The 144,179-nt window shown below is 39.3% G+C and overlaps 3 protein-coding genes across 10 annotated transcripts in view; 2 read left to right on the forward strand and 1 right to left on the reverse strand.

Annotated features, from left to right (window-relative positions):
* The window catches only part of kdm1a (lysine (K)-specific demethylase 1a), a 19,239-nt gene extending 2,099 nt beyond the window's left edge, over positions 1–17,140 (forward strand). Inside the window, exons 1-21 of one of the 4 annotated variants that reach the window (XM_017475830.3) lie at positions 769–813; positions 2,463–2,759; positions 3,450–3,618; positions 4,340–4,473; positions 5,670–5,748; positions 5,959–6,051; positions 6,139–6,245; positions 6,409–6,490; positions 6,638–6,732; positions 7,185–7,202; positions 7,696–7,838; positions 8,156–8,246; positions 8,324–8,458; positions 8,818–8,891; positions 9,030–9,141; positions 9,391–9,523; positions 10,370–10,557; positions 12,445–12,559; positions 12,747–12,874; positions 13,894–14,040; positions 15,746–17,140. In XM_017475830.3, the coding sequence (XP_017331319.1) occupies positions 784–813; positions 2,463–2,759; positions 3,450–3,618; positions 4,340–4,473; positions 5,670–5,748; positions 5,959–6,051; positions 6,139–6,245; positions 6,409–6,490; positions 6,638–6,732; positions 7,185–7,202; positions 7,696–7,838; positions 8,156–8,246; positions 8,324–8,458; positions 8,818–8,891; positions 9,030–9,141; positions 9,391–9,523; positions 10,370–10,557; positions 12,445–12,559; positions 12,747–12,874; positions 13,894–14,040; positions 15,746–15,931 (2,556 nt within the window). In that variant the 5' untranslated portion in view covers positions 769–783 and the 3' untranslated portion in view covers positions 15,932–17,140. Of the gene's footprint in view, positions 1–768; positions 814–2,462; positions 2,760–3,449; positions 3,619–4,339; positions 4,474–5,669; positions 5,749–5,958; positions 6,052–6,138; positions 6,246–6,408; positions 6,491–6,637; positions 6,733–7,184; positions 7,203–7,695; positions 7,839–8,155; positions 8,247–8,323; positions 8,459–8,817; positions 8,892–9,029; positions 9,142–9,390; positions 9,524–10,369; positions 10,558–12,444; positions 12,560–12,746; positions 12,875–13,893; positions 14,041–15,745 lie in introns of those variants that run through there. The other 3 variants (XM_053682696.1, XM_053682695.1, XM_017475833.3) reach the window with 3 other exon arrangements.
* A 6,210-nt stretch (positions 17,141–23,350) lies between these two features.
* On the reverse strand, positions 23,351–74,477 carry luzp1 (leucine zipper protein 1). Of its 5 annotated transcripts, XM_017475827.3 has the most exons (6): positions 74,268–74,476; positions 72,135–72,163; positions 52,120–52,198; positions 36,615–39,719; positions 29,552–29,732; positions 23,351–28,788 (listed from the first exon to the last, which is right to left on the reverse strand). In XM_017475827.3, exons 4-5 carry the CDS (start codon positions 39,489–39,491, stop codon positions 29,580–29,582), a joined length of 3,030 nt encoding a protein of 1,009 aa, XP_017331316.1. In that variant the 5' UTR covers positions 39,492–39,719; positions 52,120–52,198; positions 72,135–72,163; positions 74,268–74,476; the 3' UTR covers positions 23,351–28,788; positions 29,552–29,579. The 5 variants fall into 5 exon arrangements, with proteins under 5 accessions (XP_017331316.1, XP_017331315.1, XP_047013406.1 ...); XM_017475826.3 differs by lacking the exon at positions 72,135–72,163; XM_047157450.2 differs by lacking the exon at positions 52,120–52,198.
* Positions 74,478–83,559: 9,082 nt separating this feature from the next.
* Positions 83,560–91,138, forward strand: ptafr (platelet-activating factor receptor). Its single transcript, XM_017475354.3, has 3 exons — positions 83,560–83,641; positions 83,784–83,845; positions 88,372–91,138. Exons 1-3 carry the CDS (start codon positions 83,575–83,577, stop codon positions 89,491–89,493), a joined length of 1,251 nt encoding a protein of 416 aa, XP_017330843.2. The 5' UTR covers positions 83,560–83,574; the 3' UTR covers positions 89,494–91,138.
* Positions 91,139–144,179: the final 53,041 nt, after the last annotated feature.

Raw genomic sequence — 144,179 nt, forward strand, 5'->3', positions numbered from 1 at the left:
AGGTTTATGTTGTGTAGATGTCTGATTAATCTCCTACATGTATAGGATGTGTTTGGGTGAGTTAATTAACCCGCTAGTAAAGTGCTTCAGTTCACCACTGTTCAGTTTCATCTCGCGCAGCTTAAGCGGCTGAATCCCCAGCATTATTGACTACGTAAACGAAACACGCGTGTAAACACAACGTGCAATATCGAGGTCAGCAAAAATGATTGTGCTCATATACACATATATAGATGTGTGCGTGTATATATATCTTTATCTCGTACAATAAGTCCATAACGTAATTATGGTGACCGGCCTAAACGGCACTGTCATCTAACTATATTTAAAACTTGCAAACAAATCCATAGTGGTTTGTATAGATACTACAAGAAGTCATTTTTAGTCTAACTTTTATTTCTTGTCCATACGATTTGACATTTTTAATCAAAAGTGTTTAGAAATTTGTATGCTGCTGGACAAAAGGTGTAAGCAGTAAATCCGCCCCTAACCTTAACTTCCATAACTTTTCATATTGAGTCTTGTGAATTGTTCAGAATTTTATTAATCTGACCATTTTGTAGAGGTAAAAGGAGGTCTACATTTCTAATTTAAGTTAAAACCAGTTTCTAAGTAACAGAATTTTGACCGGCTACAACTGAAACAATGTCCACCCTTTCAGTTAAGTATAATTTTTGTTGTACGTTTGTTTACCCCCCACCCCCCCACCCCTCCGCTACAGTTGCACCCTTTCCTGGTCCTCACCTCTGTTTCTTTATTCTGCCTTTATTTCCCAGTGATTGAATGGATATTTCCCGGTGCACCGAGAAATGGGTAAAACAAAACAAGGTTACTGTAATGTGCACTTTGTTGTGAATTTGCCATCATTACAAACATCCCTCAGCACATTCAAACAGCATCTTTTTTTTTTTTTTTGGTTCTGTCATATCAGAGGCATGTTTAGGAGGGTTTATTAACATTTAAATTAATAGCTCAGGTGGTGCTTGTGGGGGCAGGAGGTGTTTGTGTGCATGTATGTGTGTAGGGTGGGGCAGTTCTGTCTGTCGAGATTTCATCTGACTTCCTATTCAGATGTCTCCTCGCATTGGACAAATTTTTTTGATAGCTGCTACTTGCCATATTTAGTCTCGTCGCATGCGTATGAGTGACCCTCCCCCAGACATTAAACATTTCTGAATTGCAAGACAAAATATGGTCTTGGGACTTGGGAGCATCCCGGAGATAAAACCTCGCCTACACATACTACCTGGGAACGCATTTTCAGGAGAAGAAAGAAAATATTATTAAGAAAAACGAAACGATCCATTACAATGGCAGCTAAACTTAAGCTAGTCAAACATTACTTCACAATAGGGATGTCACGAGAACCAATACTTCGGTACCAAGTCGGTACCAGCATTCTTAAAACGTGACGGTACTTGTTTTTATGCAGTAGCATTAGTACCGTTTGTAATGAAAGTACCAAGGTTGCGATTCTTCCGGACCTGATGGGGGCAGCAAATACGCGCAAGTGTTTGTCGGTCCACAAGTGGTGAAGAAGAAGAGCAATGCCTACAAGCACACGGGAAAAACTACAGAAGTTTAGCTCTGCCCCGACTCGAGAGGAAACCTATTATCGGTTTCCGGTGTGTAACCGATGCCATAGTTCATTTCAAACAAAGCGAGGAAACACCTGGAATTTGGCGAAGCACCTGAAAGACGTTGCCATATTATATTTGTTTGATGCAGCTGGCATTGTAGCCATGAAACCAGCTAACGTTATGCTCCATGTAATGTTAGCGATAGCCAGTTCTTTGTTAAAGACGCTAATGCATTGCGATGTTATAAACCACCTCCTAATGGGTCACCATGCATTGCCATTCAGCCCGTGTCCTGTCAGCTAAATGTAGCCTAATGTCACTGATAAATATTCACATGTTCATGCTTTTAATAAACTGTTTTGGCCTGCCACCATATCAGTGAATTTAAACTAATGCTTGAGATATTTAAGGAAACGGTCCCATTACACACAAATCGTTCGGGTTTGTAGAAACTACAACCCACTAGAAACAAGCTCCTATTGCTTATCACTTAAAAAAAAAAAATACATGAAAATATTCCGATCCGAATAGGGCTTTAGTATTAATGTATTAATGCACTTAACTAGCTAACTAGTTCACTATACATTTATTATAGTATGTTCGCTACCACTCTTTAGTTTCCAGGCAACCAAAATGAAGAACTAGGCCGCTTTTACTCACCTGGTGGACTGCAATTCCAAATTTAGTGAGGGATACAGTTATATAGTGTCTCTTGAATAGTTCACCACCCTGTGCATTCCTCTAGGGGTGTGTGTGTGTGTGTGTGTTTTGTGTGTCAAAACGGTCATCTCTCATCTTTCAGACACTTCACCAATCATCTTGTGTGCTTTTTTTTTTTTTTTTTTTTTTTAAACCCCATTCCCATCTTTGTTTCTGTTTCAGGAGAGGCCTCTGTCATCCTCCATCATGCTCTCAAATAAGAAAGACCCAGGCTCTTCCTCCTCCTCTTCCTCTTCCTCAGGAGGGAACGGGGCTGATCGGGCCCTGGAGACCTCTGCGGGCTCCCAGTCGGTAGCTCCGACAGGTTCTTCTGCTTCTTCCGCAGACGTGAAGAAGAAAGAAAGGGCCTCCCCTAGCGGAGAGGCGAGCGGACCACCGCTGCCTCACCTACCCGGCTCGGCAGGAGCGGATCAGGACTCGGCCGAAGGGCGCAGGACCAGCCGGCGCAAGAGAGCCAAAGTGAACACCTAAATATTTCATCATTGGTGCTGACACGTGTGTGTTGGATAGTACTAGGCATGTTATGTCCTGCATCATGCGATATCAGTGTGTTGCTTTTAGGAGGACCCAGGTAGCACGTGTTTCCCCCTAGCATGAATTAGTTAGCTAGCTATCTTATTTAGCTTGTCCAAATACAACACCTCTTCTGTGTTCCCTCATTACTCTATGAACACCTCTAAAATAAATCTCTTAAATTAGAACATGTTAACGCTAGTGCAGGAGGAGGGAATTTCTGAGACCCTGATTGGTTTAATGTTGCTGGCATTTTTTTTTCCCCTCTTGTCCAGAGTCTGGTGTACTACAAAGCCTGTAGTGTCTCCAGGCACAATTTTATTGTGGAAAACACCAAATATTACAAAATATTCCTAAAAAATTAAAAGAAACTAGCAGGATTGTGAGTAACCAGATGACACATGAGCTAGAAGTTATGGTGCTTATTAACACTGCTGATGTTCATTTTAAATCAACGAAGGTAAAAGCATTTGAAACCATAGGTTGTGTTACAAATTAGATATCAGTGCATACCTACTTGGGACATAAATAGAGCTAAATATTCTGTAATTAATTTTGCCCTCATGGTGGGAGAACCGTGCGTGTTCGGTCTCTGTGAGCTGGTTGTAAGGAAGATTGTGCATGTGACCCATGCTGCAGGTGGAGTACAGGGAGATGGACGAGAGCCTGGCGAACCTGTCGGAGGACGAGTACTACTCGGAGGAGGAGAGGAACGCTAAAGCGGAGAAAGAACGAAAGCAGGTGGTCCCTCCACCTGCTCCACCTGTGGAGGAGGAAAACGACAGTGAGCCAGAGGAGCCCTCGGGTGAGAGGAGCTTAACCACTTGGCTTAGTTTTGCTTTCGTCGTTCATGGATGTTACACATAGTCTGAGACTAATAATAAACATGTTAAAAAAAAACCATAATTGTTCATATTGTGAAAATTTCTGTAAGGAGACATTTATTTAACATTTATGGAAGGAGTCTCCAGTGTCAGCGCTTTGTAACAGAGGTTAAAGCTGTTCCCACCTGTTCATTTTTCTGCCACTTTAAAGTCTTCAGGACAGCAAATTGCTTTCGAGGCATTTTTTCAGTCTTATTACTTAACTGGTGAGGGAACGACTATTTAGATCTGTAATACTGTAAGTGATTCCACAACATCTAAATCTAACTATAAACGGATCAAATATACGACTCGTTCTTTAATAAATAAACAAATATTATCTTTGGCAACATGCTGTGGTGTAAGAGGAATCAAATACTTTGGGACATGGTGGTGTTGAATATTTTCCTACATCAACATAACCCCAAGTGTTTTATTTCTTATTTAAATCGGGTAGCATGATGTAGCTGGCGAAGCAAAACCTTTACCTCACCTAATGGTCTGAGGTCCTGTTGCGTTCATATTGTAAAAGAAGAACATTAATTTAGACGTTTTGTCTTGTTCATGAAAGGTTCTGCTGTCTGGTGTGGAACTGCTCTTAATAGCTCACAGTGAGCGAGCGCAGTTGATTTTTTTTGCGCTGTTTTTTGGCGTTGTTGTCAGGTTTAGAGGGCGCAGCCTTTCAGAGTCGCCTCCCACATGATCGAATGACATCACAGGAAGCAGCGTGTTTCCCTGACATCATCAGCGGGCCACAGCAGACTCAGAAGGTCTTCCTGTACATCAGGAACCGCACGGTAAGGCCTGGCTTCAGTCAGGATTTTTAGTTAATGCTCCATTCTGGATTGAAAACGGTACAACATCTGGTGTAAATCTTAAATTGCAGTACCCTTATGCCTTTATTTTCCGCTGTAGTTTGGGGTTAGACATACTTATGTCTAAGTCCTGATTTTTCAGCACAACAGAAAACACATATTGGAGGAATGGACTCAGATCCCTTGCCATGTATTCTACAACCTCATCAGGCATTATAGGAGAAGACTCAGAGCTGTTATCTTGGCAAAGTGACTTAGCACAAAGTATTGACTGAAAGGGTACACACACTGAATTTTTATTTATTTATTTATTTATTTTGATAAACCTGTGTTGTGTTTGCAATTGTTTGACATCCACAAGAGCAGAGTATTTTTGTGAAATTTTTTTTTTTTTAAACCAAGGGTGCCTATATTAATGGAGGGCACCGACAGGCTGTGACAGTGTGACAGCAATTACTATTTAGCATTTGACTGTTTGGTGTAAAGAGTTGTACGTGTGTAATCCTGTCTTGTGCTTTTTTCTGAAACAAGCTAACAATGTGCACTGAAGTAGATAGAACACAGTTATAATAGTAAACAAATCTAAGACATTTCATAGTTTCATAAGTATACACCACCTTGGTCATTACTTGGTAGAATCACTTTTGGCTGCAGCTCTCTTGGGATATGTCTCTATCAGCTTTGCACATCTGGATTCCGATGTTTTTTCAAGACTCTTGCAGACGGGAGCAGTTTTCCTCTAGGATTGCTCTGTATCCATCCCTCTACCTGACTACTCTCCCAATCCCCGCTGATGAAAAGTCCTGATGCTACCACCACCATGCTTTGTTGTAGGGATGGTGTTCCCTAACATGGTTATAAAAGGGTTGGGCTTCCACAAAAATGTCGCATTCTTTTTGAAGGCCACAAAGCTTAGTTTTGGTCTCAAAACCAAAACTCTCTTTGGACCAGAGATTCGCAAATTGGATTTCTTATGATTTTTATTTGCTTCTGACCACTTTCATAAAGCCCAGATTTGTGTAGTCTCTGTGTTGTGGTGGTGTGTTCAGCTTCTTTCATTTGAACTTCCTCAGAGTTACTCTCTTGGTTGCTTCTTTGACTAATGAACTTCTTAAAAGCTCAATGGCAAGTTGGATGAATGCGAGTCATTTTGTTTTTCCTCTCATCTGTCTTTCCAGCTCCAGCTCTGGTTGGATAACCCAAAGGTCCAGCTCACGTTTGAGTCTACAGTCCAACAGCTGGAGGCACCTTACAACAGTAAGATTATCACATTCAGATTCATCCGTTTGACTTGAGCTAATTGCATCTCATGAGTGTCATGTTACGTTTTAGCATTTTTTTGCTCGTTAGTTAAATTGTCGTTAGTCGTTGTTTTGAAGTGCTTTTGTGTTTCATTTTATTCGTACATTGTGTCAGGTCACAGCAACATGTTCTGTTGCATGGTCTTATTGTGGATCTGTCCCACAGGTGATGCTGGCCTAGTTCACAGAATCCACAGCTACCTGGAGAGGCATGGCCTCATCAACTTTGGCATCTACAAGAGAGTCAAACCTCTACCAAGTAAGCAGGTGTTCATTTGACTATGCGGTGAGTAACGGAAGGTGACTGGTGAAGAGGTGTGAAATATGACACGCCCTGTGTGTTCAGGTAAGAAGACAGGGAAGGTGATTGTGATTGGGGGAGGAGTGTCTGGTCTGGCGGCTGCGAGGCAGCTGCAGAGCTTCGGCATGGACGTCACTGTGCTGGAAGCCAGGGTGAGAAAAACACACGCTCTGCACATCGCTTACACATTATACAATCGACTACTCTCTTTTTTTTTAATATACTTTTATACTACTACTTTTTTTTATTATAATGATCAAATGTAATACTGATGCATTAGGTTTGATGATTTTTTTAACTTCTGCTCTTTGACAGGATCGTGTTGGAGGAAGAGTGGCCACCTTTCGTAAAGGCAATTACGTAGCAGACCTGGGAGCAATGGTGGTTACAGGCCTAGGTGAGACTTTGCGCTGTAGTGAGGAAGCACAATGAATGAAAGACTATTAGAAATTCAATAAATGCTTGGTTTTCCTTTCTGCACGGATTTTTTTTTTACCAACTTAACTAAACTTCTCTCTCCCTCCTTGCTTCTGCTTTCTCTCAGGTGGAAACCCTATGGCTGTTATCAGTAAGCAAGTGAATATGGAACTGGCCAAGATTAAACAGAAGTGTCCCCTCTATGAGGCCAATGGCCAGGCTGTAAGTAGACACACACACACAGCTATGTTTATGCAGTACTACATAATTTTTTAAATCCAGTTCCAGCATATTAAATGGTTTGCACAGTTTACTTATACTTTCCATGCTGTAACACCTGATTCTCCTCAATCTGCATTAAGAGCTGAACCAGATGTGTTTAGCACTAAGGATCCATTATACAGGAAATGTGTAGTGTTAGAATAACATTCTGCAGCTTCAGTCTAGAAGAGCCACAGCTCGACACATGTGTGTGACTAAATGAGACCCTGATTCAGAGTTTTGAGTTTATGAGCTCAATCAGGCATGTTTACAGCAGAGTTTTCCCTCACACACCATCATTAACCCTGTGTCTACATTAGAGAGACCCTTCCTGTATACCCAGGAAAGCTGAAAGTAACAACTGACTGTCCTGTCTTCTCTATTGATTGGTTTTCTTTGTCTCTGTCTAACAGGGAGAGCGATGCACAAGTGTGAGTATTTAATTCAATGCTTATTTTATTGAAAGTGTAAAACAGCAGCAGTGCTTACTGGAAAGTTCTATTGAATATCCCATTGTAGATGCACATAAGTTGTAGAAGTATGCAGGTTTAGGACCATCACTAACTTTAAACACGAGTGCATCACTGACATCATGTCTGTCCGGTTGTCTTGCTTTCTGTTATTGGATATTTGCGAACATGCCTATGGGCTTAGTATAAAGAATGCTAAAAATAATTTGATAGAGACTTTAATACAGTCAGCATCCTGGGAAGTTCATGTCTCTTTTCCGAGGTTTTGGAGGATCTGTGTCCTAGAGTTGTTTTTTTTTTGTTGTTTTTTTTTTTTTTTTTTTTTTTTTTTAAATGGGATCCCAACCTTTTATTAAGTCAGACATGTTTGCTTTCTGCTCCTGTTTTTAATCTATTATCAGTTTCTGGTTACATCCATGTTGCTGTTTCTCTTCTGTTTTGTGTGTGTGTGTAGGTTCCTAAGGAGAAGGATGAGATGGTGGAGCAAGAGTTTAACAGGCTTCTGGAGGCCACGTCCTATCTCAGCCACCAACTTGACTTCAACTTCCTCAATAACAAACCTGTGTCTCTTGGCCAAGCCTTGGAAGTGGTCATACAGTGAGTGCGATGCCTATACATCAGCCAAATCCAAACTCTCATAATGCAAATCGTGTCAGCACACATAATAATAGAATTTCTCAGTAATGTTTGTAAAGCTCATCACTGGTAAAGGTATGCCAGTATTTTCCCTGGCTTTGAGTCTGGAAAGTGGCTCCAGCCTCCATGTTGAAAACACTCCAACTACAATCTACACACACACAAAATACTCTGCTCTCATGAGCCTGTAAAAGTAATGACCCGTGTGTGTGTCTTGCTATGCTGTGATATGATGTACAGAGCGTTAATTACAAAGCTGTGCGCGTGTATATGTCTAGGCTGCAGGAGAAGCATGTGAAGGATGAGCAGATCGAGCACTGGAAGAAGATCGTAAAGACGCAGGAGGAGCTTAAAGACCTGCTTAATAAGGTACGGTCAAAACTAGACACACGCACATATATGCACACACTAAATTCCATGTTTAATTACTACTGAATCTTTGCTAGATGGTGTCCACTAAGGAGAAAGTAAAGGAGCTGCATCAACAGTATAAAGAGGCGAGTGAGGTGAAGCCTCCCAGGGACATCACGGCCGAGTTCCTGGTCAAGAGCAAACATCGTGATCTTACCGCCCTCTGCAAGGTCTCACATGCGCGCGTGCACGCGCACACACACACACACACACACACACACACACACACACACTAATCATGTTTCTTACCTGGGCTCATCATATCTTAAAACTGTCTTTAAATATTTATTGCTAAATAAAATCATCAGTCTGATGCGTTTTGCACTAAGAAAGCGATTTTTAAATGGTGTGGTTGTGAAACCATGTTGTAGCAAAGGACTCTCACTAATAAGACAATATGCTGTCTTAATTAGCTCTTCTTCAATGTGCCATGAATTATTGCCTTGCGGAAGTATTCACCCCCTTTAAAATGGGCCCTGCTGTTGTTGGATATAGTGTTAATGTAGTGCTGTGGGTGAATTTTTTGTAGGAATATGATGCATTGGCTGAGCAGCAGGTGAAACTTGAGGAGAGATTGCAAGAGCTGGAGGCTAATCCACCCAGGTACGTGCATGTCTAATTATCCTTTTATACATGCATACAGACTTGATCATGCATTTACAACAGCCTGTAGAGCTGTTCTGTTGATATTATATTATAGACATGATATTTCTCATTTGCTCCTCTCTGTCTTTCTCTCAGCGACGTGTATCTGTCCTCAAGAGACAGACAGATTCTGGACTGGCACTTTGCAAACCTGGAGTTTGCCAACGCCACACCTCTGTCTACACTCTCACTCAAACACTGGGATCAGGTAACTGTGTGTGTGTGTATATATATATATATATATATTATATATATATATATATATTATTTATATATATATATATATATATATATATATATATATATATATATATATATATATATATATATATATATATAATATAATATAATATAATATAATATATAATATAATATAATATCTATATCTGTGTGTATGTACCTCATGTTTGATTCTGTTTTCCCTTTCTAACCTTCGTGTGTGTGTATATGTGTACAGGACGATGATTTTGAGTTCACAGGGAGTCACCTGACCGTGAGGAATGGCTACTCGTGTGTTCCGGTGGCGCTGGCCGAGGGTTTGGACATCAAACTTAACACAGCTGTGCGTCAGGTGCGCTACACCTCCTCAGGTGAGCCCCTGCAGAACATGATTCGAATCTGAGCAGTCGTTTTGCAGTTAATTTGCTCTTTGAACTAAATTTGAATGGTGCAATAATTGTATGCACACATACGTGCAATATGTGTGTGTGTATACATACATACATACATACATACATACACACATTTATTTATTTATTTATTTATTTATTTATTTATTTTAGAGATGCACTGATGTATTGGCTGATAAAGGCTATTGGCCGATAGTTTAAAAACATACAATGATTAGGGCCGATTATATCCTGTCAATCAAAAGAGGGTGGGAAAACACATCGATTTCGTGTTGTATGGAATGATGACAAAACTGAAGTTTGTAATCTCTGCACTGCTAAAATTTTACACCAGAAGTGAGCAGCAGTGAAGCTTCGGAAGTTTCGGCATCGAGTCTTGTTGAAATGGAGAGAATAAAGTTTTTATTTGCATTCTTTCAGAATTCTTTTAAATTAATTATTATTAATTTTTAAAAAAGGCATAAAAGGCAGAACTATCGGTATCTGCTGAGAAATTTAGTATCGTGCATTTCTAATTATTTATATATATATATATATATATATATATATATATATATATATATATATATATATATATATATATAAGTAAATAATATCTAGGAAGTTAATAAAGTTGACGTGAGTAATAAATCGACTGGTTTCAGCTCCTACAGCTTCAGAAGATTTGTTGCGGTCAAAGCTGATCAATTTCTGTCCAAACTCCTAGTTTCTATTTTTCAGTCTTTGTGTGTCTGCTCGAATTTTTATGCTCCTATAGATGTAGATGTATAAAAAACAAAACAAAATTGTGCTTCTTTCTCACTCCAGGTTGTGAGGTGATAGCCGTGAACACACGCTCAACCACGCAGACATTTATCTATAAATGTGATGCGGTGCTGTGTACGCTTCCTCTGGGAGTGATGAAGCAGCAGCCACCCGCGGTACAGTTTGTGCCTCCGCTGCCCGAGTGGAAGACGTCTGCTATTCAGAGGATGGGTTTCGGCAACCTCAACAAGGTGTGTGTGTGTATGTATGTATGTATGTATGTATGTATTTATTTATTTATTTATCTATCAAACTATTAAAAAGGATGAAAGCCTAACATACTTCCTTTTGAGTACTGAGTTTATGGTTTATGTTAAGTTGGATATAGCATTATTTAGCTACAGTAATATACACTCTATGTGAGTGTGCGCTGCGATGGATTGGCACCCTGTCCAGGGTGTACCCCACCTTGTGCCTGATGCTTCCTGGGATAGGCTCCAGGTTTCCTCGTGACCCTGATAAGCGTTATAATGATAATGAGTCTTTATTGGTCACATATACAGTAGAGCACAGTGAAATTGTTTTCTTCACATACCCTAGCCTGTCAGGAAGTTGGGGTCAGAGCGCAGGGTCAGCCATGATACTGCGCCCCTGGAGCAGAGAGAGTTAAAGGCCTTGCTCAAGGGCCCAACAGTGGCAGCTTGGCAGTGCTGGGGTTTGACCCCCCGACCTTCCGATCAGTAAGCCAGACCCTTAACCGCTAAGCCACCACTGACCCGAAGAAGATGGATGGATGGAATATACACTCTCTGGCATTTTATTAGGAACACCTGTATCTCTGCTAATTTATGCATTTATCACATCGGCCAATCGTGTGGCGGTAACACAGTTCATACAATCATGCAGCAACTGATGATTGCAACAATTGTTCGTTGAAGCCAGATGAGCTAGTTTGAATATGTCAGAAACTGCTGATCTCCTGGGATTTTCACGAACAGTGTAGCGGTTACACAGAATGGTACAAAAAAAACATCCAGGGCACGGACGTTCTTTGTACAATTCTGTGGACGCTTTGTTTGAAAAAGGCTACATTGACTCTAATAACCACTCTTTACAAACATGGTGAGCAGAAAAGCATCTTGGAACGTACAACATGTTGAACTTTGAGACAGATGTGGTATAACAGCAGAAGCCCACATCTGGTTTCAGTACCTGGAATCCTCACTGAAATTGGAAAGTTGAAGGGGGGGGTTGAGCCTGGTCTTCTTCCAATCTTCTTCAGCTGTCCCAGCTTGTCTGGCATCAATAACCATTTAAAGTGGCCAGTGAATCTTCTAGTATGTTCATTCAGAATGGAGACTGTTCACGTGGAGTTCAATAAAACAATATTTTACACCTTCAGATGTTTGACACATTCTGTAAAGAACCAGTGAAAAGTGTGTTTGTGCCGCTCGGAAGCAAAACCGATGTTTTCGAATTCAGCGCTGGTGGTGGAGCAGCTCAGGTCAGTAATCCATTTGGCTGAGCTTCGATGTAGCATTTTTACACAACACGACACAAAGGAGTTTCGTGTTCTTGGAACAAGATTACCTTGGATTCCTCCAGGCCTGAACCTGAGTGAGTGAGTGAGTGTGTGTTTTGATCTCAACACTCCCCCTCCTCTGTCTTGTGTGACAGTACTATCACACACTGCAGTGCATCTCTCTCTCTCTCTCTCTCTCTCTCTCTCTCTCTCTCTCTCTCTCTCTCTCTCTCTCCCCCCACCACCAACAGAAATGCTGCAGTATTATGCAACCTTCTGCTGCTGTGTTTCCTCTTGAAACCAGCAGGGGGTGCAGTGCACTTTTGCTGTACTGCACCATAACCGGCTTTCTGTACTGCCTGTATAGGCTTGCAAATGCCCCGTGGTTACGGAGTACAACCAGGGAAACTGTTGCAGGCCTAGGCCTGATGGGGGAGGTGGCCCCAGGAGATTTTAGAAGTCTACTCTCATATTGAATTCTGGGTTAAAGATGATTTTTTTGTATGGACTGGGCTACATGATGTTGGATAGATTATATTTCCTCTGATATATCAATCTTATGTACAGTACATTTCAGCTTCACTCGACTAATGCACAGTGTCTTTCCTGTCTGCAGGTGGTGCTGTGTTTCGACCGTGTGTTTTGGGACCCAAGCGTGAACCTGTTCGGTCACGTAGGGAGCACCACAGCCAGCCGTGGAGAGCTCTTCCTTTTCTGGAACCTCTACAAAGGTCTGTGTTCAATGAACTAATGCTCATTTAATTTAATAATTTACATGATTAATCAGTTTAAATAAATGAAAGTGAAATTTAACATATTTAAGATGCCTGGTTCTGCTTCAACCATCCAGATATAATTGTTCGTGGCTGCTCTGATTAGGCTTCCTGACTGATGTGTTGCTATGTTTGTCCTTGTTAGCCCCCATTCTGCTGGCGCTAATGGCCGGAGAGGCTGCAGGAATTATGGAGAACATCAGCGATGATGTCATCGTGGGACGTTGCCTAGCGATCCTAAAAGGAATCTTCGGTAGCAGTGCAGTTCCTCAGGTGCGTAAACTCGCATCCGATGACGTGGTCTACTTTAGAAATGACAAATTGTTATATATGTACTGAATATATATAAATATATGATGAACATCCATTATTTGTAGAAGATAATTAATAGATTTTGCAGTATGCAATATACAACCTGGGGTTCAGTGTCTTGCCCAAGAACACTTCATCATGACTGCACATGACTCCACATACCGAAGTGTCCTTGGGCAAGACACTGAACCCCAAGTTGCTCCCGATGCAAATTAGCACCTTGCATGGCAGCTCTGCTACCACTGGTGTGTGTGTGTGTGTGTGAGAAAATGGGTGAATGAGACAGTGTAAAGTGCTTTGGATAAGGTGCGCCATTTACCAAGTGTAAGCATAATAGTAAGTAAGTAAATTTTATTTATATAGCACATTTAAACACAGCAAAGCTGACCAAAGTGCTGAATAGAATAAGAAAAAGGTTGATCGAAAATCAAATAAAACCAAATAGAGATGGACAATAGTAAAAATTTTATTAAAATGAGGAGATATGCTTTCATCCTCTTCTTAAAAATGATAATAGAGGGTGCAAGGCAGATGTCCAGTGGCAATTGATTCCATAAACGAGGGGCAGCAACTGAAAAAGCTCCATCCCCCTTAGTTTTTAAACGGGATCGGGACATACAAAAGAAACCTATCAGAAGATCTTAAAAATATGCTAGATGAATGTGGTGTAATAAGATCTTTGAGATAAGAAGGAGCTTGATCATTAAGAGTTTTAAAGGCAAACAACAGAATCTTAAACTGGATCCTAAATCCTTGCAGGATTTATTGTAGCCTTAACACTCAAGTCTGATCTCATAGCAGAAGGAGAGGAACTGTCCACCCAGCCTAATGGGCTCAGGGTAGCATTTATACACACACACACACACACACACACACACACACACACACACACACACACACACAGCTATTTTGGCTCCATTCCAATATTCCAACAATATCACCAGAGTAATTGATGAGGGTTTGTGTATTGCCATGGTTAGCCGAAAGAGACGGTGGTGACGCGATGGCGTGCAGACCCCTGGGCTCGTGGCTCATACTCTTACGTGGCAGCTGGTTCCTCTGGCAATGACTATGACCTCATGGCCCAGCCAATCACGCCTGGACCTGCAATACCTGGGGCCTCACAGGTGAGACATGCTCACACACACAGTGCTCTGTTCTCAGATCGTACTCTTATAATGCAGCCATCAAAGCAGCTTTGTTACAGTCAAAACTAGGATAAATCACAGCATGCTAAACTGAATTATATTGGATTGGACCTGAATCTAATATATAGTGCCGAACTGAATCTATTCGAATTGAAGTGTATAGAATCATTACTTGTTTAACTGTATTGTTTTTGTATGTGCATGTGACCCAAACAAAAACCAAGCGTGTGAATGCTTTAAATAGAGAGTCTGGCTTAACCTGAATATAGCGGCTTTTATGTAGATAACAGGTAAGTGATGTAAAATCCGGCTAAATACTTATGATGAGAAAACAATATAGTATGTAAATAAATAAATGCTATATCCTAAAAGAGACTCTAGTCAAGTAAGTGTTAGTAAAAAGAAACTAATTGGCAGCAGGTCAGTAAAAAGAATGGGTATAAAAAGAGTATCTTGGAGAGGCAGAGTCTTTCAGAAGTAAAGATGGGCAGTGGTTCATCAATCTGAGAAAAACTGCGTCTACAATTTGTGGAACAATTTCAGAATAAGGCAGGATTCTGTAATGGACATCACTGCATGAACTCAGAAACACCTCCAGAACTTACTGTCTGTGAACACAGTTCGCCATGCCATCCACAAATGCAGGATAAAGCTTTATCATGCAGAGAAGAAGCATGATCCAGAAATGCTGACGTCTTCTAAACTAAAGAGGAGAGGGACCATGCGGCTTTTTATCAGCGCTCTGTTCAAAAGCCTGCATCTCTGATGGTATGGGGGGGGGGGGGGGGGGGGGGGCAGTAGTGCCAGTGGAATGGGCAGCTTGTACATCTGGAAAGGCCCCATCAATGCTGAACGGTGTATACAGGTTTTAGAGCAACATCTGCTTCCATACAGATTCCATCTCTACTTCTGAGAGATTCCGCCTCTCTAAGATCCTCTTTTTATACCCAATCATCTTATTGACCTGTTTCCAATTACTTACAAAATGTTCCTCCAGCTGTTTCTTTTTAGTAACACTAACTTTTCCAGCCTTTTGTTGCCCCGTCCCAACTTTTTGGAAATGTGTTGTGGCCAAATTAAAAATTACCTTATTTTTTCTTAAAATGGTTCATTTCCTCAGTTTAAACATTTGATGTTTTCTACTGTAAATAAAATACAGGATTATGAGATTTGCAAATCATTGCATTGTTTTTAATTTACATTTTACACAGCGTCCCAACTTTTTTTGGAATTGGGGTTGTAGATAACTTTACTGAGCATTTCTAGTTAACTTAGTAAGGCATCGGAAAACAATAAAAGTATGCAGAGCAAACGTGTAACTGTGCATGCTTTTGTTTTTTTCTTTTCCTCTTTTTTCCCCCCCAGATTGGTTTTCCAGCACCTTAACAATTTGGTTCAAATCATGTATTTAGTGCACGCTAATGCTAACACTGGAAAGGGTACGTAATTGGTATGTTTTGGGCTGGTTTTCTGCTGGGAATGTTATGAAATTAAACATGGAAAACTTATTGTATGCCTTTACCTCAGCAGAATGTCTTAATATTATCATTCTTAGGTTGTGAGTTTTCAGAAGTCCTTGAGAATGATGTAACCAGGCACGAGGAAAGAGTGAATGCATTTGCTGCAGTCTTAGTAGCTGTATTGGCTATATATGGTAGTATACACGTGTTTGTGTACTTTACAGCCCGTTCCTCGACTCTTCTTCGCCGGGGAGCACACAATCCGGAACTATCCAGCGACGGTACACGGAGCTCTGCTGAGTGGCCTCAGGGAGGCAGGACGCATCGCTGATCAATTTCTCGGAGCCATGTACACAGTGCCACGGCAGAACACACCCGCTGCCAACCCCCAGCCCTCTCCCAGTGTGTAGACACACAAGTCTCATCCAGCATGTAGGAGCTCACATGTATACATCCTCTTGTCCAGTTTACAGAAAAACCGACACACACACACACACACACACACACACACACACACACCTCTACAGCCCAGAACAGAACCACCCTACACTACTGGACAGTCTTTGAGTACACAGCCAGTCAGAAAGAGAGGCTTGTATACTAATATTGATGTAATGTAAGTGAGAAGATATGATGTCTATTGTCTGTATTGAACCCTCAAAGTGTGTGGGTGTGTGTTCTCTAATTACTGGTCTCCAAAAGGAAGCTGGAGTTTAAAGGAAGCTCTACCTCTTCCTGATGATCAGCACTGGAAACGCATCATCGCAGGAGGAGTAGCCCCTTTTTACTTCTGAGAATTTCCTGGAATTTACCACAATTTTCAGGAATAATTGTTACCTTGTTTGTGTGCTTTGCAGCTCGTTCCTCAACAAAGAACAGACTGGAATGCACACAAATACATGCTGCAGCTTGAATGCGGCAAACACACACACACACACACCACGAGCTGTTTGTCTGATGATTCAAACTACGGCTAGTGGATTTCAACCCAGAATACACACACACACACACACACACACACACACACTTTCTTACGGTCTGGATACACCATGAACTAAAACCAGCTCCAAAAAAACAATGTTTTGCAAAGACGTCCAGTTGGAATTGATGGGATTCCTGAAGCTTGTTGTCACAGTAGATCCGTGTGAACTTCACTGTTTGGCTTTCATTGCAGATGTTTCTCCAAACCAACATTATATCCAGTTAGACAAAATGTGGTTCAGTTCATCAGCACCGTCTGACAGAGCATTAAAACAGAGTATCATATGTTCAGAGAAAGAATATTTTCAGAAACACAAACATGGACTGGAATCAGAATCGGAAAACCTTTGCACTGACTTTTGTTCTATTTTTATTATTTCGATGCCGAGAAAAAGTCCAAATTCATGTGAAAGCCTCTTCTGCTGTTCATGATCTTGGTCAACTGTTTAGATTCGAATGGAGAAAAAATTGTTTGAAGTGTTGTTTTAAATTTTTGTTGCAAAGTTAATGATTTTCAAGAAATTGAAGCAGCTAGTTTGAACAGGTTTTTTTTTTTTTTTTGTTTATATATTTGTCATTATAGCCTAGGTTTTATATTTTGTCAGAATTTGGTATTAAATGAAGAAAAGAAAGGCCGAGTCATTGATTTTTGTCTTGTGTGACGTGTTCAGTAATATAGGTTGAAGCAATGTGATTGCTTATTGTCTACCTTCTCACAACGCTGCTACCTATGACTTTATACACACACACGCACACAGAGTTTAAACTCGCCTCTTCGCACACCTGCTGTCTTTACAAGGTTTCTGGGAGGTGCCCTAAGTATAAAGCACTGTGTGTTTTGAAAGGTGTGTACACAAGCAGCTGTAGGCACACAGGTTTGTCAACGCATAAGAACGCTCACGCTAAACACACAGACACGCTACATACCTAGACGTTACCTCATGCACACCATCTGTAGATTATGATGCAGCGCTTACACTTGCAGGAACAGATGTTACAGTTGGACGTGTAAACCCGCACAAACTGTTCTTTCCTCAGCCAAGACGGTCCATTCAGCAATACTTCCCCTATTGGATAAGCTTTATCACACAAGGTGTTTCAAAGTACTCTAATTGACACCTCTGTGTTTCTGCAATCCTTCAGCCTGTGACCTGTGATCACAATGAAGCCCATCGTCGGTTCCTTAAATGTCATCAGAGAAATCGTTCAGATGGGAAGTTCGTAGAATAATCATACACGGATGCTTTTTTTTTTTTTATACAGATGTCACATGACAAGGCTCAATTTACTTACAGTTAACACCTAGTGGCAACAGGTTTCTTTAAAGTTTTCATTTCTTTACAGTACTGTTGTCATTTTGTTTGGTGAAATAGCATTGGTTTTATAGTAAATTTTTTCAGACAGTAACCTCATTGTGTTATGTTTGTAGTGTCAAATCAGCCATAACATTTAAACCATGCCTAATATCGTACAGGTCACCCATGTGCAAACAAAACAGCTCTAACCCCTTGAGGCATGGTCTCCAGGGCTCTACAGTAACAACTTCATTTAGGAGCCCAGTTGAAGTTTAGGTGTTTTTTTGTTTTTTTTAAAGAGATGGTAACATTAATGTGCCACAATATAACACACAAGTAGGCATGAGAAAACTTGAGCTTGTCAATTATGACAGAATTTAGGAACATAGTGTGAGCCGTGACATTAATTTACCTTCTGATAAACTAAATTTAATATTTTCAGTTCATTTTACAGACTGTATGCAAAAAAACAACAACAAAACAACGGTTAACCTGTTCACCTTGTAAACAAATACAATAAACCTCAATGTTCAGTGTTTGAAGTCTGCTCCTCTTAAATATATTTAAAAAGCTACAATATTAGACATTTTCCACTGTCATGGTTCTGGGCTGGAGTCAGTTATCGCACCGCTCTGTGTATATTGTGTAGATATCTGAATAATCTCATGTAGGATGTGATTGAGTTCATTTACCCGTCAGATGCACAGCGCTTTAGGTTAAAGGTGTTCATTACTGATGACCCGATCAGGATTTTTACAGCCGATACCGATCCAGATACCAATCTTTTTTATTTAAACTTCAATCAGGAGGTCTGTCATAAACAGTTAAATGTAAGCTCTCTGCTCAACGTCACTGTTAACGGAATTAAAATAATAGCAATGAGAAATACTGTTGGTTAATTGATAAATAAACAAGCACAAAATATTTATTTTAAAAATTTTTAAACAATAAAGAGTCCTAATTAAAAGTAGACTAACACAAACGTGATCCATCTTAGGAAAAAGTCTAATAGCTTTCTAAGGAGATCGCGAACTAAGCTTAATGTCAAACTGATATTAAATGCAACCCATAATAATTAAACATTTCATTTCTCAATTTTATTTATATTTTATGAAGTTATTATAATATCTATTTTTTATATTAAATGATTTTAGTGATATCTGGCAACCGTGAATTTAAATGAAGTGAATGCGCTATTAGAGCTGCTGAAGGGGGAGCAGCAGTGTACTGCATGTTTACAGACTGAACAGTTGCTACTGTTGATTATGATTGGTGAGGAATTATTTAATAAAGTTTGAATTAAACCCACCTTGTAGCGTTAGCATTATTATTAATTTACTCCGCCCGATGCTGTGTCTAAACGAGCAGGTGCAAGTTCAGGTCATTTTGCGGGACCAATAAAAGATGGCGGTTGTGAGATCGGGAAGTTGAGAGAAGCAGATGATGTACAGAGTTACTCATCATAATGGCATCTCTGCAGTATTTACACACTTGTTCGGTTGACTGAGGAGATGAAAAGCAGTGTGAAAGTAACTGTTGCGAGGTGTAGATGCATTTTGGACTTCCTGTAGTTTTTATCCCGATTGTATTATACAACTCCGAAGAGGTCACTCACACCGGGGAGAATAAATATTCACAGTCAAACAAAGTACTTCAGACGCAAATGCGAGTGAAATGGTTGCACTGTAGAGCCCTGGACTCAACAACATCTGTTCAGGTGTGCTGTGGTATCCAGCACCAAGATGTTCGCAGCAGATCCTTTAAGTCCTGACCGGTCCCATACTTATCAAGCTGCGATGCACTGTGTGTTCTGATACCTTTCTATCAGAATCAGCATGAACTTTAGCAATTCGTGCTACAGAAGCTCTTCTGTGGGATCGGACCAGACGGGCTAGCCTTCGCTCCCCATAAGCATCAACAAGACTTGTTTGCCCATGACCCTGTCCCCAGTTCACCGGTTGTCCTTCCAAGGACTACTTTTGGTAGGTATTAACCAGTGCATACCAGAAACACCCCACAAGACCTGCTGTTTTGGAGACACTCTGACCCAGTCGTCTAGTCGTCATCACAATTTAGCCCTTGTCAAAGTCACTCGGACCCTTACTTGCCCATTTTTCCTGCTTCCAACACGTCAACTTTGAGAACTGACTGTACACTTGCTGCCTAATAAATAAAACCCACCCCTTGACAGGTGCCACTATAACGAGATAATCAACGTTATTCACTTCACCCGTCAGTGGATTTGTGGTAATATTATTGTTGATAGGTGTAAGTGTTGTAGCGCTAATTTTATTTTATTTTTTTTTTTTAAAACAGTCTATATCTCACCTCCACAGAAAACATTTTCAATAAATGGGACCCTTAAAAAGAAACCATAAGTAGAAATAAATCATTTAAAGAAAAATGGCGACAAATGGAGCCTTGGATAAAAGGGGATTAAAATGTTTCTAGCTGAAATCTACGTGAGAAACACCAATGACAGCTCGTACATAGGGACAGGTTGTGCAGAAGCCCACCACTAATTTAAGGTTCAATTATGTTAAATGAGGACCTGACATTTTGGTTTGGTCTTATTTAAAATTTGTTTGTTTTTTTATTCCCAATCAGCTAACGTCTGTGACTCATAATTTCAGCACTGTTTTTATGGTATGTAAACAGTAATATTAAAAGAAGCCATGAGGTATTGTGATTTGGAGAACACACAAAGCTATTCCTGAGCACGGAGCAGTGAATCATGAAGTGTGCACTTCATGTGCCACATCAGTCACATGCCAGCTACATGCTGCTCACGAAGTTGAACTTTGAATCAAGACTTTGGGGTGAGAATAAGACCCACGTTTCCTCGGCTATGATCAGTCGCTCTCAACCAATCCCCTTTCTCCTGGAAAATGATGGTGACAAATCATGTTATTGTGTATTTGTCATTCAAACACAAAATTAATTGATAGTTATTGCATTCTTATGTAAAGATAGATAAATGAAAGTGTAACCATTAAAGAAAATGTTTCAAAATGGTTTGTGATGGTTTATGTTTAGTTGGTTGTATATGAATTAGGAACAAGTCTTCATTTTTTGCAATACTGCATTATTACTCTTTACCTATTAGTGAAAATATATTATATCTCCTCTAATAACTAGAAATGTTAGCCATCATCACTAAACAGCAGTGAGCGCCAAAACAATGCAACAATTAAAAAAAGAGAAAAGGTCTTTAGGAAGAGCTAGCTTGTTCGCTAATGTCAGGTTTATTTACACTAATTAGCTAGTTAACTTTGTTTCACAATATAATAGCAAGCTACAAAACAATGACAAAATTAAACTGCTGATTCGATAACATCAGGTTCATTTTTGTTAGTGAGTTAGCAAACTAGTGTTAGATAAATATTAGGTGTGTTGATATTCACATCCATACATCAAGCAGTAGAGTTCAGGTAGGCACCACCATAGACCAATTTTTATTTCCAGAGGGAAAATCCTCTTCAGATATATATTCTTATTCATAGTGTAATCAGTTTGGAGATGGCTCATTTTCATAATCGCTTTATCTGGAAGGGTATCCTCCAGGTTCTCCGGTTTCCTCCCAGCTCCCAGTAAGTGCTAAGCTAGACTAAATTGCTCCTAGATGTGGATGTGGGTGTGAATGAGTGTGAATGGTGCTTAGCGATGTAGTCCCTCCAGGATTTTGCGATTGCAGAAATTAACACACAATCAAGCAAACTCCACAATATTCGGTGAAGCTTCCAACTGTTCAGAATTACCGCAGATTTTCCACAGGTTTGGGCAAAGGCGCATCATGTGATGTCATCACAAGGTGCATTCAGCCAAAGCGCTCTTCGATTAGCATGCGTCGAGCATGAGTACAGCTAAAAGGTCTCGTTTACCAACAAACATCACTGCAAAAGACTTTGCAAAAAAATTTTGTGCAACTGCAGTTTCACCACTTCCAGTAGTTTTCCATAAAAAGCAAGTTGCACTGCAAATTTTGGGACAAAAATATTTTGGCTGCAATCATCACAAAAATTCCTGTATGGACTGTCAAACCATCCAGGGTGTATTCCTGCCTCATGCCTAATGTTCCTCAGTGCTCCACTGTATGAATGATGGAATTAATTAATATTTTGTGGTTTCAGTCACTTTTTTGTTATTAAACAATTAACTTCAATATATTAATCAAATGTGTCTCAGATTCCTTTCTGAAAAGATGCTGTTTTCAGGGAGTTTTCTCTCAAAGATTTCTCTCAGGAATGCAATCTTTCACTCGACCACATCACACACACAGCCACAACGAGATGATGTTGGAGTGTGTTGTCTAATGAGCTCCGTAAGAGCCCTAAAACATGGGTCTTAAAGGGTCATGGAACCTCCCTCTTTCAGATCAAATCTACCTCTCAAATGTTTTTGAAAAATGCAGCTTGGGTGGGCGTGGCTAGCCGTGCGAAGAAGGAAAGGGGAGTGGGCGTGGCAGGGGACGCCAGTCTTCAGAACACTCACAGTAAAGATGGATAGTGTGAAAATTTGCAGGGGACAGAGGGCTTCTCTCCTCCTGAAGCGCCAGGGCTAAACGGAGACACAATATATAGCAGTGCAGGTCCTCTGCATTAGCCCCTGGTGTGACTATGGAGAAAAACACCAAATAAAACCGGAGGCAGCGCGGACGGGAGAAATGTCGGAATGCTAGTTAGCGAATCGTCTCGAGCTTTTGACGAATAAAAAGTTTCTTCCCTTCAACACAGACTCTCGTTGCATAATTGTACTTGCGATGGCCCACGGAGCTTTAATGTTATATGTACAGTTTTTATATTTTATCAAATTGTTTTCCTCGAGCCGGATTCAGCGCGTTTGAGAGGAATATGAGAGGAATATGAGAATGCTAATTAGCTAATAAGCGCGAGCTTTTCACGAATAAAAGGCGGACGCTCGTTGTATAGTTTTTGCACGCGACGGCCCGCGGAGCTTTAAGCGGGTTAGTTAACTCAAAAGGCAAGTAAAACTGTCATGGTTAAAATTAGACACATACCTCATTTGAAGGGATGGAAAAGTCCTCGGTACCGCATCACTGTGTAGCCGCAAACTGCTTTCAAGAGCAAGTCTGAAGTTCTCCTTTCTCCAATTCTCAGCTCCAGAATAAACACACTCGAACTCTCACACCACTGAAACAAACACCTGCGACCCATCAGAACCTCTCATCTACTACATCTGCAGGAAAGCATCACGTGCCGTTATGAGTAATTAAGAGACACCATCTTCTCATAGGACAGGAACACGCAGACTCATGAATAATTATGAGACACCAACACGTCATACTATAGTACATTGCCACGTCACTGCCTGTGACTGCGATTTTAAACCAGGAAGACAAAAGCTCAAAATGAACAGATGCTAAGATTGTCTTTTATGATGTGCGGTACAAACACCTCAGAAATCTCAGAAAATGTAGTTTAGTGTTTCATGACGCTTTAAGGAGAAAAGACTGGAGTGGAACGAGGTGAGGGGCCCAGACACTGTGACAAGCAAATACAAAAACAGATAAATAACCACAAACCAGATGTCAGATCCTGTTACAAACATGTTTTATTACTTAACTGGAATACATAATCTGCTGTCGAGATAATCGGCAGCCTGAGGAGAGATCTCTAGCAACATGCACAATGCGCTCAGCTTAAACATGCACAAAAAGGTTTGATACTAAAATAGGTTAGGAACAGCAGAGGCCCTACCCTGTGTTTATCTGTGTGAGTTTAAGCCTTTTTTTTCCCCTGGCATACACACTCATTCTCTCACACACCTTAGACAATGAGTACTAAGCCACTCAAACACCGTTTTAACAAAAGATACAAAATAAAAGCCTCCCTTTAAAGACTCATAACTGTGCGTGTGTAAGATTGTACTCATGATTAATACTACGTGCACATTATTTGTGAGGTGTGTGTGTGTGTGTGTTTGTGTGTTTAAGGCCCAGGACTGTCTAGGCTTGTCTATCTTTGGCAACATGTAAAGAACACACTCGCAGTTTGGGAGCATGGAGGTCGAAGTGAGGAACAGCAGTTATGAACCTGAAGCCAATCCACCTACATTACACATTTGTAAGCATTATGATTTATAAAGTATATACGTTATTATTGCAGAATTATGAAAAATGGTGGATTCGTATTACTACTTACTGGCATAGATAGATAAACACCACAATGTGATACCATTCAAAATGTTTAAAAAAGAAAAGAAAAAGAAAAAAAAAAACACTAATAATAAAAGTAACTCTCCAGGAGCGTACAATGGAAAGATACAAACAATAATAAAAAAAGTGAAAAAAAATTAAAAGGGAATAAAATTAAAAGATCAACAGGCCAACTTTACAAAATTACAAGATATTTTAAATATGTTTTTCCAATACAAGAATCCAAAATAAGGATCTTTTTCCTTAAAAAACAAAACAAAAAACAGACAAAGAAGGAGACCATGAAATAGAGGAAAATTCAGAATTCACTATTTACCCTTTAATTCCTGCTCTGCGCACCTCAGGTCCCCCCCACCCCCCCACCCCAAATGTAAACAATGTTTTAAAAATGAAGAAAACAACACACCTTGGAATGATGAAGGCAAAAAGCAAAATGGTACATACTCGGCACGTTTGCAGTTTGTTTTGTGTCTCTTCCAAACAGCTGAACTTTTATTCATTAACTTCACTTTGAGGTGGAGAAAAAATATGTACAGATACACACACACACACACACACACACACACACACACACACACACACACACACACACACACACACACACACACACACACACACACTCTGTACATTTGCTGAAAACCAAATACGTGTAAATTTTTTTCAGTGAGAAGGGAACCAGTGGAGTGCAATGAGCATGGTTAAGGGCAGATTTAAAAAATAATAATTTTGTAAACACCGCAGTGTTTTAGCATGACCTTTACAGCTCTTTAAAGTCTACAAAGTTCATATCACACAAGCACCACTAAACATCACTAAATCTTCGTCCCCCACAAAAAAAAAAAAAGAAAGACCTAGAACATTTTTGATTCACTGCACACTTAAAATGAAGTTTGCTTTATTAAAAATCTCTACAGCAGCCATTTCACAGCCGCTGATTCTAACTGGATGTGTTATTGCTCATTTCTTTAATCCTTTCATGGACGGGTTTTGACCTTGACTGGAGTCATGTTCATCAAAACGTAATGTCTGGAAGTGTATAATGTTTGTAGTGAGCACAGAGAGATAGAGAGAGATAGAGAGAGATGGAGAGAACACAGCAGGGTTATTCAACCAAAATGTACAAAAGGTCCAGATGATGAACATGACTGAATGGTGACATTTTATATCGCAATCATTAATAATTAGTTCATGGCTATAAATGACAATTTCAAATGTTTTGTTTTGCAGTTTCACCTCACGTCATTACCTTTTTGCCTATTAAAGATTTTGAACTTGACGCAAAGAAAATCAAAGTACGCTTTTCGGTCCTCTTCCTTCTTGATTTTGTTCTAAACAAACTATCAGATCAGACTGGAAACGGTAAATAAAATTAAATAAATAAATTGTGAAAATCTGCAAAAACCCTAAAATGTCTGTAGGTCTGTAGCTCCTCTCTTGTCTGATGAGCTGAATCAACTTTACATAAATGCATGTGATTAAATGCAACAAGCTACAACCGGAGCTGCTTTTCAAGGATGAATGACAGTCAGCGGGAAAATAACCCCCAAGCGTCCTAGTTTCACCAAAAAAACTTCCAGTTTCCAGAACAGTCTAATGGAGAAGACTGGAGAGAGGAGTAATGCTGGTCCATGTTTGTTGTGTTTAACGGGTTTTTCCCCCCGTTTCAAAATAGACACAAAAGAAGCCAATGCTTTATTTGCCTTTAAAACAAGAAATATTATTTATAGCTCTTGTATTTTTTTTAATTTCATATGGGACTAAAGATTTGGATCAGCAATGACTGCGAAACTAGTAGCGTGAAGAAGGGTAAGTTCAAGATTTCTTGATGTACTGCTAATATGGATCACTACATTCTTTATAAAAAAAAAAAATAAAAAATAAAAAAAAAAAACACATGGCGGTTGGAGGGAAATAAGCAGCATTTTTCAGGTGTTGCAATTTAAGAACATTTTAATCATCCCAAAATTTATTTCTGCATATATTCTTCCCATTATCATCAGATCTTTTATATTAAGCAGAAAACCTACTACATAATATTACATCATAACCAGAGAATTGCGTGTAAAATAGTGCTACTGGTACTTCCAGGACGCCTCTGTTCACGCTGTATTTTTTTCATATCTGGATTAATGATGTGTGACTTCTAGACTTTGTGCAGTGAAACTAGTAGAAAAAATTGCAACTGTTAATTAGAAATACTTTGTTTCTTATTTTAGCGCAAAAATAAAATGAAAAGCTGCTTCCTTGCCCCCCTAATGTTCATTTTGAACATGTAATAAATATACAAATAAAAATGAATGAATGCACAACACTTTCAGCTGTGTATAAAGACACTAGATAATCAGCTACAGCATTAGGATACAGTTTTAATCCAGCTCTTTAAAAATACCTTTTATTACAAACCACAAACACTACAGCACTGAACAATCATGACACCGAGACAGATTTATACCATTAGCGCAGTGCACTTATGATGTTCCCTACATACTATTTTAAAGCCACCTTCAGCATTATACAGCTCCTGTTTTTAAAACACTAGTTTGGCCGACACACTTCAGCCTGGCTGGCTCCAAACCTACAGTGACCAGAATGAACATGACATCCTGACAAGCCCCTGCATGCAGCCTAAGTGTTCTCTCTTTCTAAACGGTGCCTCCTCCCCCAAAAATATTTATCACAGCTCAAATGACAGTGCAGTCAACCTGTGGAAATTGCTTCAGCTACACTGTTGTGGGTTTACCTGTTCATCAATTGCACCGTCATTTTAGCAGCCAATAAAACAATCTCGAGGACACTGTTGTGGATTTACAGGTGTTTCTGTTTGGGGAGGGGGATTGGTGGGGCAGGGGGGTGCTAGTGTCTCACAGCAACCAGAAAATACCAACACAGCAATTGGAGTCAGTTGAGGCCATCAGCATTGTGGAATTTCAGAAAACGTGTCAAAACGTGTTTGGTATAAGCTTTTTTTTTTTTTTGGGGGGGGGGGGGGGGGGTTGTAAGCACATCTGAGTCAAACATAATGCACGATATCCTAAAAGCTGGAGATCTCTCCTGCCACAAACAGCACTCTCAAACACACACGCACGCACACACACACACACACAAACTTTTGTGGTTGATGCGATCTATGCAAGACATCTTTAAACAAAAAAAAAAGAGGATTATTTCTGCATATTTTTAACAATGTGTGGGAATTGGAAATGTAACTTTCTTGACTAATTATTTTAAGTGCAATAAGCGCTCAAATGTCTAGACGAAGACCATCTACGTGACAGCAGAAGCGGACGGTGCTGGAATGGGAAACACTGGCCATGATGGCACAAGATATGATACTTAATGATAATGACTTGAACTGGGTTCCTCTTAAAGAGATAAGACGAAGAAAACTGGTATACACACAGCAAGGCGGGATGGTATCGACATTTTGAGCAGAATCTGTTAGACAGACAGACAGACAGACAGACAGACACAGAAAGACACATCCCATGAATCCAGTGAAATCTGGATCGACCTTTCAGGGACTAGAGGACAGTGGACCCACAACTGCAATCATTTTTTGCGTTCGGTTACAAGACGCATGTTCATAACAGCATTTCGGTATGTTAAACAAAAATAATAATAATAATAATAATAATAATAATAATAATAATCTGAAGCTGAAGAAGACAACGACGAACCTGATCAGTGCTCATTTTCAGAGTACATGCTCTGTCCAATCACAGTAGCTGCTGTAATATCGAACACCCTTCTTATCCAATCAGAGCTCAGGGCTTGTGACATCACTGCAACCCGTGTCAGCAGGTAGCGCGTGAACATGCAAATGGATTGTGATGCTTTTTTTCCGTTTGCAGTGCTGAAGTGCTGTCCCGTTCCTGCAGCAATGCACCATGGGAGGGAGCAAAGTGGTTCAGGTGGTTTCAACCTTTGTGAAGTGGGAATAAAACCACCATTCCACTTTCTCTTTATGCCTTGTTCCTGTCTGTGCAAAGCGTGCAAGTGTGTGTGTGTATACAAGTTCCACTCTGAGCAACCAAACCACCCAGGTATCCAGTTTCTTACACATATATTTATCTACAAGACTGATGATTGGACCGTGATCCCGCTCCGTAACCCTGCGCTGTTTGAGAAGCAGCTTGTCTACGAGAAAAAAAGAACAAAAAAAAAAAGTCATGCGTTTAGTGCTGGCTGCCATTTTCTGAAACAGAAGTGAGCAAAAAATGAAGAAATATGTTTGTTTTTTTTAAAGGGACACTATGGCACTGTGAAGGTTGATGCAGACAAAAACATGTACACATGGATATTAGAAGATCCTTTGTGAGCACGAATAGGGATTATTTCTGTTTTCCTGCTGGATATTTGTGTGTGCAAAGCTGTGCGTTCGCATGATGATCCTGGGTTGTGCAAGAATACGACAAAATTCCTGATCATGAGGGGGCAAGAAAAAAAAAAAAAAAAAAAAAAAAAAAAAAAAAAAAATCACAAGCATAGATTCTATTAGATACAGGATGCTCCTCTCTGTAACACGTAGTCCCAAAGCTCAGGTGTCCAACATCACTTCCAGAGTAGAGATGATAACAGGGATCCACCCTAAACTATGTAAAATCTCGGCAGCACTTCCCTCTGCTCCTCAGTTTCCACATCCCTCTCTTCAAGCATGCGTCCAGTCCCGGGCACACACGGGAGCAGCTGTGGGAGAGGCCAGGATCAGGTGAGGGGAGGTGTAAGAAGAGCTAGGAGAGTTCAAGTGCAGCTTGGAGATGTCTGAGCATTGAGATGCAGCGGAGACTAAACACGAGAGCGATTTCTCACATGGGACCTGTGTAGAACAAGGTGCAAAATTCAGTCACACAAAAGCAATTAAAATCTTAAGTAATTTAAACTACACTAGGGGCCGTATTCAGAGTTTAGCTGCGCTTGCATGACATATAAATCATAAATGTGTCACTATGTCATCATAGTAATAATATCGCGCCTTTAAAAGTTCACTGCAAGTATAGTAGATGCGTGCTTGGTCAGCTTATGCTTCAAACCATCTGCACATTTTCTTTATAGGACATGCATTCTGATTCCATGACATTGGTTTACTAACCCTGTGGCTTCATTACATTGTAACTGTTTGTGCAAAATACAAAATAAATAAAATGCAAAATAATAGGACGTGCTGGATCAAGTGCTATTTTGTAAGCTGCCGAATAATGTGGACTATAAGGAAAAACTTGGCACAATTAAATGTGATCATTACAATACGTTGGTCTCCTATTAGTTTTTAATTTAAGTGCTTGTCATCTTAATATATCACCGTATTAGCGTTTTAAAATTTACATTTAAATTGTCCCTTGCTTTTGCGCTATATCATACTACATTTGCTTCTTCAGTCTCTATTTTCTATACCTGATTTTACTTTAGTTCAATGGCAAGTGCTAGAGGCGTGTTCTAGGTGCTACTGAAAATCTCCATCTTGGTCAAACTACATACAGGTAATTTGCTTTATCTGAACAGGAAGACAAGAAAAGCCACTTTACCAGCTACATGAACAAAGTATGAAATTTCCCTGTGGAAAAATATTCACGAATACACACCTCTGTGGAAGAGCAATGGAGCACAGGGTCAGTTGTCATGACTGCTGCTCCAGGGGCGACTCCCGTCTCCGACGGCAGCCTTGCCTGTCCACGCTCCTCGACCTCGGAGCCGCTCAGACGAATTCACGTCACCTGCTGACTGTCCCCTCCATGTAGTTACTGATGGCTCACTCTCAACAGCCTGAACAACCAGCCAACAGCAGATATGTTAAATTCAGAACCATTAAAACCAAACATAATGCATTTGCGCAATTATGTTCAACACTAAAATGAATCAGTTAGAAATACTGACATGGGACGAACAAGAATTGGTAGGTTAAATGGTATTATCATCTGGACTTAAGCCGAAAACAAGTCCATACTTGACCATGTTCCTAAACCCAATGAGAAGCATGGATTGAGTACTTTAAAGATGCTTTCACACCTATTAGTCCATTTACTTCTGGTTTGTTCAAACTGCACGTAATTAAACAACCCACTGGAAAATGCTTTAAACTGAATAACTATATAAATAATAAACTGGGGTTAGGGTTAGCTCAAGATCCACAGCCAACCCAATGATTTACCCTCGAACCAGTGTGTGCCAGGCTCTCTAGTGGCTCTTGGTCTGGTGCAGATCTACAATTATCACACATAATAGGCCCTGAGACCAATGCGATGGGAAAATGGGAGGGGGAGATGGGGAACAGGAAACCAGTTATGATGCAGTGGCTGCCAAATGGGCTGGCGCAACCAGGCAACTTCCTGTCCGACACAGGAAGGTCTGGGAGCAGGAAATGACTGAAGCTGGCTCTGAAAGACGACGTGCTGTTTGGGTACAATCCATTTGGCGTCCCTCTGAACTGAGTGTTAACTTTGTTAGGCTTCTCTATTATCGGTATCTGCATTTATTTATTCATATCGTCTCATATTCGGATTTAAACTGCAAGTAGATGTGCTCTAGACCAGAAGGGTTTTTTTTTGTTTGTTTGTGGACAACTAGGAGGGAGGGGGGATAAAATAAATAAATAAATAATAAAAAAAAATATCAGGGCTGCTGGGTTAATCACAAATAACAGTTTGCAAAACAAAAGCAGATACATGTGGAACTTTCTGGCAATCTTTCTACATTTTTTATCTAATGGGCATTATTAAGTTTTTTCCCAAATCAGGGAACTGTTGCTTATAGTTGACAACAATAGCCATTGAATATTTTATCAGAGTTACTTTAGTTTTGGGTTTGATCATAAATCGGTTATTTTATTTTGGAGACCCCAGCAGAGAGACACTGTCCTGTGCATAGCGTAAGATCTGCACGGGCTATATGGAGTGATGGTTCAGAAATGTGTGCACACCACTGTGAAATTAATTTCCAAGCAAACAAAAAGACAAGGATATCTCTCTCCCTCTCACACACAATACCCAATCTTTTTAGCTAGTTTCAAGTCATTTTGTGTGGTTTTTGATATGTAGTTATGGTGGGAGTTTTGCCGAGACCTGGCATCAGGGAAGGAAGCATTTGGTTCCCGATTTTGATGCAATAAAATCATTCTCTGATTATAATACGGTCTTATTCACAGCGTACTGTGTTCATGTGCATGCTGTTACTCATACTGTTATCACTCGTCTTTTCACACTACTACTACTACTACTACTACTACTACTAAATGATACTTTATTTTTAGAGCACTTTTCATACATGTGATAAGCTCACTGTTGTACAATCAAGCAATTAAAATTAAATGAATCATACAAAGTAATGTAATAACAAAAGTAATGTAATAGAATACAAAGAAAAGATGAAGTGAAAATAAAATAAATAAAGTACAGAATTTATATTACAAAGAAAGGTAAAATGACTTCAAGAATTTTAGAATAAAGAAAAATAAAAAATGAAACCATAAATACCCAATATGTCCCAATATGAATTAAAATGAGCCAAACCTTACATTAAACAATGTGTTTTGGTTAAAATGTAAAAACTTGTCGAACAACGTACATCACAAGCCATATGGTCCAGAGTCAATAATTAGGAGTTGTTAGTTCACCACATCATGTTAAATAATGTTAATGTTAATTAAAATCTTCATTCAAATATTGCTCGTCAACATGTCACAGTGTCATTTACTGCTGAATGGCAACTGAACTTACACAGGGAGAAAATGGTCACAACTACAGCATCCTCCAGTAATATTGGCACCCTTGTTAAATATGACCAAAGAAGGCTGTGAAAAATTGTCTCTATTGTTTAACCTTTTGATATTTTGTTAAACAAAATTCACAAAATTACTCTGAATATCAAACAATTGCAAACAGGTTTATTAAAAAACAACCCTTTGTTATATATAGGTGTGCAACAATTATTGGCACCCTTTTATTCAATACTTTGTGCTACCTCCCTTTGCCAAGATATAATGCCTGATGAGGTTAGAGAATACATGGCAATGGATCTCCATACAGAACCTCTCCAGATCCTTCACATTTCAGGTCCATGCTGGTGGACTCTCCTCTTCAGTTCACCCCACAGGTGTTCTATGGGGTTCAAGTCAGGGGACTGGGATGGTCATGGCAGGATCTTGATTTTGTGGTCAGTAAACCATTTCTGTGGTGATTTTGATGATGTTTTGGATCATCGTCCTGCTGGAAGATCCGACCACGGCCCATTTGAAGATTTCAGGCAGAGGCAGTCAGGTTTTCATTTAATATCTGTTGATATTCGATAGAATCCATGATGCCATGTATCCTAACAAAATGTCCAGGTCCTCTGGCAGAAAAACAGCCCAAAACATTAAAGATCCTCCTCCATATTTAACCGTGGACATGAGGTACTTCTCCATATGGCTACCTATCTGTGTGCTCCAAAACCACCTCTGGTGTTCATTACCAAAAAGCTCTATTTTGAATTCATCTGACCATAGAACCCGATCCCATTTGAAGGTCCAGTAGTGTCGGCACACTGAAGACGCTCGAGTTTGTTTTTGGATGAGAGTAGAGGCTTTTTTCCTGAAACTCTTCCAAACAGCTTGTGGTGATGTCGGTGACTTCAGATTGTAGTTTTGGAGACTTTCTGACCCCAAGACACAACTAACTTCTGCAGTTCTCCAGCTGTGATCCTTGGAGATTTTTTGTCCACTCGAACCGTCCTCTTCACAGTGTGTTGAGACGATATAGACAGACGTCCAATTCCAGGTCGATTCATAACATTTCCAGTCGACTGGAACTTCTTCATTATTGCCCTGATGGTGGAAATTGGCATTTTCAATGCTTGTGCTATTTTTTTTTTTTTTTTATAGACACGCCCCATTTTGTGAAGCTCAAGAACCTTTTGCTGCGTTCACCCTTACAACGTAAACTAATATTAAAAGCCAACCACAATGACAGAAATAACAGCATGTACTCAAATGATTTTTTATTTTTTTTATTATTTTTAAAAAAAAAAGTTACATAGCAGATACTTATTTGAGAGAATGCCTATTTGAACAAAAATACGTCATGTCCTCAAATAAACAAACAATGGCATAATGAGCTGGGTGCACATTTGTTTTCGACTGCCACACCATGCACACCACAATCCATCACTACCACTACTTCCTTCATCATTATGGCTTTTAAAACAGATGCCATTGGCATTCTACAAGTCTAGTCTTTGTTCCAAAAGGAGCGGAAATTACTTTTCCAGACAACCCAATCTCTTACATACGGGGAAACGGTACTGAAAGTAAATCAGATTCCTGAGTGCTGAAACTGATTTGAGCTCAGCAGGAAGAAAACCATGTACTCAAATACAGCACCCGTATTGGTGTAATAGTGGTGACTGACACACACAGCAGCCATACACAGCCTGCTTGGTTTCTCCTGCTTCTTGATCTGGAGGCTTCTGAATAATCTCACATGTATACGATAGAGACAACCCAAGTTTCATGCTTTCTTCAATACATTACAATACAGTTGCTCTTGCAGGGCTTCTGCAGGTTTCAACAAGTTAAATTTAAAGGCCTTTTTAAGACTATTATGGATGCAATTTAAGACCCATTTCACAACCTAGATCCAAACAATGAGCAGAGGGCTTCAAATTTGTTATTTTCAAACAGGCTTCAAACAAGCACTAAATGCACTGTTCTCGAGCCAGATCTCGTTGAACTTGGATTTACCCATATTAGATCAGATGTAATGTTAACAGAAACAATTTTAAATCATTATTATTGGATTACTTCATAATCCCACAATTTTTAAGACCTGTCAAAATCATATGAAAGACATTTTAAAGCCTAAAATTTGGATTATTGGATTTTAGACTTTTTAAGGACATGCAGAAACCCTGTCTTGGGTAGAAATGTAAAGATTGCTCATCCCAGGACTCTAATTCAATATCCTCATATTGAACATCTTTTCAACACACTTCGTATTGTCTTAACTTTTATAGAACTGTATACTGTATTGATTTATCTCACTATCCAGTGTAGGATATAAATGTATCAATACTGGTATCAGTTAATAATAATAATCATAATAATAATAATAATAATAATAATAATAATAATAATAAAGATCTGATACCACAATACCATACGTTGTCATGATACTATATACATGACATAAAAGAACAATGATGCCAATCAAAGCAAACTATAAACAGTATTAAGCTTCTAATTGCTAAATACTGAGTAGGTTACTCATTTCAGTAGCAGTTTAAAAGAGTACTCTGTCTGGAAAAAATAGTATCGATGCATCCCTCAATACAGTGTCTCCCAGAAGATGAGTCCGTTTCCTCTCAATGTTTCTTCTGCGTGTCATCTCAGGGAGTTATATTTTGATGCGGTCACCCTCTGGTTTGCTCATTAGGAACCTAATACAAATCTAATTCCAGATTTCTGTAAAGTTGCTTTGTAAAAATGTATATTGTCTAAAGTGCTTTAGAAATAAAACCGAACTGAATAAAATTTCATACACTGCTGCATGTCACATAATACAGTCAGTTGCATCTCAATCCATCCATCCTTACATCCATTTTCTGTACTGCGTTGAGCCTGGAGCCCATCCCAGGGTACGCGGGGCACAAGGCGGACACCCTGGACGAAGTGCCAACCCATCGTAGGGTACATTCACACACGTCAGACAATTTGGAAACGCCAATCAGCCTACATGTTTTTGTACTGGGGGAGGAAATCCCTGAAGCATGGAGAGAAGATACAAACTCCATGCACTCAGGGTGGAGACGAGACTCGAACCCCCAACCCCGGAAGTGCGAAGCAAACGTGCTAACCTTAGCTCTTAGTACAGTTTAACATTCAACTTTTTACAAGTGAAAGCTTGCCATACAAAGAAGGGGGGAAAAAACCCTCAAATTTTTTATGCTTGATGAAGAACACAAATGTCTGGCTCCATTTAGTTTAAACTGAACACTGTTGGTCTACAATTACCCTGTATCTGAAGAAGCATAGCAGTTTGGCAGGCTGTATTTTCTGCTTAAGCTTCGACAGGAGCACAAAGCTGGATCTGTAGTTCCTCTTGGGATTTTTTTCTAAAATTTTTCACTCCCCCTGAAATTTTTTAAAACTGTCTTTTTTTCCTGTTTTGCGTGTGCTCGTCACAGTGCCAGAACATTCCAAATTTGGCAGCACTGTTTCTGCCTTCTGCAAGTACCAAATATGAAACTTGTTTCAAAGTAGGGGAAAACAGAGATATTCTAAATGCTTATATGACACTATTTTAAAAAAAAAATTATTTATAATAATGAATGTATAATGCTCACTAAGTAGTAAACCTAAATAGCAAACACACAATGGCATACTGACGACCAATTCTAATACAGTTGTATCAAGTAACGAGCCGAATGAAACTCGGTAGTCATCCACCGAAATCACACAATCACATTTCTATAAGCTTTATTTGCAATTATAATCTACACATATACACTGGATCATTAAATGGCCAATAGGTGAGATCTTATTCGAATTCTTCAGATTCTTTAGTGTGGCCCCAACCCTTCCTCAAACACATTTTCCCCGTTATATTAAAAAGGGTAAAGTATTAAGACCTACAGAAATGCACAACTAAAGTTGTGCATGGTTTTGCACAGGGGACATTAGAGCAGGACCATATAACAAAAACAAACTCATGTAAACAACCAAGCACAGCTATCATCAGCTACTTAATATTTGGGTGTTTATTTTGGCGGATTCGATGCATGCGTTGTTTGTTCACTGTCCCACGGTCTCATTCTACAGAGTAGGACTAGAGAAGTCACTGGAGAGGAGCTGGGCAGGTAATCAAACATGAAGCAAGTCAGAAACGTTAATAAGTCCAGTGCAACTTGATTAAAACTATAATGGATACAAATCAAAATACAGATTAAGCCTCTTATTGTATATTCTACATACACTGGGTTAGTAAATATAAACGTACAAATATCTGTACTGACCATCAGATTATTACATAAACATGCATTACCACTGTGATCAGAACCAAACTGCCCACAAATCAATGTGGTTGTAGCCTATAAGACTCTTCACATTCACAAGACAATGTCTGAATTTTACCTGATGCTTCTACAGATACAGGCTGAAACTCAGCCTCTGTAGCTCAGTAAACCCAGAGCTGATGTTCAGTAAGGTCGACATTCAGTAAAGTTTATTTTTCTGTGTTTAATATTTCAGTTCATTATTTGCTTATACAGCATCTATCAAACACATATGTGCATGTGCATCTGACAAAAGGGAAAGTTTCATTGCCGTAGAATAAATGATTAAAATACTTTTCTACCTCTTTCAGCAAATAACCAAATATCCATTCAACTCTTATGGATATCCAATTATTAAAATTAAGCAAAGGCAAATCTGTACTGGGCGATATATTTTCATTTTGATTTTTAGCATATGACATAATTAAAGCCATTTGTCAGAGCCAGATGGAGCAAGTCTTTGAGGAAAGACTATAAACACCATCTCTAGGGTAGATAAATCCATTTATACACCACAAAAACATGGTTTAATTAGATGCAAATCTCCAAAAACTTTTTCCAGTAATTGTCTGAGTCCAAGCACTCTAAGCCTTAGTTTTACAAAAAAGCAAAAGTTATACTTACAGGAGGTTCTTTTCGCATTCTTGGTTGCAGTTGCTGGGCACAGACAGGCTCGTGAGAGATGATCCTTTGAAGACTGCTATCAATTGGGGACATGCTCTTGTTCCTGCGTGAGGACTCCAGAGAATCTCTACCAATATTTCCACTACTGATCCTCCGCATGTACCTCTCTGCTGGGCTTGGCTTTCCAGTTCGTGTGGTGACATTGGGAGATGTTAAATTCTCCTCCGTGTCCAGGACAGTGGTAGCTCTGTATGCTCTCCATGTTGTGGCGGGTTCCATTTCATCCTCCAAACCATCATGCCTTGGTCCCTGACCAAGTTGGTCCACAGACACTGCCCCTCGATTCCTCCATGCACTTCTAACAGTCACATTCCTCATCTCTGGCACATTATCATCCTGGGATGAGCTGTGGTCATTGTTGTGGCTTCGCCGGCTAGTGACCGTAGTAGTCGTAATACTTCCACTGCTCTCAAAGCCAGACTCGCTGTTCAGCTCAGAGCCTATTTCCGGGGACTGAAAGTTCAAACTGCTTCGGGACAGAATGGTCGTTTCTATACGAGCTGTCTCTAGGACATTGGGAAGATCAGAGTTGTCATTATCACCATCACCAGGCCTTAGCGTGATCTCGCTTTTGGGAATGGATATTTCATAGGGAATGGTGATGCTGCCTCTGAGCTCAGTGTTTGGCCCAATGACAATGTTGCTGGTGGAAGTGTGTCGCTCCTTGGATGGAGGTTCACTTGAAACACTGCTGCTTCGACTGCTGGTTCTAGAAGAGCTGGGGTCATTGGGATAGAAAGTAATGCTGCTGGTCATCTTGTTAGGCTTGGTGGCTATTTTCGGTTTTTCATTGGTATGTGTTGATTCTATACTCCCTCCTGACATAATTTCCTTCCTGTCATACTCTATGATGGCTGGCTTGATGAGTACCTTAGAGCATAGAGCCTCACGTGGGCTGCACACACGTTGGATTTCAATTCCTGTGGATGTTTGAAAAGGTTCCTGAGAGCCACCTTCCATCATTAGGGCCTTGTGCTGTTCCTCATCATAAGAGCTCCTTGTTGAAGATCCACCCGAGTGAGAATCATGCAATCGTGCATACCTTGGATACTTAGAATCTGTCGTTCTGCCACTTAAAACGGATATTACAGGAGCAGTGTCTTGCTCACCCACTGAGCGCTTTGATCCAACGGATTCGGTTTCAGAGGCTGACGAGTGTCCTTCAGATCCATGATCAATTAAACCAGATGACCTTACATGGGATTTGTACGCAGTGTAAGACCCATTGGCCTGGGAAAGACTCAACACTGTAGTTACCTCCTGTGGAGGACCTGAAGACTCTGGTTCAGTTAATCTGTCTTTTTCTGGTGGAGGCAAAACTCTACTTGCTTTCTTGCTTTCAGTGTTACCTGGCTTAACCGATACCTTCCCAGGCTTTTGGTCACTGGCAGCAGGAGGGTAACGGCTAAGTACAGAAACTTTTTTATCACTTGATGCAATGGATGTGGCCTGAAAGGCACTTCCAAGTTTCTCCTCAATGCCATCTTTTAGCCCACTGTCAGCAGTATTTGAAGACCCAGTTTTCAACCCAGTTTTCTTAGGCCTATGGGCAGGACTTAGGGTTCTCCTTGCTGGGGATTTCTCTGTTGACTGGCTGAGCTCTTTACTCTTAAGTTTCAGTTGCTGCGGTGAATTGTCTCTTTTTTTATACTTTGGGTTAACTGCCTCAGTGGCAGGCAAAATCTTACCCTTCTTCTCCTGCCTGAAGCCTCCCCGCATGTTTATCTCCTCAGTTTCAGCTTTGCCATTTTCAAGGACATTTGTTGTACTGGAAACAACCAGGTTTCCATTACTACTACTGTTAAAAAGCTGAATCTTCAGCTGCTCGAGTTGGTCACTCAGCACTTGGTTGTGGCTCCTCTCTTGCAGAAACTTGTCTTCTAGCTCAGCATGCTTTGACTCTGTGTTTTTCAGGTCCTCTTCTACCATCTCCAGCTGCTTCAGACGGCACTTTAGATTCTCTACTTCTTGTGTAAGGTCTTTGATCTTGTTGTCCTCCTGCTCTTCTAGGCTGTTTTTCTCATTTTCCGATTTGTTTCTCAAGCCATCATGCGAGAGTTTCTTCTTTCTTGCCAGTTTGCTACCAAGACCTGCCGAGATGTCATCCTCAATAATAAGGTCGTGGGCTTCATTAAAGCTATGGTCTAGTGAACCTACCTTGCTCTTCTGGTGTTCAAGCTTTTCAGTTAATTTGAGAATGATTTTCTCATCTTCTCTCTGTTTTTCCAGGAGCTTTTTGCGCTCCAGAACAAACGTCTGCGTGAGGCTTTTTAGTTTCTCCATCTCTGTGGTGAGGGCCTGCTCTGCCCGGTTCAGAGATGCCTCAGAGGAATCCACTTCCTTTACTCTGGCCTTCAGGGCCTCTAGCTCAGCTGAGAGTTTCTTAGTAAGATTCTTTTCCTCATTAAGGCTCAGACAAAGCTGTGTGCAGTCTGATTTGCTCTTCCCAAATGCATCCTCTAGCTTCTCCAGTTCGGTCATTCTGAGCTGAAGACGCTCAATCTCTGCTTTAAGCTCCTTAGTTAGATTCTCTTCTTCTTCTAGCTTCTCCTTTATCAATCGGCAAAGGTCTTCTGCTTTTCTCACCTCCTCATCCTTCCCCTCAATTTTAAGAACTCTTTTTCGAAGTGCTTCAACATCAACAAGCAAGGAGGAATTACTTCCCTCGGCTTGGATGATTTTGTCTTGGAGGTCCAGAAGCTCATCCTCAGCCTTTTGGAGCTTACTTGTAGCCTCCTCAAGCTCATCCAGGCGCCGGCCCAGACTTTGAAGTTTGTGCCTGAGATGGCGGCTGGTTGTGTCTTTGAACTCAGTCATACTGATATCCGATACTAAGCTACTGTAAGATTTATATGCTGCCTTTGTGGAAGGGTGCACATTTGTGTAGTCGTGTTATATTTGGTCTTGAACGCCTACAGAGGAAGGATGGGAAATTGTCCTCAAACTCTGGGGAGTTCACACCTTAACCTCACTGCTACTTGATATTCTGGTTAGTCCAACTTCCCTGCTGCTTGATTCTCGCAAGTGTGCTGGGGAAATTATTACCTACAAGACAAAAAAAAGAAAAATAAACGTAGTTAACACCTGTGGAACACGTGGTTCTTACACAAACCAGGAGATCAGGTGGGCTACAAACACAAATCAAACGCAGTCCTCATGAAACAGTCAGTAACAACACGCACACTCTTTATTTAAGATACTACGTAAATGCCAACTGACATTTATTTTTTATGCTCACATAACCGAGGCTATTTAAGACCATAGAATGCTGTTCGTATAGACTAGGTATGACGCATGAGATCTGCCTAGTGCAACAACACAGTACTCCAGAATACCTGGGGTCACAGGGTCACCCTCTAGTACTGAAAAATGTTCGATGGACCAGGCAATAAGATTCTCAGGAATGAAAAACACTCCACACCAGAAAAACTGCAAAAGAATGTGGCTCAAGGAGGATGAGCAATAGCGATCCTTTTGTCAAATCACATTGTATTTCGTCTCAATCATCACTTTGGTATGAACTTGAGATTTCCTTATATAGTCATATTCACTAGGTTACATTCAGGCATTCACCTGAAGAACAATCATATGCAATACCAGCGAGGTAAAGGACTTCATCCCCATCACTTGCACCTTCTTAGTATCCCAACAGCAGGATTCATCTACAGTTGTGCAAAATATTTGGGTCCTTATATAATTGCGCTTGTTGAGGAGTATGTCAGTGCTTTAGCCCACACCCTCACTCTTCACAACATTATAATACATGTGGTGCTAAAGATTCACATTTAAACTCCAGATAAAATCTCATAGGGTGATGATTAGGGTAATGATTCACACGTTCTCCCCATGTCTGTGTGGGTTTCCTTCAAGTTTCCTCCCACTTCCCAAAAACATGACGGTGTGGATTGGCTATGCAAAATTGCTCACAGGTCTGTCTGTCTGTCTGTCTGTCTGTGTGTGTGTGTGTGTGTGTGTGTGTGTGTGTGTGTGCGCAGTGCCCTGTGATGGACTGCAGTCCCATACAGGGTGTATTTCTGGCTTTCACCCAGTGTTCACAAGGATAGATTCTGGATCCGCTGCACCCCTGAGCAGGATAAAGCGTGAAGCGTGAAGTCTCCATGACTGAATGTACTGATAAATACAGAATTTCTAGAAGTCAAAAATTATTATTATTATTATTATTATTATTAGTAGTAGTAGTAGTAGTAGTAATAATAATAATGGTAATAGACAGCCTTTGAAGCAATGTTATGTTTTTAAAAAATAAATAAATCAATAAATAAAATAATAATAACAATAACAATAATAATAATAATAATAATAATAATTAGTAGGAATATTAAGTGGTACTTCACATCTACAGCCTATTACGAAGCTAACAAATATCTGTATACTACTTTAGAAGTTCCTTAACCAGTGCATCTTATAGATCTGTCCAATTCGTTTAAAAAAAAAAAAAAAAAAAAGCAATAAAAAATAAAATAAAAGATTGGACATAATTGCAAATCAAAAGGTCGGCAACATTTCATAGACTTAAATTAAATTCTAAAGAATTCCTAATACGGATCTACATCAACCCACCATCATAACACAGACCCACCTCAAATATTTTTTTTTGAATCACAGGGGACTGAAAGAGAAGGGTAAGTGCACACAGAGGCCCACGGACGGCCCTGCAATAAAGCAGCATTGATTTCCGGCTTGCAATTTCACCGGCATCAGCACATCTCAATGACACCGGCCTTCTCCTTCACGGCTGCGTCTACAGCAAGCAGAGGGCAAGACTGAGGCTTTCGTTTAGCATCAGTGCAAATCATGAGCAGAATTAGAATATCACTGAACCCATGCGTGGTCACAGAAACACACTATACATAGAACACTGGAAATAATGCTATTTAAGCACTGCATGGGTATGCTTTTGGCTCTAAATCGGACAGCCTGAAATACACAAGCAGTTTGATCTGTTGATATTTTATTCTGGTTAGTGAAACAGAAGATGGCGAGGCTTCCAGGGTCTTTTAGAGGTTACAAACTGACGACGTGTCATGTTCAGTAAATGCAGAGGTGAATGAACAGTGTCGATGTGGAGTTGAGGAATTACTACTCATCATTTCTTTACCACTTCTGTCTCACTTTCCAACCATCCCCTCAATCTGTCCTTGTAGCCTTGAAAGACGACGACAGGGCCGAAGCACTACGTGTAAATCTGATCTGTTATTCATTCATGACAAAGTCACTACACTAATATGATACAGTACTAATCCCGACATGCTTATTGTGCTTAATGGGATTTTTGAGTGCTCAAGTATTTTATATCCATTACCCGATTTGTGCAGGTCAACAAACTTGTGATTCTTTTGTGTTGAAGCTTCTTTGTTTGCCCCCCCCCATGATAATGAATAATATAGGGATTTCAGGTGTGTGCAACCTCATATATACCTCAGGGAAACAGGATATTTTGAGAAGTAACTAGAGAGTTTCTTGGGAGCTGAGAGCAAATGTTATGAATTTTTACTTTTTTTTCCTTCTTTACTTCTACAGAGAATGATTTTGTTAGGACAAAGATAAATAGTTTCTCCTGTTGTTAGAGTGTAAATAATTGTCTAAGGTTTATTTTATGAAATACATTAATACATTAAGGGGGCCAATAGTTCTGGATGGCACTGTATATGTTTCAGGCGACACATTTCTGCCACTCAAGCTCGCCACAAGTTTAACAAGGAGTTCTAGCAAAAAACAAACAAACGCATAATCATAGTGGGAATAAACAGGCAAACAAAAGCTATTTGCATACAAAAACGAATATACAGCATCGTGTATCATAGAAATGTCCTCAAGTATCATGATATGATATTTGTGTCATATCGCCCAGCCCTAGAACTAGACGCCAATGACGGCGATGGGAATTCCTCCGGCACCTAGACAAGAAATCTAATCTTTCTTGGAATAATTTGTTTGCCAGAAATACCTTCAAATATACTTCAAACATGAAGGAAGCTATTGAAGAAAAACAATTTCAGACAGACATTTGACCTTGATCCTGTTTAGACAAGTCCAAAATCTAAATCAGTTCATCTGCTGGTTACAATGATCATTCCATAATACCCACAAAACATTCAGCCACTCGTTCTAGAGATATCGCGCTAATGAGAATCTCTGACAGACACACGGATGGACAACCCGAAAACATCATGCCCCCCCCCAAAAAAAATGCCTTAACATCTTGAACATTCACAGAAACAACCTGCCATCTTCAGATGTCTGTCAGGGTCGTCTGCTGTGGGGCCCTAATCTGTTTTTCTCTGTCTGCACATTATCTATAGTTAGGCTATGCCTATGGGAAAAGCTCCAAAACACACACACACACACACACAAGATATGAGAGAGGAAGCTGCAGAGCTGTTGGTCTGAAAGCATTACTAAAATTCCAGAGAAAGCAGGTATTGGCCTCACATAGTTAGCCAAGCATGCTAAAGCAGATCTGGCAAAGTGGGCCATGCCCCCCACACACCCCCCAGACTCTCAAACATTTCCACGCACACACACAAACACTTGCAAGTAGCAGTGTGGTGGGTGCCTAGGAGATCAGCATGCCTGCTTGTATTTAAGCTCTTCATTAGGCAGGAATGAAGGACGAAATGGACAATTTGCACACATGGCTGCTCCTTCACAATGAGCAGTTACATAGCCCAATGTTCTCTCTTTAACACACACACACACACACTTCACCAAATACTCAATACACTATCTCCATCATTCTTCCTCTCGTACCTTCCACTAACAATTACTAGTGTTGTTGTGAGGGTTAGGGTAAGTGAGGTGGAAATACTCAGAGTATTATTTCTATTTATTTATTTTTTGCAAAAGTTACAGTAACAGTGAGTGATTGAGGTCGTAGTGGTCACTGGTGCAGTCACATTTCTGAGTTAAGCTACATTGCTTGTTAGTAGAAAAAAAACACACACGCACACACAAAAAAGGGCTTTCCAGACTCAGTTCTGTATACACTCGCATATCCACACACACACACACACACACACACACACACACACACACACATTAGCCATCATCTCACAACAGGTGTGCTTCCAGTAATAGAAAGTGTGACTGGCGAAAAACCTGTGTTCTAGGAAGTGTTTCTGGTGTTTCCCCATCACATCACTTAGCGCTGTGCTAAACAATCATACGCAATAACAACATATCACGTTACACAAAACATCAAACTCCCTGTTCCTTCTTCGGCTCAGTTACTGATGTGTGCAAACAAAGTAACCGAGGCATACGAGCCTGCAAACAAGAAGTCAAGAAAGCATGCACAAATTCAGACCTGTAAAACTTTGTAACTTTACTTAACGAGACAGAAGGATGCAAAGGAGTGCATTTACATGTACAAATTATTATTATTATTTTAATTTAGTCACCACAAGGGGTTGCAGTGGTATGAGATTTTTACGGTACACTAACAGTGAAAATATCACGGCTTCATGGTAATTATTCATTTGATGAAACACTAAGGGTTGCTGTGATGAACAACATGAAGCCAAGTCACTTTTACCCTGAAGGAGATGGTCTCGGCCTGACTGTAAACCAACTCCGGAACGGTTTGCTTGTGGTGACGAAGCAATCCAACCCAATGGACCAACGAACCAACCTGTATAGCAATGCATGATGGGAAGTGCGTTATGTAAAAGCGTGCTTGTTTTGCTAACAGCTCGGAACATGAAACGCGGTTTAACTTGGACCAAAGACAAAGTAAAATGCCTCATTGAAATTTGGTCTGAAGAACAGATTACTAACAACTTTCAAAAATGCGTAAGAACACAGAAGTTTACAAGGTGGTCAGTGAGCGTCTCAAGGAGATTTAAAGTGCACCTATTATGGTTTTTCAAATATTCCCTTTCATGTAGTGTGTTATATACGTAGCTGTTTGTGAATGTAAAAAGTCTGCAAAGCCTCAAAATCAAAGCGCAGGACAAACAGAGTTATCGACTTCCAAAAGAAAGAACCGATTCTGAACAGCTGAAACGAGTCATTAGTGATTCCAGACTCACTTCCTGTACTAACCTACATAACAAAAAGCCCCGCCTCTTGTTTTCATTGTCTGCTTGCCAATTACAACGGACTGAAATATCTGACCAATCAATGTGCTTTGAAATGTTTCCTTGTGAAAGTGAACAGAGCTGAAAGGAGAAAATGCAGCGTTTTAGCACTTTAAGTCCCCGTTTCAGAACAAAGCACAGATCTATAGGTCTGAAAATGCCCTTAAAATGTTCATAAGACCAAAAATCCCTCATTATATTACTGTGAAACAGCAAATCCCCTTGGTGTGTTAAAAATGTAAAAGTTACAAAGAGCTGAGACTGGAGACTCCTTCCAAAAACTGCGAAAAACATTCCCTCACAAAAAGCTTCACCATAACAATAAAAAAAAAAAAAGTTTGTATCAGTTAATGAAGTGTTTGCAATAAAGTCCTGTGTAAGTTGTTACTACAGAAACAGAGACATAAGAAACATCGCGTTAATACAGACTTTCAGCTGCACTACTACGTGGGTTGCCATTATAGAAAATTAAAATCAATGGATGTCTCTTTAGTGGAGAATTTATACATAATGGTCACTAAAATAATATTTCTAAATGTCTTAAAATAAGCTCAAAAGAGGTCATTTTTCTTCTAAAGCATACAATTTTAAATGAACTAACGTACAAGACACCCAGAATATAGAAATAGACTAAACAGACATCATATCAGATCTTACAAAAGAAAGGGAAATGTGAATGCACTGCCTCTGTATTTTCCACAGCGGAATATAATGTGAGAACAAGCTTGGGTACGTGCTGAGTTCTCCAGAACACTTGGACCAATCTAGCAGCCCGTTTCGTTATAAAACTCCACCACAGTGCACCCTAGAGAACTTATTAGGGGAGTGATGCCTTAGACCACTACAGATGAACGCGAATTCAGTTTCGGCATGCAATGATAGGATCATAAAATGATTCTTGGTGCATCATAATTTTATGCATGTAAAATGCTCCACTGTGAGCGAAATCCAAGTTTTTCCACAAATGACCTAGTGGCGTAAATCTTTTGCAATGAAACTTGACCTGGTAATTTACTTTGCCCTTTCTGAATTATGTACGCCACTTGCTTGAGGGCTCTCTGTTTAACTGGTAGACCAGAAGACCATTTTTCCTCCAACTCCAGATTGAAATGGCCGATTTCTCATGGTCGTTCTATTCCCATCATATGTACAACTGTAAAGGACAGTTCATAAAGCGCACTTAAACAAAAACAAAAAAAAACACTCGCTTTCAAAGAGGAAGGTGCCGGTTTCTGTTTGTCCATCTTCAAATCTGCTAGATACCTTTATCTAGTTTCTAACATGCTCATAGCACACTTACCAGCCTACACCTTTACACTCAACTGGTCTAGCCAATATATTTGGCCAAAAATATGTTTTAATACATTGCTTTACTTTTCATTGCTTACTACTCTCCATACTACACTTTATACAGGGTTTCCCATAGATCCAGCATCATAGGATTGCTGCATACACTCATGGTCAATTTATAAGGAACACTACACAAATACTGGATAGGCCCTCCCTTTGCTCTCAAAACAGCTTCAATTCTCTTGTGGAATCCATGCCACAAAGGTTGGAAACGTATCTTTGCCAAAAAAATGCTGGTTTTTCCCTCAAAATTTGCGATGCCATTTGCGTGAAATTGTAATGGCACGTAATTGTTTTGCGCGGTCTTTCACAGAGCACGGTTCGAGTGAGAAAAGCCAGAACAGTGAAGAATCAGAATGCAAGAGAGGAACAGAACAGAAAATAAATGCACTTGTTGCACAGTGTGCAGAACATCAGTGAAGTAGCAGTAACGAATTAGAGAAGGAGGAAATGAAACACACCACCGACACGAAATCTTGAAGAGAAATTTCTCGTTCTTCACTGCTTCATTCCTACTTTTTTCCACTCTCTGGGCAAAAAATTCCCAATCAGAAAGCATATCATTACAGCGTTACCACACTCATCCTGGCTCTGGCATTCTGAACATTCTGTCCCTTCAGAACAGAGGAACAAGCGTGCACACACTTTCTTCTGCACTTGACATCAGATTGAGCATATATTTTTGAGGCTCTGTTATCCATAAATGCTACTCTATAAAACCTTCAGCGAGGTTTCAAGCAAACGCATGGAAGTAGCCAATCAGAACGAGGCCAATCACATTCTACACGCCCTCAGAGGTGGAAGAGAGGCAGAATACAGACACAAAGAGAGAGAGAGAGCGAGCGAGAGAGAGAAAGGGAGAGACAGGGAGAGAGAGGGGGGGGAGAGAAATAGAGAGAGGGAGAGAGAGGGGGGGGAGAGAGAAAGAGGGGGGAGAGAGAGAGAGAGACAGAGAGAGAGAGAGACAGAGAGAGAGTGAGACACAGAGAGAGGGGGACAGAGAGAGAGGGGGACAGAGAGAGGGGGACAGAGAGAGAGAGAGGGAGAGAGAGAGAGACACAGAGACAGAGAGAGGGAGAGAGAGACAGAGAGAGAGAGAGAGAGAGAGACCTTCTCAGAACCCGCAGGGTCCTGGCAGAAAGCTCTTGATGCTTAAGTTGCAACTTTTCCCCATTTTTCCAAGACAGACGAAACCACCCGTGCACATCAGAAGTGCTCTGTTCAAATTAGTGGTCGACGGAAACGGTTTTTAGGGGACAGTCCCAGTACTGATATTTTGGAGTGCACCGAGGTCTTTGACCAATAAAATGCTGATAATGGATTGTAATTAAACAATGGTTAAGAAATGAGAATTTAAAAACCCCTTATTTAGAATTGTAAGTACTGTTGAAGGATTGATTTTTTTTTATTTAAGCATAATTAATACATCCATCCATTTTCCATCCTGCATATCCTACACAGAGTCGTGGGGAAGCCTGGAGCCTATCCCAGGGATCTTGGGGTACCAGGCAGGGGACACCCTGGACAGGGTGCCAACAAATGTCAGGAAACAATCACATGCACATTCACACACCCATTCGCACACTACGGACAATATGGAAATGCCAATCAGCCTACAACACACGTCTTTGGACTGGGGGAGGAACCTCTGAAGCACAAGAACATGCAAACTCCACACACACACACACACACACACACACACACACGACGGAAAACTGCACGGCTGTGTGCTTGTATTTTCTGCGATACTGGAAAACACACACCATAAAACTTCAGTAAATTGCTCTAAACAATTGTGTTTTGTGGATTTCGTCACTTTATTGAATCACTATAAATTCATATAAAGTTAAGAAAAGCTTATACAGTCATGTGAAAAAATAAGTACACCCCATGGAAATCTTTGGCTTTTTTTTTTTTTTTTACATATTTGGACAAGCAAACATTTGATCATTTCTGAAACAGTGCCTATTAATAAAGTTGATGTACTTGAACAAACCCACAAGGAAAACACTTTTTCAATCATTTACTCAACAGAAATATCAATAGATGTTATGTTCTTCTGTGGAAAAAGTAAGTACACCCTCAGAAGCTAGTACTGCCAACTTTCCACCACCGTGCTTCACAGTTGGTATGAGGTGCTTCGCCTGAAAAGCTGTCTTTGGTTTACACCAAACATCTCCGCTGTTACTGTGGCCAAACAACTCTACCTTTGATTCCTCTGTCCGGAGCACAATATTCCAAAAGGCCTGGTCTTTGCCTATATGCTCATCGGCAAACTGTAGTCTTGCGAAGGCTGTTTCCTGACACGCCTCCCACGCATCTCTTTCTGATTGTAGAAGCATGCACTTTGACCCCCAACAGTTACAACACTTACTAGCAGATCCTGTGATGAAATTTTGGGGTTCTTGGAGACTTCTTTTTGCATCACGGTCTGCTCTTGGGATGAATTTGCTGGGACAGCCAGTGCTTGACTAATTGGCAGTCGTTTGAAATCTGCGCCATTTGTAGATTACAGTGGAAATCCCTTGCCAGACTCACAGGCATCCACAACCTTTTTCTGAAGGCCTTACACAACTCTTTAGATCTTGTCATGATGACACCACACACCTCAAAAACAAAGGGAACACCAGACACTAGATATGAGAGGGATATAAATAAGACAGGATCCACCTGAATTATTCCCTCACACCGAATCTTGAACACCTGATTCTAATTTTATGGATTTGAAGGTGTGCTAAATGTAGGGGTGTACTTACTTTTTCCATTTGCCTGAAATGATTTTTGTTCATTTAAAATTATGAAAATTACTACAAAATGTCAATTTTATGCATCATTTGATAGAGCGCATCAACTTTATTACTAGGTACTGTATCAAAGATGATCGAATGTTTGCTTGTCCATATGTCAAAAAAGCCAACAATTTCCATGGGGTGTATTTATTTTTCCACATGACTGTCATTTGTTGCTAACATTGGAATCATGGATCCGGCTCGCAGACTTAAATGCAAAATGAATGGTTTTCTGTGTGTCACATTCCTCTGTGTGTGTGTGTGTGTGTGTGTGTGTGTGTGTGTGTGTGTGTGTGTGTGTGTGTTATAGCTACAGACTGCTCTTTTTGAATAGGTGCACAGTAATAATGGCAAACCTGGAAACTTTGAGAGGTGCAGTGTCTTTTGAGGCATGAATGTGCGTGCAGTGTGTGTATTCTGTTTTAAATGAGGTAAGCTTCTACAGATGATCTCATCGCCAAGCAGACACATGACCCACATGGGCAGGAATGCAACCTTATCATCAACAGAATACAACTTCCACTGGGGGGGTTCAGAGAGAGAGAGAGGGGGAAAAAAAGGAATAAGAAAATCTCTCTCCATCTCTTTCTTGGAGACAGACTGTACTTCCTGAATTGACGAAGGACAAAATCTGATCAAACCAACTTAAAAAACAGGGACAGGCATATATAACATGTATGACTCAACATAACCCTTAGCTCCACAAGGGGACAACAAAAACGCCCATCCACATCAAGAGCAGAACACTATAGACCTCCTAAACATGACCTTCAACCTCACAGAGCGCTGGGCATACCTGATACTGAAGGACCAAAGTCAAAGTCCTTGGTTCATCCATCCATGCATGTAGTTATACATGTACAGGCCAACAGTGATGGATCATCAACCCCACAATGTGTCCATGTACACTCTCACACATACAAAAGTACAACTTATAGGGGGAAAACAGGTGCAGAATTGACTAACAAATCAATGGGCAATCAGATCCCATGTTGGGAAGGTTCAACAAATAGAAAAAGAAAAAACAACTCTACTCATTTACTTTCACAAAACAAAAGCTTCCATTTGGTGCACGTTTGACGTGCTTCATAATGAAACGACGCAACTGACAAAACTTAGCAGAATCATGTACAGTGCAAAGCTGTCCAATAAATGCAACGCAGTCAGACTGCAGTTAAACAAACCGCTAGCTAGACACGAAACATTGGCAGGGAGTTGTTGACTTTATTCCCACCGATGCAAACACCATCAAGTACTTTGTTAGGAGAGGATAATCATCACACGCTCATTCATTTCACTTAAAAGCCTTTCGGACAGGACAGGGTTTTTATGGGGAGGTGGGGTAATGTAATAATTAGCAGAGCTTCTCTGTGATTTTAATCCCGTGCTAACTGGTCATGTCAGTTATTTTTCGGGGTTTTTCCCCCGGACTGTGCGTGCCCATGCCGGTAAAGATTACGGCATCTTTTATTGTCACCAAACGCCACTTTTATCGCAAACTTTCCTCCCAACAAAATGATCATGTACAAACAGCGTTTGATCACGTCGTTCAGCCGGAACTAAAACTAAACAAAGTTTCAGCTCTTGTCCAGTTGCAGCTTTGTTTTACTTCGTCGGTGCAGCACCATTTCACATACGATGCACGGGGTTGCTGTGATTGGTTATCAGCATGTCTACGATGAAGACGCGCCCATATTGCCAATTTCTACAGAAAACACGATCTTGTGCGAATTGACAGATGTCCGTAGTAACAATTACTTTTCAGCTTATGTCCCGAAAACTAATCCCATCCGAATATGGCTTTATTCTGTTTTTTTGTTTGTTTTTTGGGTGTGGTTCAAAAAATCTAAAAAACTGTTCTAACACCTACAGCTCCCTCAAAACCGTGACAGCCCACAAGACAGACATAAAGGCAGTGATGTGATTTTGTGTGTGTGTGTGTAAAACTGGGAGGGTTAGCAAAGGAACCGTGGCTCTGAGTTTAGTGTACACAGGAAGTGAACTCACAAAAGGTTCAGACACCAAGCCTTAAACTCACACGGTATTTCCTTCCTCTCTCTCTCTCTCTCTCTCTCTCTCTCCACACACAGTAACTCGCATATGATTTTCTTACTATCCTTGTGAGGACCTTCCACTGACATCATTATTAATGCTATAAACCCAAATCTTTAACTTAAATAACCAAAACAAAACTTAAAAGCTACAAAAAACAGAAACGAAAGAAAAAAAAGACAAGGTTAAAACTGTCAGAAATTTCTAAGGTGAAAATAGGCTTGTGCGATACACAATAACTCACTGCCATGATATCCAGTCACATTTATCATCAATTATATTACATTCACACACCTGTCTACTGTTGTGTATTTTGCGCTGGAACTCTGCAAACACATCAGAGTGGGCTTATCACTCAATACGCCAAAAGAGCAGGCTTTTTCACCCCTTTAAATCGGGAAATGAGCCAATCTGGAATGATATGCATATGTGCTTTTAACTCTTTAATATTAACAGACAGAGAAGCCCCGCCCCCTTCCCCTCCATCTCAGCAAAGTTTTCGCAATGGCCACAGTTTCAGACTGCACAGCTGATACTGCTGTTACGCCCTCCTCTAATCTCCACAAACCCAGGGTAGTGGAAATGCTCACTTCCTGTTTTACAGTTCAAGACAATTAAATCATTTATTGCAATATTTTCAAATGAAAAATCACCATCAGGGAAAAATCAATATTGTGCAAGCATAACGCCCACACATTCTTATACAACAGTTCACTCTAGTCCACTAATTGATTGGTCAAACAGTGCTCCAAGTGTGCTTATATTTCCTATAACCGCGTTGGGACGTTTCACCGTATGCATCACTCCGCTCACCTGTGTTCACCACGCAAAAATCCACTTCTTAAATCCAAACGGTTACTACAGTAGAGCTAGCTAACCAGCGAGGTATAAAGTGAGTGTGGCTTCTTCCGGATCTATTTCCGTTAGTGGAGCAAAAATAAACTGAACAGTTGGTCATACTGCGTCTGAAATATCGCACTCGTCAGTTGTGCAGTTCTACTGAGTATTAGCACAACTGCGATTACACAGTCAGCTTGTGCCTACTTCCGAATCACAGTCGTGCTGATATTCAGTACATCCGCACCCTTTCTTGCACTATATTGCTTAATGAGTGTTGTTATTAATATCAATATTAAGTATTAAATCGAAACCTACTATGGAAGGATGCATTCTTTCAGACGAGCAAACAAAGTGACAGATTGATCTCCATCAGTGCCAATCTCTCCATCATGAACTGAAAAAGAAAAACAGAAGGTTGGATTTGAGTATTTTGAATCTTTAGTACATTACACTTTTTGAACTCTGTCCATCATTCGTGTACATGTACCAAGACCAGAATGACCGCCGAGGTCCCAGAACTCTCTAATGTGGCTTCGTAACTATCTGTTTTTCATTCAAAAAGAAATAAATTTGACTGAATTGTTGTTATAATTGCCTGAATTAAATGAACCCAGCTGGAAAAAATAAATAGATAGACAGGGATTTCATTCTGTGATTTTTACCAGACCTCTTCAGAATAAACATCCTTAAGAGTCACGCCATGCCTCCTTAGTCATCCACACACAGACTCTCAGACGCTCTCGACCTCAGAGTCGGACAGCGTGAACATTCATTCTCTTCTTCATCTCAGAAACACTCACACGACTGAGCATGTGGCTGTTCAGAGGATGAAGTACTGAAACTCATTTAAAAGTTCCTCGTAGTCTTAGTCGTCAGCGTTTGGGCTTCTTTCATACTTATAGGTTATTAGAAAAATCAAAGAAATATTTGTGATGTGTATGGCACTTCAGGTTCTAGGAATGACATTTAAATAAATAAAAGGTCAGCTCTGAAGTTAATTTGGTTAACTGATGTAGCATTGGCTGTAAGGCCTAACCGTTGCCATGGAAACAAACTCAGTCCTGCTGGATCTTCAGTGTTGATATTTAATCAGATAAACGGATTCGACATTAAGGGCATTTTCACACCTGGCTCCTTTGGAGCGCTTGTTTCAGAACCAGTCACGTTTTCTCCCTTGGTTCGGTTCATTTAGATGTACTTGAACATGCAATCGCGCTCGGATCCGCACCAAAACAATCGGCCTGAGACCCGAGTGCAAACGAACTCTGGCGTGGTTCGCAACAGATCAACGAAGCAACCCTGTATAGCAATGCATAATGGGAAGTGCAATTTGAGCAATGAGGTTTAAAGTGTAAACGTAACTTCAGGGCATTGTTTTTCTACACGTGTCAGTCTGCTTGCCATAGGGGTGGGCAAGGTGACAAAAATATCTCACAACTCTCAAAGACATTTGTAGGACTGGAGTGTAGTAGTGCGTCATTAAAAAATCCTGCAGTAGAAAATTAGCGGTTAAGGGTTACTCTGGGTTACTGATCGGAAGGTCGGGGGTTCAAGCCCCGGCACTGCCAAGCTGGCACTGTTGGGCCCTTGACCCTCTCCGCTCCAGGGGGCGCTGTATCATGGCTGACCCTGTGCTCTGACCCCAGCTTCCTGACAGGCTGGGGCATGCGAAGAAAACAATTTCACTGTGGCCAATAAAGACTCATTCTTATAGATAAAAAGAATGAATTAAAAAAAAATGAAAAGGAGAAACAAATTTAAATCTGTAATTTTTTCAACATTTAATATTGTTAAAGTACAAAAAACAATTGATTAAATTGATTAAAAAGACGTTTTATGAATATTGAGATAGTGTGCTTTGTGATGTAATTTATCAAGATATTTATATAACAGTATCGCCCAGCCCGAGCTCAAGTCTGAATCTGCGAAAAACGTATAATTCTGCCATTCGTTTGCCAGCTGCTTGGATTTCACACGTCACATAACAAATTAATAAAAAAGCAAAACACTGGTGTGTGTAGCGCTGAAAAACATACGTACAACTCTTGTTGGAATATGGGTGTGATTTGGCTTCCTGGTAGATTTTCAAGCTGACCATCAAACGGTGAACCGAAAAGCTGCAGATGATGGCTGCAAACCAAAAGCGTTCACCCTATCGCTGGGATTGCAAGTTTGAATCCTGATGATCCCACGGTCCATCCGTGGACAGGAGCAAAGAGAGCAAAACTGTTTGTGCTATGTGGGTTGGATGGACAGCATACACTGTCTTCTGTGTCAATCAAAGAAACCCTAACCAATTACAGACGTCTGTGAGCTCACGTACGTGTAAGGAGGACAGCAATTTCCTCCGAGCATGTTACAAAGCCATGTGATCCAGCATGAGCAGCTGTTTGAAGAGATATGAGGATGGCTTCACGTGTCGGAGGTTTGGCCCACCCCTTCCTGGTTGATGGTTGTCATGTGATAGCGGGTGGGAGTTGGCAAATTGACCAAATTGGGGAGAGAATGGGAAAAATTCCAAAAACTACACTTGTGTACTGTTATAATGTTGACTACATCAACACACTGAAAACGGAATCCTATGGCACATATTCAGGCAATGATTATTTCTGTTGGATTGAATAAAACTGCATCAAAACCCCACCATACTGAACTGAGTTTTGAAGTTTTTCTAAGGTTACATCCCTAATAGAGACGGATCGGACTAAAATTACCCCGCTGGATACCGGACACTCTGGTAACAATTACCCTACCCAGTGTGGGGGAAAAAATACCATCTGAATAGGGCTTTAAGACAATGACAGAGGATTGAAGGATGTGTTCCAGTCAAGTATTCTCAGCATCTTCTACTCCTTACTCAGACGGTTTTGTTTTCTCCGCTGTGGTATTTTGCATGTAGCTCATTTCCTGTGACTCATTAGCTGAAGGGGGCGCTGGCTCCACGGTAGGGCTTCAGCGCTGTTCGAGCTGTCAAAGACGTAGAGGAACGCCCAAATTAATTCCACACATGATGCAGAGACATAAGGAAACAAACAAGGGCCCATAAGAAACAAGGAAAGAAGAAGAAAACAAAAGGTGTGAGTAAGCTATGAACTAAACAAACAAAAAAAAATGCCTTGAGAGACAGGACCTGCAGAAACGCTGAATAATACAATCTCATTTAGCCCCTCTGGAAAGACCTGCCCTTACCGAGATACTTTACCATGGAATGTACATCATCATAATGTCACGCCTGTTGACCTGCCCTGCACCCAAACGGTCATCATAGCAACAGGAATTCATCGTCATCAAATACCTACAAATGTCAAACTTGATTAGCCCTGATTACGTGATTAATATAAGTGGAGTGCACGCGATGTGCTGAGGAACACAGCAATGCTGGATAGTGATGCCAACATTTGAGAACGCGTGCGCGCACACAGCTGTAGAGAGAAAGAAAGAGAAGGCGGAGGGAAGATTCAGGAGCGGGCAAGGCTGCACGTGCCAGCCCTAAAACTGAGATCTGTCTGTCTTGAGTCCTTATATGGCCAAAAACAGAAGAGCTTGTTCTCTTAAATCCATCTGGTTGGCATGAGTTGAGAACAAATAGCCAAGTGGAGCCACAGATACGGCAGAGCAGATAAAACTTCACTTGAACACACACACACACACACACACACACGACATGCTGGGGTCATGCACAGCGAGGGTCTTCAAGAGAGAAAGAGGTCAGGAGAAATAAAACAAAGGAAAAAAGAGGTAGAACAAAGTAAATCGAAAAAGAGAATCATGGAAAAGTGCATGTCGGGTCCAGAGCTTCAGTTAATGTTCACATCAAACATCTCTCTGACTTTGGCAGGTTTGTTGGTGCCAGACGGACTAATTGAGGATTTCAGAAACTGTTGCTCTCCTGGGATTTTCAGACATGATGGTCTCTAGAGTGGTGAGAAAAACAAACAAACAAAAAAAACCAAAACAACTAGAGAGAAGCAGTTCTGGGTGTGAAGACATCTTACTCATTAGAGAGGTCAGAGGAGAATGGTCAGACTGATCCAGGCTGGCAGACTACGGTAACTGAAAAGCATCTCAGAATGTACAACACATCGAACCTTGAGGCACAACAGCAAGAGCCCATGTTGAGTTCCATTCCTATTAGTAAAGAACAGAAATCTGGCACTACAGTGGGTATAGACTCCCCAAAAACTGGGCAGTTGAGCTTTTTCTGAGATGCTTTTCTGCTCACCACATTTGTTAAGAGTTGTTGTTTCCCTGGTGTGACCTGGTCTGTGTGAAAAATCCCAGATGATCAGCTGAAATAATAAAACCAACCATCTGGCACCAACAACAATGCCAAAGTCACCTGTACAAGGATACATAGAGTGTTTCATAGAAAGTGTCATGAGAAGATATTATTATTATAATAATAATAATAATAATTGGCATATCACTCACCCTTATGAGAACGTGCTCTACCTCTGTGGTCAAAAACATTTCGCCCTATTCTACTTGAGAAAGGGAGAGGTAGAACCGATATTCACACTGACTCATCAGGGCGGAGTTTCTCCAAAAACAACGCAGTACAAAGTTTGATCGTTAAAATGGTAACGCAAGCATCACAAAAGATTTACGATAAATGTGGAAAGTTTGTGCTGAAAATTTCACTTTCAGTTGCTTGGTACAAACATCGTCCATGGGCACATTGGCTGCTTTTCTGGTTCACTCGCAGCTAATTAACTGAGCAGTCAAGTCAGGTGCGTTTGTGCAGAAGTGTCACACGATTAGCGTTTAGTAAAGATGCTCGGGTTCAGTCGGAGGTGGACATGCCTGACCTCGTACTGCTATTCGGATTCTACAGTAGTAATACAACCCAAAAGGAGAGGGCTGTCCCGAGTGTGACCCGAGGAACTCGTACATGACATGCAACATGACATTATTACGCATCGTAATACACATGGATAAGCCATGTGTTGAACAATGAACATGAAAACGATCAGAGACGGTGAACGATGTAGAAAAAGTTACTCACTACAGCACATGGATTCAGTTACATCCGTTTAATACACACATGTTTAAGATCCGACACTGATACAAACTGAAATCGAAATTACTTACAGGACCTGTGTGTGTGTGTGTGTGTGTGTGTGTGTGTGTGTGTGTGAGTGAGTGAGTGAGTGAGAGAGCATGTTTCAGGAGAAAGGAGGTGTGCACACACAAATTCTTGTACAAATGCGCACACACAATGACGCACAGACATAGAGAGAGAGAGAGAGAGAGAGAGAGAGAGAGAGAGAGAGAGAGAGAGAGAGAGAGAGAGAAAAACATACACACAGACACAGAAAGACAGGCACATACACCAGTTATATATTTACCAGTTTCTATATACAAGTATACTGGTATATATTCTAATACCAGTTCCTCTGTCTGAAACACACAAACAAAACTCAGAAGTATAATCAACCAAGGAAAATGAGCAAGGGGAAAAATCCAGTCCCTTCGCTAAACGTGTGCGGTTTACCAAACATTCCTGTTCTCTTCTCACTGAAATTCTTACGTCCTCTCGGATCTGCCTCAAACAATAACTGTACATTACAGGAGTGAACGTGTGTGCGTGGGGGGGGGGGGGGGGGGGGGGGCGAGGTGGAAGAGCACATGAGAAGAAAGATAGGAACTTTGGGAATGTGTGTGTACGGTGCTGAAAATCTCCATAGCTAAACCATAGCTTAATCGTGCTGGTGGATGGAGAAAGGGTGGAGGACAGGAAGAGAGGGAGAACAGGCCTGTGTGCATTCCACTGCCTCTTACTATGTATATTTTCAGTGATCACAAAGAAAATAATCCACTGGAGGAATCCAGAAGACACTGAACTCCCAGAGAATGAGAGAAAAAAAAGGGTGGAAGAGAGACAGATATTTTTAATATATTTTTATGGTGGTTAGCACATTTTCCTCACACCTCCAGGGTTGGGGGTTCGAACCCTGCATCTGCCCTGTGTGCGCACAGTTTGCATGTTTCCTTGGGGTACTCTGGTTTTCTCCCCCAGTCGAAATGAATGTGTGCGAGTGTGTGCGCGATTATGACCTGCAATGGGTTGGCACCCTGTCCGGGATGTCCCCCACCTTGTGCCCCAAGTCTCCTGGGATAGGCTCCAGGCTCCCCGTGACACTGCACTGTACAGGATAAGCGGTAAAGAAAACGGACACATTAACTGTTAAATTTTCTAGAATCATCTGTCGTCACACCCCAACAGATAGACTGAAGTGTTATGTTTCCTGTGAGCTGGTAATGCAAGTGTTCGGTAATAACCCAGGATTCCACCAATGCTACCAAATTTAATTCCTGTCCTCAATTTTGTACAGCAAGCTGTTTGTGGGCACTGCACTATGGAGTCACCTCCACGACCGTCCCATAAAGTCTTTTTGAACCATTATCAGGACGATTCAAGACTACACATGTGCCATCATTGATGCTGCCAGAATGTTGATCACTAGAGTTCTTGCTCTGTAGGACAGTTGAGGGAGAATCCAGCACTTCGTTGGTCTCCTTTTCAGGCTCTCCACCAGTCTTTCCAAGTTCTTCTCCATGTACAGGTCTGTGCTGAGAAAAAAAATAATAAATCCAAGCACCTACTGTACTGTACACTACTGGGGGACTCTGTGTGGGCCTTCATCTTGTCATTTGAAAACATGCTTCTTTCCCAGGTGTCTTGGCAGGTGTTGCTTCTTGGAAAGTGTTCAAACAAGATGCCACCTTTGCACTGTTTTCTGTGTTTCTGAGAAGAACAGTTACATTGTCAGAAGATTGAGTTAACTTTACAGGCATCACCCCTGGAAAGTCCAGACAAATGGCATACAATAGTCCTGATCTTGCTAAGACCCGTTGATTTTGAGCATACTCTATGTTGTGGTAAAAGAGTTTAATGAAGGACACAAACCAAAGGCCTCCAGAGTTTTGAACTGATTCACATGGTCTGTGCTGTTGAAAACTACTACTTGATTCAGAGACAGAAAGTCAAATGTTTATTTTGTCTTTTTACTACTGCGATTATGTCTCTTCTATTCAAAAATAGTCAGTTTGGGATATCATATGATTGAGGTCATTGTTTATTGGTTAATGCATTTGAAAATATCTTAAAATCCATGCAGAGTGCTGACACTAGGCTCCAGATCTGTAAGCTATCAATTTCTCCTTTTTTGGGTAAAATCACCAGTTCTGCCCTGGGCCAGTTCAAGGGAAGTGGTCCATGATTAATGCACTCTAGCAGTATATTGTACGGAGCCACACCAAGTATGCTCCAGAAGCTTTAATAAAATTCAGCTGACAGAGCATCCATCCCAGGTGATCTTCCACGGTCTGATTCCTGGACAGACCTCGTCAGCTCAGGGAACACCAAGGATGTTTCTAGCTTCAGCTGTTCGTTCTCTCTCTCTCTCTCTCTCTCTCTCTCTCTCTCTCTCTCTCTCTCTCTCTCTCTCTCTCTAAGAGCTATGGTAAGTCATGGAGGACTTCTTTAACTGCTTCTGAGTCGCAGGTCTCTGACTGCAAAAGTTTCTCATAGAAAGAAATAGCAAATGTCCAGATTTTATGCTGCTTATTTGTTTCCCTGCCATCTGGAAGTTATGTCCTTCCAGTCCAAAGAAAAAGTTGTGAGGTTTATCAATGTTGTTTAGTTGAGAGAAGCGTGTTCCTATGAGCACTCCCTTACCACATTCTTCAAGTAGATTTCTTAGTACGAGTTTGTTCCTCTCGATGGGGTCACTGGCACCATCAGTGTTATTGGAGCTGCTTTGTTTTAGTATTCCTATTTCTTGTGCTTTCATTCTCGCTTTCAAAACTCTGGTGCTCTGTGTGGTGTCCTGTTGACAAAAAAAAAAAACGTTCATATGTATTTCGCTCATAACCCACCACTGACTTAGTGTTGGGAACCTAAATCTCTCCTCTCTCCAAGAATTCCAGAAAAGATGAGAACAGTGAATAAAGGACTGATCCGGCAGTAACCTATTATTAAAGTGACAGAGTGATGAGGGCTAAGTGCCAGAACAGAGACAGTTGTTGAGCTATAGTGATGATGTGAGAGTTTGGCGTTATGAAATAATCACAAAACAACTCCACGAAATCCTATACTTACTGCGAAGTAACGAGGTTCTGATCCAACCGACATACAAACTGTCCTGCTGCTTGCACAAGCTTAGCGTCAATGAGACGGAGTTTTTATCTGGTCATGTGACCCTCCAGAGAGAACGCAATACCAACAGGGCTGCATGATACTGACAACCAATCAACAATCTAGATGATATAGTTCTCGCCACATTATTGGCCCACAGTATTCATGAAATTGTCTAGAAAAGCTAGAAAAGCGGTTTATGCATGGTCTCTTTTTAATGTTCTTTTGATTAGTGGGAATACCTACAAAAACCATTTAAATCACACTCACACACACACACACACACACACACACACACACACACACACACACACACACACACACACACACACACATATACATACATATAAGTATATATGAGGAAACAAAAATTCAAGCATCTCTACGGAGTTAAAAAATAGATCCTGAAGAGGCTCAGTGAGAAAAATACAGTGACAGTCCTACAAGTCATCAAATACCTGCCCGGAATATAAACCCGCCAAGACAGGAAGTGGAAGCAGCCAATATCAAGACCCGGAAATTTCTTACAATGAAAAGTACTTTCTACCCACAATACAACATTCAGAGACAAGTGGAAGGAATTGGGAGGGGCCTAGAAAGTGGCAAGACTATTGTCCTGAATGAGTGTATCCAAGAACTCGCATATAAAGATAAGCTGATATGAAAATGGCTCGAAAAGACAAGCGATGTGGATTTATTGCACATTATTTACACACTATGGCTATCGAATCCCTTTAAAGAGGCATCCTGAGCAAATCAGAAATGTATATGCGCAGCTTACAGCATGGACACAACAGCCTGTAGAGCGAGACCGAATGAGGAAAAGGAGGTGGAAGTAAACTAGTAAAGAATAGAACTATTTTGTCATGGAAAATGTTGGATTTTTTTTTTGCTCACTGTCCCAATAACTAATGCAAAAATGAACCTTCTGCTCTCTGGAGGCTGTGACGGCAAAATCTCTGGCATCTCTGGCATTCATCAGTCTGCACAGGATCTCACATTTTGCGTGACTCTTGCGGCCAAAAATGTTTGATTTTGGTGCAGATTTATTTTCGGGTTGTTTTTTTTTTTTTTTTGCAGAAAACTACTTAAATAGTGAAATTGCAAGAAAGTGTTGTGCACGCTCTTTCACAGTGATGTTTGTTGGTAAATGAGACCTTTTAGCTGTACTTGTGTTCAACGCACATGAATCGTAGAGGACTTTGGCTGAACGCGCGACTCGACGAGGATGAGGACTATATACTGACGAGGACATCAGTGTAAACATCCTTGCTGGATTTCATTATGTTTTTGGTTTATGTTTAATACTAGTCTAGTAATTAGAAACTTGTTTAAATTAAATTTAGTATAAGCAATGAAACATTTTAATGAGTGACAATATTTTATCCAAACTATACACAAATGTACTGCTGCAAAATTTATATATATATATTATATATATAATATAATATAATATAATATAATATAATATAATATATATATTATATACAAAATATATATAAAATGTATAAAAAAAATAAAACACAGCTGGCTTTCACTTTTTGTATTTCGAAAAATGTAGTAATTAAAACTCTGATTGGAAGCGTTAATTGTAAAATGAACTGCACGTACTCGGTTAACAGGAGCCTTCAGGACTAGGACTCGTACGGTGGATGAGTGTGTCCTCACATTCACATAAATCTTCAACCATAAGCCGGCGATCATATGAAACTCCCAGAGGACTGTATGTACAGTGGTAAGGTGATGTACCTCTGTATTCCAGTGTGGAAACCATGAGCAGAGTCATCTGGCAATACAGAGCAAGGACACGCTTTTGTGTGGAGTTTTGGTAGGCCCTGGTCCTACGCCGTATCCTGTTTCCTTAAGTGTTTACGTGTGGCCCTCTGCCCTCGAGCTACACTGAACATGAGGTTGGCTAACTAAGGAAGTGGAGTTATAAAAGCCAGGTTGGTGATGTTGATTCAGGTGCCTGGGCAACGTCCTCATTCCAACTCGGTCCTTTTAGGTTCTTGTTTCCCTTTCTTTCATCAGGAAAAAAAAAAAAACCCTATTTAATAAATCACCACTCCTCCTCCAAAAATACCCAAGAACCCCAAGTAAGGTCACAGAAAACACAGAAGAGCAGCTAATAGAAGCCAACAAAATTTAAGCGCACCCTCCTCTTCACAGACTTGAGGCCTAGACTGACTCCATGAGCCACAGTACGACAGCCGTGACATCACCAAGAGGGCATTTTTCCTCTCTGTTTGCTTTTATGGCAGATCTCCCATATTTCTGACAGCAGATTAGACACGCTCCAAAGCTGAGGGTAAGAAGAAAAAAAGAGAGAGGGAGAGAGTGTGAAAGAGGAGAGCGCGCCTGGGACAAAAAGCTTGCCTTCTTCTTAAAAACATACACACAGACACAGGATCATTTCCTGTGGATAATCATAGCCCTTGAAGTGTATCTGGTGTTTATCAAGCTGCAAAATATTTCTGTTATTATCAGAAGGCATAAACCCATTCCTGCAACTCATAATTCCAGCATTCATCTCACTTTTGACTTTCACTTCTCCATCCTGCTGAATATATTGTGGATAAGATTACGCAGATGAAGGAGCTGCTAGAAATGGCAGAGATGAAATAAACAGATTATGTGAGGTTTAGGAGCTGCCCTTGCATAGTTTCGTCTCCCATGAGGATTAGTGCTTCTGTGAGCATGAACTATTTTAGGACACGATCCTTCCCGGTAAGCTGGTGGCAAACCATTTCCCATCAAGTTACAGTTGTGCATTTTATTTTTCTAACAGTGAAAAATCTGCATGAAGAATAATATATTACAACTGAAAAGTCCTTCCAGGATTCCACAATTTTGCGGTTGCAGAAATGAACGCAAAATCAAACAAACTCCGCAATATTCGGAGAAGCTTGCAACGTTTCAAAACTAACGCAGATTTGGATTGAGACGCGTCATGTGACATCACAACGCTCATTTCAGTCAAAGCCCTGAACATGTGTACAGCTAAAAGGTCTCATTTACCAACAAACATCACTGCGAAAGACAATTTCATGCAATCGCAATTTCGCCAATTCAGGTAGTTTTCCACACAAAAAAACCCCGCAGCAAAATCAAGCATTTTCTCCCGTAACAATCACAAACACTCCACGAAGTCCTGTGCAGACGGACAGGATCAGACTGAAAGGATCTAAAAAGTGGTCATAATATAGTGGGAGGAGTTTTTAGGGAGATTTAAACCTTAGAGCTCTTGAATTCTCAATTCTGATTGGTCAAATTTGGAGGGTGTTGATGGTAACTCTGGCCATGATGTTTACATTAATTCACTCAGAAGGAAACATTGTGTCTCTGTGTGTGTAAACATTGTGGTAGAAACACACACACACACACACACACACACACACACACACACACACACACACACACACACCCCCTAGATGTATTTATATTACAGTCCATACAGGATTTCACAGATTTTTTTTATGATCGTTGAGGCCAAAACCGTTTGATTTTGCTGCGGCTTTTTTCAAAATTTGCGATTCAACTTGAGTGTTTTGTACTTTTTTGAATCAAACTACTTGAATTGGCGAAATCGCACGAAAGTATTTTGTACGCTCTTTCGCAGTGGTGTTTGTTGGTAAATGAGACCTTTTATCTGTACTCATGTTTGACGCGGGTGAATCGGAGTGGGCTTCGGCTGAACGCGTCGTGATGACGTCACATGACACGTCTCGGCCCGAATCATTTCTGTGATCGAAAAATCCTGGAGGGACCGATATGAAAAAAAAGAATAAGTGTAATTGCTAAAACGGTGAAGTTTGCTGTGGAATTTTGGAAGGAGTTTTCTGTAACAGTCAGAGCTAAATCCTTTTATACTAGGACATCCTCATGACAGAGCTTGGTGGCTCCTTGGTAACGTTTCCCAACTGAATTTTTTTTCCCTTATAAACTAAAAGTTTATTAACTGAGGAAAAAAATAGAGGCTGGTGAGGGAATGACTGTATAGCCATTAATTTGTTTTGCAGATGGTTCACAACATTAAACGTAGCTGCAAATGGTTAAAAAGTATGATAAAGGCTTCTGCCAAATGCCATAAACGTAAACGCATGATGTGCGGCACTTTAAAAAATGAAAAATGGTAAGCGGCGGAAAAATAAAATAAATAATACGTGGTACAACTATAGTTATACAACTATAAATTAAGTTTGTGTTCACCATTGGGTGTGAAAACTTTTACACTCGAGTGTAGACTGAAGAGAATAATCCAAATCAACATCCAAGACCTTTAGCCCTAAAACCATTTCTTGCAATGCTAATCCCTAAAAACGTGTCGCGCCGCATCGGGAGCTGAACGGCGGAACTGATGTAATTGTTGTACAATGAAAGCCTGAAATGTCGAGGGGTCAGGAAGAGTGTGATGTCATCTCCTTACACATCCCCTTGACTTCCTTTTCACCTGTCTGTGACTCTCACTGTCTCTAATAACAATGAGGATGAAAACGTCTTGAATATACACAACGTTCACAGGGAACAGACACATCATGCCTTCTTAAATGACCACAACCCAAACTGATGATCATCACTGCGCACGGAGCGGAAACTCTGACGTTGTGCTCGGATCCAGTCCTCAAGCTGCTTTCAAGTTTACTCACTGCTTTAAGGCATGACCTCCAGAGACTCACGCTGACCTGCAGTGCGCATACTCTACCGCTAACGTCATTTCCCACGCGAGAGAGAGAGAAAGAAAAGAAAGAAAGAAAGAAAAAAAGCATCTTGAAGCAAACTGGACCAGATCCTAAAAAATGCCAAAAATGCCCTGTGAAGACAGAGTCGAACCCGTAACATTCCCGTGTTCTGAGCCCCGCTTAAGAAAACACACACTACAGAGGGAGGCAGGAAAGGGGAGAGAGAGAGAGAGAGAGAACGAAACATTAAAGACATTAATAACAGGCAAGTTTCCACCCAGCTGACCCAGACATCCCTTTTAAGGGCAAACAGTTCAGATTCCTTTCTTCACTGGGTTCCAAAAATACCTCCGAGGACACAAAGAGGAGGACGAAGTGGGAAAGATAAACAAATCAGAAATATTGACTCATCCAGAGATTTGAAGACACCAAAGTAACGTGATGATAATTAAAAAAAGAAATCTGTAAATTGATACTTTTTTCCATTTCTTTCTCTCTCTCTCTCTCTCTCTCTCTCTCTTTGTTCTACACGTTCCTTTCTGCACGCTCCTCCTGGCACTCGGCTGTGTGTTAAACATGTTTAAGAGTTTAACATTCTCCCAGTCTCGATCCAGCTGTGGATGTACCCTCCCTACAGGGAACAAAACAGCGCACACACAGGTTTTTCAACCCTTTTTTTTTTAAGCTTCACAGACTATCTGATCATCAGTGGTTCGGACAAGAGCTTGAGAACCGTTTTGCTACTTTGAAATTTCACCTACTGGAGATTTTCCACTTTCTCTGAAAAGACAGAGAGAGAGAAAAAAAAATATGCATGGCTAATTTGAGCTTCCCAGAAAAATAATCCAGCACAGTCCAAAGACCAAGAGACTGCAGTTGTTGTAGTGTATTTCTAATACATGCCAAACTTGGTCATGGTCTAGCTGTAATAGTTTCTGACTGTAGCTGTGGTTAGAAAAAAAGAAGGAAAAAACTCTTCCTGGATTTCTACCTTCCTCCACTGTCGGGTTCCAACTCAAATTTTTGTCGAGAAGAAGGCCTTGATTATCTGGATTAGGTTTTAGAACATTTGGGTTGGAACCCCGAACCGGACAGAAAGACAATCTCCAGGAGGATTGCTAATCACTGCTGTTGCATTTATTCCAGAAATACGCACCCGCTGTTAGTGTAGCCTCCTCTGAAAACTACTGACTGTAATTAGAAACGGACTTTTAGAAGCAGTATTGGATACAGCTGCCCTGAGAAAGCCGTTCTGCAGCATGTGGAGGAAATGATTAGACTTCAGCGTCCTAGTGCCATCATGCTCTCTGTGTGTGTGTGTGTGTGAGTGAATGTGTGAGTGAGTGTGTGAGTGAGTGTGTGAGAGAGAGAGAGAGAGAGAGAGAGAGAGAGAGAGAGAGAGAGAGAGAGAGAACGAGCAAGCGAGCACGATAAGGAAGAAACAACTTCTCAAGCTGCTCTGATGCGCAGAGTATTTTTACAAAGCGTTCCCAGGTCACAGGAGGAGATAATGTCAGCTGGACTGTATTGTCCTGCACAACACACTTGGCCTTTGGGATTTCTCTTGTTTGGTGTGTGCTGATCTCTTTTCAGGGTCCAAATGTCCTAGTAAGGGTCAACAATTTAGAGCTTAGGGGCACACTTGGCTGGTCCCCACAAGGAAAAGCACTTTTTTTGTTGCGTTATTTTTTAAAATAAATAAAATAGCCAAAAGGTTTCATTTTGGTCACTGATTTAGGTGTAGGCACTGTAGGCATTAATAACCTGCTTTAATAATTCTGTCAGTGGATGGTCCTCACAAGTCAAATAAGAATTTCATTAAAATACAGTAATGGAATAAAATGTAGAAACTGTGACAGAGCTGAAAAGTACACTACTCAGAGGCAGGAGTGAGCTGTGGGGTGTCATGCTTTGTATCCGTATCTATTTTCTGACCACAAAGCCTTCACAGGGGTTCCAGACTCTCTTCTGTCTCTGGTATTAGGGCAGTGAATACTCCTCCAAAAGTCGAAACATGGGGGATCAATACGAGCTCCAGGATCTCTGATTCAATCCTGAGCTTGGGGTACTGTCTTTGTGGAGTTTCACAGGTTCTCGGTGTGCACTTATGGGTTTCCTCAAGGTTCTCCGGTGTCCAAAACACGTACCGGTTGGTAGATTGTCTATACTAAACTGCCCAAGGTGGGTATGAGTGTGTGCTTAGGACCGGTATACCATCCTACCTTGTGCTCAGTGTTCCTGGGATCAGCTCTGGATCCATAGTGAATGAATGAATGATCTTTATACAATCTTTTCTCATTCCGAAGTTTGACTTAACTGAATGTACCAACACCTCCTCACACAAACGTTTTGTGTGTCTGGAAAAAGAAAGCGAGCTCTGTCCAGGATACAAAACCACTATAGCATCACAGTGTACGTGTAGGCAACACTGCTGTCCTTAGGACGATACAAGATATAAGCGGGGATAAGTCACCTATTTCACTTCCTTCTTTCACAGGAAGAACTATAAGAAGTCACCAAGTGACTGCACACAAACAGGTTTCTAGCAACTAAGAGCCTAAGGGTGGAGATGTATATTGGCAATTTTCTCAAGAGCTAAAAGGAAGTTGACGCAGTGTCACATGTCTGTCATATTCTCTCCGTATGCTTTCTTTCCCATTATGAAAGAGGGGTGTGTGGTGTGTTTTCTTGTTTTTAGGTGATGTTGAGTATGTGAGTTTGGCCTGAGCGGTAGCTGCTGACGTGGAGCGGCGGCTAATGATTCGCCCTCACACATGCGCGAGTGGTTTCTAGTGAGCATGCAGGAGCTTGTTCAGGTGCGTCAGCACTGCAGCTGCTGCAGAGACTCTGTGCATCTCAAAAACAGCTCGTCTGACAAACTTCTGTCCAACACCCTACTCGGCTCGAACGTCTTCAATATGTTCTCGAGGCATTTTAGATTTAAGGTTGGTAAATAATCCGAGTCAATTTAGCAGTGGAACTTGAAGCAGATCACAGAGTCAAGGCCACTGTTGATTTATGAAATGCACTCAAGTGCTGCTTCAAAAGGCCGAGGCTGAACATGGGTCGAGTTGTAATGCGATCACTCGGATGACATTCGGACGTGGTCGGGGTTGCACGTGGCCATGTTGCATTTGTAGTGTGAACGGCAACGCATCCAGACAACATCAAAAGACAAAAGACGGTCTAAACACCTGTGTTGCCACGTTTGCGGTTTTCATCCTGGATTAAGTTTCTGCCACGTTGTGTCTGATACACAAGTTGCATTTTTCCTTTGCTTGGACATTCTGCATACATATATTAATTAAATCTATACATTAAACTACACATATGTTTGTGCCAGTGAACTCATTCTCATAGCTGCTCTTTATTTATGACCATCACTGGCTACTTTAATAGGTGGCATCATTGTTCATCAGAAACTGCTGTTCTTTTCGGATCGTCATTCACAACAATGTCTACTCACACAGAACGATGCAAAAAACAAAAAACATCCAGCGAGCGGCTATTCTGCGTGAGGAAACGCTTTGCTGATGAGAGAGGTCAGGAGAATGGCCAGACTGGTTTGAGCTGACAAAGTCTACAGTAACACAAATAAAACACTTTTTACAACCATCGTGAGTAGAAAAGCGTCTCAAAATGCAGAACACTTTGAAGCAGCACATCAAAAAACAGGAATCTGAGGCAACATTGAGCACTGACTTAGTGAAGCTGGAAAGACTGGAACCGACAACAGTCAAGGTCACTTTTTCAACAAAAATTCAGCAAGTGACTGATCTGAGCACCCGACAGATTCATAAGGACATGCCGGCTCACGTCCTCTGCTTCATTGGAGTTTGAATTAGGCCAGGTTTAAGTTTTGAGAAGTGAAACTGGGTTGTTTTTTTAGCAGCTCTTCCACCCGTCTAATCATGAAAAAACAATAACAACTGGTCACTGAAGACACATTCAAGGTGTGAAAGGCTCTCTCTCGGCGGTCTGCATAGGATCACCTGATCAACTATTTGAAAATAATCAACTGGATGTAACAGTAACTCTGCTTCTTGCCAAACCACCCTGTGATTTTTCCCCTATACAGAATAGAAAATTAAAGCTAGTATTAACTATGAAACATAAATGTGATGTACTAGAAGTGCTTAATTAAAGTTATAAAGATTTTGGCCTTTCCATTTACATTAGAACTAGACTGTTCCAATAAACTAGTCATTTCTAACTAACATTTCTCAATTCATTAAACATGTAACATTTTTTGATTCACATATACTATTCCTGGGTAACATTTTCAAGTGTTCACGTATTTAAGGTCATTTAAACAAAAATGCTGAAATTATAATGTGCTCAAAAACTACAGACTGGCTCTGAATGCGGACTATGCAGAGGTTAGCTTCTTTTAAGGGACACCAGGATCAGAAGGAGAACTTCATTAGCAAGCACTCTCAGGTGGAATTCCATTCCTCAGCGCTGATCCGATATCCTCACAAGCGAAATGCAATAGCGTCCCACCGACAGAGACATAAAAATATACACTGTGTGAAGCGTTAAGACAAGTCTGGACCAGCAGGTATGATGCACTGTAACTAAAAAAAGCACCTGGGAGACACATTAAACTGGTATTTTTTCCAGTATTAACCGTGTGTTCATCCTCATATCTGCTCCTGAGGCTGGAAACATTTAGCAAAGTTTTAGCCAGGAACGACGGACAGCGGCACACTGAAAGCCGACGCTGTGTGGAAAAGTAATCAGTACCATGGCTGCTCAGAAACAGGCACAGTGGGAGAAGACGCTGAAGTGTGTGTATAGAGCAGACACAAATCGGTTACTTGGAGGGAAAACAAGGAAAAGAAGCACAAACCTTGAAGTGTTCTTCCTCCCACATACTCTCACTTGTGCATACATGCCTAGTCACACACATCCTGTTGAAGCACACAAAGGTCACCGCCACCAGCCGTAGAACCAACAATAATCATTGTTCGGGTAGTGAAATTTGACCTCGGTGTGAGATTATGACAGTAGCAGTGTTGACGCAGATGAATGATAAGGGCTTTCGAGACAATGACGACGAACAAACAGACAGACACGAAGCACATAAAAGCAGTGATCAGAACACTCGGACACGTCTGATCCAACTACGCAGAGCTACTTGAACCAACACACTCTTAAATACATAGTAATAGTCAAGGCCAAGTACATGCTCAAACCTGTTTTCTAATTAATGGTTAACGCTTATAGCACAGTTTGAACTGATAGATCAGTGCCAAATCAAGCGTGATGTTAGCATACAGCCAACAACCTGCAGCACCAATCACACAGAGATTTATGTGACAAGTGCTGGAATTCGACTAGAAGTGAGGGGAAAAAAAAGGTGACGATTTATGCATGTTGATTATCATAACATTGAATAAAGTAGTGGTGCTCAAACTGGGGTCCTTGAAGCACAGCCAGGGGTCCGTGATTTGCTCCAGCCGTTAAAAAATCTTAATCCACCATCACTGAAGCTGTATTGGCTCGTCGCAAGTCGGCCTATAAATGATGTCAACTCGGACCTAACTTGTTTTGGTGGAAAGTTCAGGAATCGAAAGCCCTATAGCTCTATAAAATAAATAAATAAAAAATACAATATATTAATTTAATATATATTTAAACAATGCTTAGAAGATAAATCTGTACTGAGGAGGTCCGTGGAATTTATTTCACAGTCAAAGGGTTCCCTGGCTACAAAAAGTCTGAGAACTGCTGCAAAACTCGATTCTGATTGGTCAGAAGGTGTTGATTAATTTTCTATAAGAGCAACCTAGACAGGAGGTCCTGGTGCAAGGCAAATTACAAGTTTATATGTTACTTTATCGTTTCCATATTATGGTGGATGATACACACAATCCGAATGTAATGACAAACAGATGACAAAGTGTCTCCAGTGTCCTAGCTTTGTAACGGTCAGATGTAAAGCTTTTCCTTTAAGTTTTGCATGACGGTAAGGAGGAGATTACACTTTGTGCTGTCTTAGTAAGAACCTGTATTTTTTTGTTTTGTTATCTTTAAGGGAAAGTGATTGTTACGACTGTTTACAGCTGCTATAACGTAAGTGATAATGGGAACTCATGTATTTGATGGACATTCCACAACATCAAAAGTAACTATAAACTAATAAAGTACAACGTGTTATCTAAATACATTATGCAAATGAAAACTTATTAGCATTGGTATATTGCTGTGGTGTAAGCAGACTGCATGCGGTCACATCAAGCCCTATTCTCAGTTTTTCTTATCTCTGAAAGTGTGGATAAGTGCATTTGTTCAATCAGCTAGGTCCAGTGTGTAGCTTAAACATGCATGCACATGCACTGGGGCTGCTAACTTTAGAGTCTAACTGGAAAACCATCAGTTGTTCAACCTTCATGTCTGGAACAGGTCAAGGCAGGTCTCCTGCTTTCTTTCTTTTCTTTTCTCCCTCGCTCACTCGCTCCCTCCCTGTTTTATGAGTCCCAGCTGGCTGATTAGCCTGATGTAGTGGTGTTTGAAGCTACTGCTGCAACTTAAGGACCGCTCACTTCCCCAGAACCTGACATTACCTATGTCTTCATCATTGGAATTCTAAACAGCGGTCTGTTAGTAATAAACTGTCCAAAAATAACCAACACACACATTTCCTGTGTTAGAATTTGATGACGGCCCGTGCCGGAGTTATGCTCGAGTTAAGGGGTCAGATCCTTGTTCAGGTAACCCATCACTACTGGAACAAAATAGAATCTTGTTTCCCTTCCTAATATGATTTGGCATAATGGTTTCTACCAAATATTTCCCAATCATCTAATCCAATTTGTTTTAATGCCACCGGGGGGTCCAAACATTCAGTTACAGATCCATTGTATATTTAGAAATACTAATAATAGCCAAATAATTTTGTGGTAGTCGTACATATGCTACACATTTCACAGCCCTGTAGTGTTCCTTTAATAAAACATTGATCAGTCTAGAGGACAACAAGAGCTAAAGATAAGTCCTCTCTCGTTGTTGTGAGATCCATCACACCAACAGTGATGCAAAACTACGAAGCAGCCAGAAGACCGCTAGCAGTTTAAAAGTTGTGCACCAACCTGCATAGTGTACGTAATGGTAGAGTGAAATATTATATTATGCCCTCTATGTTAAATGGAAACCTAAAGTAGTGTACATTTTTGACATGCTATTTAACACACTGGTATTTGGTTTGGAACACAGCCAGCGACATGAAGTGAAGCAACCAGTAAAAATATTATCCGTGTTTTTTTCTCATATTATCTCATTCCAAATACTCACTCCTACACACAATTATTGAACCAGCTGGTGAGACTCGTCACGTCGCTAAAAGTTTCAAGCATTAATTACTCAAATCGAACCGACATTTTCACTGTTCATCTGCTGCGGTGCAGGAAAGAGCAAAAAAAACAAACTGCATTTTAATCAATCTTATAATTCTTACCATTAAATTTATTCATAAGTTGTTATATTTGACACTTTATTGCAGGACTAACCTTTTTTTCCCCCCAGTCAGTTCTTCTGGCTGAAAACACAAGGTGCCGATTTTAGTCAGGTTCATCCCTAATAAAAGTAATTAAATGATGTTAACTAAATACTTCTCTAATGTTAGCTAAACTCAGAGAGTAATACATGCTTCACATTAATAAACTCAAAACATTCTGTGTTGACCTTGCTAGAAACAGGAACGAAGTGTCTGTGCATCTTTCAAGCAGGAGAATCAAGTCGAGACAAGAGCACCAGCCAAAACATTACTAAAGTGAGATGTAGGAAAGGTGAAGTGAAATGTATGGCAATTGGCTCATCTGTGGTTTTTGCTGCGGGGGGAAGGAGACTGCTTTTTGGTGCATTTTCGTGTACTAACCCATATGAGCATGTTAAAATGAGCAGCTCCTACACAAAGTGTTAAGATACATAGCTCTGTTGCTAGCTACGTGGCTATATCACAAAAGGTGTAACCATATTCAGCTCGGCTAGGAGTGACTTGTCAGGGGAAAAAATGGCAAAATATGTCATCTGTGACAGATGGTCACTTACTGTATATATTGACTAGAGCAGTACATACTTCCTCCAGGCTCTGTCTCAGTCAGACACATCTAGGAAATCCTTATCAACATACACACAGACACACACTTCCCTCATTATCCTTGTGAAGACTTTCCACTGACAATTATTAATGCAGGCTTGTGGGAACCAGCCAAATGTCCACACAACAACAACCAATATATAAACACACACACACACAAACTCATGCTGCACTACCCTTGTGAGAACTTTCCATCGGAATAATTATTAATCCAGCCTTGTTGGGACCAGCCAAATGTCCCCACAAACACTGTCAGATATTCCTATCCTTGTGGTCTCCATCATGATAACCAAGATATAAACATGACCACACACACACACGTATCACTATCCTTATGAGGACCTTCCATTGTATTAATTATTAATTCAGCCTTGTGGGGACTAGCCAAATGTCCCCACAAAAACCACCGAGATACACACACACACACACACACACACACACCCCTCACTATCCTTGTGAGGCTTTTCCGTTGGATTAACTAATACTGCAGTCTTGCTGGGACTAGCCAAATGTCCTCACAAGAACTATTTCCCACTGAACAAGACTGTAAAGCCGGTTGTCACGTAACCCCTCCCCCCTCCCCATCTCAGCAGTTACGCTCTGGGACGGTGTGTTTATTCCGGTCACTCAATAGACCAAACAAGCTGCAGTGTTGCAGCATTTAAAAAACCCAACACATATCCTTTCTCGATTAACACACACACACACACACACACACACACACAGGATAATAGGGCTTCGATTAAAAAAAATCAAGAGCCTTTATCAGTTGCCAAAGTCCTCACATATCCAATCACTTCTTATAACTACAACTAGTCCTGCAATGTCATTTCCATTTAGCAGAACTCCAGCGGCCAGGCCTCTGCCAACTACACACACACACACACACACACACACACACACACACACACACACACACACACACACACACACACACACACACACACACACACACACACACACACAAGGTCAGCAGCGGTGGGAGACTGCAGTGACTTTGGCTGAGCGGAATAAACGCTGTTCATGTTCCTGTGAGAGAATGTTAATGTTACTGGAGCAGGAATGAAATGGAGGAGATAAAACATACAACGGTCTCGGAAGTTGGTTTACTGAAGCTCAAGTCTTTCAGATGATTGTTCTGGATGATGGGAACATTTGAACGGACTGAAAAATGTTTGAAATAGATTAGAGTGTTAGTAAAACTAGCTGAAGGCTGCTGACGTAGGATTCACAGGAGAGTGCTGAAAGTGCACACATCAGCCAAAACTGTTCACGGGCAATTCGAGCAAAATACTTTTCAGACGTGCTGGGGGATTGTGTAGATAAAAAACAAAAACAAACAAACAAACAAACACACACACACACACACCGGCGCGTTCCGGTTTCGTCCAGGTTTCCGTCCGGCTGCAGCAGAAAGGCGGAGGAGAAACTAAACTTACCGCAGTTGTGGAGTTGAGAGCCGAGGGAAAAGTCTGTTTTCGACCCCAGGATCACCGCGCAAACGAGAAAAAAAGAAAGAAAAACACAAATCCTTTCCACTCACCTCGACACGTGGACGATGATAATTCCCATGAAAAAAAAGCTGGATGAAAGTGAGGTAGCTCTGCGGCGAACAGCTCCAGCACGCTGGTGTGTCCCTCTCTGTCTGCCTGTGTGTGTCTCGCGCGCGCGCTCTCTCTCTCTCTCTCTCTCTCTCTCTCTCTCTCTCTCTCTCTCGGATCAGACCGGCACATTCCTCACAGCTCTAGACAATGAGAAAGAAAAGGTGGGCTTTCTTCGGCTCGAAGGGCAAAAAAGGCCCACCCCTAACCGCGTTACACCGCCGAAAACAAACGCCCTTCCCTGGCTAAAACAGGCCCGCCTCCGCCATGGAGAAACGCAGCAAAGCCGGGCTAACGTCTAACATTGCTGTTCGGTTCTTCTGCTTCGGAATCGACTCCAGCTCCAATTCCAGGTGTTGGGAGTCGATTTCATACAGTTTTCTTAAAGTACGTCCATTTCATACACTTTTTTCAATTCCCATACATTTTTTTAAATATTGACTGCTTATTTTTTTCTTATAAAAACATTGTACAAGTACATGAGTGAAAAACCGCCATTTTATTTAGCAACGAAATTTGGAATGCAAACGCTAGCTAATCCGGCTATCAGCGTTAAACCTGTACTTGACTCTCAGAAGGAGTAGTATTAGCGACATTTTTTTTTTTAATTGTAAAACAGTCAGGTATTTTAGCCTAGGTCTATATCTGCAATTTTCCTCTGTTTTGCAAAGTAGAATAGCATTAGCTACTAGATGTCAAACCACTAATATATGTTTAATAGAGATAGCTAATTCTCATACTTTTTTCTCTCCTCTGTTCTCTGTGAGTCGAATAAAATTGATTCAGAATCTTTGGAATCGATTCTCATTTCCCTATGCCCCGACTGAAAGAATCGACTCTCTTTGGTCTTGGCTCCCTCTCCTAACTTCTAGTTTAACAGATTAAACGAGCAGGATTCCTTTGAAATGTTGCTGGACATTTTCTGGACAAATAAGTTATAGAAGGAATTGGAAGGATTTTTCAGTCTTGCATGTAGTAGGCCTAAGTGTAGAGTGGCTCATATTTACCCTGCTAAAAATAACCATAGATCACAGAAATTCTAATGGTTTCCACTACAAATACCATTACAAATAATCAGCTAATCATTAAAACCATTGCTATTATTAGTCCTTAATGGTATCTACTAGACATAACATGCCACCAATAGAACGCAACAAATTACCAGTAGAGACCCACAGGGACCATTAGTTTCCATTAAAACCAATACAATTCACATTATAATCATTAAAACATTGCAAATTCTATGAGTGTTTCTGTTGTTTTTTCAGCAGGGTATATAGATCAATATGTAGACTATAGTCAACATAGGCATTTAAACCTCTAAAATAACAAATTTCTAACATCCTTTTGGTGTAAAATGAACATAACTACATTTGTAATTGGCTTGTCTTTACACAATTGGTTTTTTCCATTCATTCAAGTTCAGTACGGACTTTATGGTGGTCAGGGTTCCATTGTATACAAAGCCTATCTCAGGAATACTGAACATGAGATGGGAATACACCCTGGATGGCACACTAGTCCACCACAGGGCACCATGGGGTTCGGCCCGGGGATCCTGGAGCTGTGAGGCAGCAATGCGACCCTCTGCTTCACTGTGCCTCCCTGTCCAGTTTTAATTTAGCATTAAACTATTTCTACAAGAGACCGTTTAGATTTTATACCTATTCTTTCAGTTCAGAAAGTATAGTTTTATACTTGCTTTATTATTATTGTTCCTGTGATATATTACCAAAGGTTAACCTCTTATCAGATAAAACAGAAACAGTTTTGATATGTCTAGTAATCATTGATAAGCGTTAAACAAGGGTAGATTGTCTAATGGGTGATAGGTTTATTGTCAGTTGTAGCAAAATCTTTACATGTTTCTACAAGGGAAGACAAAACCCTGCAGAAAACTAAGCACATTAAGTTAATGGATTAACGTGACCCATATAAGGAAAACTCATGTGGTGTGTGCACAGTTTTCCTCTAATTTAGTGGCAGAAGAGCTATTGTGCATGTCTCAACTGGGATTCTAACAGAGAGACAAATCAATCACACACTGTTTGCTGTTTACAATATTGAATTGAAAAACTAGGGTAAGTAAACACAACGTAAAAACTGTTACAGTCATCCCCTTCCCTAAATGTACTTTATAAATAAGGAACAAAACACAACTGATTGATTTCCAATGACATCATGAAATGTTTAAAAAAAAAAAAAAAAAAAAAGCTAAACGCTTATTCAGTTCAACTGGTGTTTTCTGGATGTGGTGACACAAGCATCCTAAGGCTCATAAATCATGGTAACAAAAGAGCAATAAAATGATTGAAAGTGTCATAGTCCTATCCCTGCCAAGGAACCTTTTATTAAGAGTTTATGGTCTTCATTGGGAATCTTCCATGACTGCAGCAGATGGGTAATCTCTGTGCGCTTATAAATATACACAAGACATTTATATCGTTCATGAAAGCATACTCTTCAATTTTCTGTCTGAAAAAAGAAAAGAAGGCATTTATTCATGGATACAACAATTTGTAGTTGTGGGCAGAGGAGTGGAGGCCAAGTTCCATTCTTAGTTCTGACTCTTCTGCATGCCGACTGTGTCTATGATTTTAGACTGTGCTTGATGCAGTTGAGCTGCCAGGGACTGTGATTTTAGACTGTAAAATGAAATGGCAGGACTTCTATCCACCTGTGTTTATATAAAGTTTACTCAAGTTAGTGGAGTTTTTCAAATAAATGAAGACATGAACATGTCTGGGTATGATTGGATTAAATTATCTTGTTAGTCATTTGTAGAATGTTCACATAACAGTTGTTGTGCACTTGGAACAATTTGGAAGACTATTTTCAGAAATTTGCTTAAAATCTGCAAAACATCTGGCTGGAAATGTACGGAGTCAGCATGTTTCAACCCACTGCTCTGTAGCTGTTCGCTTCCAATGAAGTGCCTCTGTTTTCTTATTTTAAAAAGTTCCTCAAAGCTTCTTTGGACAGTTAAGGGTATTAAAGGGGTATCCTGAAGGGGTTCTACTTGAAACTGCTTGTCAAAAAGGGAAACCCACTATTTCGGGAATCTACATAGTACAGTTAAGGGTTCCTTAACTGTCCTACACAGGGGAGCCTGGAACCTATCCAGGGAACTTGGGGCACAAGGTAGGGACACCCTGGATCGGGTGCCAACCCTTCGCAGGGCACAATCACACACACACCTTCACATACTATGGACAGTTTGGAAATGCCAATCAGCCAATGCATGTCTTTGGACTGGAGGAGGAAACTGGAGTAACTGGAGAAAGTGTCTGTGACATTCTCATGATGAACAATGTATTTAATGCTATAGTTATCCATGTGCATTTGATGGATAAGAAACAAGACCGTAATGTGGAACTTGAGCATGAGTACCTCCGGCCCTACCTCAGTAAAATGTTTCAGTATGCTGGAGTAAGCAAATACAAGTATAAAATGAGGGATTTTCTGAATCCAGTCTTATTTGAAAAAACAGGTTGAGGTAAGTTTCACTAATTTTCTAATAATAAGAGGCTATATTTAACAGTTAGCCTGTTTTCTTTGCTTATGCCTGATTAGATTAACACTGATTGTAGAAGCTAATATAAATTGTAGCATGTGAAATTCTAGCTAATGGTAAATATAGGTTATTTACATGTTTTTTTTTATTTTTTTTTACTTCTGATGAATTCATGATCATCAGCCATGTATATGACCAGCAAACAAAAAGAGAGAACGTCTTCAGGCAAAACAGCATAGTTGCTTATAATAATTTACGCTTTAGATAAGTCATATAAGTAATACATTTCTTTTCACATGAAAACATGACATTACTTCGTTTCATCAGTTGAAAACACTTACATTTTAATGCTTGAGTACATTTAAAAGTAGCAACTTTCACTTGAGTACATTTTTGGCTGGATACTTCCGCTTTTAATTAAGTAGGATTTTGACACTTTATGTATGTTTTCACTAAAGTATAATTTCTCAGTACTTTTCCACTCCTGACTGCTGTAAATGTAGTCCAAATACTAGCAGTTACCACTTCCTGTTTGTTCAAGCGACGTAACCAGGATGACTCAACTGTGACAATTTAGTTGGATTCCATACCACTGAAGTAATATGGAAAGCTAGAAGGAAAACTAAACACAGTTGGGAGTCCATATTAGGGCAGTTCATTACATACATACTGTATGAAGGCAAAGGATGTACACTCATAGAATGAATTTTTTTATGCTTTTTATAAACATTCTTATTAGCATTATATGAAACATTCATGTGAGGAATTAGAGAGATGGGAGTATTTTCATGATGTCCACATGGTTGGCACAGTAAAAGTTCCAGTAAAAAATATACTTTATATTCTGTATGTAGTGCAAACTGATCATTTTGAATAAGTACTGCAATCGATGATAAGTAGGTCACATGACTATAACAGTGTTGTGGAGTAGTCATCTTCAATTAGCAACACTTCTAGCTTAACTACATTTATAGTAGTGTGGCTGTAGCTGAGCTATTTTCAAAATAGTTCCAGTAACAAACTACTTTTTTCACCAAATAGTAGAGTATTACGAATAAAAAAAACCCCCAAAAAACGTTACACTGCATTTTTCCATTTTATCTTACCAGCTTGAATAAATCAAACTGCAAATTTACAAACGAAAAAATTCATCCAGAACCAAGTTCAATAGTTGTAATTAGTGCAGAAAGCACATAAGTATGTGCACCTCAGCTAGAATATGGTCGGCATGCAAAACCTTAAACACCAGTTTAAGGAAACACATAGTTATATATATATATATATATATATATATATATATATATATATATATATATATATATATATATATATAAAGCTACCCAAACCCCACACAGGCTAAACCATGTGGGGTTCAGATAACCTAAACCCCACATGATTTAGCCTTATGGCTAGCATCAGACAATATGAAATAACAGCAGACTCCCAAACATAGTTATTTAATTCAGTGTTAAATGGATTACTATAAGCTAGTTAGATGTTTCCAAAAACAAACTGCACCATGAATCATGGAATAAGCTCTCTCTGTAGCTATATCTTGATCTGTTTTTTAATGATTGTTGTTTTAGAGTTATGGGATGCTAACTGCTTCTTACTAAAACTGAGAATTTACAAATAAAAAAATGTTTGTTATGGCATATCCTATACAAGCAGTCCATTCAATTCCTAACATGACTAATTTGTATGGGATGAAAATCTCAGAGGTACACAACAACTGTTTTGTCACATTCCTTCGCCTCCTTATCCAGTTGAAATAAAGCTTTATACAGTATGTTTAACTAAAGGATTGATTATACTTCTGCATTCACGTTTACATAAATGTAGAACAATTATCGACACTGATCTGAAAAAGCTGACATTGTTTTTGTGTTCCCTGTTAGTAGAAATGGTTGTATGGCTCTCCTTTTCCCACATAGGTTGTCCTCTTGCATAATGAAGTCCTTCAGTCGATAAAAGGCCACATGCGTGCAGAGGCAGAGCAACATTACTATACGTGCCTGAACAGGACCAGCAGCAGATTGGAGATTATATAAAATACCCACGCACTACAGAGGAGGCAGGAATAATACATCAGCTAGAGAACAGTAGTCATAATAAACCTGCAGAATATTCAAATATAGTGTACCAGTTCTCATCACACATATCCATGTGCTCAGAAATAAATATGTTACCTAGAAATGTTGCTGCTCTTGTGGATTACGGATCCCAGACCGATTCTTTATCAAAATATCAACAGCTGATTAAAAAACAAATCGATTTCATAAAGATTTCGTAATAGTTACAATAGAACTATTAAGTTTTGTCGCAGTTTATGAGTGCAGATGTTTGATTCTGGTTAAACACTGTGACCCTGACTAGTATTCTAATAATAACTAACCATTACAATAACTAGAATGATCAAATATAATAATAATAATAATAATAATAATAATAATAATAATAGGAAGAAGAAGAAGAATTACTAGTAGTTTGATTAGGTGTCATATGCGGCAGAGGAGGAATGAAGGTTATGTCGTGTGAATGTGTCTTATAAACATCCACATGAAAAAGGGGGATGTTGGAGCATGTCCAGGATCTGAGGTCACAATAAGAAGCAGAGCTACGTATTAAGGAATAAAACATGACAAGACATGCGGTTATAGGGAAAATAATCAATGCCGGTGTGCTGTGATGCGGCCTGACGTGAAGTGGAGTTACTTAAAGTTCTCTGAAGTTATTTATTTTCTTATATCACATCCTGAAATGTCTTATTCCTCTCGCTAACAATGTTTTTTTTTCTTTTCATTTCTTAAAGAATGACATATCAAACTTTTTTATCCATGTTTAATCAAGTTAGTTCCTGGTATCACTTACTGTATGTTATAAACAGTGGCTCTCAGCCTTTCTTTTTTTGGAAGGAGTCTCCAGTGTCAGTAACAGTCGTAAAATTTTTCCAACAGGAGAAAGTTAAGCCAATATTGCTGTAGTATTAGAGGAATAAAACACTTCAGGATGTACTGTTATTGGAAAATAATTAGCAGTAACTCCAATTTGCATCGCACCACCCCATTATTGTTTAGTTTGCTATAACAGCATGATTCCATGATTTAGACATAGATTTCCTAAAATGTTAGTGGCAATCAATAAATGAACTCTAGAGAGAAACATACAGTACTTTGGTTATAAGTCTGTATTAGCAGTGTTAACATGTTTGTCTGAGTGTAGGTTTAGGTTTTTGTAGTATAAGGACTTCTAAGTTCTTGTTTCTCTCAGAGTAATCCTGTATAAGAGAGAAGGATAAAAGTGTGTTCACCAGGCGATGTTTTAGCAACCGTGGAATGTGACTCCATCTTTGTGCTATCCCATAAGGCCGTTGGGTTACAGCCAACATTCCCTAAAACACACCTGGGTGAAATCACACCATCGCTTTTTTTCAGGCTCTATTTACAGCACTTCTATGGACTGAGAAGTGGTCCAGGATTAGCTGTTCTTTTTTAGAGCGTGCATTAAAAACGTTATCTGAGGAAATTCTGTATCACATCCAGGTCACCAAGAGAAATCCAAACTCCAGAGACATGCATCCTGGAGATATTTATAGCGCCCCACCACACAGGGTTGTTAACAGCAGATAGCAACACATACATACATATATACATGCGTACACTTCTAGAGGAGACCGACTCATTCCAAAATCCCAATGCTGCCTATATTAGCACTTCTGCAAAAGGTACCCACATGGAAAGAGCAGTCACTGTAATAAAACTGAAGGAATCTACTTTTATAACATCGCCTTGCTTTCATCTAGAGAACGTTTAGCATCAGAACCACAATCTGGTCACACAATTTCGTTAACCTTAATCCAGGATTTAAACTGTGGTGACTTCTGTGTGTGCATGTGTGTGGCTGTGGCTTTATGTGTGTTTTTGTTCAGTTGTTGTCTCGCCACATGCATATTAAAACAAGGTTTGTTCTGAGTGATGTGGCTCAGGCTAATCTCACACAGAAATTTGTTTCATGACTGGTGCTCAGTTTAACACCAAAACTAGTCTCTACTCATAGGATAGTGAAAATAACAAATAATAAAAAAGACCTAGTAAAAATGGTGATTTAAATAATTAGACTTACGCGCCAAACAACATTGTACATTATATGGCCAAAAGTTTGTGGACACCTGACCATCACACCCATTTGTGGGTCTTCCCCCTATCTGTGGCCACATAGTTGGAAGCACAGAATTGTATAGGATGTCTTTGTATGTTGTAGTGTTACAATTTCCCTTCACTGGAACTAAGAGGCCCAAACCTGTTCCAGCATGAAACCACAAACTTTTGATCATATAGTGTATACGTCTCATGAAAAGTACAACTTTAATCTTTACTTCCAACTTTCTATTAATTTTTTTTATGGAAGGAATAAAAGACAACATGGTTTGCTGTCAGCAATAGGGTGGTGTGGTTATTTTCCTACAGCAGAATGTCCCATAGTGTTGCTAACAATTACAATTTTATATGTAATAAAAAAAAACACCACACTTTTTTATCCATTTAAAGTTACTTTTAATGTTGAGGAACATCTCTGAGACAAGTTAGTGTTCTATTATCACTTGTGTTATAGCAGTTATATACAGTCATACAGTCATTCTCTTACCAGCCTCTCATTTTCCTTTCTCTTAATAATAATAATAATAATAATAAGTTTGTTGTATCTACTATAGATGTACAGTTACTATAGAAAGTCTAACATATTGGAATAGAAGCGTTAATATGAACCTCTCCATTGAGTTATAGTCAGCACTATTGTCAGAGTTGTGCTGTTACAGATAATCAATTAACACCTTCTGATTAAACAGATTTGAGAATTCAACAGACAGTCTAAACTTCAGCTGATTAGTTTGGGTGAGTCTGAAGTCTCAGCTTCCTGTTCTTGGCTGACAAGAGAGGAACCTGATGTGGCCTTCTGATTTTGTTGTAGCCCATCTGTCTCAAGGTTCAGTGTGCTGTGTGTGCTGGGATGCTTTTCTGCTCATCACGGTTGTAAAGCGTTACTATCTGAGCTACTGTCAGTTTGAACCAGTCTACCCGTTCTCTTGCCTGTTCACTTGACCTGTATCAGCATGCATTGAGTGTATATTATATTGGAAAATGAGGCTTTGACTCAGTGGTATTTTCCCAGTGTAAATAAGTAACCAGTACTATCACAGCAGAATAGGATGGGTGAGATCTGTCCTATGGTTAATGCATCCTGTAGCATTTGATTGACATGAACTCATCACATTACTGTCGAAGTGGCAAAGACTAAAAACCTGGGCTTACATCGCCTCCCTGTGTTCACTATTATATATGACACTTTCCCATTACTAGTGTCTCTGCTCAAAGTGCTCTCACCTCTCTGATATTTGCTGTAGTAGTACCTGTGAAAAGAAACCACAATGACACACTGTGGATCAGTATATCAGTCTGAAGATCTTGGTAAGTCATAACCTGTAAGTGTCTTTAGTGTTCTTCTAATATGTAAATGTAATATGTGCTTGCAGATAATGAGAAGTTCTTCTGTAGAACATGACAGGAACTGGACTAAACTGTACGAGTGCAATAGTGGAAAGGGAATAGACAAGTGAAATCATTTGATCAGTACAAAAGGAGATCGGGTTGATTGAAAGAGGTTGTATGAGGGGGAGGAGTCGCAGTGCTGCTGCATTGCGAAATCTACACGTGAAATATAAATTGCTCCATTTCCACATGTTCCACACAGAAGCAGCTGTCAACACAAGACACTGGTCCACTTTAATGCACTGCTTGTTAGATGGTAAACTATCACATATGCAGAGAATATACTGGAGTTATATAGTGCACCTTGGGTTGACCATTTAAACATACTAACAGTCATTGTGTGTAAAGTGTTCTTTTGGAAGAAGAACCTGTGGAACTGTGATTTTTGTTTTTTTTAGAAGAGAACATTTGCTTTTACAGTCAGCTCTCCAAACCAGTGCAGCAGCAAGATCCACTTAAGGTGAGCCAAACAACACACACACATATCTAAAAATTTTATATATATATATATATATATATATATATATATATATATATATATATATATATATATATATATATATATATTTATACACACACACACACACACACACACACACACACACACATATATATATATATATATATACAGTGAGGGAAAGAAGTATTTGATCCCCTGCTGATTTTGTACGTTTGCCCACTGACAAAGAAATGATCAGTCTATAATTTTAATGGTAGATTTATTTGAACAGTGAGAGACAGAATAACAACAAAAAAATCCAGAAAAACACATGTCAAAAATGTTATAAATTGATTTGCATTTTAATGAGGGAAATAAGTATTTGACCCCCTCTCAATCAGAAAGATTTCTGGCTCCCAGGTGTCTTTTATACAGGTAACGAGCTGAGATTAGGAGCACACTCTTAAAGGGAGTGCTCCTAATATCAGCTTGTTACCTGTATAAAAGACACCTGTCCACAGAAGCAATCAATCAATCAGATTCCAAACTCTCCACCATGGCCAAGACCAAAGAGCTCTCCAAGGATATATATATATATCTCCAAGGATATATATATATATACACACACACAAACACACACACACTACAGGTCAAAAATTTGGAGACGTTTGACTGAAATATTTCAATGTTTAAGAATCTTTTCATCTGAAGGTGTGTGATTAAATGTGTGAAATCAGTGCTGTAGACAAAAATATAATTGTGCAATAACATTCATTTCTTTCATTAGAAAACTAACATTTTATTTACAAAAAATATTTTTTTAAACGGATGACTCGGAGCGAAATATTCATAAAAGCAGGAGATCAGTGTGCAGCGTCGGTGTGAACTCCTTTAGTACTGTTTAAAAATCATCTCGGGGAAATTCCTCAAGAAATCGGGTGAGAAAACGTCAAGAATACATTTCTGGAAATTCTAGGGGAAAAGCGTGTCTACTCTGAAGATGCTAAAATACTAAATTATTTTGATTTATTTTGGATTTTGTATAAAATATATATATATATATATAAAATAAATAAAATATATAAATAATAATTCACATAGTTCCATTTGTGTTATTCCAGAGTTTTGATGTCTTCTAAAATGACATTCTAAAATGTGGAAATTAAAAATAAAGAATGAGTGTGTCTAAACTTTTGCCCGGTAGTGTGTGTGTATATATATATATATATATATATATATATATATATATATATATATATATATACACACACACATACAGGTGCATCTACAAAATTTGAATATTGTGGAAAAGTAAGTAAATTTTTTCCGTAATTTAGTTAAAAAAGTGGAGCTTTCATATTTTCTATATGTCCACGCCACGCCACATTGATGCAGTAATTCGTGCAAGCGGAACCCCGACCAAGTAAATGAACATATTTTTCATAAGGTCAACATTTCTGTATTATAAATTCTTTATTCTAATATTTTGAGGAACTGGATTTTTGATATCCATGAGTTGTACGCCGTAATCATTAACACAAAAAAGGCTTGAAATATTTAATTTATGTGTAATGAATCTAGAACATATGAAAGTTCCACTTTTTGAATTAAATTACGGAATATTTTTACTTTCCACGATAGATGCACCTGTACACACACATACTGTATATCTATTAAAAGGGCAAACGCCATTTTTAGATTATTAGTCATTATGTTACATCATAACCCATTTTATTCTCTGTATTATCTCAGTTGCAATGATCTTAACCTGCTTTAATATTATTTGGAGCAAACATCCTATTCACTTCTACACTGTTAAACTTAACAGACAAAACATTAATGACAAACATTAGTTAAGAAAATTAATATTCATAAAGAGTTCAGGGTGGTAAAGTGGCACAGAAGGTAGTGTTATATATAGCTATATCACAGCTCCAGGGCCCTGGTCCTGATCTCGGGCATTGAACCCTGCACTATAGGGTTTGTCTTTCATGACAGAACAGAAAAAAAATGCTAAAACTATTAAGCATTCACAGAAGTTTTGAAGAACCTGTTTTTCTGTGGATGGCAGGCTGACAGATTAGACATAACAGCAGATGGGCTCTTCAGTAATTGTATACCCGGTTCTTTATAGACCAAATACAACTGAGACGATCGCTTTAAGCACTACATACGATCCCTTGAGGAGCATTTTTTGTGTAGCGTGTAGCAACACCTGCTAATGATCTGAATCAACTGATGACGCATTGTGTAATGTGTGAATTACCCAGAAATGTGCCACACCTCTGGGCACTGTGCTCTGGAATTTTTCATGATGACGGGAAAGCTTCCTGATCTCATGTTTCCTTTTTACCAGCAGCTATAACTAACCATTATCTTGTGAGCATGTGATGCAACTCATTTTAATTTTGTTTTGAGACTACTGTAAACCTGTAAAAATGACTTGATATGTTAAGTTATGATAATGTTTAGATTTCTAAAATGAAAATCACAGTAATTTATAGTGCCAATATATAATCTATGACAGAAAATCTATTATTATCAATTATTATTAAGTGACAGTAAGTGTTATAGAGGTAAAAGGTTCTTGTGTGCATTTTTGATTTAGATTATTTCGGGCATTGCACACAAATATTAGAACTCTTAAGCATTCTTCGTTTGCCTGCACTAGGAGAACCCTTAAAGTTTCGATGTAGAACCCTGCTTCATAGTGTTTCCTTAAGAGCTAGGGTGTCCAAGTAGAACTCTTTTTAAGTGGCTAAGAAGCCTTAACCATCCAATAAACCTTTAAAGAACCCTGGAAGCACTGTTTTTTCTCTAAGAGGGTAGTTAGGGTGTGTAGGATTTATAATACACCTGAATGGAAAATCCATGGTACTTTCCATTCAGAGAATTATGCCTGTGTTGAGATTGCAGCAGTCAGTAAAAATGTAATGTGAACTGAGGAGTGGAAGCCTCTGATGGCTCACAGAATTAAGTAATCGTGGGAAACTCCAGCTCAGTGGCCAGAGGAATGATGCGTTCCATCCTGTATTGCGCAATCCACCCTTTTACAACTTTTGCAGTTTTTAAAAGAATAAACTGAACAGATATTTATTTGGCTTGTGTTACTCGTCGCCTTGTAAACAGAATGTTAAAGAATAAATAGTCTTACAGAAAACTCACATAACATATTGAAATGCACTTTCAAACATATTTCACATGTAATCAAATATTACTCACATTCAAATCCAACATTTCTAGCACGCTTCATAAAAAATTGCAACAATTCTTTTTTAAAATGAAGACATACTGTGATGAATATTTTGGGCCTGAACATATTGGGTTGCTCTGTAGTTCTTCACAAATGGTGTTGGTGTATAAACTTTATTTAGAAAATGAATGCCCCAAGAAAACATGAAAAAGTCAAACTCAGGACTTAGAGGACTCAGGCCAAGGCTGGACATTTGTTTGCATTTATTTTTAAATAGTCTTGCGTCTCCACAACACATGTTTTTGAGAGAACATGCTCATGGGAGTGATGAGTAGATATGTTTGAGTAGAAATCTGCATGTAATGTTTATTTTAAATTATTCAATCATTTTGGCAATTATTATGTAAGAGTAGCTGAACCAGGACCCAAGGAACAATGACATACTGTATATGTCTTACAACCAGCAGGTACTGTTGCTGGTTTGATCTTGAGCTCGAGCTGCTGTCTGTGTACATTTTCTGTGCATGTTCTTCCCATGTTTCTGTGGGTTCCTCAGGGATTTCCAGTTTCTTCCCACCTCCCAAAAATGTGTATGTTCATTGCGGTTTACGATGGACTGGTGTCCCAATCAGGATGTAATTCAGGGTGTTCTCGGGATAGGCTCCAGACTCACTGTGACCCAGGAAGACTTGTATCCTGTACACCAGTGGTCACCAACCCTGTTCCTGGAGATCTACCATCCTGAAGACTCTAGCTTCAACTATAATCGTGCCCACCTGACTATCTAATCATTGCCTTAAGAAGTTCTTGATAAACTAAAACAGTTGTGTTAGATTTTGGTTGGAGATGAAACCTGCAGGAAGGTAGATCTCAAGGAAGAGGGATGGTGACCACTGCTGTTCACGCTTAGGAATTTCAATCTGCTTTTCACATTTGGAGATGGTTCAAAGTAGAAACCAAGAAACAAGTAGGTAGTTATACTCAAGAACTGTTGAGGAACCATTTTTTTCCCTTCCAAAAGTGTGGTAACAGGTCTTGACCACTGGAGTTTATCTAGTTATAAAAATAGGAGAGAGAGAGAATTTGAATTTCGAAGCTAGAAAATCCATCTCATCACATATCCTGCTCCTTACATAGCATGGGAACAGAACTATGAAGACTTCTCTCTGTAAAGAAGGGACTGTATTTGAGAAATCCCTGTCTGTCTTGATTCTTGCCAATTTGTAGTGATAAAGAAAAAAAGTAAAACAGAAAATAGAAGTGAGAGCACGAAAGAGAGAACTTCTTATTTTCTGTCTTGTGTGACTTCTTATATACTTAAAAGATCACATACTGAATGAAATGTCTTTTTCAGATGCTTTCAACAGAGCCTCCTGTCAGCGTGTTCACTTCAGAGAACCCCAGCAACGACAACTCCCAAAACAACACTTTCCTGGACTCAGAATTCCGCTACAGACTCTTCCCCGCTTTCTACGGAGTGGTGTTTGTAATCGGGCTGGTAGCCAATGCGTATGTCCTCTATGTCCTGCATCACATGCGAGATTCCAGAGCCATGAATGAGATGCGCATCTACATGACCAACCTGACTGTAGCGGACCTGCTTTTCGTCTGTGTGCTTCCCTTCTGGATTAGCTATTATTGTCAGAATGGCAACTGGATCTACTCAGACACTCTGTGCAGCATTAGTGGCTCGCTGTTCTTTGTCAACACCTACTGCTCTGTCCTCTTCCTCACTGTCATCAGCGTCAATCGTTACTGGGCTGTGACTCAGCCACTGGTGGCCGCTTCCACTGACTGCTGGAAGCGTGGCGTCATTATCTCAGTGATTGTCTGGGCTGTTACCCTGGCGGCGGCAGCCTATCAGCTTGCTACACCCGGCATCCAGGAAGACAAGAACGCAGTTGGTGGCACCATCTCACGATGCTTCGAGGGCTACCAAAATAATAACGACAAATCTAAGCTCCCTGTTGTTGTTATCCACTTCATCATCATTGGCCTGTTCTTTACAGTCTTCCTCCTTGTGGTGTTGTGCAATGTGCGCATCGCTTGCACCCTCCTAGCACAGCCCATCAGTCAGCCACGACCCAGTACAGGAAGACGGCCCCAAGGTACCAAACGACGTGCCTTGCGGATGCTGTGCGCTGTTGTAGGTGTGTTTGTTGTTTGTTTTGTTCCTCATCATGTGGTCCAGGGACCCTGGACGCTGGCCGTATTGAAGATGACCAACTGGAGTGAGGAAACCCGGCAGTTTCTGAATGACGCCCACCAAGTCACGCTGCTCCTCATGGGGTTGAACTGCATCCTGGACCCAATTGTATACTGCTTTTCCACCAGAAAGTTTCGCATGTACATCCAGGGTCACCTGAAGAAAGTGAAGCAAGGCAAAAACTGCTCCAACCACACCAGCACCACGGGTTTGTCTATGAAAATCAGGAATCAATGTGAAGAACTGAGTGTCTTTGAAGAGAAGGACTAGCAGAGATTTGAAAGACCTCTAACAAACTTTCATGGCAAGCTGTATTTACGGTCTGGGACATCGAGCAAAGACTTGGCATTTTCAGATGAGGTGTAAAAATGAGCCTGCATCTGGGACAGAAGGAATTTCACATTTTTATCCAGAAGGTAGAAACGAATTCCCACTGGCATCATTATCAGCAGGTAGTCGAACGGCATTGTGGGTATTGTAACAAACTGTTAAACAAGGTGAAAAAAAAGCATGTTCATGAAAGAAGTTTAAATTGAAAAAGACAACTCAGTATTTCTGTACAAACTAAGTCTAGGACATTATTGAAGATAACATGTTAATTATAAAGACTCAGGGTGAATTTTTACCTTCATGTTTTTAAGTGACTGATAAGTAATTTCAAAATTATCTGTGCACTGTCCAAAAGAAATTGCAGGATTTCCTAGACCTGAAAATGGTGTCTGTACTAATCATTATTTCAGCATGTAACTTATCAGTCATTGTAGCTTGTTCTGGACTTCCCCTGTACTCTGAATGTCATGATCTTGTTATCTTGGGCAAGTTTTGTGTTCCTTAAAAGAGGGGAAATACAGGGTATTGTGTTCTGTGGTTCACATCGCCAGTGCTCTCCCATGTTTGCATTTTTATTCTGAATTAATCCATCAGCTAAATTTAAAGACCTTTACTCTTTAATCAGGTAGATTTTACTCCAGTGAAAGCAGTAACTTGTAAAGAGAGCAGTTCAGGGTGGGGACTGGGAATCATTATGGATCATGCATGTTTGTGGGTTTGTCACAGGGTTTGCCGTGGTTGGATCTTCCAGCAGGACAATGATCCAAAACATACGTCACAATTAACACATAAATGGTTTACTGACCACAAAATCAAGGTCCTTCCATGTCCATCCCAGTCCCCTGACCTGAACCCCATAGAAAACCAGGAGAGTCCACCAGCGTGGACCTCGAATTGTGAAGGATCTGGAGAGATTCAGTATGGAGGAACGGTCTCAGATCCATCGCCATGTATTCTACAACCTCATCAGGCGTTATAGGAGACTCAGAGCTGTTATCTAGGCAAACGGAGCTAGCACAAAGTACTGATAAAAAGGGTGCCATTAATTGTGGCCCACATATATTTAACAAGAAAAAAAAAAAAAATACAAATACAAATACAATACAAAAAATTAGTGGTTAGCAGGTTCGCCTCACACCTCCAGGGTCGGGGGTTCGAGTCCCACCGTGGTCCTGTGTGTGCGGAGTTTGCATGTTCTCCCCGTGCTGCGGGGGTTTCCTCCGGGTACTCTGGTTTCCTCCCCCAGTCCAAACACACGCATGGTAGGCTGATTGGCGTGTCTAAAGTGTCCGTAGTGTATGAACGGGTGTGTGAGTGTGTGTGTGATTGTGTTCCTGCGATGGATTAGCACCCTGTCCAGGGTGTACCCCGCCTTGTGCCCCATGCTCCCTGGGATAGGCTCCAGGTTCAAGGTGACCCTGAAGGATAAGCGGTATAGAAGATGGATGGATGGATATTTGCTGAAGCTTTATTGTTGTTGTTTTTTATTTGCAGTGTATATGAATTTTATGTGTCTGCATATTTTTGCATATTTTCCTTAATAAAGTGTCAATGCACTTAACTGTTAGATAAACAGTCTAAACCAGTTTAGTTTGGCTTATTTGTTCTTTCTATGTTATTAACAATGTTGAAACTATGCCATCATGACATTCAGTCCTAGCTTGCATGTGAGTCATAAAAAGTGTTGCAAAGCACTTTACTCCCTCAGTACATTTTTTATTGCAGAAATTAAAACATAAGTTAAGCACAGACAAATTGGCAATATTTTGTATTATAATTTGAATAATGTGATAAAATAATGAGTTTATATATACGCTCTTATTTGTTGAGCTTTGCACGTCCCCCAGTCAAACCCATGAAATTACATTTAAAATACCCTCAATATATTTTTTTAATTGTTTGATTTTTTTCCCTAATAAAGCTACTATTTTTTAAAAAAATGAAATGATTATCAAAATTATAATTGTAAGTACATTAAAAGATTTCAGTGTGTGCACATCATAAATGTACACTTTTTTGTTTAAAGTCCAAATAAAAGGAAAGTGAAAAAAGAAAAAAATGAAAGGAAAATGTTTGCACATTAAATAAAAGGAAGAAAATGTTCATGCTGTACCACGCATGTACCATAAAAAGCACAAAACACACTGACTTGAGTACAAATGCTACTGTTGTAGCAATAATTCACTTGAGTAATAGAGAGAAGAATTTGGGTAAGAGGAAATATGTAATTTGAAACAAACAAAAAAAAGTACTGTCTCCATTTGACACATTTATCAATTATATCAACAGAATATAAAGAAAGTGACTAGTTGACTAGTGAGATAACTGGATAGCCAACTTAGCTTAACTTAACTGCCGGGGTTTCAGTAGCTAGCTATTTAAATTTTTTTAAAAAATTTTTTAAATTAGCTAGCTCATTTTACTTCACACATGTTTCTGCCTACATAGCTAGCTATCTAGAAAAAGATGCTGCTTACAGATAATCCTGGGTGTTAAGTATAGGCTGTAGCAGCACTTTGATATATTTAACACAATCGACAATCACTACTGAACGCTGAAGTAACATTTTACATTGAATACAGAGATTTCATAGAGTGAAACATTAAAAGATCTGGCTAGCTAGTCTTGCGCACTCAGCTAGCTAAGTATCACACTTAACATGGCTGATAAATTAGGCCAGGGATACTTTTCTGTCTCCACTGACTCAGACATCGCTGCAACTGAGTAAACAAGTGGAGACTTTCAGCAGGAAACAGCTTTATTTTGATTGGTTCTCGAAATTGAATTCCTTAAAATGTGCAAATATTGTATTTTGCTTACAGTCTTTTGTTAATAAATGCAAAGTAAAAGTACTAGGATTTAATTATACTGAAGTTTGGTTCATTTTGTTAAATTAGATTTGAAAAATGCCACCTTAGCATTCATTCCAGACCCGGATTAAGAATTCAGAGGCCCCTGGGCACAATGTCTTGTAGAACTACAATGACTACTCCCCCAGTCTGCTCGGTTCAGCTCTGGGTTAAGAAAGCTTGGGCTTCCCACCCCTGGGCCCGTGCCCACATTGCCCATTGGATAATCCGGCCCAGGTTCCAACCGAGTTATTAAACATTTGTCTGAATAGAATATTTAATCAAATTAAATAAACAGACACATAAATAAAGAGGGATGCAGACATTTGCACTTAACTGTATTTCACTCAAATGATAGCCCCTATGTGCTCCTATAAAAGACAGTCGTAATTGCTATCTCCATATCTCTTAATGCCTTGTATTTTCTCAGTAAATTCAGAATTGTGTTAAGTGTTAGCGTATGTTTATTAATGTGGACTCTTTTGTATTGTAATGTTTCAAAACACAGAAAGAGGAAGGGAAAAAGTTGCCTTTGCTGTGTTAAAAGAGGACAGATTGAGTAAGACCCCTCTTGAGCCACATATTTCCTGTTGATTTTTTTTAAAACTTGAGTTCAAGCAGTTCCTGTGCTGATAAAACAACAACAACAAAAAAAACTAAAAAAAAATAAAAAAAATAAAGTTTCAAAATCAAGTTTCAAAATAATATGTGAATAATTCTTACTAATTTTAAGAATATTTTTTTTCTTATTCCTTTTTTGGACCAATACTAATAGTTTTATTTTGTGGTGTACATCCCTCTCTCATATTAAAATATTACTGAATCAGCACAGACTACAACATAGTTCTTTTTGAATATCAGGATATTATCTAAGAAATAATATCCTGAATATCTAAGAATTTACACATTTAACAATTCAGATTTTTTTTAATATTAACCCATCTCAGGTGACAATATCTCATATTGTACAACAGTTCTTTGCTTTATTTTGCTTTTAAATGAATAACAGGGTTGAGATTTTTAGCATAGAATGAGCAAATATATAAAGTGTGGTTAACTAGCATGCATGCTAATGACATGAGGACATGAGTTACCTAAAATTACGAGTTACCAAAATGACCTAAAATGTATTTTTTGTGAAGTTAATCATTTACTTTTAATCTATAACTTGGTCAACAGGGTTGTACTTTCAAAATGAACTCATCAGTCAATATTAAAATCAAGAACAAAAATGAAAACGTACTTTGCTTCTTCGGGGGAAAGTCTTTGGGAAAGTCTGGTGATGAAATTTCTTGTTGAACATGTGACTTGTGAAATATTCCAAATATTTAACATTTTACATTTTTTCATAATCTCTCCTGGATGACTCATTGTAAAGGATCTTTAAATCCTTTCATGTGGATTCATATATTAATGCAATAATAAGATTACCAAGAACTGGCAGATAGAATTGCAACTTGTAGCCAGAAAAGTGCACGAACGATATCCCTGGCCAGAGCATCTGACACTGATCTCCATCTAGCCATAACCAATTAATAATATCTAACGTTTTTGTTAGTGATATCATAATGATCTTTGATTCAAGACCCTGTGTTTTACAGACATATTAAAGCAAGCTTGATCAGGTAGAAACTGTCCAAAAGGTCAGTGCTGCTGTTCATTCTGGCTGTCACTGGATGGCAGCCACGCTCCATGAGTCTATTGGACCAAATGATGTCTCAGTAATGCTGTATGAAGATACGTGAAGAGAACAGAAAGACAGAAGGAAAGAAGATTTTGACTTTACTTGTATTAATTGTGGACTGCCATTTCAGTCACACAAAATGTTGCTGTCTGCACTTTTACCCAACGAGTTCCAGGTGGAGAAATGTCTAATCAGAACTTAGGTCATTTCAGTAAAATGATGGACGTTGTTTCCCAGCCCTGAAATAAGGGGTATGTCTCAAACAGCTCTCTAGTTCAGTAGTCAGGGCACTGATCAGGGAGTCGGCCATTTTAAGGGCAGGACACTGGAAAGTTCGCTCCCTAAAAAATCCCACAATGCACCGCAAAACCAGCATTGATGCTCACTATGCTGCCTTACTGGTAATGATGTCATGTTTTCTGTAACCTCGCAGCTCTAAAAAGATGGGGAACAAACTCTCAGCCAACTTACAAACGTAAGCTTGTTATTGTTGTCGTAGCTCTCGAATGATTACTTACATAAGCGATTTTTAACTTCATTTGACGTTCTATATAGGGATTGTTTGAGTCTAACGACTTTTAAGTGTTTAATGATTTTTAAAAAAGCACGCACAGAAAGACGCCTCATCGTGTGAGTACCGAATGGACTCTATGCACGATCGCTTCCGCGTTTTGTCTCAGCCAGCTTAGCTACATCCGGTGCTGTGCCGGAAGCCGTTTTCGCTGTTGGCGATAACTGTGTAAAGATGGCGCGTGAGAGTATGACATATTAGACTCGCTGTTTACAAGAGCTTCCCCAGATTACCGTAAATGATGTTAATCATATTGTGAGGCAGTCAGCTGTAAGAAGGAGAAGGGCTTCAAGTTATATATTTCAAGTTACATCGACAACTTTGAGGGTGAGTATTCTCATGCTATATAAGACTAGCGAATCTAGCTAAGTCTCCGTTTCTGTATTTATTCATCTAATTAAAATTTACTTCATACAATAAATTATCTGCACTTGCATCCACTTCCTCCCCCAGTCCCGGAGAACCTGAGTGCATGGTTCAATGTAATGGTACTATCTGAGTATAGTTAAATCATAGTACTTTTACATGAGTTTAAATAAAAAATAATACATTAACCTTCATTACATTTAATCACTGTTGCAGAGTAAAAAAAAAAATAAAGATGCATTTAAACACGGAAGACTCTAAGAGTTGAACTTTGAGAAATTCTCACGTAACGGGGCACAACAATGTTCGGCTGAATTACTGTCTTCCCGCCATTGATACTTTAACTTCCTAAAAGAATATATATATATATATATATATATATATATATATATATATATATATATATATATATATACACACATATATATATATATATATATATATTGCAACAATTGTAAGGATCTTTCCTCCAGGAATGAGACCATCACAGTGAATTTACTTTCTCAGTGGAAAGACATACAGCATGTGCACTCCTGATGAAGCCTGATGATGCTGGTGCCAGATACTTATATTTTACTTGTACTTGCAGATTTCTGCACTTCTGACTCACCTTCTGCTGCTGTGGTTGGTCCCACATGGATACCTAAACATCTGCAAATCCCAAAAGAAGTCTCATCCTTGCTTCAATGGATAATTAAGCAATATCGTATTCGCAATTGTGGCCATATAGTCCTGTGGGCTTGTGTGTACAGTGAATCACAGCCTCGCCAATATTCAGTATAACCGCGCGATTGAGAGTGCGATATTGCTTTTATACAAGAGTTCTAGTAACAAGAAATTAATATCGAGTAACTGACATTTCGGACACAATATGGCCAAATGTTTTGGAAATGGAACTGTAGAAATTGGAACTGTAGATCCCGAAGAAGCCACACTCACTTTATAACCGGTTGGCTAGCTGGCTAGGTAGCTCACATTCATTTGTACTTTTCCATTAAAGGTGCTTGCAGTGAAATTGGCAACCCTTCCTCCTTTTCATCTTCATCTTTCATATTTTAAGGTAAAAGTTGTATTACTGAAAAGCATTGTTTGCTGCTGATTATGTCTGCTCATGATGCTACTAACTCTACTGTAGAAACCGTTTACAATTAGGAAGTGGAGTTTTCCATGGCGGACACAGATGAGCGGAGTGATACACACAGTGAAACGTCCCAGTGTGTTTATAGGAAATATAGGCACGCTTGGAACACCGCTCAGCCAATCAAATTAGTGGACTGGAACTAACTGTAATCAACAGAGACTTTGCTATGCTCATCCCAGGAATCTGCTCATACTGAACATCATTTCAACACACTTAGTACAGTTTCCCTTTACTCCTCTACACCTGTATACTGTAATGATTTATAATCCCACTATCTGGTGTCACCCAGAAGAGGATGAGCTCCCGTTTCACGTCATCTCAGAGTGTTCCTGCCGCTACCACCTCTGGCTTGTTCATTAGAGATCTATATCTACATCTGGATTTCTGTAAAGTCACTCCAACATGACAAGATCTGTTGTTAAAATTGCTACACAAAAAAATTTAAATGAATTGAATCCCTATGACAAATAATGGTTCAGTTTAGTGCCACGTTTAATGAGTTTAATATACAATAATTTGCAAGCCTTTGACAGCAAGAAGAACTGCTTTTGTACCTTGATTGTATGCAGCAGCAGTGAGATGTCACACTGTGTACTGGTCAATGTTCCAATAATAGCCAAGTTGTTGTTTTTTTTAGTTATATTGCAAGATGTGAATATTGGTAATAAAATCATTTTGATTCAACATGTAAATGTCCTTATATTGCCTTACCAACAAAACCATCAGAAGGTATAAAAGCATATAGCACATTGGTCATTGTAGTACATTTCAATGCAGTTTTCAAGCTTTTATAACACTATCTCTACAGTATTGATGGTTTACCTGAAGGAGGAAGAATTATAGTCCACAAGACACAATAATAACTGAATTTACACACATGAACCAGTTCAAATGTTTACACATGCATACTGACTCTTAATCCCGTGTGTCGTTACCTGGAGCATCCGCGAGCGTGTTTGTGTGTTGTGAGAGTCGATCATGAGTCCCTTGTTTGTCCTGAGGAGTTAAACTGTCCACTGTTCTTCAGGAAAATCCTCCAGGTCCTGCACATAGTTTACTTTTCCAGTATCTTCTGCATTTTCACCCCTTTCCAACTGAGGGACACGTACATGACTATTACAAAAGGTTCAAACATTCACTGATGCTCAAGAAGGCAACATTAAGAGCCACGGGGGTGTAAACTTTTGAACAGGATGATTGGGGTAAATTGTTATTATATTGTTTAAAGGTCTTTTTTTATTATTTAATACTGCCCTTCAGACGCTACATTAGATATTTACATGTTTCCCAGAAGACAAAGTAATAACAGTTTCCACCGCATCATCCTGTTCATGTGAGCACAAGCAGGTTGGTTTATGTTGTTGTGGTAACGCATGCTACTTTCCTCCTGTTGTTTTGTTTTGTCATTTTTTAATTGTTCATTTCAGTCCAGAAACAGGTTGTATTTTAGTCTGTCTCCATATTCTTCACCACTGTGCTCCTCTCCACATATTGTCTGAGCTATTAGCTGTTCTAACTGCCAGTGCCAGACATGTTTTTCTATTGTCATGGGGACGTTCATTCTCCACCGAAACAGCATTATACAGACAAACATAACATGTCTTCCATTTTGGGCCATTTTAATCCAATTATCCAGCACGTCTGATATAGCCTCTCGAGTCAGGATGTTGGCTCCAACAAGAGAAAACAAGCTGTCATGAAAAGGAGTGCAGGAAATCAAACAAACAGTAAAGAGATGAAGAGAAAACACATGAACGTTTTCTATCTAATTCCCCATTGGAGAATGTCACACTATTGCCTCATGCTTCCATCATACCTCTGTTCCTCCCACTGGCCAGCTGTCACAGAGCAGTCTGGCATCATCCCTCTCTCTCTCTCTCTCTCTCTCTCTCTCTCTCTCTCTCTCTCTTTCTGTCTCTATGTTCTCTGTTTCTCTCTCTCTTTTTCACTCTCTCAGTGTCTCTCTGTCTCTCACTTTGTCTCTCTTTCTCCCTGTTCTGTCTTTCCATCTCTATTTGTTATATATCTGGCTTATCTATCTATCTCTCCCTCTGTCTCTTTTCTTGCTATGTTTTTTTGCCTTTCTGTCTCTCTTCTTCTATCCATCTGTCTTTCTCTTGCTGTCCTCCTGTCTTTCTCTCTGTGTCTCTCTTTCTCCCTCTCTCACTCTCTCTCAGTGTGTGTCTCTCTCTCTTTTCTGTATGTCTCTGGCACTGTCTTTCTGTCTCTCTCTGTCATTCTCTGTCTGTCTTGGTCTGTCTCTCTCACTCTAGCTGTCTTTGTTTTCTGTATCTGTCTCTCTGTCTATCCCTCTTGCTCTCTTTCTGTTCTCTGTCTCTCTTTTCCTCTTTTTGCCCCCCCCTCTCTTTCTCTCTCGCTCTCTCTTTCCCAACACCTGTTGTCTCTCCTCCTTTCCCTTATGTTTATCTCTCTCTTCCTTATTCTCGATTCCCCTCTCTTTTCGTCTCTTCCTCTCTCATCGTAGGTTTGAGCGCCTGCCACCTTGCACATTAGCTTCACGCAAAACATCATCAGAAGGCAGGAAGTGTGTGTGTGTGTGTGTGTGTGTGTGTGTGTGTGTGTGTGTGTGTGTGTGTGTGCAGGGCCCAAGAGAGAAATAGTGGCCAAATACATCACACTGCAATGGCACCATTTTTAATAAGGCTGACACACAAATAAACTGAGGCATTAGAGCACAACACACACACACACACACACACACACACACACACACACACACACACACACACACACACACACACACACACAGTGAAAAATTTCGGTGATTTCTATAATAAAATACTGTGTTCAGTCCACTTCTCATTTGTCAATTCTTCTAAAATATTAGCATCCTAACTTTTGCTAAAAGAAAGAAGTGTACTGTAGCAATTATTTTAGTAAAGCAGAATAAGTGAGACACGTTTAAACCAGAGGTAAAACTAGCTTAAACGAAAGATTATACAATAAAAACTTCTAAAATGCAAGATTATATCATACCACTATATGATACCACTAAAACAGTTGCTTATTGTGTAATCTTTCATTTGAGCAGTTTCATATTATATAATCTTTTGTGTTTCGTAATAAAACAGTAGAAGATATCATTATTGTAATGAAACAATACAGTAAGAATACTATTAGTATTAATTTCAGAAACTACATGATGCGATTAACACATTATTCCACTTTATAAAAAATGGTCAAACAGTGTATGTTGAAATATGAATCGAAGAAATGGATAGCATAGAGAAAATGATTTCATCGCAACACAAGACCTTCCTTTTGGTTCTTTTCTTAGGGTTTTCAGATGATTCTGATTATATTTCGGCTTTTGTTGCCTTGTTGGAGGATACACCCACGTGTTTGTTTGTAAATAAATTGTAAAATGGAGGTAAATGTTCTTTTCTTCCTGTGTGTATACTTGTTCAAGCTGAATGTATATACATTTGATAGTTTTGACATTTTTTTACTATGTATATTTTTACTATTTCCTATTTAGTATATGGACGTAAAGACATTATAGATTTGTGGATGTGCTGTAGCTGAAGATTTATAACTCTAGTCATTTGGACTAACAATAAGCAGGCTGATCAATACAGCAAGCTGCAGGGGTGTGTGTGTGTGTGTGTGTGTGTGTGTGTGTGTGTGTGTGTGTGTGCGTGTACATATGCATGTTCACACAGGGTCAAACTGACATTAGGAGAGAGAGGAACGGCCCTATTACAATGAGCTGTGTTTGACAGAAAATCAATTATGATTTTTTTTGCAAATCCCAAACTGCTGGAATACTAATCCTTCACCTAAAGCAAAACAGCCAACAGTCACATTTGTTTTTAGATCATTCAGATTTAGCTCGGTTTTATCCACCATTTCAGCATGATCAGATCACTGATATAGGAAAACAGGAGATCCTGCATTAGCCTCTGAGGCGATTCTAGGGACTGTGGTGGACCTAGGCGAGTAGACCCTGAACCTGGTATACTGACATTTTCATGGATTTAATGTAGACCTTCAGAGGGGCCCATGCAACTGCCTGTTTTGGCGATCCTGTAGCTACACCTCCAAGTAGCAGATGTTGCTTGCTACTGTGACACTTCAAAGGTTCGGCCGCATTTGAAGAAAAGACCATGGGTGGAAAAAGTACAGAAATTTACAAGAGAAATAAAAAACATGACCATTTTTATTTATTAATGAGTGACACCGCACACCTTTTATCTGCTTATGGTTACATTTTAATTTCCTATAAGTTCCTAGCAGCTCTCTTGAAGACAAAAACACTGCATGTCATGTTACTGAGAAACCGAGAAAGCATCTACTGTTCTCAAATGTATTTTGAGTTTATGTTAAAGCATGTATATCCGTGCATCCTTGTGCAGAGACGCGTGGGAGTGTTAGTTCAAGATAATTTCCCCCCCAAGATAATCGATTGTTGAAGTAGTGAAATGAACAAAATAGCAGTACAAGCCTTCTTTGCTTTGGAACACGCTGTTCGTTCATGATTAGAGCAAGAAGTGCTTTTACAGGATTGCTGGCAGTTCTCGATTTTTATTTTCATATTAGCCGCTGCTGGCATGCTGCCACAGGATGATGATGACACACTGATATGTGTAGTGTGAAAAAATAACCACAAATGTGACACATATCACAATCACACATATCAAATATGTGTCTGATCTCAGACCATATCGTAATGTGGCTCAAGTCTGATTAGAAAAGATCAGATTCTCCATTTTGCACCACATCTGGCCTTATCTGTGTGATACCTTTTTTAAATGAGTACCACTATTACTGCTAATTAGCTCTTAGATGAAGAGGGCGGACTACCTGTGGTTTTCTCCCTACAAGGAATCTTGTGATATACATACACGCCACTTTCTACAACTGGAAGGCGTTGTTCCACTGCCAACTCTAGGAAAATAGGTTTTCAGCCCAAATAATATGTGCTGATTGGTGATATATAGTATAGTAGTCCTTTGCCATTGATGGACAGGGTTAATATGGGCAATATGGTAGATTTACCTGATAAAATGTCCAATGTTGATCTTCATTTCTCAATTTCTTATTAACATCTTCATACATTTAAAAGTTCGTTGAAATACCAATAACCTCTTTTGAGTGACCAAAGATTAAAAAATGTTACAGCTTACAGATATAAGGCGATATTCCATTGTGCTCACTGTCCCACTTAGATTTATCATTATTACTGCACCTACTGGTCAAAAATGAGAACTGCAACAAATGCTAATAGAGGCCCTTTGGGGCGGGAATCATGCTGCCCCATGCTCACTCTATGTACATTTTCAACAGACAAGGAGCAATAGATGGGACAGTTAATAAGAGGGTTGTCAGTTTGTCATAGTTTTTAAATGTTTAAAAATATTCCATGGATGCTGAGATCTTGTTTTACTGCAAATAATTAAATAAAATAAATTTGTCTAAATATAGACAGTGTGTTCATGATGTACAGAACCATTTCTATTGTAGGATATATTGAAAAGATTTGAAGAAGAAAAAAGGGATTCTTGAGTGGATAACGTCCGTACATCAGAAAAGCGTGTGCACCACGGTGTCCTTGTTTCCCATGCAAAGGCTGAGAAAAAGAAGAAAAACGGCATCTCCTTTTTCCAATGCTTGGATTTTTGGACTAGTTTCAGGTCCTTTGTGTGGCTTTTGATATGTAGTTGGACTGGACGTTTTGCTGCAACCTTCAACCCTGTTTAATGATATTCCCTCTTCCTGCACACTGGTGAAGCTATGTCATTCTTAATATCCTTCTGCCAATCCAGACATTATTACATTACAAATTTTGTACTCTCTCTCTCACACACACACACACACACACACACCACTTATTATGCTTTTGCACCATTAGGATGGAACAAATAAGCCTTGTAATGATTTCACTCAATAATAAACCATTGAGTCAAATCAGGTGTGGCTCTTCATTCCTCATGTTTGACCTGTAGCATCTACCTCTGTCTGCCTCACTGCCACTGCCGACTATATTTAACGCACAACATCATTCTCACTACAACTGTTAACTAAGCTCTCAATTCATAAACATTTTAGAAAGTGATCCATGGAAACACACAGCATTACTACTACATAAATTAAGGAGATATCTAGCTATATTTATTATTAATGCTAACATTAGTTAACATTACCATTCCATGATATCTGAATGGCTTCTTCCACTTTTTTCAATTTATACCCTTTACTCAGCTTAGAATCCTTCTTTGCTGGGTGTTTAACAATTCTAGAAACAAGTTTAAGTCTGGGCAGTGTTGACAAAGTTGAGGTAAAGAACCTTTCCACTGTGAGCGAGAGTAATAATAAAGCTGGTGTGTCTGTGGTAAACAATCAGCTGTAAGGCTAACAGGGACAGATTTTACTTGCAGTGTTTGTGAAAAGGGCTCATTGATGGGCTAAAGCATAACGAAAGAAACTCACATCCCAGAAATTCACTTCCACTCCCACACAAACATGCACAAACACTGTCAAAACAGCATTTCTAAAGGGCTGTTTAAGCTGTAGCTGGATAAAGGCTGACTCTAATTTCCATTGCTGAATGACACAGTGATTAAACAAAACATTCAGGCTTTCTACTGGAGAAATAAAATAGGAGAACAAAACATAAAAGGTTATAAACAGTTCTTTTTCTGCTTTCCAGAGAACAGGACTGTATTGGTAATATAATTTTACAAACAGAAATTCTGAGCAACAATCCAATCATCTTGGAATTAGATTCTTGAGTAACTGTGTGACTGACAGACGGATCGTCAGCGGCACTGTGTTAGACTCGTTGTCCTTGTCTGTGGTGGTGGAGTTTACTAGAGATGGAAAGAATAACACTGTGAGTACGGGTGAAGGAAATGAGATTCCTACAGGTTGCTCGGCTTGACCAGGAGTTCGCAACTGGATGAACCAATTGAGGTACCTTATCAGGTCGGCTCCCAGTAGAGACCAACTGAATGAAGATCCCAGGACAGATAATGTAGAGATAGACAAATATATCTCTCATTTACGGCATTTGGCAGACACCCTTATCCACAGCAACTTACATTTATCTCATTTATACAACTGAGCAGTTGAGGGTTAAGGGCTTGCTGGCTCAAGGGCTCAGCAACGTGGCTATGCTGAAATTTGAACTCACAACCTTCCGATCAGTAGTCCAACGTTTTAACCACTGAGCTCCAATTGCCCTACAGTTGACTTGGGAAAGACTGGGGGTTCCCCTCTGGAGGAGCTGGACTCTGTAGCCTGGGATGGAGAAATCTGGGATGACTTTCTCAGCCTGCTGACATTGCAACCTGCATCAGGAAGAGCAGGAGGAAAATTAATGAATGGATGAATAATCCTTGCAAAACTATTACTACTACTGTGACTACTACTACTACTACACGCCTTTGTCTCTTTCTCGTATCTCTCATATACACTGCATAGTTTATTTCTTTGATTTAATCCAGATACAGAGCTTGAAACCTCAGAGTCTTAATCTGCTTCCAGGGCATACACACACACACACACACACACACACACACACACACACACACACACACACACACACACACACACACACACACTCTCTGGAACAACCTCCTCTTGGGGGTGCTCTTAGTCCAGGAGTCAGTGATTGTTTCAGCAGTCAAGACAGGCTGCCATGAGCACACTCTCAAAGCGCATTCTCGTAGGTTGAATGCACCACAACACGGTGGGACACATTTTATTTAGAATTCTACAGGCATTAACACACCTGAAACAACTCCTCACCTAATTTATAAATCTTTTATAAATTGAATGAATTGTATTAGAGCCTGCTGTGATATCGTCCTCCACAACTGTCACAGAATTTCACTTCCAAAACACAGCCTCAGCTATATTCACATCTTTTGGATCTATCATCACTTGTCTCTGATTCATTTACAGGTTACTTTTAATCACTGACACACTTGTTTTTAAATATGGGATTGTGAAGGTGTGTGGTTGCAGAATATCTGGTGCAGCATGAATGACTGTGTTGGCTTCATAGTTGCTCTTAATACTCAATGAATTTGAACACTACAATGATGATTTCAACCAAAATGAGCTAGATATAATTCAATAATTTTCATATGTATTGCACAGTAAGTAATAAACCCCTAAGGAACTGGTGTGTCCAGGCTTTTTTTAAAGGGTAGCAGCTGCCACCCTGTACCACCCATGTTGCCACACCCCTACTTGACATTTCAAATGCTATTGACTAGAATTGATCTGACTGACAAGAGAGACAGAGAAATGCCATCAGTCACTGAAGAGCAGGGCCAATTATGCTGTTTCTGACTCCTGACAACATAGCATTTTTGAACCATGTTTAATACCTTACATAGGAAATCCAAGTGAGGGTCAGACAGGCAGGCAGACTGGGTTAAACAAGGACTCAAAACCAGGCACTAGAAACAGCGCACAAGTCTCAGACAAATAGTTTGATAAAACTTGGCAAAGCGATAAAGAAATAACAGGGTATAAATAGACAAAATAATCAATGCGCTAATACGATACAGGTGCACCCAATCAGGTAACAAACCAATGACTGGATTGGGGTGGAGGGGACTAGAGGACTAGAACGGAAACAAAGGTACATAGAAATGTAAACAAAAGCACGATGTTATGGGAACTGCAACTTGTGCTCCAAGGCAAGGCAAGTTCATTTATATAGCACACTTCATACACAAGTGTTTGATACATAAAAAATAAAGAGGAAAAAGAAAAAGAAAAAATAGATTTGGGTCATTTCTGAGATTTAGCAGCCACTTCCAGGAAGCGTCAAAGCTAAATGCTGCCTCATCATGCTGGGTCCTAACTTTAGGCACTGTGAGCTGGGTCTCACTGGTTCCTAGTGAACTCAGACACCTGGTAGGTTTGTAGTCGTCAAGTAATTTCAGGATATATTCTGGTCCTTAGCAACTGAGTGATTTATAGACAAGCACCATTACTTTAAAATCAATTTTCTTGGACATTTAGGAGCTTAGAGGTGGGATAAATAAGAGAGAATAAGATGGCTGGACATACTGTTATGGGAAAATAATCAGTGATGGGGTGGTCTGATGAAGCTGTTGAGTTACTGTTACCATATAGATCATTTCTTTATAATACCATGTCCTAAAGTGTTTTATTTCGATTATACTGCAGCAGTTTGCCACAGCTAACAATTTTCTTTTATATATTAAAGAATGTCAGGTACTATGGTTTATCCATTTTTAGTTATGTTAGATTATTTCCAATCTATCCACTGGCATGTTTGAGGGTGATCGGAGGAAACCGGAGAACCTGGAGGAAACCCAGCGTGCACATAGGAAACTCAGCACAGACAGTAATCCGAGCCTAAGATGGAAGAAGACACCCTGGAGCTGTTTATATGACAGATATCATACATAATTATGACAAAGCTACATGTGGTGCTTGTTTGAGTGCTGTCTCTATATTACATTTGTGTGCTATTTTGTCACTCAGGCGGTGGCACTCGGGCTTGCACTGCTCAGTCCTTTCTGATTGGATCAAATTGAGACTTAACAACTGAGCCAAGTTACAAATGATGCCGGTCCTCCGGACAAAGGCATCACACATTTCTGACTGCTCATCTGAGCTAAATCGGACAAATGCACTCAACAAAGCATGCAGTTTCACACTTCACTGCTTTTCCACTCCATCCACACACACACACACACACACACACACACACACACACACACACACACACACACACACACACACACACACACACACACACATGTCTGAGGTGGCTACCATCATTTTCCAGACAAATAGACAACAAATGTGATTTTGTTGCGGTACAAGTTGTGCACTAAGACTCGGTCAGAGCTCAGAGAATCGTGCTCGCTTTTTTTCTGATGAGGCGCAAATGAGGCTGAAAATGAAATATTAACCTCCAGAGACGCGGCCATGTTCTTTAGCTCGCTTTCATCCCGTTTTCCGAGTGTCTCTTCACACCATTGCCGTCAAAACAGCCGTTAATTGCAGCGTTTATGGGAAATTAGCTGCAGAGAGCTTAAAAATAGGCTGACAGTGGAGCTTATTATCGAGTTTCAGGGCCGCAGCTCTTTGAAAACACTGCAGAAAAAGTTTACAGTTCAACATTTCAGTAGTTTCATCAAAGTTTCTAGTTAATGTTTAAGTTTATAGACTTTTAAGTTATGTAAAAATGTGCATTCTTAGTATAGATTACACTTCCATTATTATTATTATTATTATTATTATTATTATTATTATTATTATTATTATTATTGTTGTTGTTGTTATTTGTTTGTAGTGTAGATTACACTAGCAATATTCTTCTTCTTCTTCCTATTATTATTATTATTATTATTGTTGTTGTTTATTTTTCACATCTTTGTGTTTTATGTTGTTATAGTATATAATAATAATAATAATAATAATAATAATAATAATAATAATAATAATAAACTATTATTATTGTTGTTGTCCATGCATTTAGTTATTTGTGTATTTATTCATTCAGTTGTTTACTTATTTATTTAGACTGCTAGCTGTTTTCTTTTTGTGTGGACCAAATGTCCCATGATAATAGAAATACAATGCAGACTTAGTTCAGAGCCAACTGATGTATGTTTGGTTTTTTAAGGTTTGGATTAGGTGTAGCTGTGAACACTTTCTCTGTGTGTGTGTGTGTGTGTGTGAGAGAGAGAGAGAGAGAGAGAGAGAGAGAGAGAGAGAGAGAGAGAGAGAGAGAGAGAACGAGCGCACCCACAGCACTGTTTGTGTATTCAGTCGATATATTTATTTCATCTAAAATCAGCAAAATTTGGGATTATATTTTTCAAAGAAACTTTCTCTGCATCTTTTCACAACACACCTTTCTTTTAACCTCACGTGTCAGCTGGACCGCTACACTTGTCATAGACATACTCTGTTTGCAGCAGGTATGTGGTGCGTTTTGCAGCACGCTCCATTGCGTTTTCATATAAGACGCGTTTGCAGTGCAGCTGATCCGCAGAGGAACATTCAGAGGACATGAAGGTGGAGGTGACAGGACTATGAATGAAGTTTAGAGCAACACAGTAACACAACCTTTCAGAGACATATTCATGTTTAAACACAATAAATATAAACAATGTAATATTCCATTCATTACTTATGCGTGTGTGTGTGTGTTGCTCAAGCAAGTGGCAAAACATTTAAACATGGTACTTCTCTTATGTGAAAAGGTAGCAAAACCTTACCATACACAAACAGCCGAGGAAACAGCCTCCCATGTATTTTCTTTTGCATTTAAATCTTTATACACACACACACACACACACACACACACACACACACACACACACACACACACACACACACACACACACAATATAACAAGCTGTGTATTTCACATTAAAAAAATATACTATACATATAATGGAATTACTACATTTTCGTGTCAATCTGTGTTCAGTCTGATCGAGAGCTATACACTATGCCGCTCCGCATCCGTGTGCAGTGTGAACGCTCTAACCTGTTAATATGGGCACGGCCTTACTCATTCTCCCCCTCTCGCTCTCTCTATCTCTCTCCCTCCCTCTCTCTCTCTCCCTCCCTCTCTCTCTCTCTCTCCTTTTCTCTGCTGTCTCTTATCACATAAGCTCCCATATTCATGCTAAGGCAGTGCCTTGAATTATATTACAGCATAATAATTAACAGAGAAGGCAAAATTGCTAATAGTGCAGTGCAAACTAAAAAAGTGGAGCATGTTCAGGGGAGAATATGAACAGATCTGTCCAAATTGAAGGGCTCAAATACAAATATTTCAAAGGGCCTGGATGAATTGTCATTACTTAAAACACCAACTGATGGACGCTTCACACCAGACATCTGGCTATTTCGGTTTTTACTTTGAGTTTAAAAATCATGATGGCTGACAGCTTTGCTAATTTGTCAGCAGAATCATATTAACGTTGCATTTAGCAGAACTGGAAATATGAATAGTGAATTAATTCGATGTTGTAACTGCAGGTATTCAAGTCATTCAAAATGGCTGCATTTCTTCTACTTTATACAGTATAGAAACGAATACAATACAAAAAAGACAATATTTCTGAATGTAACATATGTAAATATCGATGATAATTGTAGTTCCTTTCTTTCTTTCTTTTTTTGGCCTTTTGTTCATGTCTTTTTTCCTGTTGTCTCTAACAACATTCTTTTTATTCCTTTCTCCAGCTTGATGGAAGGTAAATATTTTCGGGTTTAGGTCTGTGAAAGCTGTTTTCCTGATTCGTGTTGACTCTTTAACTCACATCACATCACATCAACCGCTTGACAGTTTGAGCCTGTTTAAATTTTTCATGCTTTAAATATGAATAAACATGTGTTGACTGCTTTATGTCATTAGACACCTTAATGAGGCTCACTCGAAGAAATTAACTAGAGCAACATGGATGAAAGTTTTGAGCTTGTTAATCAAAGAAAACTGATGACTTTGAGTAAATTGCTGTAGAATCTAAGCCTTGTTGTTATAAGGCTTCAATAAAAAATACCGTTAAATGAAAACAAAAGTTGTATTTTGTAGCTCAAATTGTAGATTCTCCAACCAGAAACCATGTGCAGTACTAGTTAGCGAAGACAGCTCCATGTTTATTTGGCAATACTTATTTTCCAAGGTGTCAACAACTGCACTTGTACACTAATGGGCCCTTCTGCGAGCTTAATGAGGAGGAAGTAGCCTGGATCAGAACGTAGCCCTGACAACATCAGTATGACTGGCGATGGCGCGATTAGGACCATGCGGGTGCCCGAGAAGAAAGCAGCTTTGGCTGGGTCCTGAGACGCAGCAGGGCCGTGATGAGCTCAAGAGCAAGGCAGATATGTCTTAATTAGAAGGAGCGGCCAACAGAGACGACACCCTGAGGAGAGCTTAAAGCAGCTCAAGCTAGATACAGAATACAGATATAGAGGCCTGGAGGATAAGAACGAGAGGGGAGGATAGGACAAGAAGAGAATAAAAGAGGACAGGACAGGAGAAAATGAGGAGAGAAGTGTGAAATGGGGATGAAGAGGAGAAGAGAGGACAGAAAGCAAGAAAAAAGTGGTGTGCTATTATAGAAAATTCACCAAAGATGCTGTGATGTCACAGCAAAGTTGATTATGTTTTCTATAATGCAATAACCTGAAGCTTTTTCAACGTGACCAATATTTTAAGTTATCAAGGAACAATACAGTATGTTGTATGTTTCATGCGTTTATACAAAACAAGTGCGTTCCTGTTTTCACTTACGTTATAGCAGCTGTAAACAGTGGTTCCCTCACTAGCTTCTCATTCTGTTCTCTCTCTTAAAGTTAATAAGATGTGTGTGTGTGTGTGTGTGTGTGTGTGTGTGTTTGTGTGTATTTGATGCAGTGTGTGTCCACTGGCCTTCCCTCTGATTCAGTACTATTTATTAGAGCTCTAAATGAGATCATTACGGATGCAGCACGGTTGATGGTGTGTGAGATCGTGAGTCAGAGCTCCGAGATTAGAAAGCCATAAACACGCATGTGCAAAGCTTTAAAACCTTTCTCCAACATTTCCATTTCAAAGATTAAAAATCTCAGAGTTTAGACAAAGCAAGTCTGAACCCAGTGCAGATTTTAAAAGCAATGCCAAAACTACACACAATGATTCTTTCTTGCTTTTCTCCTCAAACTCTTCCAGTGAATTGTCAAAGTCCAGCTCTTTAACAAGCTCCGACTCGCTGGCCAGCAGTGGCAGCATGTTGAGTCTTCTTTGGCACATTTGAGTTTGTTTTTAATCCAACTCAACAGAGAAGATGAAAGTTCTCTAGCTTGTTTTTCCTTTTTTGCATTTTCTTTTAATTGACACAGCTAGTGTGAGTTTCTAACTATCCAAGTGTTTTCCATATGCTTATTTAGCTCCAGTTAAAAACCCTTTGGACACTGACCGCTCATTGGTTACACATTCAGACCCACATACGAACAATATTTCCAAATGTATCTTGTGAAATTATTTAATTTGATTATTTTACATTCATTGGCTCGTGTTGTAGGTTGCACGGCCTAATTATTAACTTCAAAGCTATGCTCCTCAAGGGCCTCCTAGTGACCAGTGCCCTTGGTCATGTGGTCAGTAGACTGATTCGCTAATCCACCCTGCCTATGATGCCAACAATGCATAGTCACGTGGCAAGAAATTACTTGTCTATGCAAAAAAAAAAAAAAAAAAAAAGTAACTATACTATATATACTAGCTATACTCCTACAGGTTTCACCAGATGTGGATGTAAGCTACATGCATTAAGGTTTAGTGTCTGCAATTTAACAACAAATGTCATATTCAATCCAGCTAAATTGAACTGATGTGTGATGTGTAAAAGGTAGATTAAGCAATGCTCGTGTTATCATATGAAAGTAATCGCTGCCTTCATAATGACGAGCAGGGAGACTCTGTCTCCTCAGCTCTCTGTGGGCTTATTACCACACACACGCACACACACACACACACACACACACACACACACACACACACACACACAGCTCATCTGTGGGGAAATCTCATCTGGGAGAACAAGAGATGATGGCAACCATTTGTATCATTTAAACCTTAAGACACACTATTAGGAGAAGAGATGGAGTAAATTCTCTCACACACAAACTGAACGAGGCAAATGACTTTTGTCTACTGTTATCTCAGTAATTAAAAAGCTGAACGCTGTGTTTCTGTGCATGACTTTGCATTACTACATCATCATTCTTTTACAGCCATGTTCTCCCAAACATTCGATGTGACATTGGTAAATCTCCACATTATGCGGCGCGTGAAAGAACTGAACTCATCTGTCGCCTTGGGACTTACAGCTTGCCAGAACTCCCAACATAATGTGGCCAAGTATTTGGGACATCACAAAGCACATACTTTTACCATCAAAAAATCGTGTTCCAACGAGGCAATAATGAAATACAGCTAAAGGGGAGAAACGATGGTTATATCGTAGTTTATTTAGTAAAATGGAACATTTTTAATCCACAATCTAGTATTTTGGTATAAGTGAGTAGTCATTGGGACAGTAAGAGTTAAATTAAAGAAATAAAAAAAAATCCAGGAAATGACCCTATTTTGCTCCCTGGACAAACGGGTTAAGCAGTTGCGTAACCCTACTCTGAATATGCGTAACTTTCCCCATGCAAATACTGATGTAAGTATTAAAATTTACCCCTGTATAAATCTGACTGAGTATACAAAGACTCTGAATAAGGATTGTGCCTTTTTCTCTGAAGGCCAGTCGTTCCCCCAGCATTCACTGAAACCCTAATCACTACTGTACTTTTCTTCACTGCTTTTCTTGCTGTATCAAAATGAATCATACAAAATTAACAATGTAGATGAGGGTAAGATAAGGGCTAAAAAATTTTTTTTTTTTTTTAAAACCCTCTGTCTTATTTCTATTAGTGAACTCCCATGATGATGTTTCCAAACTCTAAGACTGAAGGGTTGTTCTGTGCTTCAGCTTCACTCCATCTCTCTCTCTCTCTCTCTCTCTCTCTCTCTCTCTCTCGCTCGCTCGCTCTCTCTGTTTGCTGTATAATCTATCCTTGTGTCCAAGTTTGTGCTAGAGTATCTGATGGATGGCCACTGACAACTCCACCATGTTTGGATCATTCATGGTTTAAATGATTTCCTTGATGGATGTCTGTACAAATTCACACATACTAACACCCACACGCATTCAACCTGATTTTGTCCTTGTACTTTCACTCAATGTGATGGACTGTTGCACTATCAACAGGCTACTTCAATGAAACTAGCATGCACTTAGCTATTTTGTAATGCTAGCTGTGTGCTAACTCACTGGTGCCAGTTCTGTGATGCTGGCTTTGAGATACATCTTTGTTACAGAAAAAATGGATTTTTCCATGTGGATGTTTTCAAATAAAACACTTTTCTGACAAGCTAGCTTTTCTTCTAAATGTTGTGTTGGTTTTATTGTTCTGCGTTTTAAACTACATTCATATCGATCCAAACAGGATATAATATTACCTGGAGGTATTCCTGCAGGTCCTTTTTATAAATAGGTAAAAGATTGAAGGTTTTCAGTTGCAAAATTCCAGAGATGCACCAGTAATAACACCACCAATTCCAGCTTATTGACTAAATCACCACGGCCATGTTTTCCTGTCTGCAATGTGCAATAAAGAAGGAAATTGTTAAAAATATTCTAAACACATTGACAGCACTACATGAAATAACATTTATGTTGTGTTGTCTGTGTTAAACGAGTCCATTTAATACATTTCCTCACATCTGAAGTTACAGGAAAAGTGAACTTGTATGATGATATGGATGCTAAATTAGGTAATGTGTAATTACTGACAATTCCCACACTCTAGCTAGTTCTCCCCTTAACCGGGGAGAGTCAGAGCTGATGCGTGCTTCCTCTGACACACATGAAGCCGGACACCACGTTTTTTTGGAACTGCTACTCATGCTACACTATATGTCCTAAAGTATGTGGACACCTGACCATCACACCATATGTGCCATTCCAAAACCATGGGCATTAATATGGAGTTGTTTCCCCCTTATCCACTCTACTGGGAAGGCTTTCTACTATATTTTGGAACATGTCTGTAGAGCACCAAGAGCATTATGGAATGTCAGACGTCATCCCTGAACATCCCAAAGGTGTTCATGTGGGGTTGAGGTTAAGGTTCTATAAGTACCACTCAAGTTCTTCCACTCCAACCTTGCAAACCATGTCTTTATGGACCTTGCTTTGTGGACAAGATCATTGCTACGCTGGAATACCTTGGTCCCAGTGAAGGGAAATCTTACACACAAAGACATTCTAGGCACATACAGTATGTCCTTTCAACTTCATCTCAACATATGGGTGTGATTGTCAGGTATCCATTTACATTTGGCCATATAGTGTAAGCCACACACATCCACAATTGTATAGCGTCACGCTAAGTGTCCCACAGGGGAGTAATACTATACTATCCATCCAGATAGCACGGGCAATTTTGCTCTCTTGGACTTGCGGCCACATATTGTTAATGGCCTCATTAAGATAGGGTGAATGCTTTTCTGTTATGGCATTTGGCAGCACAAAACATGTTAAGTCAGTGGAAATGAGGGTTGGGTAATGAATTTTTAATTTAGAGTTAATAATTGTGTTCACTAGGTAATAGAAACTTGTGAAAAGAAAACCACACAAGGTCTATAGTCAATAACCAACATTAGCCTGCTTTACAAATCTCTCATTCTTAGCATTCAATACTTCATTTCCAATCACAGGATGAAGAGCTGCTAGTCAACACAGTTATCTGTGAAGCTGAAGACTTCCTGTTTGTGCAAATTGGAAGAGGTACTTTCTTAATTTAAAAAGCATCTCTTGGTATAAAGGTACCTGTGAACAGCATCACAACAGTCTTTCATAATTCATGCGTAAATATTACCATGATCCCACTTGCTCTTCTCTGTCTCTCTTCTCACCGATTTCATTTAATTTGCATTTTTTCTCCAAATATTTACGTTTCATTTCAAATTACTTTAAGCACCCAATGTCCTGTAAGACACCTTACATCAATCTAATAGAAGTATATTATATTTACAAATATATAGTATTACTGCATGAATAGTCCTGGTTGTAAGTATCACATTAATCACTTCGAATTTGGTTTTAACATTTTAACAGTATGGATTCCACCTTTATTATTCACAAACTTGTAGAATAGTACTTGATCCAGCACACCATATTATTTGGTATTTGTTTTTTTTTGTTATATCGTGTACCGACAGCTAATTTTAACGCAGTTAACTTAATGTAGCTATACGAGATACTAAATCGAGATCATAGAATTTAGTGTAATGTGTCCATCCATCCATTTTCTGTACCACTTATCCTTGCTGGGTGCCAATCCATTACAGGGAACAATCACACACACATTCACTACAGACACTGTGGAAATGCCAATCAGCCTACGGATGCATGTCTTTGGACTGGGGGAGGAAACCGGAGGACCCAGAGGAAACCCCGAAGCATGCGGAGAACATGCAAACTCCACACACACAGGGCCACGGTGGGAATCGAATCCTCAACCCTGGATATGTGTGAAGCAAATGCGCTAACCACTAAGCCACCATACCCCCCTAATGTAATGTGTGTGAGGGATATTTTGGATTGTTGAACTAACAAAATAAAGCCAATGTTTTTGTGAATTCAAAGCCAGCGGCTTGAAGGATAAGCTGACCGAGCACTCATCTGCTATGCTTTACAGCTCACTTTAAGTTAATTCATAATCTCATCTATTAAATAATCAGTCCTCAAGATAAGAAATGTCTTGAATTAAGATGCTGTTTCCTCCGATGTCCTCTGTGTAGGGAAAAAATCGCAGACTTTAAAGTCCACAATTTATGTAGTTAATATTGGCCTCAAATGGTGTTCCATCATTGTATATAATTCCTGAATTCCTGAAATATAATTTCAGCACAATATATTGTGGTTGCATCGATCTGAGGACAGTGTCGCTGGTCTTAATACTGTTCTTCACTCAAGTTGATATTGAGCAAGAGAGATCCCCAGTCTATCTTCCTAAGTAGCACTTAGGTACGTATGAATACTTTTATGGACAATTTTGGTATTAAGTCTGTTCAGGTCAAAAATAATTTCATATTTTAACAATGCTGAAAGGATTTTCCTTTTTGTGATTGTATGTGCTCGTCTCAACATAAAAATAGTATTACATAAAAATGTTTCAGTCATATTTATATTACTAAGAAGTTTTTCTCCCTAGAGTGGTAAGATGAGTACCAAAAAGGTAATCTTACTATACGCTTCCTATGCCTTATTTCTATTCTCACCTGCCATTCAGAGAAAATGTTAAGATTAATATTACAAGTGTATATCTATAAAATGGAACAAAACATTGTAGGTAATAACCAGAGCATAAGGGTTCACCTCTACAGTGGTTTTACTTGGGACTCTTATACTGTACATAGACGCTTAAAGAGTTCCTTCATGGGAGCAAAACAAAAATAAACTCGAAACATGTGATAGAGATGGCTGGGACGCAAGTGAAGTGTTTTTTTTTATTATGGGAAAGCCTAGTCAAAGCCCATTGAGGGGGTCAGAACACAGACAGACACCAAACCAAGGTGATCCACAATCATAACAGACAGGATCAGGAAACCATTTCTTTCTTTTTTCAGATATCTGTTTTAAGCAACCAGATCACAATGATACAGTGATTTCTGATACAATTTATTGTTTTTGATTAGCTCGATTTATTCACCCAGCATATTTTCTTGTGTATACTTACTGTAGCTTGACAAGAATGTACAGTATGCCTATGCAATAACAATAGGACCATATATGAAATTTGATATCTGCCGGAGAATAATACTGTATTTTTGTTGTATTTCATTTCATCTGACAAGGTTTGTGCCCATCATTGTTTTTTATTTTGACTAAGATTAAAGTATTGGCATCCTTGCCTTTCTTTGGGGTGTAGCATGCACATTGCGACACAGAAGAAGTTTGTACATGTTGGTTTTACTTTGTTTCTATAATTTTGTGCCAAGGAAAATCAATTCATAAACTTTAAGTAGTATCTAACTAACTGTTTCCGTCACTAGTGATCACGTGACCTCGAGAGAACTCTCATATATTTATCTAACAGATACAGATACAGGCACTGAACCAAAGTATGGATAATCCTGCTTATAGATTAGTAACCATACCATACTATCTAAGTAAGCATTTTCCCAGTGCCCCCCCCCCCCCCCCCCCCCCTCTTTTTAATGCTCCAATATCACCCGGTCAGCTCTGATAGAATAATGTCAGTCTCCATCTAGTCATCTCTTATTTCAATTAGGAAGGAAAATATTTTCCCTGCCTTTAATTAGTTTCAGAGGGACAGCAGTGTGTTCCTGATTTATGAAAAGTTTATACAGAGAGAAATGATAGAAAGACAGACAGAAAAAAGTAAAACAAGAAAAAAGAAAGAAAATGAGAGATAGGGATCAAGAAGCGGGCAAGTGAAAAAGCTCAGTCACACAGGCAGTGTCGAGGGCTTGTGATTAACTCTCATATCGAGGCTTTATTATTTGCCCCCAAATGAAAATGCCGGCATGCGGATAAATCTCCACCTCCCTCAACCCCTGAACGGCCCGAAATAACTCACTCCTGTTATCGCTTTGAATTTTACAGCCAGACTAGTACCACCTGAGACGGCATGGTAATGAGCTGTGTATGTGTCTAAGTGTGTATTTGTGTGTTAGAATAGATGTGTGTGCATTATTGGGGGTGGGGGGGGGGGTCAGGGGTGTGTGTGTGTGTGTGTGTGTGGGGGGCGGTTGTCGGGAGATACAGGAAATAAGGTTGTCAAACTGCCACGAAAGGTAATGTACAATATATACATGGTGTGTGTGGCTGTGTGTGTGTTTGTATGATTGCATGTGAGACAGGAGAGAAGGGACAAATGGTTGATAGAAAAAAATCTATAGGTTTGAATGCATGACACGATGAAGATTGAATGCATGATGCAATGAAGAGTTATGGACAAGTAGGGAAGGGAGGGAATATTGATGCTTAAATGGCTTCATGAGGTCTGTAATTCTACAGTGTGTGTGTGTGTGTGTGTGTGTGTGTGTGTGTGTTATTTAGCCTGCATTACCATTCAGAAATGTCAGTTTCATTTGACAGGCCCATAAGTAATGGTTAATACCGCAATCACTTTAATTAAAGTGCTTCCATTTGTGTTGCTGTGTCGGGGAGGGAGATGTTAATAAGAGAGAATATTCAATGTCTGGATTTATGATGCTCTAACGGCTCTACAGGGAATATTCCACTGATTTAGTAATTATGGTAAATGCATGTCTGTGTTTTACAGGAAAAGAGCTAATGCGTCTCCCTGTGGTGCCAGTTGGATTGATTGGGGCAGATAAAAATCAATAGTTTCTTCATGCAACAAAGAATGCATTGTTTAATTTTCTTGTGTGCTGGTTTTTCATTTTATTTTTTTTAAATTTTGGCAGAGATAACTCTTGGCTGAGTTTAAGTCCAGCTGATTTGTATGCTTAATTGAATAAGCGACTGTGTATGTCCTACAGAAGTCCTCCATTGCCTTTTTTCCCCTTAAATGTAAAGTGTGTGTGTTTGGACATATGTTCTTGCAGAGGAGGAAAATGCTTGAGTCCTTCATTACCATCCCTAAGTATCATTTTGGTGTATTTTATACTTTGCTTGAGTGTTACTGAAATTGAATACTTCTATACTTCTACTACTATTTATAATAATGACGCTAAGGTTAGAATTGATGTAGGTGTAATATTATTTAGCTACCACCGGCCATCCTGAGCTCTTCTGTACGTAGAAGATTTATAACTTGTGGTAGTAATTTGATGAAGGTTAAAATGATCAGGAATGTGTTTCACAGATTCCATGTGAACTAAACCTGATCATCTAAACTGTGATTAATAACGGTATTCCTCAGGGCAGGTTTGGTATCATTTTTATCCATGAACGATGTGGTGATAGCATAAATGTAATATAGGCTTAGGAAACAACATTTACAATATATGTTGCAATATGTGCTATTTCTACACACACACACACACACACATAGACACACACACACACACACACACACACACACACACACACACACACACACACAGGCACCCCCTGGTTTGCATAGCAGACATTTTTTCCCCTTTGATCCCACCGACTCATCCTCAGGAATTTAATCAGCATACAGTTCCGTATTGTGAGCTAATTAGCTGGGGGTCCATCCTGCCATAAAACCCGTCGTTTCAGTCCCACCTGATATCTTGGTCACTTACATTTCAAAGAGGCTCAGAGGTATAAGAGAGTATGCTTGGAATAACCCAAAGTGGCTCATAACATCAGTGGGCTGGTATCAGAAAAGGCTTTTTACCATCAGAGATGCTTTAACATTACGCGTCCCATGTCCGTGACGCAGATCAACATTTTGTAAGTTCTCTTTGTTTCTGTTTTCTGTACATCATTCATTTGTGTTTCTACAATAAACCCATTCATTACTTTATCTCCAAATACTCTGTGGTTCTTCCGTAAGAAAGTATGTTGCATTAAAAGTGCATGACCATATTTATATGTTTATTAGAAACAGTTTCCAAAGCTAAAGTTGTAGCATGTTAAACACGTTAAAATTGACCTTTGACAAGCTAATATAAACGGCTAATACTTGCAAGTTTAAATGAAACCTCTGACAAGTAAATAGAAAAGGCGTAGGTATGCACCTCGATATAAACCTCCTAGCTAACAAAAAGAATTGTTTATTATAAGCTATAGACAAGCCACTGACGTAGGAACGTCTTTTTATAAAGAAAGCTTAGTGTGAAACTGTTTTGGACTGAATACATGTATAATCAGAACACTGAGGTATTATACTTATAGCACTAACTAGAGGATTATTCTTTGGAGTCAATGGTTATTATTAATTTAAGTCAGATATTTAATTAAATGGAGTCAGATAAATAAATCATAAATTAAAACACCCATTCAACCTTCGGCTGCACCTATTTCTGTCTTTGGTTATAGGAGAGCAGTGGGCTAAGTAATTAACTCTTAATATTTTAGCCCTACAGTAATACCCACAGACACCTAAGCATGATTCGAACTAATTGTTGTGGTAGACCTGTCTCCACCCCATCCTGTCTTTGATTTGTTACCTGATTGTGTTCACCTGTTTTGTGTTAGTCATTGATTAGTTCGTTAGTGTATACCCTGTTGTGTCATTGTTCATGGCAGAAGTCTTTATTGTATTTATTGTTGTTAAAGAACAATACAACCAACATGATTATGTTTATATTGAAACTTTTTTTAACAACTAGTTTGTTGTTAATTTGGCACTGAAAGAGCTTTTTTCTGGGTCTTTGTACGTCCTGGTTTTGACCCTCACTTATCTTTGTTTGACATTTTTTGACTCAGACATGCCTGTCTGTGTTTTGACCCCTGCTGTGGAGAATCATGCTAGTTGGATTTGCTCTAATAAAACACATACCTCTTACGCACTGGCGTTACACTAATAATAAGGAATTGTGTCTCGTCTTTCTTTGTGTGAACTCTACTCTAGTCATGCTATATACCAAAAAAAAGTATGCATTATGCAAATATGTGTATCTTCTATGCACAGAGATAGTTCGTATGTTAATGCACTTTTTGCATTGGAAAAGAAGAAACTGCACAAGCTTTCATCTTCACTAACTATAGCATGAAAAAATATACTGTCATGTGCTGGGAGTATATACTGAAGTTAGAATAATTCTGCCATTTGTCTTCATCATACCACTGCACTCATGCTTTCCTAAAGTTCCTGGTGACCCTCGTGTCCTTGTCATTTATTTCTACTTTTAAAGAAAGAGAACCCTGGTACTGGAGTTTTAAGTGGTGCTGTGGAGGTCAGACTCCTGTGAGGTGCTTTATATTTAACTGCACCATATTTTTATGGCACTGAAACAAATGGCAGTCATGCCAAAAATCGCTGCTGTAAAGAGGGACGGGGATAATGATGCCATTTCTATGTCCCATCTCATCTCATCTCATCTCATCTCAATATTCTTACGTTTTCTCCTTCCCTTGTTCTCGAGTTGAGACCTTGAGGAGAAAGAGACTAATTCAGACCCAGTTCTTACTTTCATATTATTTACTTTGAATACCATGATGTCTTCTGTAGGCAAACAAAAGTACAGATAAGCTAAATGAAGAACTGCTGGCTCTGTTCTGCTGTAGGGGCATTCATTTTGCTTAGAGGGAAGAGACACAACAGCAAATCAATACAAAGTCCAATACAGACACTTGGAATTTAGCCTAGTAATTGATGCTACTAGAAAATATACAGGAATTAAACTAATTGTTACACTACTTGTTGTATCACTGACTGACTCATGAAAGCCCAACGTTTTCCCATTTCATTAGTGCATGCAATCCAATTGTATGTTTGAAGATTTTTGGATATCTTCCATTCATAACTTGCACACGTTCACAATATATATAAAAAAGAAATGGACAATTATGAACCTGATAGAACATTACGGACATTTTAGAAATCATGAATGCGGCTACCTACCTACCTGCATTCATGATTTCTACCATCTAATACCACGACCAGCCATTACTGCAGATATTAAACAAGTTCTTTATTTTTGTATTTATTCCAACTCCATCAACAATGCATAAAAACACGTGTAGCAGGTTGAACAGGTGTTTTTATATGTCTCTGTATTGAATTATATACATTATGTAATCCTATGTATATATATATTCCTTAGCGAATATAATTCCAGCTGAACGATTAATTGCTTCCTGGGTTGCTTTCGTTTATTGGCTGCTTTCTCATGTGCAAAAAGTCATTTGTCTTAGCATTTGAAGGAAGCACATCCACATAATGTGCTTCACAGGTTCATATGTCTTAAAGTCAGACTTCCAGTTATCACAAAAGACAGTACACCTCACATCCTGCCATGGCCTCACAGACTACATTACAAACACTTGCCAAATAGCTCCCTGCTAATGAGCTGCCACATGTTTATCCTTGATGAGGGCCTTTAAAATGGCTCTGAGTGCTAATTAACATCTACTGTCCTTCCAAAGCCTTCTTGCACTCTTCTCGTGCTACTGGCCGCTGTTTTGTGCTGACTAGTCCTCTCGACTTCTCTCTCTGCAGCTGCTTGAATGGATAAAGAAGGCAGAGGGCCAACACACTACTGGAGACGAGCTTGTTCCATCTGCGCCTCTTCCTGTCCTGGAGATATCCCATCAGCATGATCACCTACCCTACTGCGAGACAGAAAAAGAAAGCGGGGCTGAGTGTAACACAGAAAAGAAAAGAAATAAAAAGAGAGGGAAAGATAAGCACAGAGGAGGATGGAGCACAAGCTGGTTTTCTTAACACAAGAAGAAGAAAAAAAAGAAAAGGCGGAAAAAGCTGACAGGCCTGCTCACAAGACATCAGGATCGCTGAGGGCTTTTCCTCTCTCTCTTTCTCCCACTTGCTCTCACTTTATTGTTCTCCTTAATGAGCTTTTTCACACTGTCGAGTGTCTTTTCCCCTTGTTACTGAAACACGAGCTGCCGTATCTGTTCTTTTTATTTGGATATGCGCCGTGCCGTATAAATTTAATTATAAACATCTGGCTAGTGAATAGCTCTAATTTAGGACGTGGGGGCTGCAGCCGGCCGGAGACACACCACTCCTCCGAGCAAATCCTGGAAAATGGCAGAGGGACTGTGTGTTTGACTGACGTGTAACAACAAGAATGGAAAGTGTGTTCTCTGAGCATCTGGAAGCATGAAGAGCAATCCACTTAACCGATGGCGTCCCATTTATAATGTAATTAGGCATGCAAGTCGGAATAGAATGTACTTTTTCTATCACAAAACACCCTTTATTTTCAGCTCAATCTCCCAGCAGGGGTGGTGCAAAGAAGAATCTTTAAAATGGAGAAAGTTCACAAAGTCACACACACACAATGATCAACTAAAGCACATAAGTGAGGAAGGGTGAAAGTTTCCTCAACGCTGATTTCATTTATGCTCCAGTGCACATGTTGATAAATCCCAAACACTCATAAATCACCAAAGACATTCACGGCACAGCTGATTTAAATTTTGTGTAAATTAAACGCCCACAAAACTCCATAAAAGGCGGTGCTGACAGAGCTGAACATGACAAAATGACACCTAAACAGTGGAAAGAGCGCATGTGCTAAATCTTCTCGTAATGTAGCTCAGCACTTGTAGCATCTCAGCTCCTCAGACACACACTAACACACATTTCAGTCTTCATTTATAGATTGGCTTTGAATCAAAGAAATGACTGTATTTGACAAAATGTTCACCAAGTTCATGCATAATTGAAGTAAATAAGTGATTTAAGTAATTGACATTAAAATATCTCCAATTTTATGATATGAACCTGATCAATTGAAGTTCACATAAACGAATCTTCTTATATGTACATTTTCTCACGTAACGGAGGTTAGGACAGACGCAATCGCAGTTAAGAACATTAATGAAGATTATAATATCAAGACGGCAAGGCCAGAAACATAAACAAAGACAGGCAGTGGTCAAGCAAACAGGCTAGAGCAGGTAATGCAGAAATCAAGTCCAAAGGAGTAAACAACATTTATTTATAAGGAAAATAAATAAATAAATAAATAAATAAATACTATATCAAACACTAGCTTAAGACTTGGCACACAACAGGGTAAAGCTCAACTGCGAAGAGCTTGCACATGAGCAGTCTCTTAAGTAGTGGTTTGTGATTGCCAGTGTGATTGAGAGCAGGTGTGTGTGATTAGTCCTCAGGAGAAGGTGCCGTCTGTGTTTTCAATTAGGAGTTGTAGTTGTTGGCCATGTTTGTAGTTCGTAGGGCATTCTGGGAAATGGAGTTGCTGGTTTGCCGTGATGTGACAGATTTGTACAACGTAGGTGTTTTTGTAGGATGCAAACGTTTTTCCAAATGTACTGGATTGTCATGACTTTCTTATGTGAATGCTCCTGCAAATAATTTGCGATCAATGAGACCCATTGTTTTGTTTTAAAGCTACAACAAGCAATATTCTTAAAACATTTTAAAGCTGCTATTAATAGAGTAATATTATTAGCCCATAATTATTCAGAGGTGTAGATTATCCTTTTGGTAACTTTTTAAAGTTACCAAAGTTGAAGTTTAAAGGCAGCTTTTAGTGCATGTGGCAATATTACACAATCTTGTTTTGGAAAGCTAGTCCAAATAACTGGTCAATCATACAATCCTTTTTTTTGTTAAAACAATCAAATCAGAATGGTAGCCCCTTATTTGGGCTAGACAAAACATCAGGTTTTGCTAGAATTAAGCAGCACTATTGATTTTCTCTCTTTTCACCACGCAGAGAGAAATGGTGAACTTTCACTCAAGCTAACAGTAGCAGAAAAGACACGCTGATGGTGCAATATAGAATGCAATTCAATTCACTTTTATTTGTATAGCGCTTTTAACAACGGACATTTTGTCTCAAAGCAGCTTTACAGAAACATATAAACACAGGATAGAGATTTTAAGTGTGTGAATTTATCCCTATTGAGCGAGCCGGTGGTGACGGTGGCGAGGGAAAAATCCCTAAGATGAAATGAGGAAGAAACATTGAGAGGAACCACAGGAACTCAGAAGGGAACCCGTCCTCATCTGCGTAACAACGGATAGTGTGAAAGTAAAAGAAAGTTCATTATGGTTTTTACGTGAAGTCTTTGTTGAACTAGTCCACTGTTCACTAAAGGAGACCTGAGTGTAAAACTGCATGTAGTAATGTAATGTGGTACAAGTGGTCAGGAATGGACAAGTCTCAATAGAGACACACATTTGGTCTGCTTATGCATATTTCAAATTTCTATTTATTTATTTATCGCCCCAATCCCCCACCAAATTGGACGCATGATCTGGACAAATACTTGTGCTGTAGCCTTTCCGGCTCATAAAAGACTCTTGTGAGACACAGGAAAACATCTGTATCAACAAAAACTAAACATGGTCCCAAGTAGCAAAATGAGGACCCAGGCCAGGAGACAGAGAAGAGGATCAAAGGGTTGATGATTTGGTAAATAATAAATTAGCTTCCGTGTTTGATGCTTTAATTTTACGGGTGTGAGAACATTTCGAGCAAAATCATAACTAAGGGGAGCTTCTAGCCAATGTGGCAACAAAAGAATGGCAAACCAGATGTGATAAGATGAGCCCAATAAAGAACGAATGCATCTGGGTGAGTGAGCAAGCTAATTAATGTGGAAATCTATAAAAATGTAAATTTGCTGTTTGCCACTATGGGAAACTAATTAAATGCTGTGAAATGGTAAGGAACCCATTTGCCTAAAAGAGGAAATGAGAGAGAGAGAGAGAGAGAGAGAGAGAGAGAGAGAGAGAGAGAGAGAGAGAGAGAGAGTTTTCCTACATCATCAATTGCTTATGAGAGGAAGGAAGTTTATTACACAGAGGAAAATTCTGGCTAAACGCAACCAAAGTAAAAGGTTTGATATGTAAGGATTAAAACCCTTCAGGGAGTGCGGTCATGGGAAAATAATCATCAACAGGCTGGCGTGATGCCAAGCAATGCAAATCGGAGTTACTGCTACCACCATCAAGTTGATTATTTTTAAACAAGAGCATGCCCTGAAGTGCCACAGTAAATTGCCAATTATTAATGAGTATTATCCATTTTCCATACCACTTATCCTACCCAGGGTCGCCTGGAGCCTCGAGCCTATCCCAGGGAACTTGGGGCACAAGGCAGGGAACACCCTGGACGGGGTGCCAACCCATCTCAGGGCACAACCGCACACGCATTCACACACTATGGACATTGGAAATGCCATTTAGACTACAATATGTCTTCGGACTGGGGGAGGAACCCGGAGGAAACCCCCGAAGCATGGGGAGAACACACAAGCTCTACACACACAGGGTGGCGGTGGGTTTCGAACCCCCAACCCCAGAGGCAAACTGTAAAGCCATGTAATAGTTACATTTAATGTTGTGGAAAGCCTGCGAAACAAGGTATGACATTAATAAGAAATTAATAAGACAAAAAAAAAAAAAAACAACAGATTGCCAGGCTACTGACCTCTCTTTGAGTCAAAATTTAAAGTTATAGCTTTACCTCCGACTGTTACAAAGGGCTGGCACTGGAGACTCATTCCAAAAGTGCTAAATAAACATCTCATAAAAAAAAAAAAACACACACACACCATATCACTGGTTAAACTTGTTTTAATCCATTTATGTGGCACATCTGCCTTATAAGTCTACGAGTAAGTAGATTCTATAGAATATCGCATTAATATAAACATCGCAGCTGGAACTAAAAGAGAGCTGCAGTTATAGGAAATGAATCCACACCTTCTGATCAGACCGATCAGAATTCAACCGCACTGTGCTATAAAACATCTATAGGTACTGTGTATAATATTTCATAGTATACATAACTGTACTGTACATATCGATGCTAATAACCTCCACCAGTTTCTACCAGTTATTAAATGCAAAGCTTCACATACTTTTTCCAGTCTGGGCTGTGAATAGTTCGTCAGTGAATATTTCATCAGTACAAGCATGAAGCGCACAACCATTTGTGTAATTCTAGCTAATTCCGAAGGGTTTACCAAGGTTTTCATGCAGCTGTGTCTTGTTATACAGAGAGAAGGGATACACACAGCAGAGACAGAAAAAGGAGAGAGGCTGCTGCAGTCTCGGATACGTGGAGAGATTTAGCCCGAGTCATACGAGACCAATGACATGAGAAAAATAGCCGACAGGAAAAATGAAGGCGTATGAGAGAGAGAGGAGCGAGAAGAAAAAACAAAAGAGGCTTTTGAGAGATAGAGAGGAAACAGATGGGGGAAGAGAGAAAGGCGAAGTCAGAAAAAAGAGTGCAAAAAGAAAAAGATTTGCAAAGAGTGAGCGACAAAGAGAGTGAGACAGAGGCAGCAGTCTATTAATCAGGCACTGAGCTGTGAAGTGCTGATCATATCGCTCCAGCACACACACACACGAATATGAAATTCAAAAAAAGACCATGTGTATTTGTCAAGTGGAGTTGTAGGGAATAAAAACAACTGCATGAATTAGTAGAACTTAAGCTCTGTTACAGTCCAGTTTACAGACTACTAAAAGTTAACAGCTGCCCCAAGTACCTTAGTTTTAACGTAGCCTCAAGTCATAACTTAAAATGTATGTCATTTAATTGTAGCTTTAAGTTATGACTTAACAGAGGCCACAAGCTGGAATTTGCGCTTGTTTTGTGGGTGCCTGTTTTGAGCATTGAATTTACTTGTGTCACACTCCCCAGTAGTGCTTAATGGCTCATTTGAAAGCAGACACTCTGGGCTTTAAGAAATTGCAGTTTTTCCTAAGTATTTGTTTGTTTTTTTTTAAACCTACTACGCTAGGTTAGGTAGGCTAGGTTTAAATGTCATAATTTTATTGTGGCAGTTGTGCATTGTGTTTTACTATCAAAAAAGCTTTAGTTGTGCTCTCTGTTTGATCTCTGTACCTCTATGTTATTTTGTAGAGGTGTGAATTGTTTTCCCAGCAGGGGGCTCACACTCCTCCCCTTTCCCATCGCCCTGCTCACCAGCAGCTAAACACAGGGTTACGTCACTCTTCATACAGAAACCCAACAGTGTCCTGATTAATATTATAACAGACTTGCATCAATAAAATAATTCATTTGTTTATACCAATTAGAAATGTCCGCTAAGTCGATTTCCATGGAATGGAACGCCAGTGTACTGCTAGAAAGGGTTAAAACTATGTTAGTTGGTGCAGCTGTTCATTTTTGTTAGAGAATAAAAACAGCTGGATGAACCAATAGAATGTAAGCTCTGTTATAGCCCAGTTTATGGACTACTAAAAATGAACAGCTGCCCCACTTACATAGTTTTATCATATCCTTAAGTTATAACTGAAAGCTACATTAGAAATATGTAAGTATTAATGTAGAACATAAGGCTATGTTAAAGCCTTTGTCAGGCTCTGGGGAGGAACATTGATGAAATTTGTGAAACTCAGTCATTTTCTATTAATCACATAAATTAATTCCAATCCTGCCTGGTTGTTCTGAAGGAATTCCTCCCACAGTTATTTCTGTTGCCCTTTAAACCTAGATAAAATGTATAGTGCACAGTGAATTCCATTGTTACCAGAGCCGCGGGTTGCACATCACTATTTATTCCCACTCAGCTACTTTAGACTCAGAACAGCAGCTCAAAAAGATCGACCCAGAAATAATTTCGGATGTTACTACTCCGTTGGTTTGAGCCAGACTCTGCTATACTATAGATATTGCATTCTCCATCCATCATTAATCTGTAAGACGCTTCCATGCTGCGTGCTCTCAGTTTCAGAATGTATTATTTCAGCTGAGCTGCAAGCTTGACCAGATGAGTGCATTTTATGAATTGTCCTTAAATAGTATAACACGACACATGGATTTATTAATTTGTACATTTAGTGCACCAATTTATTTACCTTCATTGTTTCATTGTTGTGCAGCTTGAAAAAAACAATGAAGCATCCTGAAATAGTTTTTGCTTTGACTTGATTTTTTTTTTTGGCTTAGTGGTTGACTAGTAAAACTTAGTTGTTGTGCAACACCTAGAGTGTATGAAAGACAGAATGGGCTAGTATAACATATAGTACATCACATGCTTTTATAGATGTGTAACACTAGTGTATGGGTGTGTGGGTGTGTGTGCACTGTGCTCATGCATTTAAGCATAGTGCCAGGGGCTAGCAAAATGCTTATTAGAATTTATTCCGGTTTATTTTATGAGGGTGTGGTGTTGAATATTTAAACTGCCATTATCACAAACGCGAACAGGATATTTCCGGCTGGGCAATCATCTACTGAGCTAATAAAATACATAATCACCCTCAAACACTCGCCTCAGAGCAATGGTAAATACATAAAGCTTTTGAACAAACCAGTGTGTGTGTGTGTGTGTGTGTGTGTGTGTGTGTGTGTGTGTGTGTGTGTGGCTTTAGAATAAATTTCCATCTTTTTAGCTGGTATTTGTTCTGTTCTCATTATTTCTTTCATTTCTAATAAAGCTGGAGCTGGCGTGCATCTCAGAGCTTCGTGTTTAAACATATTCTGTTAATGCTGTGGACATACAACCAAGATTATAATAAGTGATGTTATTCACTCTGTAAAATATCCATTGTAAGGGTGAAGGTAATTTTACCTGAATATAATATAATTTTACCTGAATAAAATATCACTTATTGCATGTGTTCATTTTGTATATATATATATATATATATATATATATATATATATATATATATATATATATATATATATATATGATTTTTTACTTATTTTCATTAACAAGTCTGGAGAGCACTGTAGTAGTATTTGTATTTTCCAGCTTGTGATTTATTGTTTAACCAAATTTTCCATCCATGGATTACAGAATGATTATACGGTCAGTTTAGGACACTGCTTCAAGATGGAATATAATTTCCTATTTTGATCCGATTTGCACCATTTCCTATTTAAAATAAATAAATATTAAATATTATATATATATATATATATATATATATATATATATATATATATATATATATATATATATATATATATATATAAAAACGCATAAAAAAATTAAGCTGGTACTATCTCTATTTCTTTACAGACATGCTTACTGTCATGGCTGAATAATGTCTACAAAGAACTTCAACACATCAATATTTCAAATCATGCAGTGTATTCATTTTTCCAAGCAAACAATCTGTTCACAATAATCTAGTGATTACTAAGAAATCACTCTGAATCTCCCTATAGGTTCTTATGCAAGCATTACTGAATATTTTATGCTGTGTAGTAAATAATAAGAGCAATCAGGATGAGAGGCGATGATTCAGTGTGTCCATGAGTGATTATAAGGAAGAGGAAAATGAATTCCTTCCTTTGTACTTCATGCTCTTGACTGTACTATGGTCTGGAAATAATTATAATAATAATAATTTTAAAAAACAACAAAACATAATGCTGAAGTTCATTTACAGGAATATTTCGATTAGAATATACTTATAATATTAACCATGCCTATCAAAAAATTAACCATCTGTAACTATTGATTTGAAAATGCCGTCGTGCTTAGAGATTTGTAACTCCTATGATTTAAATTATATGAAAAAAATACACTGGTTAAATATGAAGGATTGCGTTTATTGAACATGTCTTACCACTTCATATAATTCACGATAATTAAATGACATCATCGTTATTCAAATTTGTATTCAGGTTGATAGATAAGTTGTCATGTGTATATTATTATGAACTTGCATGAATTTTGAAAACACACTAGTTTGGTAGCTGGAATACATATTTAGCTGGAATACCTCACTAGCTTCCATAAATGAATAGGGGGCCAAGACTTTAGGACAGACCACACAACTGCCTGCCACTTTTACACACTCTTTACAGTTTATAGTCTGAATTAAAGACTGTCCTATTAACTCTACTGTATACCACATTTGATTATAGTCAAGAGTCTTATCACAAATGAGCAATAAAGGGACAATGGTGTGGAAAGCTTCAAGGAGATGAACTGATTTATTTAGAGCATTACCAGCTTGACCTTTACTCAGCACAACAGTCAGGCAGTGTTCCGACAGTGAGCTCCAGACCAGGTTATGACTCCCTCAGCAGGGAAGATGGCGTTTTATAGACCCTTTCCAAACACAACTGAGTCAATTCAACCTCTCCAAAAGGGCCTTTTGAAAATAACAAGTGATGTGCATTTTACAGGAAGCTGGCTTGATATGACTGAGCTAGGGAACAATTGTGGACCCTATTTATGGAAGCATTGTAGAGTTCAGAAACATTATTGATCTTGGTTGTTAAGGTTGACAGCACTGAGGTGAAAGACACGGGCAGCAAACACTGTAGCTGCCCCTAAGCAAAACCCCACACTAATTCTGAGTTAATATAATAAGGCTACGAGATATTTAATTCGCTGTAACTCGTATATTAGACATTTGTGGCTACAGGAACCTCAGCACTGAGAAGACTGATAATATTACCCATTGCTACAATTTTGGAAGATGGAATAACGCATAAAGACATGATGGACTCTGGGGTATAGCATTAATCAGCATCACCTTAAGCGAATTCTCAAAGCAAATAGAGTTTTTCACTTGTTGTTGTTCCCCATGAACTCATGAACTGTTGCTATAGGGTAAACGTCATTATCAAATCCCACTCAACTCACAAAGGTCGATCCACACTCGTTTTTGGATGCTGTTGAGGCCAGAAATTAAGATGGCAGTTCATCTCCAAGGTCATTATCAGCCTGGAAAGACCTACCAGATGTTATTGTAGATCCTCCATCTAAGGAAGGGTGTTCATTGCGCTATAATGAGGACTCTGTTGATGGGCATGAGCTTCCATGCGGTGCACTTTCAGTTCCAGATCAAATATTTTTAAGTCATCCATTATTGCATTAAAATACATCTTTAAATAGTGTAATATGATTTAGACAGATTTATTGCATCGTATTGATTTATTTTTCATTAATAGTTGGAAATGTCATTTGTAGCCTGTTAGCTGTAGTGCAGTTTGATGTATTACTTGCTAATTTCTATTAACATGTAACTGCATTAATAAAATAGCGATATCCTGAATCAGTTTTTTCTTTAGCGATGGGAAATTTTTTATTTTATTTTACTGCTCGACTAGTGAGGGGCACGGTGGCTTAATGGTTAGCTTTTTGCCTCACGCCTCTGGAGTTGGGGGTTCGAATCCTACCTCCACCCTGTGTGTGTGGAGCCTGCATGTGCTCCCCATGATTCGGTGGTTTCCTCCAGGTACTCCAGTTTCCTCCACCAGTCCAAAGATGTGCGTTGTAGTCTGACTGGCATTTCCAAATTGTCCATAGTGTGTGAATGTGTGTGCTATTGTGGCATGCGATTGGTAGGCACCCCGTCCAGGGTGTCCCCCGCCTTGTGCACAAGTTCCCTGGGATAGGCTCCAGAATGAAAGATGGATGTATGTTCATTTAGAAAAATGAACAGTCATTTGACCCCAAAATAGTGACGGGGACATTTAAGAGAGGACAGGCCAAAGAAGTGACATGATTGATGCAGGCAACATGACTGTAGTGTGTATTTTAGTTCACAGTAAATCTCCAGATCCTTCAGTAGTAAGCTTTACAGTACAAGGTGAGTGGTGGCTAGCTTCAGTGAAAATACCAGGTACATGAAACAGACAATGAGAAAAGTCAGTTTCATTCCAGTCACACACTTTTTTTTATTTAACATACTGAACAAAAAAGCGGAAATGAAATGAAATGAAATATTTTCTAGGCACCAACAAATAACCACACTGATTGCCGTGACTGTCACATATTCTTTTTCCTGATTACACTTTGATTGTATTTTCTTCAATCTTGTTGTTCATTTCACATTTAGAAGCTGTTTTGTCCATGAAGACTATCTTTATTTCACATCCTCATGAACAAACTCCCTGCCTCATTGTCAGTATTCGTAGTTCACCTCCATAGTGGTGTTTTTGTTTTGGGGCGCACTAATTCATTAATTGATTAATCAGTGTTAATTAATGAATATACAGTAATTGAAACTGGTGGTGTACTGTATGCACACACACCGACACTGACAGTGTTTTACACACTGTGGAGTCCTATTACCTCATTGTAAACACATCATAAATTCTCATTTAGGACAGGTGAAGGTTGGATCCTAGAGTCGCCCTTGCCTGGGAACATGAAACCACAAAAGCCAGTAATGCATAAAGTATTAAGCAAGGCAAAAAAATCTAAGCAGTCAAATACTGTGGAAATGCAAAAATAGTTTTGAATAAACATGTAAAAAAGACTCTAACCCAATATCCCAATATCTTTGCCCCTGTGCATTTTAATTGTCACACAGTTGAGGCTAGTGCCTGTAGATTTGTTTTCATTGTGCTGTATATGAATGTGCATTGGTACATATGCATAATGCACAAAAGTGTTGTTATTTATTTATAAGGACAAGGTTAGTTTTATGAGTAGTAGTATTGTTACAGGTTATTGTGTAATTGTTTTATATTGCTTTAATATTGCAAGTCATTCATGCTGATAAAATGCATTTAACAAAACAAACAAAGAACCAGATATATGGGTGGAGTAAAAAAACAAAAACAAACGAGGCAGGTCTAAATTATGAAAATGATCTAGGATATTTTCTACATCCAGAGGAAATATTCATTGAGGGAAGTAATGTTCGCTCTAGATCATACCAAATGTCCTGCAAATACTGTACCTTTTAATTTTTTATGGTTGAGGTATAAAGCTGAAAGTTCTTGTACTTACTCATAAACCATAATATATCATATATAGTGTTGTTGAACTCTCGATTGTGATTGGTCAGAAGGACAGGTCAGGTTTATACAATATTAACATGCTCATACTAATACATTATAGTTTGTATAGTAAAAGCTCATACAGGGATTTCCATGGTTTATGGTACACATAAACAGGTTTATGCAAAAGTTTTCTGTGAAGAGGTGTTTATTTAGGGATGATGGAAGGAGTCTCCAGTGTCAGAGCTTTGTAACAGTCAGAGGAAAAGCTGTAAGTTTTCTGCCATGGGAAAATCTTTGGGTTTCTTGGTAGCATGACAAGCTGCTTATAGCTGCTTTAATGTAAGTGTTAATGGATTGTGGATGTTCCACAGCATTAAATGTAACTACAAACAGATCAGACGTACGATATGTTCTTTGTTTAAAATAAATAAATATATTTTACCAATGCCAAATTCCTGTGGTAAAAGACCATAATGAACCATTTCATAATTTCAAATCAGGTCACGTCACGCCACCCTGATTTTGATTATTTTCCTATAACAGCACATTGTGTTATACTGATACAGCAAAAAAAAAAATAATTTAAATACTCTAGAAAACTCATTTGTTGTCTGCACACTATAACATCTCCAAGCTTGTTGGGGAGCTACACAGTACTGACACAGACAAGGTAAAGGTGTTGAGATGAACACATTGGCTTATAGTCCTAGAGAAAGACAGAACAACATGAGAGGGAGGAGACCGTGGCCTTACACATAACATATGTGTAATTATGTGCCATGTAAATCAGGTAGATGAATCAAGAACCTGCTCAAAATATCTGAAGTGAAAATGAGTGTAAATGAGTGTTTGGTTCATACAGCAAAGAAAACTAGTTAGCTTTTAATGCTGTTGGCTTCATACGTGCAAATGTATGACTTACTTTTATTGCATCATCATTACCATCAACAATTAAAAAAAACCCCTCATTAGATAATTGGGATCATTTTTGGGATGATTTATGCAAATTTTATACTTGCCCTCCAGTTGGAAACTGGATAAACCCATTGTTGAAAGACACACTTCTCAGTAGATCCCGTTAGTAAATCAGTTTGCTCGTGTTTGTACACAGGCAACCCTTTAAATCATCATCTGAGAGTGTAGTTTTTTTTTAATGAGAGACACTGTAGTTAAAACTTGCTGCAGCTGGAGTTATTTCAGCAAATGAGTAGCAACATGAGCTTTAAGTAGATTCCTATGATGTTCAGTGACACCTCCTCCCTCGGGGGAAATCTTCTAATAAGGTAGAAATGCACTTTACCCAGCAGCCCATGCTGAGAGACAGAGCTAGGAGCATATTAAAACAGTCAGACATGGTTCAATATGATGTGAAACATGTAGTGCTGACAGAGCAAACAGTCTGAGTGTAGATTTGATTAGAAATACAATGTCATCATTCATTCATTAATTCATCTTTAATAAGCTGCTTTATCCTAGACATGGTGGAAGAATACACCATGGATGTGGTGGATAGGGGGAAATTTAGTAGAGTAGTCAATCCATATACCAGCATGGGATATGGAAGGAAACTGAGAAGTGAAGATTTCAAAACACTCACCATGGAAGCACACTGTGTTAAATTTGACCAGTTGTGACATTCAAAAGCATTGAAACCAGTATAAATAGTTTTTCTTTTTGACTTGTAGACCCCCCAAAAGTTCAGTTTGGGGTCAATTTTGACCCGCATGTATTGAATGAATTACAGGTTAAAATAGGGGACATTATCAAAACTCTGAAAAGATCCTGGGAAAAAGTCCTTATATTTCTAAGTAGACTCCTATAAGATATATGGCAGTCATGGGAGAATCTTGAAAAGTGAAGCAGTAAAATTATGAATGATCATATACTATGCTTACGTTGTTAGGATGGCAACGCGACGTATGGCTTTGACACTGTCATGGGAACAAAAGCCTTCCTCTGAGAACAAAGGCAGTTTTTAGGATTCAATCCGGTGCAGGACACCATTTACACACACGCATTCCTATTCCATTCCACCTACTTACATGTTTTCTGGACACTGTGAGGAAAACAGAGAACCTTGATGAAATCTGTGTGAACACAGGCAGTAAATGTGAAACTCAGGATTAGACCAAGAACCCTGGAGCTACGAGGTGGTCAAGCTTCCTGCTGGGCCATCATGCCACATCTATTGTTTATGGACATCATTTTTTTCCCCTTCACATTCAAAAATGCTTATGGCATGTTTGCCAATAAATACACCAATCAGACATAAAATTAAAACCACTGACAGGTGAAGTGAATAACATTATCTTGATTATCTTGTTACAATAGCACCTGTCATCACCTGACAGTATATCCCACCCCTAGGCAGCAAGTGTACAGCCATTTATCAAAGATGATGTGTTGGAAGCAGGAAAAATGGGAAAGAGTAAGGCTTTGAGCATCATGTGGACACCTACTGTACCTAAACATTGTTGCAGAGCAAGTACTGTACAACCCTTCATGATGCGGTATTCCCTAATATCAGTGGCCTCTCTCAGCAAGACAATGTGCACTGCCACACTGCAAAAATTGTTCAAGAACGGTTTGAGGAACAAGACAACGTTTTCAAGGAGTTGAATTGGCCTTCAAATTCCCCAAATCTAAATCCGATAGAGAATCTATGGAATGTTCTGGACAAACAAGTCTGATCCATGGAGGCCCCACCTCACAACTTACAGGACTTAAAGGATCTGCTGCTAATGTCTTGGTGCCAGATATCACAGCACACCTTCAGAGGTCTTGTGGAGTCCATGCCTCGATGGGTCAGAGCTGTTTTGGCAGCACAAGCAGAACCTACAGAATATTAGGCAGGTAGTTTTAATGTTATGGCTGATCGGTGTATACTGTAATTCCACTGTCAATAATGTAGTGGTTAAATATAGAAGCGTACCAGAGCCCATGGACTCATTCTGATACTAATCTGATGATTACTGATGATGGTGTGTAAACAGCACTGATATAAATAGTAAACTGTAAATGTCTCAGTGTATCTACACTGATATTGAATAATAAAGATGCATCAAAGCAATCTCAAAAACCTAACTCATATCAAAATCTGAATCTGGTTAGCACATTTGCCTCGCACCTCTGGGGTTGGGGGTTTGAATCCCGCCTCCACCCTGTGTGCTCTGGGTTTGCATGTTTTCCCTGTGCTTCAGGGGTTTCCTACCGGTACTCCGCTTTCCTCCCCAGTCCAAAGACATGCGTTGTAGGCTGATTGCCGTTTCCAAATTGTGTGTAAAGTGTGTGTTTGTGCCCTGCAATGGGTCGGCACCCCATCCAGCTTGTCTCCTGCCTTGTACCCTGAGTTCCTGGGATAGGCTCCAGGCTCCCCTACGACCCTGTGGTACGGAAAATGAATGGATGGATAGTGTTTTTAATCCATCTACATTTCCCATTACATGTTCAGTTTTCATTCCAATTATAAACTGGGGTGAAACAATTACCCTAAATTGCCCCCAGGTGTGAATAATTCACATGCAGGGTGTATTCTCACCTCACACTCAATATTCCTGGGATAGGATCCAGATCCAGGCATGACATCAACCAGGATTACTGACGATGAATGCATGAACGGATGAATAAACGAATGTTTCCATCTTCCCCTCACAAAAAACAGATTTTACTGTAGAACTGCGATCCTAATTTATTAAATAGTTGGTCTGTGCAAGCTGTACTTGCCAGACTGTGTTGAGTGACAGCTAAGGTCATATGGAGTTCTATCTTTTAATATGCAAACATGAAGTGAACACAAGCGTCTGTGCACTGGTGTGATCTTTTAAAAGGCTTTTAAAAGGACTGAGTGATAAAAATGAGATATTTGTAGTGCACTTCAGGCGAGCAATCTTATGCCAAGCAAGACGAGACAATCCATCCACCTGAACAGCTCTTTGCCTGTATTTTGGCAGAAAAATGGGTTTGTTCCACACAGCTCCGTAATGGCTGCTGAGTGCCTGTGAAAGCTGCCCCGTCTCACCTCGTTGTGCACTTATTGACACCAGGAGTGCCATTTGTGCCTCTCTCCAGCTTTGCAGCATTTGCTAGACAATTCCTACCGTCGCAATTTCTCCAGTTATTCTACGAGACTTCTTCTCTTGTTACTGTTTGGCTACATTGAAGGACAGTCCCTCTTCACTTACAGCTTGACCTTCACACAGCAATTTTAAAGTCTGCAGGTTTCAAATCAGACAGTATCATAGGGTTATGACAGGTATATAGCTGGCTACAGCAACTGAAAATAACAGACTGTGTTAATGGTACAGTCATGGAAACCGAGTGCGTAAGCCACAGCTCTATTTTAAAAAAGCCTGAGTATGAAAAACGTACTTTGAAAAAGCAACGGAAGAACTGCCTTATACACCAGAAGATAAAATTCATCCATCTTCAAAAATGGCTCCATCCTGGCCAGGGTCATTTCAGGTGATTTCAGATCCTATTCCTTGTGCAAGACAGGAATACATCTTGGTACACGCACACATTTCCCAGCTACTCACTACCACTTCTTCTTTTCTTGATAGAACTTATAATATTATGTAAATATATAAATATTTGGGGGCAACATCGATGGCCCAGCAGGCAGCTCCTCTTCAAGATGAATGAGGGAATGAAGAATAAATAGTTGGTTTGAATCTATTTTGAAAATACATAAATAATTTGAAGTGCCATGCCTAAGGATGATTTCTTTCCATTAGAAGTGTTATATAATTGAATTTTTTAAAATTGTGATAAAACTCAGAAAATGTAACCATTTTTATTATGCAAATGGGCAGGACGAATACATATGAATAAATTAGTCAAGTGACCGTTTCTAGCATGTGTTAGAGCTACTTTCCGTTGAAAAGTGTTGGCAATGCTGTTCCTCATTTACCATAGAGGAGGACAGTGGCTATCAGCAACCACAGAACATCCTGGTAGTGCTCAAAACAACGTGTACCAGAGGCATACTGAATATCTCAGTGTAAAGCAGGGGACTAATGGATGCTATTTATTGTCGGTAGGTGGGCAATAACAGCTATCTTACAGACATGTAGAAATCTGTTACTGTTAAAGCCAAATCCCCACAATTTCCTCACTATATACAATCCTGGTCACATTATACACATATCACGTATATCTTTTTCCGAGTACTCAGAGTGTGGTCTTATCTTAGCATTAAAATACATAGAGGGAAGGCAAGCCAGCCTTACATGCACGCAGTATGTCGATGTTGGCATTTAGAAGCAGATGATTGAGCGCCTGCAGTCTGCTAGCCACACTAATTAACGATTAAGCCTGATTCCTACAACATCTGCCCTCTCTGCATCAGGAGCTGAAACCAAATGGCCAGCTCTTCTGTTAACAAACATCGTAAAAATTAATTAGCAAATTCATTTTAATCCCTCAATCCCTTAGAACAACCAGTCTTGGTGCAGAGGGGGACAGTGCAATGTGTTTCTTGCTCAGCTAGATGGAGGAGCAGGTGTGTGTGTGTGTGTGTGTGTGTGTGTGTGTGTGTGTGTGTGTGTGTGGGTGTGTGTGTGGCCTGCAGAGATGAGTTCCAGATACGAGTTAATAATAGGGGATGGACAGCAGATAGGCCCAGAGGAAAACCCAGACATGACCGAGCACGCTGAGACAAGGGATAAATACACCAACATACATACACATTTACACACCAACATACATACATACACACAAACACCTGAACACTGCCTGTACAAATATAACACTCTGTTTAATGAAGCACTTATGACCTGCATGTCAGAGACATTCAGAGCACAGCATACAGGATGTAAAGGTAAACTGCATCACCATAAATAATAATAATAATAATAATAATAATAATAAAAATAATAATAAATAACACATGTTCAAGTGTTTGTGTCACTGAAGCAATTCTTATTGCTCTATTACATATTGAACATTTCTGAGTCACTTCTATGGCTGGTGCTGAAATGAGTCATGCTAAACTCAAATCAATTCACACAAAAGAAATTTACTAAGAGTGCTGCTGTAATCGCGTGTGCAAGCTGATAAATTGAAGAGTTCAGATCTGAAACTTGAGACATACTAAATACAGCATAAGTAATTATGACTGAAGTACATCGCCAAATTATCTTAAAATACAATTTTTCACCGCCACTTGCGGTGTGATACTGAGACATGTTTTAATAGAATATAGCTAAAATAATGGTTTTATTTTGAATTCAAATAGTGAAATTTTATGCAAATGTAATACCTACCCTTCAGTCGTATTACTTTTTGCACGCAATCTCTTTTAGGATGCAGGAAATCCTGCTGCGAATGTTGAAACAATGTGCTGAGTTTAGACAAAATGTTGTTCATAATGAAATGATGAATCTAAATAAAGGGTTGATTTAAGATAAAAGTTTGATTTTTGCTATTTAATAGTAAATTTTGGAAATAAAATGATCCTAGAGTAGGATAATTCCGTATGTTCCATATGTTGCTCTGAGCTAAACCTTAAGGCTGCCTTCACATCCTACTAACACTCCTAGCAACAAGCACTTTAAAAAGATGTCATCCAGGCTTAAGTAGTTAACCATTATATATATATAATATAGTATATAATATAGTATATAATATAGTATAACAGATTACTATGGAGATTTATAATACTTCCTCAACAGGTCACATGCAGCCACTTGTAATTACCACATGCTGCCGTTCTTTACTTATATATCCTCCACTCAAGCTATATTTATACACTAATGCACTGAAAATTTCAACATCAGTCAATTACCACCTGTTGTTTGAAAGATGCAAATCTTTCCATACCCAATAACAGAAGGGAGCTCTCAGAGGAATAAGCCATGGCTGCCATTTTCACCCAGTCACACACGGAATGACCCAGAGATTAGATTATCTTTCCAGCCATGTGGTGTCTGGAGTATTATTGCAGCAGGGAGCAGACACAAGGGTGACTGCTCTAAAGCATGCAGGATGACAGTTTGTTTCTGACAAGCATCGGAACACCAGACAGACTTTTTCCCTACATGCCTGGGTAGCTCAGACATCGGCGCATCAATCAAGCGAGAAATCAGAAAGAAAGCACAATGAGAGCTAAGAGACTGAATAAAAGGAAAATGAATAAAGGTTGCAAATATATATATATATATATATATATATATATATATATATATATATATATATATATATATATATATATATATATTTTGTGCCATCTCTCACAGAGAAGCTTCAATCCGTGAGGTTTGTGATATGCTGTTCATCAAGTCTCTCATCTACACGAGGGAGCAAGAAGGTGTGGTGATTATAATAAAAGGCATCTGGTACTGTTCTGGAAATGGGTATACTTTGAAAGATGCTACGCTAATTACACATGGACTGTATAGAGAGATAACTGCAGGACAATGGTCACATACAGTGGATATAAAAAGTCTACACTCCCTTGTAAAAATAGAAGTTTTTTTGAGATGTAAAAAAAAAATTAATTAAACCAAGATAAACCATGTCAGATCTTTTTCCACCTTTAATGTGACATATAGAAACACAACAAATAAAAATGTTTTAGGAGAAAAAAGGAAAAACTTACAATAACCTGGTTGTGTAAGTGTGCTCACTCTTTTATAATGGGGCATGCGAGTGTGCTCAGAATTAACCAATCACATTCAAACTCAAGTTCCATGGTAATTATTATACACACGTCATCAATTAATCAGCTGTTTCTGTAGGATCTTCTTGGTTTCATCTGACTGCTGAATCCATGGTCCGCAAAGAGCTTACAAAACATGTATTGTTGAAAAGTTTCGATCAGGAAAGGAGTACAAAAGAATTTCCAAGACATGTACCATGGAGCACCGTGAAGACCACCATTACCAACTGGAGAAAATGGGGCACCGCGGTGACATTACAAAGAACAGGACGTCCCTCCAACATTGGTGAAAGGGCAAGAGAAAAACTTATGTGGAAGGATGCCATGAAACCTATGGCAACAATAGAAGAGATGCAGGAATATCTAGCAAGAACTGGTTCTCCTTGTATGTGACAACAATATCTCTTATTCTTCACGTCTGGGCTATCGGGTAGGGTGGCTAGATGGAAGCCCTTTCTCACGAACCCCCCCCCCCCCCCCCCCCCAACAAAAAAATAAATAAATAAATAAATAAATAAAAATCCAAGCCTGACCCCAAATCATATGCCAAAACGTGTTATGGTCTGATGACACAAAGGTAGAACTTTTTGGGCATATTTCTAAAATGTTTGGAGCAAAAACAAAACAGCTTATTACTCAAAGAACACCGTACCCATGGTGAAACATGGTGGTGGCAGCATCATGCTAGGAGGCTATCTATTTTGACATAAAACCTGCAGGCCTCTGTTAGACAGCTGAAGATGAAGAAAAAGATCAATGTTTTGGAAAGGCCCAGTTAGATTTAAATCTTGTTGAAAACCTACAGAATGATTTGAAGAGGGGTGTACACAGGGGATGTTCTCACAATTTGACAGATCTGGAGCATGGACGAGTGGAATAGGGATAAAGCAGGATAAAGCAGTTAAGAAATCTAGTTTGCTTACAAATTTCAAAAGTATCAACGTATCAGTATCAGTATGTTTGACACTAAATTTTTTTAGTACAGTACACTGCAAAACAGAAGAAGATCTCAATACTGTCAATAAAACCCCAAATCATTCTAAATCTGTCAAATGATAAAGGTGAAGTTCACTATGCTGTACTCTGTGTTTAAAGTGATGCAAATGATGCATGACTGTCTGTTCTAGCTGTTCTATCCATATGTGTCAATTGCCTCATCCACCATGGATTAATATCATCCTATAACAAGAATTTGCATAAGATGTTTGAAGTGAATTGCTTGTTTGACTTACTATATTCACTAAAAAAGATGTGGGTGGAGTTGAAATTTGCATAGCAGCCAGCCATTAGAGGTTACACCTTGTGTATGAGTTTGAGACCACCCACCCAGCAATCGAGCTAAGCACAGCAGTAATATTACAACATCCAGTCCACTGAACATCAGCTTAACCTAGCTAAACCTGCCCTGCATCCTTGAGTTGAGTGACAATACTCATTGTTTTTGAGTGTCCTTACTATCTGCAGAGAGAAAATGCAGCAAGTTGATTTACAACTGTACGTGTGTAAAATCTCACTTTATTTTCATTTGTTAGAACTTACCCTACTAAGAATTCTTCTATTAAAATGTTAGAGAAAGCTAATCTAGCTTATACGTGCTCTAAATCTCTCAGACACTGCATTTATTGAAGGCAAATGAACAGTACATTTAGGTTATTTACTTGCTATAACTAGACTGGTTATTCACCTACAGCTTGTGATAGAAGATATTTATAGCTCAACCACACTGAGGTTCAATTAAGGAGTTTTATAGCAGCACATCTGGCCAAATGAAACCAGACCAGCCACTGCAAGAGGTCTGGCTTGTTCAGAAATTAGTCAATGATTCAAAGCTTCTAATATATTATTGATAAAGTTCATTTAGTACTGTGTGTGCATGTAGAGCTACAGGCTAGGATATGAATCAGATAGCTGCCAACCAATACCAGGAGGTCATCAGTGGAATGTCAGTGTTTCACCCTGTGCTACATTACCTTGTGTTGTGCAATACAGCTGCACTGTACAGTCTCTCAGGATGGGCCACAGAAGTTGACAATATTTCTGAAAAAAGGGGTCGTCCCGTCCAAAAAAGTTACATTGCTATGCCTAACTAGTGAAAGATGAGTCATTAGGCTTTGTTTAAAGTGACTCAGGTGTTCAGACAGCCAGGGGTAGTTCATTCCAACATTGGGGTGCGAGGACAGCGAAGAGCCTTGACGCATGCCTTTCTTAAGTCTTGAGGACTGGTGGGTCAAGTCGGACTTGGAATTTGGAGCAAACATAGTACACCAAGAGTTTGACAAATGCCTGAGCACCCATGCCCCTGCTAGGAGTGAGGTTGACCAGTGGAGGGAATGCAGCAGTGGGGTGATATCGAAGAACTTTAGGCAGAAAACAAGGTCTGCAGATGTACTCAAGGGACGACACTCAAGTTGCAGTAGTCCAATCCTGAGCTGAGAAAGGACTTGAACAAGCCCCTGAGTGCACTCCCGGTCTCGAAATGTCTCTGTCTGGAGCCTACTGATGTAAAAGAGAGACGTGTACCTGACCAAGTCAGGTAAATTTCCCTTTTTTGATGAAAAGTAAGGGGTTGTGTCATCAGTACAAAAATATTGGTAGCCATCCACTCGAATCATCACTGGATAGCAAATGATAGCTAAATTTTTGGGTCTACATTTAATGAATATCGCTTCAGTGTTTCACAGCAAAGGAGGGCTATGTGTACATTATTTGTACCACGTTTTGGATTTAATAGTGACCAAAGCCTTTTTCAGTCTGGGTCAACTGACTATGTGTTTGATTTGTTTTTATTTTTTTGTTTATATTCCTTCCTGCCTACTGTGAGTGTATGCACTTTTCAGAAAGGTGTCTAAAAGTGTTTGAATTTCATGGTTACTAATTACTTTCTGGAACTCTTCTGTGCTGTTTTGGGTCCATCTGGATGATCTCCTGAGACTGCACAGTTGACTGGGCTGGAAGTGTGCAATGTTGTTAGTCTCTGCCCTTTAAATAAACACAGTAATTAGAGTGTGATCAGAGAGAAGGGTTATTGCAGTGAGAGGGAAAGGGACTAAATGTTTCATCATGTAATTTTAATGTATTATTTCCAAGTCTTTAGCATGTTTGTTGATTACACAATTCCGTATGAAAGAAACAAAACACTTAGCATACGGTTTTAGGAAAAGAATCAATGATGAGGTAATGTGATACTACTGTTAACACCCCAAAGTGGATTATTTTTCTATTTTCCTATAACAGCACATTGTAAAAAAAACAAAACATTATATTTCTCTAATCTAATAGCAACCTTCCAATAATTACATTTTTTAAATATATTAATTAAATAATGTCACATTGTACATTTTGTCTTTTTATATTACATATTGTAGCTGTACCTAATGTTGTGAAACGTCTACAAAAGCCTCTCTAGTTTCTCTCTCTTGAAGTTAATAAGACTCGGGTTTTCAGATAAAACAGAAAGCACAAAAGTCACCTTTCAAATGGTGGAAAACTTAATACCGATTGTTACAAATAAGAGTTCAATAGACGTCTCTTTAGAAAGTTACTCAACCAGAAACCAACCATGCTGTGATGTAACCGTTATTAATGCAGCTTTATTTACTTATATATATATATACACTATATATACACTATAATATAATATATACACTATAAAAGCATCACAAATATACACACACACACACACACACACACACACACACAAAATTGGGCACAGTCCTAGAATTCATGTCATTTCATGACATTTCCCTGGTCCATACATAGGTTTATTATTACTTTATCCTACCCACCTACGTGGTTGCTTCACTTTCTAGGTGTACAGTGAGAGAGCTCATCTTTTTCTATGCACAATTTGTGTTAATCATTCTTTTTTCCTCTAGTTGTGGGCTGGATATTTATGGTGGCGGACCAGCAGTGACACTCATATCTGCACCACAGACACTGCTTGTGTTAGTGTTGCTGTGTTAGTGTTGCTGAACTATTCAGTAGGGTCCACCACCCAAATAAAATGTGCGGCACTCTAGAAAAACCAGGGGCCTAATTCTTGCAAGCAGTTTGGCCAAAAGTTTTTTTCTGCATATAACATAATTTGATGCCTCGACATTACGAAACTGAAAAAATTACCACCATGGTGTGTATTTACTTTTTACGCTATCTGTCTGGAAAGATAATGTTGGGTAAGCAGCTGGTTTAACAAATGATGGCGGTAAAAAAAAGGCAGTGCAAGTACAGTTCATCTAAAACCTTGTGTCCTCTTTAGATTATTAATTAATTACTAATTAATTATTAAGAGATGGAAGTGTAATCTATAGGTAAAATATAGACAAAAGGTTTGAATAATTACTACATAATTCAATTCAAATTCTGTCTAAAGCTGCTAAAATGGAATAGTAAAAAAGAAAAAATATATAAAATTATTAAATTTTATATATATATATATATATATATATATATATATATATATATATATATATATATATAT

This window comes from Ictalurus punctatus, chromosome 9, assembly GCF_001660625.3.
Source record: "Ictalurus punctatus breed USDA103 chromosome 9, Coco_2.0, whole genome shotgun sequence".
Classification (NCBI taxonomy): domain Eukaryota; kingdom Metazoa; phylum Chordata; class Actinopteri; order Siluriformes; family Ictaluridae; genus Ictalurus; species Ictalurus punctatus.

Excerpts from the sequence above, each read along its gene's own strand:
- ptafr (XM_017475354.3), top strand. The coding sequence starts at position 83,575 with ATGTTCCACACAGAAGCAGCTGTCAACACAAGACACTGGTCCACTTTA. Across the intron at positions 83,642-83,783 it reads AATGCACTGCTTGTTAGATG|AAGAGAACATTTGCTTTTAC; the intron begins GTAAACTATCAC and ends TGTTTTTTTTAG. Across the intron at positions 83,846-88,371 it reads AGCAGCAAGATCCACTTAAG|ATGCTTTCAACAGAGCCTCC; the intron begins GTGAGCCAAACA and ends TGTCTTTTTCAG.
- luzp1 (XM_017475828.3), bottom strand. The coding sequence starts at position 39,491 with ATGACTGAGTTCAAAGACACAACCAGCCGCCATCTCAGGCACAAACTT. Across the intron at positions 29,733-36,614 it reads GAATGCGAAAAGAACCTCCT|GCTGTTGAGAGTGAGCCATC; the intron begins GTAAGTATAACT and ends CTGGTTGTTCAG.